Below are 144,179 nucleotides of genomic sequence, written 5' to 3'. Positions count from 1 at the left end.
GAGTTCTCCTATTAGGACAGGTTCTTCAGAAGAGTTCTCCTATTAGGTTCTTCAGAAGAGTTCTCCTATTAGGACAGGTTCTTCAGAAGAGTTCTCCTATTAGGACAGGTTCTTCAGAAGAGTTCTCCTATTAGGACAGGTTCTTCAGAAGAGTTCTCCTATTAGGACAGGTTCTTCAGAAGAGTTCTCCTATTAGGACAGGTTCTTCAGAAGAGTTCTCCTCCTATTAGGACAGGTTCTTCAGAAGAGTTCTCCTATTAGGACAGGTTCTTCAGAAGAGTTCTCCTATTAGGACAGGTTCTTCAGAAGAGTTCTCCTATTACGACAGGTTCTTCAGAAGAGTTCTCCTATTAGGACAGGTTCTTCAGAAGGGTTCTCCTATTAGGACAGGTTCTTCAGAAGAGTTCTCCTATAAGGACAGGTTATTCAGAAGAGTTCTCCTATTAGGACAGGTTCTTCAGAAGAGTCATCCTATTAGGACAGGTTCTTCAGAAGAGTTCTCCTATTAGGACAGGTTGTTCAGAAGAGTTCTCCTATTAGGACAGGTTCTTCAGAAGAGTTCTCCTATTAGGACACAGCCGAATAAGCTCTTTTTGAAAGCCTTTTTGAAAGTGTGCAGCAGTTCATTGTGACAGATCAGGAAGCCATGACAGCGCCGCAGGACACAGCACCTTTTCATAGAAGGCTTTTGTTTTTCTCTCACCGATGAAGATGAAGGATGCGCCACCGGCATCCACCACTCAAACATAGTGCATGTTTCATAAAATATGCACCTCGTCAGTCTGACACTGAGAAAACGACTCAACCGCCTCAAATTATTCATGAACGATGACGCCGTGGCCAAAAGTGAATAAGTTCAGAAATGAGAGAGAGATAGAGAATTCCCCCTAGGTATATCACTGCATCATTTCCATTTAGACCGTTACGGCCCCTGAATCAATGTCCAGGTCAGTGTGACTCCAGAGAGGCCCGAAACACAATACTCTCCCAGTGGGCCAAACTGGATGACATCCTTTCAACCAGCTCGGCCTGCTGGGTATTTTATCCTTTTCATCACTTCATCTCATGATTTAACATTTCTATCCATTTCCAGGTCCTGGTTTGATGAACATTATCATCCATTAAGCAGGTCAGTGAATCAGAAGCTGGAAACACAATACTTTCACCCATTTTCTAAATGTAGCCTGTCATAGTACTGGGAACCGGTTCTCCAGTTACAATCTGATAGTGACTGCCTCGTCTAGCTTTTAGGGCTCCCAAAGTGTGTGTTTTAATTATATATTTCATTTTTTATTTTATTTAAGCCTTTGGAGAAGGCAATGTGTGCTTTGAGGCCGGCCATAAGGGGTTTATACAGTATGTACCCAAAACATGCATTTGACCCAAGTCTGATCACAACCAGTCAGAACCGACCCTATGAGCCCTCAGTAGAACCTACCCTATGAGCCCTCAGTAGAACCTACCCTATGAGCCCTCAGTAGAACCTACCCTATGAGCCCTCACCTACCCTATGAGGCCTCAGTAGAACCTACCCTATGAGCCCTCAGTAGAACCTACCCTATGAGCCCTCAGGGCCCTAGAACCTACCCTATGAGCCCTCAGTAGAACCTACCCTATGAGCCCTCAGTAGAACCTACCCTATGAGGCCTCAGTAGAACCTACCCTATGCCCTCAGTAGAACCTACCCTATGAGCCCTCAGTAGAACCTACCCTACCCTATGGGCCCTCAGTAGAACCTACCCTATGAGCCCTCAGTAGAACCTACCCTATGAGCCCTCAGTAGAACCTACCCTATGAGCCCTCAGTAGAACCTACCCTATGAGCCCTCAGTAGAACCTACCCTATGAGCCCTCAGTAGAACCTACCCTATGAGCCCTCAGTAGAACCTAACCTACCCTATGAGCCCTCAGTAGAACCTACCCTATGAGCCCTCAGTAGAACCTAATGAGCCCTCAGTAGAAAAGGGGGGAGAAGCAGATGGCGACTTCAATCAGTCACAAACACTTGAAACTTGATTCTGGACTCATAGGACTCTGACTCTGAAGTTTGAAGGAAACCTTTGTAAGTTTTTGACAGGTTTGAGGGGAACTTAATCGTTTTTTGACGAGTCAGGGAAGCCTTTTGTGAGTTTTTTGACAACTTTTTGACAAGTCTGTAACTTTAATCTGTGGCACTTACCCACCACAACAGGAAGCACCCTCATGGCCTTCCTCTCCCTGCCGTTGATCTTGGCTCGCTTCCTCTTCTGCGGCGGCTTCTGCTGGTAGGAGATAGACGGCACGGAGCTGATCCTCTCCCTGTACGCCGAGGGGAACGGGGGCAGTCCGGCTGCAGATAGTCATCGGTATCCTCCAGCCCCAGCCGGGCCTGAGCCAGGTCCCTCTCGATGATCCTGGGCAGGGGCATGGGCAGCGGCCCGGGATGGTCCCTGAGGTCGGCATGGCGGCGGCTGCGGCTGCATGCTGAAGCTTCCTGCATGTCTGGATGCTGTTCCTCAGCTTGGCCTTGCGCGCCTCCTCCCACCTCTTCAGGCCCTGGAACATGCCGAAGTAGAGGAGGAGCATGATGGGACAGGGGATGAAGAAGGAGCAGACAGAAGAGTAAACCACGTAGTTGTCATCTTCCAGTTTACACTCGGTGGGGTCCCGGTGTGGGATGTTGTTGATACCCAACATGACCGGAGAGGCCACGGCCAGGGCTATGAGCCAGGTGCCTGACAGCAGGATGATCTGACGCTGGTCAACGTGCTTCCTGTTGTAGTTCAGAGGGATTGACACAGCAATGAACCTGAGGGGGGGGGGAGAGAGAATTACATTTACATGGAATGAACTACAGGACAAAATACAAACCCTCCAACCCAAAAAGGCCTGTGGTGTTGATGGTTTCCTAAATGAAATGATGAAATATACAGACCACAAACTCAATTTGGCTGTTATTAAACTCTTTAACATCATCCTCAGCTCTGGTATCTCTCCCAATATTAGGAACCAAGGACTGATCACCCCAATCCACAAAAGTGGAGACAAATTTGACCCCAATAACTACCGTGGGATATGCATCAACAGCGACCTTGGGAAAATCCTCTGCATTATCATTAACACCAGATGTGTATATTTCCTCAGCAAAAATAATGTACTGAGCAAACTACAAATGGGCTTTTTTTAAAATACCAAATTACCGTACGACAGACCACGTATTCACCCTGCACACCATAATTTACAAACAAACATGTAAAGTTCTCTCGTACTTTGTTGATTTCAAAAAAGCTTGACTCAATTTGGCATGAGGGTTGTACAAATGAATGGAAAGTGGTGTTGGGGGAAAAACATCCGACATTATAAAATCCATGTATCCATGTACACAAACAAGTGCGTAGTTAAAATTGGCAAAAAACTACAATTTCTTTCCACAGGGCCGGGGGGTGAGACAGGGATGCAGCTTAAGCCCCACCCTCTTCAACATATATATGAACAAATTGGCGAGGGCAACAGTCTGCAGCACCTGGCCTCAACCTACTAGAATCTGAAGTCAAATGTCTACTGTTTCCTGATGATCCTGGTGCTTCTGTCCCCAACCAAGGAGGGCCTACAACAGCACCTAGATCTTCTACACAGATTCTGTTAGACCTGGGCCCTGACAGTAAATCTCAGTAAGTCCAAAATAATGGTGTTCCAAAAAAGGTCCAGTTGCTAGGACCACAAATACAAATTCCATCTAGACATCATTGCCCTAGAGCACACAAAAAACTATACATACCTTGGCCTAAACATCAGCGCCACAGGTAACTTCCACAAAGCTGTGAACGATCTGAGAGACAAGGCAAGAAGGGCATTCTATGCCATCAAAAGGAGCATAAAATTTGACATACCAATTAGGATCTGGCTAAAAATACTTGAATCAGTCATAGAGCCCATTGCCCTTTATGGTTGTGAGGTCTGGGGTCCGCTCACCTACCAAGACTTCATAAAATGGGACAAACACCAAATTGAGACTCTGCACGCAGAATTCTGCAAAAATATCCTCCTTGTACAACGCAGAACACCAAATAATGCATGCAGAGCAGAATTAGGCCGATACCCACTAATTATCAAAATCCAGAAAAGAGAAAATTCTACAACCACCTAAAAGGAAGTGATTCCCAAACCTTCCATAACAAAGCCATCACCTACAGAGAGATAAACCTGGAGAAGAGTCCCCTAAGCAAGCTGATCCTGGGGATCTATTCACAAACACACCCCACAGAGCCCCAGGACAGCAACACAATTAGACCCAAACCAAATCATGAGAAAACAAAAAGATAATTACTTAACACATTGGAAAGAAATTACCAAAAAACAGAGCAAACTAGAATGCTATTATGGCCCTAAACAGAGAGTAAACAGTGGCAGAGTAATGAGTACGCTGAGAGTCGGGAAGCAAGTTCAGGGAGTGAGTGTTTCAATAAATAAATGCAACTAAATACAAAACAAGAAACACAAACAACACACAGACATGACACTGGAACAGAAACAATAACGCTTGGGGAAGGAACCAAAGGGAGGGACATATATAGGGAAGGAACCAAAGGGAGAGACATATATAGGGAAGGAACCAAAGGGAGGGACATATATAGGGAAGGAACCAAAGGGAGGGACATACAGTGCCTTGCGAAAGTATTCGGCCCCCTTGAACTTTGCGACCTTTTGCCACATTTCAGGCTTCAAACATAAAGATATAAAACTGTATTTTTTTTGTGAAGAATCAACAACAAGTGGGACACAATCATGAAGTGGAACGACATATATTGGATATTATTCAGCCCCTTTACTTTCAGTTCAGCAAACTCTCTCCAGAAGTTCAGTGAGGATCTCTGAATGATCCAATGTTGACCTAAATGACTAATGATGATAAATACAATCCACCTGTGTGTAATCAAGTCTCCGTATAAATGCACCTGCACTGTGATAGTCTCAGAGGTCCGTTAAAAGCGCAGAGAGCATCATGAAGAACAAGGAACACACCAGGCAGGTCCGAGATACTGTTGTGAAGAAGTTTAAAGCCGGATTTGGATACAAAAAGATTTCCCAAGCTTTAAACATCCCAAGGAGCACTGTGCAAGCGATAATATTGAAATGGAAGGAGTATCAGACCACTGCAAATCTACCAAGACCTGGCCGTCCCTCTAAACTTTCAGCTCATACAAGGAGAAGACTGATCAGGGATGCAGCCAACAGGCCCATGATCACTCTGGATGAACTGCAGAGATCTACAGCTGAGGTGGGAGACTCTGTCCATAGGACAACAATCAGTCGTATATTGCACAAATCTGGCCTTTATGGAAGTGGCAAGAAGATAGCCATTTCTTAAAGATATCCATAAAAAGTGTAGTTTAAAGTTTGCTACAAGCCACCTGGGAGACACACTAAACATGTGGAAGAAGGTGCTCTGGTCAGATGAAACCAAAATTGAACCTTTTGGCAACAATGCAAAACGTTATGTTTGGCGTAAAAGCAACACAGCTCATCACCCTGAACACACCATACCCACTGTCAAACATGGTGGTGGCAGCATCATGGTTTGGGCCTGCTTTTCTTCAGCAGGGACAGGGAAGATTGTTAAAATTGATGGGAAGATGGATGGAGCCAAATACAGGACCATTCTGGAAGAAAACCTGATGGAGTCTGCAAAAGACCTGAGACTGGGACAGAGATTTGTCTTCCAACAAGACAATGATCCAAAACATAAAGCAAAATCTACAATGGAATGGTTCAAAAATAAACATATCCAGGTGTTAGAATGGCCAAGTCAAAGTCCAGACCTGAATCCAATCGAGAATCTGTGGAAAGAACTGAAAACTGCTGTTCACAAATGCTCTCCATGTTGTGCACTTGAGTGAGGACCCAAAAGCGGTTTAACAAAAACAGAGTTCTTTAATGAGAACACAGGAAAGACATAGATCCTCTTCAGACGTTGATAATGGCAAAAATAGACAACCCGCAGAGCGGGCGACAAATGAAACATAAAGTCCCTCTGATAAATAACAAGAGAGTCCCCTTCTTAGCAGCAGAGGAGAATAGCTGGGTTAGCGGCGACAGGCTGCTGGTCTCTCTGGGTAGGTGCGGGTCATAGAGGAACAGTGGTACCTGATCTCACGTAGCATCAGATGAACTGGACACAGTGCAAACGATAAGACAGTTAGTAGTGTACAGGATGCACCTGCCAGGCAGACTCCGACAGGATAGGACAAGGAGGAAGCAAACGAGACGATAGCTTGCTTCTGGCATGAGAAACTCAAACGAGAATCTGACACCGAAAGTAGCAGGAACAGAGAGAGAAATAGAGACCTAATCAGAGGGAAAAAAGGGAACAGGTGGGGAAAGGGTGAACGAGGTAGTTAGAGGAGATGAGGAACAGCTGGAGAAGGAGAGAAAGAGAAGGTAACCTAATAAGACCTGCAGAGAGAGACAGAGTGAAGAGAAAGAACAGGAACAAGACATAATAAGACATGACACTCCATCTAACCTCACTGAGCTCGAGCTGTTTTGCAAGGAGGAATGGAAAAAAATGTCAGTCTCTCGATGTGCAAAACTGATAGAGACATACCCCAAGTGACTTACAGCTGTAATCGCAGCAAAAGGTGGCGCTACAAAGTATTAACTTAAGGGGGCGGAATAATTTTTCATGCCCAATTTTTCAGTTTTTGATTTGTTAAAAAAGTTTGAAATATCCAATAAATGTCGTTCCACTTCATGATTGTGTCCCACTTGTTGTTGATTCTTCACAGAAAATACAGTTTTATATCTTTATGTTTGAAGCCTGAAATGTGGCAAAAGGTCGCAAAGTTCAAGGGGGCCGAATACTTTCGCAAGGCACTGTATGTCCCTCCCTTTGGATATATAGGGAAGGAACCAAAGGGAGAGACATATATAGGGAAGGAACCAAAGGGAGGGACATATATGGGGAAGGAACCAAAGGGAGGGACATATATAGGGAAGGAACCGAAGGGAGGGACATATATAGGGAAGGAACCAAAGGGAGTGACATATATGGGAAGGAACCAAAGGGAGTGACATATATAGGGAAGGGACCAAAGGGAGGGACATATATGGGGAAGGAACCAAAGGGAGTGACATATATGGGGAAGGAACCAAAGGGAGAGACATATATGGGGAAGGAACCAAAGGGAAGGAACCAAAGACATATATAGGGAAGGAACCAAAGGGAGGGACATATATGGGAAGGAACCAAAGGGAGGGACATATATGGGGAAGGAACCAAAGGGAGAGGGAAGGAACCAAAGGGAGTGACATATATAGGGAAGAACCAAAGGGAACATATATAGTGAAGGAACCAAAGGGAGTGACATATATAGGGAAGGAACCAAAGGGAGGGACATATATAGGGAAGGAACCAAAGGGAGGGACATATATAGGGAAGGAACCAAAGGGAGAGACATATATGGGGAAGGAACCAAAGGGAGGGACATATATAGGGAAGGAACCAAAGGGAGAGACATATATAGGGAAGGAACCAAAGGGAGTGACATATATAGGGAAGGAACCAAAGGGAGTGACATATATAGGGAAGGAACCAAAGGGAGTGACATATATAGGGAAGGAACCAAAGGGAGTGACATATATAGGGAAGGAACCAAAGGGAGAGACATATATAGTGAAGGAACCAAAGGGAGTGACATATATAGGGAAGGAACCAAAGGGAGTGCCATATATAGGGAAGGAACCAAATGGAGAGACATATATAGGGAAGGAAACAAAGGGAGTGACATATATAGGGAAGGAACCAAAGGGACTGACATATATAAGGAAGGTAATCAGGGAGGTGATGGAGTCTGACAGGTGCGCGTAACGATGGTGAAAGGTGCCCGTAACGATGGTGACAGGTGCGCGTAACGATGGTGACAGGTGCGCGTAACGATGGTGACAGGTGCGCGTAACGATGGTGACAGGTGCGCGTAACGATGGTAACAGGTGCGCGTAACGATGGTGAACAACAGGTGCGCGTAACGATGGTGACAGGTGACAGGTGTGCGTAACGATGGTAACAGGTGACAGGTAACAGGTGTGCGTAACGATGGTAACGATGGTGGTGCACAGGTAACAGGTGCGCGTAACGATGGTGACAGGTGCGCGTGGTGACAGGTGTGCGTATGGATGGTGACAGGTGCGCGTAACGATGGTGACAGGTGCGCGTAACGATGGTGACAGGTGTGCGTAACGATGGTGACAGGTGCGCGACATAATGAGCAGCCTGGTGACCTCGAGGCCGGAGAGGGAGCCCATGTGTCAGGAAGAATACCTGACCACTGTGACTGACCCAAACCTAAGGAAAGCTTTGACTATGTACAGACTCAGTGAGCATAGCCTTGCTATTGACAAAGGCCGCTGTAGGCAGACATGGCTCTCAGAGAAGACAGGCTATGTGCTCACTGCCCACAAAATGAGGTGGAACCTGAGCTGCACTTCCTAACCTCCTGCCCAATGTATGACCATATTAGAGAGACATATTTCCCTCAGATTACACAGACCCACGAAGAATTTGAAAACAAATCCAATTTTGATAAACACACATATCTACAGGGTGAAATACCACAGTGTGACATCACAGCAGCAAGATTTGTGACCTGTTGCCACAAGAAAAGGTCAAGCAGTGAAGAACAAACACCATTGTAAATACAACCCATATTTATGTTTATTTATTTTCCCTTTTGTACTTTAACTATTTGCACATCATTACAACACTGTATATAGACATAATATAACATTTGAAATGTCTGTATTCTTCTGGAACTTTTGTGAGTGTAATGTTTACTGGTAATTTGTATTATGTATTTGACTTTGATTTATTATCTATTTCACTTGCTTTGGCAATGTAAACATATGTTTCCATGCCAATAAAACCCCTTGAATTTAAAATGAGAGAGAGAGAGAGAGAGAGAGAGAGAGAGAGAGAGAGAGAGAGAGAGAGAAGAGAGAGAGAGAGAGAGAGAGAGAGAGAGAGAGAGAGAGAGAGAGAGAGAGAGAGAGAGAGAGAGAGAGAGAGAGAGAGAGAAAATCACAAGGTGATCTTTAGTGATCACATGGAACCTCAAACTACAGTTCCTGCGGTCTTTCTGAGGGATGGACACAGGGATGATCATGGAGGGGGAGAGGGAGACTGTTTAGTGATCACGACACAGGGGACCCATTTCAAACGACACAAGGGACCTTTGACCTTTGTCAGGTGGTGGGAAAAGTACTACATTCTCATACTTGAGTAAAAGTACAAACACAGAAAATGACTCAAGTCCTTAGTGAAAGTCATCCAGTCAAACAATACTTGAGTAAAAGTCTCAAAGTAATTGGTACTCAAATGTTATGAAGTAAAAAGTCAAACTAAACTCTGTACATCAAATTCCTTATATTAAGCAAACCAGACGGCACAAATGTTTTTTTTGGTTTTTTTGACAGCAAGGGGCTCACTCCAACAAATAAACATAATTTTACAAAACCAGTATTTGTGTTTAGTGAGTCTGCCGGATAAGAGGCAGTAGGGATGACAACGCTTTATATTGAAAGGTGAGTGACCGGTCCTGGTTTAACATTCGATATGTAACTAGTACTTTTGGCATTAACATGTCCATGTGTAAAAAATAACATTTGATTTGATTTGTAGTACTTTTGGGTGTCAGGAATGTTTTCTTCAGGAATGTAGTAAAAGTAAAAGTTGTCAAAAATATGAAAAGTAAAGCACAGATACCTCCCAAAACTACTTAAGTAGTACTTGAAAGTATATTTACACCACTGACCATGTCCACCAAGCCTCCCAGATGGCAAGGTGGAGCCGCACAGAGGAGAGACACATTTTATATTACAATTAACATCTTAGTCATTTAGGAGAGGTTCTTATGCAGAGCGACTTTCAACTAGTGCAATCAACTAATGTAAACAGAAGTATATATATATATATATTTAAAAAACACCTATCACGATCATTGAATGTAAAATCTTCTAGAGACTCTACCTACAGTATGACCTTTACCTACAGTATGACCTTTACCTACAGTATGACCCTTTACCTGCAGTATGACCTTTACCTACAGTATGACCTTTACCTGCAGTATGACCCTTTACCTACAGTATGACCCTTTACCTGCAGTATGACCTTTACCTGCAGTATGACCTTTACCTGCAGTATGACCTTTACCTGCAGTATGACCCTTTACCTACAGTATGACCTTTACCTACAGTATGACCTTTACCTGCAGTATGACCCTTTACCTACAGTATGACTCTTTACCTGCAGTATGACCCTTTACCTACAGTATGACCTTTACCTGCAGTATGACCCATTACCTACAGTATGACCATTACTTACATTATGACCTTTACCTACAGTATGACCCTTTACCTGCAGTATGACCATTACTTACATTATGACCTTTACCTACAGTATGACCTTTACCTGCAGTATGACCCTTTACCTACAGTATGACCTTTACCTGCAGTATGACCCTTTACCTACAGTATGACCCTTTACCTACAGTATGACCCTTTACCTGCAGTATGAACCTTTACCTACAGTATGACTCTTTACCTGCAGTATGACCTTTACCTGCAGTATGACAGTATGTATGACCTTTACCTACAGTATGACCTTTACTACAGTATGACCTTTACCTTTACCTACAGTATGACCTTTACCTACAGTATGACCTTTACCTGCAGTATGACCCTTTACCTACAGTATGACTCTTTACCTGCAGTATGACCCTTTACCTACAGTATGACCTTTACCTGCAGTATGACCCATTACCTACAGTATGACCATTACTTACATTATGACCTTTACCTACAGTATGACCCTTTACCTGCAGTATGACCATTACTTACATTATGACCTTTACCTACAGTATGACCTTTACCTGCAGTATGACCCTTTACCTACAGTATGACCTTTACCTGCAGTATGACCCTTTACCTACAGTATGACCCTTTACCTCTATGACCCTTTACCTGCAGTATGAACCTTTACCTACAGTATGACTCTTTACCTGCAGTATGACCTTTCACCTGCAGTATGACCAACACCTGCAGTATGACCCTTTACCTACAGTATGACCTTTACCTACAGTATGACCTTTACCTACAGTATGACCTTTACCTACAGTATGACCTTTACCTACAGTATGACCTTTACCTGCAGTATGACCCTTTACCTGCAATATGACTCTTTACCTGCAGTATGAACCTTTACCTACAGTATGACTCTTTACCTACAGTATGACTCTTTACCTGCAGTATGACCTTTACCTGCAGTATGACCCTTTACCTACAGTATGACAACACCATTAGAAGTAGAGACCAGGAGGTTCACCTGCAATATGACCCTTTACCTACAGTATGACTCTTTACCTGCAGTATGACCTTTACCTGCAGTATGACCCTTTACCTACAGTATGACTCTTTACCTACAGTATGCCTTCACTTGGATTCATTTTAACTGTAGTGCAGAACTTCTATTGATACAAATTCAGGATTTGAGTGAAAGTCATGAATTGGTTGTTTCTCAGCCCGATGAAACAAGTCAATAGTGACCTGATGCAAATGAAAATTCATAACAGAAATAGACTGTTGACACAAGGAAAAAAATGTACGCTTGTTTATTGTTTATTTTGAGTGTTTTCCTGTTAATAAACAAGAATACATGTTTCGTCAACAGTCTATTTCTGTTGTGAATTTGCATTTGCATCAGGTCACTATTGACTGAGGCTAAACATTATTCAATTAATTTATTAATTTATGTAAATATATTTATACTCTCAAATTTGGTCAAAATGTTAAAATGTTATAAATCTCTTAGAATCACTGTGGGTGGCTTTCAGACACACAGTTCAAAGTAAATCACCAAATAAACATCATATTTACATCCTTTAACAGAGTCGGATCCCAAAACCTCTCTGGCCTCATGAGAACCTTGTCTGAAAACCTGATGACTCGAACCATAATGGTAGAGGGACCTGGGGTTTGGTGTGTGTGTGTGTGTGTGTGTGTGTGTGTGTGTGTGTGTGTGTGTGTGTGTGTGTGTGTGTGTGTGTGTGTCTGTGTGTGTGTGTGTGTGTGTGTGTGTGTGTGTGTCTGTGTGTCTGTGTGTCTGTGTGTCTGTCTGTCTGTCTGTCTGTGTGTCTGTCTGTCTGTCTGTCTGTCTGTCTGTCTGTCTGTCTGTCTGTGTGTGTGTGTGTGTGTGTGTGTGTGTGTGTGTGTCTGACTGACCTGTCGACGCTGATGGCACAGAGGTTGAAGATGGAGGCTGTGCACAGCATCACATCCATGGACATCAGACCGTCACACAGCATCATGTTCAGGGACCACACACCACCCTGGAACTGAACACAACACACAGCATCATGTTCAGGGACCACACACCACCCTGGAACTGAACACAACACACAGCATCATGTTCAGGGACCACACACCACCCTGGAACTGAACACAACACACAGCATCATGTTCAGGGGACCACACACCACCCTGGAACTGAACACAACACACAGCATCATGTTCAGGGACCACACACCACCCTGGAACTGAACACAACACACAGCATCATGTTCAGGGACCACACACTCACCCTGGAACTGAACACAACACACAGCATCATGTTCAGGGACCACACACCACCCTGGAACTGAACACAACACACAGCATCATGTTCAGGGACCACACACCACCCTGGAACTGGAACACAACACACAGCATCATGTTCAGGGACCAGGACACTGTCCTGGAACTGAACACAACACACAGCATCATGTTCAGGGACCACACACCACCCTGGACCTGAACACAACACACAGCATCATGTTCAGGGACCACACACCACCCTGGAACTGAACACAACACACAGCATCATGTTCAGGGACCACACACCACCCTGGAACTGAACACAACACACAGCATCATGTTCAGGGACCACACACCACCCTGGAACTGAACACAACACACAGCATCATGTTCAGGGACCACACACCACCCTGGAACTGAACACAACACACAGCATCATGTTCAGGGACCACACACCTGTCGTAGCCCTGGAACTGAACACAACACACAGCATCATGTTCAGGGACCACACACCACCCTGGACTGAACACAACACACAGCATCATGTTCAGGGACCACACACCACCCTGGAACTGAACACAACACACAGCATCATGTTCAGGGACCACACACCACCCTGGACCTGAACACAACACACAGCATCATGTTCAGGGACCACACACCACCCTGGAACTGAACACAACACACAGCATCATGTTCAGGGACCACACACCACCCTGGAACTGAACACAACACACAGCATCATGTTCAGGGACCACACACCACCCTGGAACTGAACACAACACACAGCATCATGTTCAGGGACCACACACCACCCTGGAACTGAACACAACACACAGCATCATGTCTATGAAAAACGTGTGGACATTGATTATGTACGGTTGATCAGGTGTCAAATCATTAATCTCAGAAACCATGTGCAGTGCTGCTTCTATCACCTCTGTCTGTCTATCTATCTATCACCTCTCTCTGTCTGTCTCCATACTCTCCCCTTTCTCTCTCTCTGTCTCCATACTCTCCCCTTTCTCTCTCTGTCTCCACTGTCTCCATACTCTCCCCTTTCTCTCTCTGTCTCCACTGTCTCCATACTCTCCCCTTTCTCCCTCTCTGTCTCCACTGTCTCCATACTCTCCCCTTTCTCTCTCTCTGTCTCCACTGTCTCCATACTCTCCCTTTCTCTCTGTCTCTGTCTCCACTGTCTCCATACTCTCCCCTTTCTCTCTCTCTCTCTGTCTATGAAAAACGTCTGTCTGTCCATACTCTCCCCTTTCTTCTCTCTCTCTCTCTGTCTGTCTCCATACTCTCCCCTTCTCTGTCTCTCTCTGTCTGTCTGTCTCCACTGTCTCCATACTCTCCCCCTTCTCTCTCTCTCTCTCTGTCTGTCTCCATACTCTCCCTTCCTCTCTCTCTGTCTGTCTCCATACTCTCCCCTTTCTCTCTCTCTCTGTCTGTCTGTCTCCATACTGTCTCCATACTCTCCCCTTTCTCTCTCTCTCTGTCTCCATACTCTCCCCTTTCTCTCTCTCTCTGTCTGTCTCCATACTCTCCCTTTCTCTCTCTCTCTGTCTGTCTCCATACTCTCCCCTTCTCTCTCTCTGTCTGTCTCCATACTCTCCCCTTTCTCTCTCTGTCTCCACTGTCTCCATACTCTCCCCTTTCTCTCTCTCTCTCTGTCTCCACTGTCTCCATACTCTCCCCTTTCTCTCTCTCTCTGTCTGTCTCCATACTCTCCCCTTTCTCTCTCTCTCTCTGTCTGTCTCCATACTCTCCCCTATCTCTCTCTCTGTCTCTGTCTCTCCCCTTTCTCTCTCTCTGTCTGTCTCCATACTCTCCCCTTTCTCTCTCTCTCTCTCTCTGTCTGTCTCCATACTCTCCCCTTTCTCTCTCTCTCTCTGTCTGTCTCCATACTCTCCCCTTCTCTCTCTCTCTCTGTCTGTCTCCATACTCTCCCCTTCTCTCTCTCTCTCTCTGTCTGTCTCCATACTCTCCCCTTTCTCTCTCTCTGTCTGTCTGTCTCCATACTCTCCCCTTTCTCTCTGTCTGTCTCCATACTCTCCCCTTTCTCTCTCTCTCTGTCTGTCTCCATACGCTCCCCTTCCTCTCTCTCTGTCTGTCTGTCTCCCCCTTTCTCTCCCCTCTTCTGTCTCCATACTCTCTCTCTCTGTCTCCATACTCTCCCTTTCTCTCTCTCTGTCTGTCTCCATACTCTCCCTTTCTCTCTCTCTGTCTGTCTCCATACTCCCCTTTCTCTCTCTCTCTGTCTGTCTCCATACTCTCCCTCTCTGTCTGTCTCCATACTCTCCCCTTTCTCTCTCTCTCTCTGTCTGTCTCCATACACTCTCCCTGTCTGTCTTCTCTCTCTCTCTGTCTGTCTCCATACTCTCCCCTTTCTCTCTCTCTCTCTGTCTGTCTCCATACTCTCCCCTTTCTCTCTCTCTCTCTGTCTGTCTCCATACTCTCCCCTTTCTCTCTCTCTCCCCTTTCTCTCTCTCTGTCTGTCCCATACTCTCCCCTTTCTCTCTGTCTGTCTCCATACTCTCCCTCTCTCTCTCTCTGTCTGTCTCCATACTCTCCCCTTTCTCTCTGTCTGTCTCCATCTCTCTCTCTCTGTCTGTCTCCATACTCTCCCCTCTCCTCTCTCTCTCTGTCTGTCTCCATCTGTCTGTCTCCATACTCTCCCCTTCTGTCTCCATACTCTCCTTTCTCTCTCTCTCTGTCTGTCTCCATACTCTCCCCTTCTGTCTCTCTCTCTGTCTGTCTCCATACTCTCCCCTTTCTCTCTCTCTCTGTCTGTCTCCATACTCTCCCTCCCCTTTCTCTCTCTGTCTGCTCTCCCATACTCTCCCCTTACTCTCTCTCTCTCTGTCTGTCCATACTCTCCCCTTTCTCTCTCTCTCTCTGTCTGTCTCCATACTCTCCCCTTTCTCTCTCCCTCTTCTCTCTCTGTCTTCTATTGTCCATACTAATGATCAGCCTCTCTTGGCTTATCAATAGTATGATGAAGTTGACTTTCAGCCTGCCCTTCACCATCAGGTGAACAAGCCACAAACTAAAGGCTGTAATGTTAACCAATAACCAAGATGGATAACAAAATGCTAACAGCATGATAATACCAACATGTTAACACTCTGCCTGGCTGGCTCAGTAGATTACCTAGCTGGAACAACTCTCCTGTAACGAGATAATGGCGTCACAATTTAGGAAGACTTAGGCACTGGTCTCTCACAGGCATCCCTTAATTCTCTAAGTAGAGACTATTCAGTAGTCAACCACGAGACAGACAGACAGACAGACAGACAGACAGACAGACAGACAGACAGACAGACAGACAGACAGACAGACAGACAGACAGACAGACAGACAGATATGCCTTCATTCTCTAAGTAGAGACTATTCAGTAGCAGGACAGACAGACAGACAGACAGACAGACAGACAGACAGACAGACAGACAGACAGACATGACTCTAAGTAAAGACTATTCAGTAGTCAACCACGAGACAGACAGACAGACAGACAGACAGACAGACAGACAGACAGACAGACAGACAGACAGACAGACAGACAGACAGACATGCCTTCATTCTCTAAGTAGAGACTATTCAGTAGTCAACCACGAGACAGACAGACAGACAGACAGACAGACAGACAGACAGACAGACAGACAGACAGACAGACAGACAGACAGACATGCCTTCATTCTCTAAGTAAAGACTATTCAGTAGTCAACCACGAGACAGACAGACAGACAGACAGACAGACAGACAGACATGCCTTAATTCTCTAAGTAGAGACTATTCAGTAGTCAACCACGAGACAGACAGACAGACAGACAGACAGACAGACAGACAGACAGACAGACAGACAGACAGACAGACAGACAGACAGACAGACAGGCATCCCTTAATTCTCTAAGTAAAGACTATTCAGTAGTCAACCATGAGACAGACAGACAGACAGACAGACAGACAGACAGACAGACAGACAGACAGACAGACAGACAGACAGACAGACAGACAGACAGACAGACAGACAGACAGGCAGGCAGGCAGGCAGGCAGACAGACAGACAGACAGACAGACAGACAGACAGACAGACAGACAGACAGACAGACAGACAGACAGACACACACAGGCATCCCTTAATTCTCTAAGTAAAGACTATTCAGTAGTCAACCACAATAGAGGAAGCGAGAGACACACACACGCACACACACACACACACACATACCTGTTCTCAACAATAGACACTACCAATTAATGTTATGTAATATCTCAGTAATTCTCATTTTAACAGCTTTGAGTTAACCTCCTGGATTGATCTGATTCCACTGTTAGTCTGTTGTCGTTGACCAGTTTTAATAAAACGAATTGGCCGTAGCCTATAGCATTTCAAGATGACGCAGAAGACGTTTTGCAGTATAAAACGACTGACCTTTCCCAGTTCGATAGTAATTGAGAAATGAACAGGTGAGAGACACAGAGAGAACCTGAGTAGAGAATGGAACGGGATGTTCTTTCCCCCTCTTCAGTAATCAACTTAATGGGTTGGTTTGATGGCTCTGATTTGGATGATTAGAGGGTTAATTAAGCCGCTATTATTCACCGCTACTCTCATACCCGGCAACTAACTATTAGACAGCTGATATTATGCATGATTATAATTATGGTAATTTAGAGGCGAATAAATAGTTTAATGTGATTCATAATCATAACCAATAGCCTAGTCGTCCCCTAGTGAAATAAATTCACTTAAAATTAAAAAAATATATAGCCTACCAACCGGCCCCCACATGACTAAACATCTGAAATAGGCCAAGCAGGTATTATGAATTAACTAGACAAAATATCTCAGGTAGGCTAAGGGCTAAAACCTAAGCTACTTACCTCTGCGAACACGAACAGTGGCAGCACCAGCACTGCCAAGAGTAGGTCCGCAACAGCCAAACTCACAATGAAATAGTTTGTTGTAGTTTTTAAAGCGTTTTCCATGTAAACACTAAGACACACAAGCACATTTCCACCGATAATCACAATGATTAGCAATATCCCGAATATAAGAGCTGGAAAGTTGTAGTTTGGAGCCACGGCAGCTGCCACCGGCTGCGTCGTGCTGTTGAATTCGAAATCGGTGAAGTTGTCCGACATTGTCGCCCGGAGATTGACAAATTCCCTCTGCGACGCCTTTTCCGTGCGAGAACGGCGTTACTGGAACGGGGTTTCATCTATGCATTATTCCCAGTCGTCCTGCAGCACGCGTGGTCCGGTGTCTGCTCTGTGCTAAAATCGCAAAGTTTCCTCTTCTCGAGTGAGACCCATCCAGGACTGATGTTTGTTGTTGTTGCAGGAGATCAGCACCAGACCCGCGGAGAGTCGTAGAGGGAACAAATGTTTTCTGAAAGCGCTTTCCGATTTCCCAAGAAAATGACTCTGAAATTCAAGCAATGCAGTTCGTGTCTCCTTCAAATATGTAGAAGTACCCGGACTAATTATGTCATAGTTTAAACGGTTTTCCTGGACCCCGGCGGTTTAGACCAGCTTGTGCCTGGGTGCTTAAATAGAGGTGAGGTTGTTTCAGCAGACAGACAGGTTGTGTAGGTAAGCGACCTGAACGGACAAATCAGCGACACAGTTCTATATATCCAACGGCCCAAAGCTGCTTAGGTCTGACGGTTGACTTTTGCCCCTCAAGTTGCATGGCACGATGAAGAAGATTCAAAACTTTTTTTTAGAAGACATCTGACCCTTTTCCGCCGTTTCCCAAAATAAAAAGCGCGTTAAGTGCGACGGAAAGTTTGTGGCTTTCATTGAATTGGCTAAACGAGAGTAGTTCTCAAGCGATTAAACGAGGAATTCCATCAATGACATTTAATCCCATTGACGACGCGCAGCGCTAATGCATTCTGCCTGCACGCAGTGAATCGTGTCATTGTTGAGTGGAATGCCGGGCTCCCAGAGAGACAGAGACAGAGAGACAGAGAGAGAGAGAGACAGAGAAACAGAGAGAGAGAGACAGAGAGAGAGAGAGACAGACAGAAAGAGCGAGACAGACAGAGAGAGACAGACAGAGAGATAGACAGAGAGAGAGAGAGACAGACAGACAGAAAGAGAGACAGACAGACAGACAGAGAGAGACAGACAGAGAGAGAGATAGTCATTGTAAGGTGACAGTCCACGAAAATAGTACTTCTCCCATTTGTGTGGTTTTCTTCAACATTCCACATCTGTCTGGGTTGTAGTGAGAATCTGTGTGCCTCTGTCCCAGCTGTTGGTTAGTTTAGGCTTGACTAGTCATTATTCTACAGTGACAGAGCGTGTCTGCTTTAGTGGCTTGAATATAAATCGAAATGCCTCTTTCAATGAGACAAAATGCAATCTAATTAAGTCCTGTGTGTGTGTGTGTGTGTGTGTGTGTGTGTGTGTGTGTGTGTGTGTGTGTGTGTGTGTGTGTGTGTGTGTGTGTGTGTGTGTGTGTGTGTGTGTGTGTGTGTGTGTGTGTGTGTGTGTGTGTGTGAGAGAGAGAGAGAGAGAGAGCGTTGAGAAATGCTTTAAGGAAAGAGAAGCTTTGAACAAGGCGTGGTTCTCTTTATTGTTCAGGCTACTTTACTTTCTGTTTGGAATTGAGAGAGTTGAGTTGAGAAATGCTTTAAGAAAAGAGAATATTTGAACAAGGCGTGGTTCTCTTTATTGTTCAGACTACTTTACTTTCTGTTTGGAATTGAATTTAATTGGATCTCTAATATTCTGATGGGTCTTCAGTGTTCTGTATCTGTAATATTCTGATGGACCTTCAGTGTTCTGTATCTGTAATACTCTGATGGGTCTTCAGTGTTCTGTATCTGTAATATTCTGATGGGCCTTCAGTGTTCTGTATCTGTAATATTCTGATGGGTCTTCAGTGTTCTGTATCTGTAATATTCTGATGGGTCTTCAGTGTTCTGTATCTGTAATATTCTGATGGGTCTTCAGTGTTCTGTATCTGTAATATTCTGATGGGTCTTCAGTGTTCTGTATCTGTAATATTCTGATGGGTCTTCAGTGTTCTGGAACTCTAAGTACATCACAATGCAGTGTCCGGTCCAGCTGCTTCCTTCAAAGTCCTCCAAGTTCACAGAAAGTGAAGTTCTTCAGAAACAAACCACTGATCTGTGAATTGGAGGCCAAATATCTGGTACGCATCTCTCAGTTCTAAATACACCAGCACCTCAAAAATGTAAAAAATAAGCACACACAAACACACACGCACGCACGCACGCACACACACACACACACACACACACACACACACACACACACACACACACACACACACACACACACGCACACACACACACACACACACACACACACACACACACACACACACACACACACACACACAGCAACAGAAGTGGATTTTCCCTCTCCTGTTATCCTCATTGAGTCTTAAACATAAAGACAGGTGTCTGCATCCCAAATAGCATACTATTCCCTGATTAGTCCCCATAGTGCTCTGGTCAAAAACCGTGTACAAAATAGGGAATAGGGTGCCATTTTGGACACTAACCTATAGTGCTGCTACCTTGCTGTACTGTACCCACGGCATGAATCTGATTAGAATATAACATCCTGGTAATTAGCATTTCCTCGGCTGAGGCCCGGAGCAGAACAGTCGTTGGAGGAGAGGGAGCATCTGGTGGTGCCTGATGGAACTGGAGGGAAGGCTCACCATGCTGTTGGAACGCAGTGCAGATGTTAACTTCAGAGAGAGAAGAGAGGGAAGACAAGGAAGAGAGAAAGGAGAGAGAGGGAGCATCTGGTGGTGCCTGATGGAACTGGAGGGACAGACTCACCATGCTGTTGGAACATGCGCGGTGTTAACTTCAGAGAGAGAAGAGAGGGAAGACAAGGAAGAGAGAAAGGAGAGAGAGGGAGCATCTGGTGGTGCCTGATGGAACTGGAGGACAGACTCACCATGCTGTTGGAACGCAGCGCGGGTGAGAGGGAACTTCAGAGAGAGGAAGAGCATCTGTTGGTGCCTGATGGAACTGGAAGACACCATGGAAGAGAAAGGAGAGAGAGGGAGCATCTGGTGGTGCCTGACGGAACTGGAGGGAAGGCTCACCATGCTGTTGGAACGCAGAGCAGATGTTAACTTCAGAGAGTGAAGACAAGGAAGAGAGAAAGGAGAGAGAGGGAGCATCTGGTGGTGCCTGATGGAACTGGAGGGACAGACTCACCATGCTGTTGGAACAGTACAGAGTCAATGTGGAGTGTTAACTTCAGAGAGAGAAGTACCAGTACAGAGTCAATGTGGAGGCTGTATATAGGGGGAGTCAATGGACCTGTATATAGGGGTATACAGAGTCAATGTGGAGGCTGTATATAGGGGAGGCTGTATATAGGAGGTAACCAGTACAGAGTCAATGTGGAGGCTGTATATAGGGGTACCAGTACAGAGTCAGTACAGAGTCAATGTGGAGGCTGTATATAGGAGGTACCAGTACAGAGTCAATGTGGAGGCTGTATATAGGGGTACCAGTACAGAGTCAATGTGGAGGCTGTATATAGGAGGTACCAGTACAGAGTCAATGTGGAGGCTGTATATAGGGGGCTGTATATAGGGGTACCAGTACAGAGTCAATGTGGAGGCTGTATATAGGGGGTACCAGTACAGAGTCAATGTGGAGGCTGTATATAGGGGTACCAGTACAGAGTCAATGTGGAGGCTGTATATAGGGGTACCAGTACAGAGTCAATGTGGAGGCTGTATATAGTACCAGTACAGAGTCAATGTGGAGGCTGTATATAGGGGTACCAGTACAGAGTCAATGTGGAGGCTGTATATAGGGGGTACCAGTACAGAGTCAATGTGGAGGCTGTATATAGGGGGTACCAGTACAGAGTCAATGTGGAGGCTGTATATAGGGGTACCAGTACAGAGTCAATGTGGAGGCTGTATATAGGGGTACCAGTACAGAGTCAATGTGGAGGCTGTATATAGGGGTACCAGTACAGAGTCAATGTGGAGGCTGTATATAGGGGTACCAGTACAGAGTCAATGTGGAGGCTGTATATAGGAGGTACCAGTACAGAGTCAATGTGGAGGCTGTATATAGGAGGTACCAGTACAGAGTCAATGTGGAGGCTGTATATAGGAGGTACCAGTACAGAGTCAATGTGGAGGCTGTATATAGGAGGTACCAGTACAGAGTCAATGTGGAGGCTGTATATAGGAGGTACCAGTACAGAGTCAATGTGGAGGCTGTATATAGGGGAACTGGTACAGAGTCAATGTGGAGGCTGTATATAGGAGGTACCAGTACAGAGTCAATGTGGAGGCTGTATATAGGGGGTACCAGTACAGAGTCAATGTGGAGGCTGTATATAGGAGGTACCAGTACAGAGTCAATGTGGGAGGTAGTACAGAGTCAATGTGGATGTATAGGGGGTACCAGTACAGAGTCAATGTGGAGGCTGTATATAGGAGGTACCAGTACAGAGTCAATGTGGAGGCTGTATATAGGAGGTACCAGTACAGAGTCAATGTGGAGGCTGTATATAGGGGGTACCAGTCAGAGTCAATGTGGAGGCTGTATATAGGAGGTACAGAGTCAATGTGGAGGCTGTATATAGACCAGTCAGAGTCAATGTGGAGGCTGTATATAGGAGGTACCAGTACAGAGTCAATGTGGAGGCTGTATATAGGGGTCCAGTACAGAGTCAATGTGGAGGCTGTATATAGGATGTACCAGTACAGAGTCAATGTGGAGGCTGTATATAGGGGTACCAGTACCAATGTGGAGGCTGTATATAGGAGGTACCAGTAGTCAATGTGGAGGCTGTATATAGGGGTCTCAGAGTCCTGTATATAGGGGCACTGTACAGAGTCAATGTGGAGGCTGTATATAGGAGGTACCCAGAGTCAGTGTCTGTATATAGGAGGTACCAGTACAGAGTCAATGTGGAGGCTGTATATAGGAGGTACCAGTACAGAGTCAATGTGGAGGCTGTATATAGGGGGCACTGGTACAGAGTCAATGTGGAGGCTGTACAGTCTCACCCACAGTCCTCCCCCACTGTCTCCCCCACGGTCCTCCCCCACTGTCTCACCCACAGTCCTCCCCCACGGTCCTCCCCCACTCTCTCCCCCACGGTCCTCCCCCACTCTCTCCCCCACGGTCCTCCCCCACTGTCTCAACCCCACAGTCCTCCCCCACGGTCCCCCCCTACTGTCTCCCCCACTGTCTCCCCCACGGTCCTCCCCCACTCTCTCCCCCAAGGTCCTCCCCCAAGGTCCTCCCCCACTGTCTCCCCCACTGTCTCACCTACGGTCCTCCCCCACTGTATATACTGATATAATGTCTGTACAGTAGACTTATAGGATCTCCTTGTCTCACCTCATAAGAGTTTAGTAGATAAGTGTCCTTAGACAACACCAGGCCAGGCAGTGATCCTGTCCCAAACAGGACTCATACATGGCTGACCTAGATAAGTGTCCTTAGACAACACCAGGCCAGGCAGTGATCCTGTCCCAAACAGGACTCATACACAGCTGACCTAGACAAGTGTCCTTAGACAACAACAGACCAGGCAGTGATCCTGTCCAGACCAGGCAGTGATCCTGTCCAGACCAGGCAGTGATCCTGACTCATACATGGCTGACCTCGTCTAACTCTAACCCTAACCCAGGGTGAGCCTCCAGCCACTGTAAGCAGCTACTGTAGATTAGTGCAAAGCATTCTGGGAGGGAGTCTTAAGACTGCTAAGGCTCATTTGCTGCTGTTGACACTGTGTTTCCCTGGACTGTGTACCTCTATACTGGAGCTGCGTACTGTATAAGACTGACTGGGACCTGGACCTGGGTTGTATTCCTACTGTATAAGACTGACTGGGACCTGGACCTGGGTTGTTTTTCTACTGTATAAGACTGACTGGGACCTGGACCTGGGTTGTATTCCTACTGTATAAGACTGACTGGGACCTGGACCTGGGTTGTGTTCCTACTGTATAAGACTGACTGGGACCTGGACCTGGGTTGTTTTTCTACTGTATAAGACTGACTGGTTATGGAATCTGGGCCCAGGTCGTATTTCTACTGTTTGAGACTGACTGACTGGGTATGGAACCTGGGCCCGGGTCGTATTCCTACTGTATGAGACTGACTGGGTATAGAACCTGGGCCCGGGTCGTATTCCTACTGTATGAGACTGACTGGGTATGGAACCTGGGCCCGGGTCGTATTCCTACTGTATGAGACTGACTGGGTATGGAACCTGGGCCCGTGTCGTATTCCTACTGTATGAGACTGACTGGGTATGGAACCTGGGCCCGTGTCGTATTCCTACTGTTTGAGACTGACTGACTAGGTATGGAACCTGGGCCCGGGTCTTGGGCCTGTAAGGGCAGGGATAACCAAATCCTCTCCTGGAAACGGCCTGTCTGAACGTCTCACTGTTTAGATTGTTTACCTTGTCTGATTAAGTCGATTAGGCCTGTCAGTGCATGTTGACGGGTTACATAGCAACAGCGGAATCAAATCTCACTCAGAACAGTTATACCCCTAGTGTCAGACAAGTGTGGGATAATGGGATGATATTCCTACTGCAATCTATTGTTGTGATTGGTTTGAGTGGGCTAGATTGTTCAGCTAGTCTGTGAGACTGTTCATAGTTCATCACCCAGCCTATTCCTGCTTTATGTAACTTGAAACTATGTTGAAAATGAAAGTGCTGTTTACTGTATCCACGGGCTGTTCTATTCTAACCTCTACTGTGCTGCTCTCTGCTGGTGGTAGTGGTTACTGCAGCCCTGTCTGTCTCACAATGCCACAGCCCTTGGATGGCAAAATGAAGCTTCATTACATATTCACAATGACATCACACCTCCCCAGTCTCCTGGTTACACAGCCCTCATGTGAGAGACAATTAACTATTTTCGATTTCACCTTTTAAAGTGTCAACAGTTTTTACATTTCATTTTAAGTCCAGGAACTCCACAATACTTTTGACCTGCTTGACTTGGACTGAAATAGGTGGTGGTACTGATTATACATGTAAGTGCAGGAACTCCACAATACTTTTGACCTGATAAGAGGTTCCGGAACTCCACAATACTTTTGACCTGATAAAAGGTTCCGGAACTCCACAATACTTTTGACCTGATAAGAGGTTCCGGACTCCACAATACTTTTGACCTGATAAGAGGTTCCGGAACTCCACAATACTTTGATAAGACCTGATAAGAGATAAGTTCCGGAACTCCACAATACTTTTGACCTGATAAGAGGTTCCGGAACTCCACAATACTTTTGACCTGATAAGAGGTTCTTTTTTGACCTGATAAGAGGTTCCGGAACTCCTGATAAGGTTCCAGAACGTTTGATGTGCAGGCCCTGTACCTCCGACCTGAGCTTCCTGTGAGCTCCTGACCAAGTCAAGCCCTGGGTAGTCAGGTAAATCAATTCAATTCAGCCAGGTAAGTCATTCAGTTCAATCTGCAATGACATGAAGAATGAGACCACATTGTTCCAAGCCAACAGCTGGGTGTTCCTAGGGGCTCCCTCCCTCCCTCTTATAGCCTGTCATTATACCATGGTGTCTGGTGTTTGGCAGCCTCCCACAACTCAACGTGTTTGTTTCATATGACACTGTGTGTCTGTCAGTGCCACACACAGCAGGTCTATAGTGGGGAGTGGACGGGCGTGGGAGAGGTGTGTGTGTGCGTGTGTGTGTGTGTGTGTGTGTGTGTGTGTTTGTGTGTGTGTGTGTGTGTGTGTGTGTGTGTGTGTGTGTGTGTGTGTGTGTGTGTGTGTGTGTGTGTGTGTGTGTGTGTGTGTGTGTGTGTGTGTGTGTGTGTGTGTGTGTGTGTGTGTGTGTGTGTGTGTGTGTGTGTGGAGGAGTGATATATGGGTCCTGTGTGAGGTGGTCCGTGTCTCCCATTATGTACCAGTGTGTCATTAGATGTCCAATGGGACAGGTTGGGGACAGGTTGGGGGCCACAAAGACCCAGAGTGACAGAGAAACCCCTAGGTTGTGTCTGACTTGGCACGCTATACCTTATAGTACGCTTTGGTGAAAAGTAAGGCGCTATATAGGGGATAGGGCACCTATTTTCAAACCCCTTGCGAGAATGGGAGAAAGTGGATGGTGGTGGTCATATACATGTGAAATATGTCCTCACTGACGATTTAAACCGTGCCAAGTCCAGAAAATAAGTCCTTTTTTATAAACACCTCAATATGATTTACTAATAACATTACAAATGTTTATGATGGCATGCAGAGCTTTTGATTTCAGAGATTAGGGTTAATGTGATCCACGTACTTCTGAACATTACACTGGTTAGACCTGACTGGTTAGACCTGACTGGTTAGATCTGACTGGTTAGACCTGACTGGTTAGATCCTACTGGTTAGATCTGACATTTCAGTTTCACGAATATGAAATAAAAGGTATTCACCCATCCATCCATTGATCCATCCATCCATCCATCCAACCATTGATCCATCCAACCATCCAACCACCCACCCTATTCCCACCCACCCATTCCCACCCACCCACCCACTACCCACCCACCCACCCAGAACCCACCCATCCATCATCCATTCATCAATCCATCCATTCTCTATATAGAGCACTACTTTAACCAGAGCCCTATTCCCTATATAGTGTACTACAATAGACCAGGGCCCTATTCCCTAAATAGTGGTACTACTATAGACCAGAGCCCTATTCCCTATATAGTGGTACTACTATAGACCAAAGCCCTATTCCCTATATAGTGGTACTACTATAGACCAGAGCCCTATTCCCTATATAGTGGTACTACTATAGACCAGAACCCTATTCCCTATATAGTGGTACTACTATAGACCAGAGCCCTATTCCCTATATAGTGGTACTACTATAGACCAGAGCCCTATTCCCTATATAGTGGTACTACTATAGACCAGAGCCCTATTCCCTATATAGTGGTACTACTATAGACCAGAGCCCTATTCCCTATATAGTGGTACTACTATAGACCAGAGCCCTATTCCCTATATAGTGGTACTACTACAGACCAGAGCCCTATTCCCTATATAGTGTACTACTATAGACCAGAGTCCTATTCTCTATATAGTGGTACTACTATAGACCAGAGCCCTAATCCCTATATAGTGGTACTACTATAGACCAGAGCCCTATTCCCTGTATAGTGGTACTACTATAGACCAGAGCCCTATTCCTTATATAGTGGTACTACTATAGACCAGAGCCCTATTCCCTATATAGTGGTACTACTATAGACCAGAGCCCTATTCCCTATATAGTGGTACTACTATAGACCAGAGTCCTATACCCTATATAGTACACTACTATAGACCAGAGCCCTATATAGTGGTACTACTATAGACCAGAGCCCAATTCCCTAAATAGTGGTACTACTATAGACCAGAGCACTATTCCCTATATAGTGCACTACTATAGACCAGAGCCCTATTCCCTATATAGTGGTACTACTATAGACCAGAGCCCTATTCCCTATATAGTGGTACTACTATAGACCAGAGCCCTATTCCCTATATAGTGGTACTACTATAGACCAGAGCCCTATTCCCTATATAGTGGTACTACTATAGACCAGAGCCCTATTCCCTATATAGTGGTACTACTATAGACCAGAGCCCTATTCCCTATATAGTGGTACTACTATAGACCAGAGCCCTATTCCCTATATAGTGGTACTACTATAGACCAGAGCCCTATTCCCTATATAGTGGTACTACTATAGACCAGAGCCCTATTCCCTATATAGTGGTACTACTATAGACCAGAGCCCTATTCCTATATAGTGGTACTACTATAGACCAGAGCCCTATTCCCTATATAGTGGTACTACTATAGACCAGAGCCCTATTCCCTATATAGTGGTACTACTATAGACCAGAGCCCTATTCCCTATATAGTGGTACTACTATAGACCAGAGCCCTATTCCCTATATAGTGGTACTACTATAGACCAGAGTCCTATTCCCTATATAGTGGTACTACTATAGACCAGAGCCCTATTCCCTATATAGTGTACTACTATAGACCAGAGCCCTATTCCCTATATAGTTAACTACTATAGACCAGAGCCCTATTCCCTATATAGTGGTACTACTATAGACCAGAGCCCTATTCCCTATATAGTGGTACTACTATAGACCAGAGCCCTATTCCCTATATAGTGGTACTACTATAGACCAGACCATTCCCTATATAGTGAGCCCTATTAGACCAGAGCCCTATTCCCTATATAGTGGTACTACTATAGACCAGAGCCCTATTCCCTATATAGTGGTACTACTATAGACCATTCCCTATATAGTGGTACTATATTCCCTAGTGGTACTACTATAGACCAGAGCCCTATTCCCTATATAGTGGTACTACTATAGACCAGAGCCCTATTCCCTATATAGTGGTACTACTATAGACCAGAGCCCTATTCCCTATATAGTGGTACTACTATAGACCAGAGCCCTATTCCCTATATAGTGGTACTACTATAGACCAGAGCCCTATTCCCTATATAGTGGTACTACTATAGACCAGAGCCCTATTCCCTATATAGTGGTACTACTATAGACCAGAGCCCTATTCCCTATATAGTGGTACTACTATAGACCAGAGCCCTATTCCCTATATAGTGGTACTACTATAGACCAGAGCCCTATTCCCTATATAGTGGTACTACTATAGACCAGAGCCCTATTCCCTATATAGTGGTACTACTATAGACCAGTGCCCTATTCCCTATATAGTGGTACTACTATAGACCAGAGCCCTATTCCCTATATAGTGGTACTACTATAGACCAGAGCCCTATTCCCTATATAGTGGTACTACTATAGACCAGAGCCCTATTCCCTATATAGTGGTACTACTATAGACCAGAGCCCTATTCCCTATATAGTGGTACTACTATAGACCAGAGCCCTATTCCCTATATAGTGGTACTACTATAGACCAGAGCCCTATTCCCTATATAGTGGTACTACTATAGACCAGAGCCCTATTCCCTGTATAGTGGTACTACTATAGACCAGAGCCCTATTCCCTATATAGTGGTACTACTATAGACCAGAGCCCTATTCCCTATATAGTGGTACTACTATAGACCAGAGCCCTATTCCCTACTATAGTGGTACTACTATGATACTACTATAGACCAGAGCCCTAATCCCTATATAGTGTACTACTATAGACCAGAGCCCTATTCCCTATATAGTACACTACTATAGACCAGAGCCCTATTCCCTATGTAGTGCACTACTTTTAACCATAAGGAATGGGATGCCATTTCATACACTTCCAGTGTAACCCTCTTCAAGCAGCAAAACAGATGCAAGTATTTTAGTAGGAGGCTAGCAGGCCACTGTTGGCAGGCTCTTTAGGCAATAATACGACCCGAAGATGAAGTCACAAACATTGCAACTGTAGTCGACTCCCACACGTCAGGCAGGCCAACACAGACAAAGCATTATGCCCAGTGAGTACCAACTGGTACCATCGTCTCCTCTCCTCGTCCTCTCTACGGACTTGTCGTGTCGTCTGAAAACCAGGACATGGAACTATATAATTATAAAGGAAAACAGCAAACTGCAAACATCCTCCTGGGTTGTCTGGTGTTGTTTTTACTTTCTATACTTTGTCCAGCTGAGAAACGTGAGTAGTGATGGTTCTATTGGCCGCTTCGGTCAGGTGGTTATCTTGGTCTGTCGTTGAGAGGGGTTGTGGATTGTTGTTTATTTTTTAATGGGGGGGGGGGGGGGATACACACAGTGTCCACCTTAGGTTACACAGGCTGATTTGGTTCATTTTGTTTCAAGTGAATACGTCTGCCTAGGACCAGTTCTTAACCCCCCCGCACCATAGACATCCATGATTATAGGACATTGCTTGAAAATTTCATGAGTTTAAAAAATGCATAATTAAACATGAATCAAATGCACTGTCCTCAAGCACAGTGCAATCTGACCTCTTATCAAAAATGGGTTTATATATTGGTGACTACCTCTGTCAATGTTTCACAGGCCTCGTGGCCTGCGCGTCATACTGACCACGGGCCAGATTCTGGCTTAGGAAGTTATGCCTTTCCTCCACGCGCCAGCGGTGCGCAGGTCAACTGTTGGTTCACGCACCCGCCATTGCTAATAACGCATCCGCAACCGCCAGACTCTATGTGATAAAGTGAAGATCTGAGACCCGCACCCGACCCTAACCCACTACTATATAACATGTTTGTAGGCTACAGTCAGACAGCAGAAGGGAGGTTTTAACAGGAGGTGCAGGATAGATTTTGTTGTTGCCTGATATTGATATGTTTCTGCTTATAATTTCCAGCATGTTGGTTGGCTATTTGTTAGTCAACTTGTCTGTAATTAGTTAGATGCAGCTTCTCTTCTGTCATTTATAAATGGACCTAGAAGATTAAATCAACCCTTTTGCTCAACAGAATAATGTGATCGATAGATCGATAGAATGAATGCTTCAATACTGTTGACATCGGTAAAGTTTTCTCCGTCATCTCTGATTCTTTCTCGGAGCAAAGACCTTTAGGGACCAGCGATAAAATGCAATAATTCTTGTAAAAAACGGGAAAGTTTTTCTGTGCAAAATGTCCAGTTTCACCGGTTGTAAGGAAATAGAAATATGTGAAAACGACCCAACATGTTTCTGATAAGATTTCAATTTGGCTTAGATGCATATTTTATGTGTTTGAAATAGAATGAGGTTTCATGATGCTGATAAAGACAGCACCTTCACCTTTAGAGACGGTCCCTAACCACACTATCAGGTTTTATGATGCTGATAAAGACAGCACCTTCACCTTTAGAGAAGGTCCCTAACCACGCTATCAGGTTTTATGATGCTGATAAAGACAGCACCTTCACCTTTAGAGATGGTCCCTAACCACGTTATCTGGTTTTATGATGCTGATAAAGACAGCATCTCTACAGATGGTCCACTGCACGCTGATAAGGGCACCTTCACCTTTAGGTCCCTAACCACACTATCAGGTTTATGATGCAGCACAGCACCTTCACCTTTAGAGACGGTCCCTAACTTTTATGATGCTGATAAAGACAGCACCTTCACCTTTAGAGACAACCACGTATCAGGTTTTATGACAGGACCACCGGTTTTATGCAGCTGAAGCACCATAGCTCGTAAAAATCATCTGTCCTCGGTTGCAACACTCACCACCGACTGCCTCTGGAAGCAATGTCAGCGCAATAACTGTTTGTCGAGAGCTTCATGAAATGGGTTTCCATGGCTGAGCAGCTACACACAAGCCTCAGATCACCATGTGCAATGCCAAGCGTCGGCTGGAGTGGGGTAAATCTCCACCATCATTGGACTCTGGAGCAGTGGAAACGCGTTCTCTGGAACGACGAATCTGGTAGTCCGACGGACGAATCAGGGTTTGGCGGATGCCAGGAGAACGCTACCTGCCCGAATGCATAGTGTCAACTGTAAAGTTTGGTGGAGGAGGAATAATGGCCAGGGGCTGTTTTTCATGGTTCGAGCTAGCCCCCCCCCAGGATACAATGATATTCTAGACGATTCTGTACGATTCTGTTCTTCCGAAGGCCGTGTCTTGTTTCAGCAGGACAATGCCCCAGTGCTTAAAGCGAGGGGAGTACAGACGTACAGAAATGGTTTGTTGATTAGTGGCCATGTAGTTTATCCAACTATGTATTTGTATGCTGAGTTTTCACATACTGTCAAGATGCTGAAAGAAAGAAATCATATTTCTCCAATCCTCTTCCCAAGTCAAAATATAGCTTACATTTGGCGTAGGCCTATCGTTTTACTGCAAGAAATGCTGCAGGAGTTAATATTAAGGCTATGCGAGAGGTTATAGACCTACAATCAGTGTCCAGATTTCAGTTTTTCATTTAACCCAGAAGAACAGTAGACTACAGTTTCCTTGACAGGCCATAGGCATAATCAACGTCCCCATCGTGTAACTGTCGAATTTGTATAGCGCCCCACAATCATCACACATAGCCTCTCTTCTATAACATTAGACTACTGTTCTGATCCTCTCTTCTATAACATTAGACTACTGTTCTGGTCCTCTCTTCTATAACATTAGACTACTGTTCTGGTCCTCTCTTCTATAACAGACTACTGTTCTGGTCCTCTCTTCTATAACATTAGACTACTGTTCTGGTCCTCTCTTCTATAACATTAGACTACTGTTCTGGTCCTCTCTTCTATAACATTAGACTACTGTTCTGGTCCTACTACTGTTCTGGTCCTCTCTTCTATAACATTAGACTACTGTTCTGGTCCTCTCTTCTATAACATTAGACTACTGTTCTGGTCCTCTCTTCTATAACATCAGACTACTGTTCTGGTCCATCAGACTCTCTTCTATAACATTAGACTACTGTTCTGGTCCTCTCTTCTATAACATTAGACTACTGTTCTGGTCCTCTCTTCTATAACATTAGACTACTGTTCTGGTCCTCTCTTCTATAACATCAGACTACTGTTCTGGTCCTCTCTTCTATAACATTAGACTACTGTTCTGGTCCTCTCTTCTATAACATTAGACTACTGTTCTGGTCCTCTCTTCTATAACATTAGACTACTGTTCTGGTCCTCTCTTCTATAACAGACTACTGTTCTGGTCCTCTCTTCTATAACATTAGACTACTGTTCTGGTCCTCTCTTCTATAACATCAGACTACTTCTCTGGTCCTCTCTTCTATAACATTAGACTACTGTTCTGGTCCTCTCTTCAATAACATTACACTACTGTTCTGGTCCTCTCTTCTATAACATTAGACTACTGTTCTGGTCCTCTCTTCTATAACATTAGACTACTGTTCTGGTCCTCTCTTCAATAACATTACACTACTGTTCTGGTCCTCTCTTCTATAACATTAGACTACTGTTCTGGTCCTCTCTTCTATAACATTAGACTACTGTTCTGGTCCTCTCTTCTATAACATTACACTACTGTTCTGGTCCTCTCTTCTATAACAGACTACTGTTCTGGTCCTCTCTTCTATAACATTAGACTACTGTTCTGGTCCTCTCTTCTATAACATTACACTACTGTTCTGGTCCTCTCTTCTATAACAGACTACTGTTCTGGTCCTCTCTTCTATAACATTAGACTACTGTTCTGGTCCTCTCTTCTATAACATTACACTACTGTTCTGGTCCTCTCTTCTATAACATTAGACTACTGTTCTGGTCCTCTCTTCTATAACATTAGACTACTGTTCTGGTCCTCTCTTCTATAACATTAGACTACTGTTCTGGTCCTCTCTTCTATAACATTAGACTACTGTTCTGGTCCTCTCTTCTATAACATTAGACTACTGTTCTGGTCCTCTCTTCTATAACATTACACTACTGTTCTGGTCCTCTCTTCTATAACATTAGACTACTGTTCTGGTCCTCTCTTCTATAACATTAGACTACTGTTCTGGTCCTCTCTTCTATAACATTAGACTACTGTTCTGGTCCTCTCTTCTATAACATTAGACTACTGTTCTGGTCCTCTCTTCTATAACATTAGACTACTGTTCTGGTCCTCTCTTCTATAACATTAGACTACTGTTCTGGTCCTCTCTTCTATAACATTAGACTAATGTTATGGTCCTCTCTTCTATGTTCTGGTCCTCTCTTCTATAACATTAGACTACTGTTCTGGTCCTCTCTTCTATAACATTAGACTACTGTTCTGGTCCTCTCTTCTATAACATCAGACTACTGTTCTGGTCCTCTCTTCTATAACATTAGACTACTGTTCTGGTCCTCTCTTCTATAACATTAGACTACTGTTCTGGTCCTCTCTTCTATAACATTAGACTACTGTTCTGGTCCTCTCTTCTATAACATTAGACTACTGTTCTGGTCCTCTCTTCTATAACATTAGACTACTGTTCTGGTCCTCTCTTCTATAACATTAGACTACTGTTCTGGTCCTCTCTTCTATAACATTAGACTACTGTTCTGGTCCTCTCTTCTATAACATTAGACTACTGTTCTGGTCCTCTCTCTTCTATAACATCAGACTACTGTTCTGGTCCTCTCTTCTATAACATTAGACTACTGTTCTGGTCCTCTCTTCTATAACATTACACTACTGTTCTGGTCCTCTCTTCTATAACATTAGACTACTGTTCTGGTCCTCTCTTCTATAACATTAGACTACTGTTCTGGTCCTCTCTTCTATAACATCAGACTACTGTTCTGGTCCTCTCTTCTATAACATTAGACTACTGTTCTGGTCCTCTCTTCTATAACATTAGACTACTGTTCTGGTCCTCTCTTCTATAACATTAGACTACTGTTCTGGTCCTCTCTTCTATAACATCAGACTACTGTTCTGGTCCTCTCTTCTATAACATTAGACTACTGTTCTGGTCCTCTCTTCTATAACATTAGACTACTGTTCTGGTCCTCTCTTCTATAAAATTAGACTACTGTTCTGGTCCTCTCTTCTATAACATTAGACTACTGTTCTGGTCCTCTCTCCTATAACATTAGACTACTGTTCTGGTCCTCTCTTCTATAACATTAGACTACTGTTCTGGTCCTCTCTTCTATAACATTAGACTACTGTTCTGGTCCTCTCTTCTATAACAGACTACTGTTCTGGTCCTCTCTTCTATAACTGTTCTGGTCCTCTCTTCTATCAGACTACTGTTCTGGTCCTCTCTTCTATAACATCAGACTACTGTTCTGGTCCTCTCTTCTATAACATTAGACAACTGTTCTGGTCCTCTCTTCTATAACATTAGACTACTGTTCTGGTCCTCTCTTCTATAACATCAGACTACTGTTCTGGTCCTCTCTTCTATAACATTAGACTACTGTTCTGGTCCTCTCTTCTATAACATTAGACTACTGTTCTGGTCCTCTCTTCTATAACATTAGACTACTTCTCTAGTCCTATCTTCTGTAACATTAGACTACTGTTCTAGTCCTCTCTTCTATAACATTAGACTACTGTTCTGGTCCTCTCTTCTATAACATTAGACTACTGTTCTGGTCCTCTCTTCTATAACATCAGACTACTGTTCTGGTCCTCTCTTCTATAACATTAGACTACTGTTCTGGTCCTCTCTTCTATAACATTAGACTACTGTTCTGGTCCTCTCTTCTATAACATTAGACTACTGTTCTGGTCCTCTCTTCTATAACATTAGACTACTGTTCTAGTCCTCTCTTCTATAACATTAGACTACTGTTCTGGTCCTCTCTTCTATAACATTAGACTACTGTTCTGGTCCTCTCTTCTATAACATTAGACTACTGTTCTGGTCCTCTCCTCCATAACATTAGACTACTGTTCTGGTCCTCTCTTCTATAACATTAGACTACTGTTCTGGTCCTCTCTTCTATAACATCAGACTACTGTTCTGGTCCTCTCCTATAATATCAGACTACTGTTCTGGTCCTCTCTTCTATAATATCAGACTACTGTTCTGGTCCTCTCTTCTATAACATCAGACTACTGTTCTGGTCCTCTCTTCTATAACATTAGACTACTGTTCTGGTCCTCTCTTCTATAACATTAGACTACTGTTCTGGTCCTCTCTTCTATAACATTACACTACTGTTCTGGTCCTCTCTTCTATAACATTAGACTACTGTTCTGGTCCTCTCTTCTATAACATTAGACTACTGTTCTGGTCCTCTCTTCTATAACATTAGACTACTGTTCTGGTCCTCTCTTCTATAACATCAGACTACTGTTCTGGTCCTCTCTTCTATAACATTAGACTACTGTTCTGGTCCTCTCTTCTATAACATTAGACTACTGTTCTGGTCCTCTCTTCTATAACATCAGACTACTGTTCTGGTCCTCTCTTCTATAACATTAGACTACTGTTCTGGTCCTCTCTTCTATAACATTAGACTACTGTTCTGGTCCTCTCTTCTATAACATCAGACTACTGTTCTGGTCCTCTCTTCTATAACATTAGACTACTGTTCTGGTCCTCTCTTCTATATCATTAGAATACTGTTCTGGTCCTCTCTTCTATAACATTAGACTACTGTTCTGGTCCTCTCTTCTATAACATTAGACTTCTTCTCTGGGCCTCCCTACTCATTATTTTTTAACTCTGCATTCCGCAGCTTTTCACTTATTTAATTAAACTCTGACATTGTTGTTTTAGCCTCTGTGGATCTATATTAACTCTTTATTCCCTTCACATAAGCATTTGGCAATAAGATATGTACGCTATTTGGTGCGCGCTGAAGTTTAGACTTAAATAGGCTACTAATAATGTCTGTTAGTCTAAAATAATGAACGAAAATCCTCAATGTAGCTTATAGATATAAATTGCACAATAATTCTACATTTATGGATTTTTAAAAAGGTTTTGTTTTCTCTTTATTCAACCCGCTCGCCACCCACCCGGCCTTCATCCACACAATATTCCATAACCCTAAACCCACCCGTGCCGCGGATAACGCGGAGACTGCGGGTTATGCGGTTATGAGTCAACCGCCGCATCACGCCTTTCCTTCTTGCTTCTCCGTAGCTGATATTCAGACCTACCTTATGAAGGTGCGTAATTAACGGGGTTTTGCAGGTGTGGTTCCCTTACGCTTGCTGAATAAATTAACGTAGACCTAATTCAACAACTGAAAACCCTCACAATTCGCTGGTCAACATTTTGTCTCGTGGAGTTTTAATTCGATAAGGGTTTTCAGTACATTTATCTTAAGCCACCCCGTTAAATAGTTATTTAACCCATGGTAATGTTGGACGCTTAGTGTATATACAATTAGAATAGGGAGAATGGTGAATAGTGTACAATAGAAGGCTATGCCGTCGTCTATTGCCTGCACTATTTTTTATATACTTTTTTCCCTTTATTTTACGAGGCAAGTCAGTTAAGAACAAATTCTTATTTACAGGAGGAACAGCGGGTTAACTGCCTGTTCAGGGGCAGAACGAAAGATTTGTACCTTGTCAGCTCGGGGGTTTGAACTTGCAACCTTCCGGTTACTAGTCCAACGCTCTAACCACTAGACTTGCCGCCCCATGGAACTGTGTGCTTGCACAGCCAAGTTTCGCCCAATGTGTGTCGGGCTCAAACTGTTACGGCTTGGTCTGCCCTCCGTTCCATAACGATTTAAATAGACGACATGCACTGGCATAACGCTGCTTCTCTCGTCCCCCCGCAAGGTGTAGATTGCTGATCGCTGTCCATGGTGCTGAAATTGCGACATATCTATGCGGCTGCGCAGCCTATCGAATCGATCACAGGACTTGTGTGGTGCCAAGGCTTAGCTTCGTTTTAGCTAATGGGTAAATGTTTATTGGTAGACCTATTTGTTCGTCATTTTCTCTTAAAGCCTAACAGTTCACGAAGCTCTGCAGGGTGTCCCAATGCTGACATTTTTAGACGGTTGCCCGGTGGCAGAGGTGGAACAAGTACTCAAATTGTCATACTTGAGTAACAATAAAGATACTTTAATATAAAATGACTCAAGTAATAGTGAAAGTAACCTAGTAAAATACTACTTGAGTAAAAGTCTAAAAGTATCAGATTTTAAATGTACTTAAGTACAGAGGTGGAAAAAGTACTACATTGTCATACTTGAGTAAAAGTCTAAAAGTATCCGATTTTAAATGTACTTAAGTACAGAGGTGGAAAAACTACTGCATTGTCATACTTGAGTAAAAGTATAAAGTAAAAGTCACTGCTATACATCGAATTCCTGATATTTAGCAAACCAGACGGCACAATTTTCTTTTTTAATATATATTTTTGGCAGCCAGGGTCACACTCCAACACTCAGACATCATTTACAAAGGAAGCATTTATATTGAGTGAATTCTCACCAGATCAGAGGCAGTAGGGACGACCAGGGACGTTCTCTTGATGAGTGTGTGAATTTGACCGTTTTCCTGTCCTGCTAAGCACTCAAATTGTAACTTTTGGGTGTCAGGGCAAATGTATGGAGTAAAAAGTACATCATTTTATTTAGGAATGTAGTGGAGTAAAAGTAAAAGTTGTCAAAAAATAGAATAAATAGTAAAGTAAAGTACAGATTCCATAAAATACGAATTAAGTACTTTACACCACCACACAGCGGCAATAATTATTTTATTTTTTACCTTTATTTAACTAGGCGAGTCAGTTAAGAACAAATTCTTATTTTCAATGACGGCCTAGGAACAGTGGGTTAACTGCCTGTTCAGGGGCAGAACGACAGATTTGTACCTTGTCAGCTCGGGGGTTTGATTTTGCAACCTTCCGGTTGCCAGTCCAACGCTCTAACCACTAGGCTACGCTGCCGCCCCATGTAATTACTTGTTCAATAAAGTTCGGAATTGAAATATTGCAGATTATAAAATAAATGTTTGTTGCAGCAGCAGCATACTGATCAGCTACCAATATATATATATATATTGCAATATTTCAATTCCGAACTTTATTGAACAAGTAATTACATGGGGCGGCAGCGTAGCCTAGTGTTTAGAGCGTTGGACTATATATATATATATATATATATATATATATATATATATATATAAAATATATATATATATATATATATATATATATATATATATATATATATATATATATATATATTTTTTTTTTTTTTTTCATAGGATATAGAACTGTCCTGTATAGGCTACCTGAACCTGCAATGACATGATCCGTCCTCGCGCTCTCTCCCATCTTGAATAGAACGGTGTTGTGCGTAAAACCAGTCAATTAATGGCAAATAATACAGCCAGTCACCCTCAAAACACTAGTTTACCTGGGATTGTTTCATTATGCAGTGTACTATCTATAGCTATACACAGTTATTATGAACTTCTTATCGACATAACATCTCCAATAGCCGAACAATAAGGGGGAAGTGGTCTGCTTGGGGATACTGTACTTTCAGACATTACTTAGTGTTGCACTCCACGGGGTTTGTCTGGCTAATAGCCTTAACAAATGGGATCAATTCAATTGAATTAAATGAAATTTAATCCACCACGGCCTGTCGGCGACCCAACTGTTTTCTATGCTGAGTATTGCAAACCCAGACATTCCTGAGACATTGGGCATTATATGACCATTGCGCTGCACATGATTCAAATTAATTGTTGGATGATGGATGCCAAGATATACCAGAGATAAGGGACCGTTGATATTGTAACCACACAACTCAAACGCCGGTTCACCAGTAGCCTATGAACGAAATTGCAAACAACTTTGTTTTGTTCAAGCCCTCAAGAACTGTTGTCTGCTAAAGATGATGGTCTGATCGCATCTACAAATGTTTGGGGTTTCCAGTACCCAGACGACCTGTCCCAAGAGCTTCCTATAGAGTTCATCTCTCTCCGTAACGTGTTGAGAGCGGGAATTAAGGAGAATGCGAGGCTCAATGAGATGGTACAGAATAGAAAATAAATACTGTATTTGAAGAACAACTTCGTTCTGCCCATGTTCCCTGATGTTGCTATGGCAATCAAGCAGGTTTTTGTTTACCTTCCCTGTATTTGTTGCTTCTGCGAAGAGATCGTTTTCTAAATTGAAACTCATTAAGAACGACCTATGAAGCATTAAGCTCCTCGGTCCTGATATGCGCTGTTGAACACCTGAGTAAACTCCGCTCATGACACTGGCGCCGTCGTCGTCTTGACCACAACACATTTTCACCGATATCACATCTCTCTCAGTCTGTACAGTTTCTCCTGACCCCTGTATCTGTGTCTGTTTGACATCTCTCTCAGTCTGTACAGTTTCTCCTGACCCCTGTATCTGTGTCTGTTTCACATCTCTCTCAGTCTGTACAGTTTCTCCTGACCCCTGTATCTGTGTCTGTTTGACATCTCTCTCAGTCTGTACAGTTTCTCCTGACCCCTGTATCTGTGTCTGTTTGACATCTCTCTCAGTCTGTACAGTTTCTCCTGACCCCTGTACCTGTGTCTGTTTGACATCTCTCTCAGTCTGTACAGTTTCTCCTGACCCCTGTATCTGTGTCTGTTTCACATCTCTCTCAGTCTGTACAGTTTCTCCTGACCCCTGTATCTGTGTCTGTTTCACATCTCTCTCAGTGTGTACAGTTTCTCCTGACCCTGTGTCTATAAAAGAGAACAGCACTGTGGACGTTCTAGTAGCCAAAATCACCTGTGGTGATGATGTTCAGCTGACCGTCACAGAGAACCCTGCTGAGGCTTTCTACCTGTATCTGGGACGGACCTCATCGCCAAGAGAGGACTGGACTTTGAGGTGGGAGCTCTAGGGGCAATGTATCAAGCTGATCTAGGATCAGTTTTGCTTTGTAGAATAGAAAGAATACAAGCTGTGGGGGGCTGATCCTGGATCAGAACTCGTACTCTGAGACACTTTATACGTACAGCCTCAGAACTTAACATCTCATAGCAATTTTTAACATGTCACAAAGTGCATTTATTTTAAAACTGTGTTTTTGTTCTTGGACAAGTTCATCTAGTGTTGTGAGATATGGCTTGCATGCCGACTGCAAAGTAGTTGGCCTGGAACGTTGCCATGAACTGACTCAGTTACGGGGGGGTCAAAGGTCATTTTTCCATTGACACAAAAAGAAAAGGTCAAAAAAAAAAGGTTGAGGGACAATGAGGCATTCTGTCTATGGTGTGAAATAACAGCTGCTGCATTTGTGTTCGTTTCCTAGTCTCTGCCCCGTGTGGATGATGCTCTGTGGGTCAGGGTGCGCTGCAACAGAACTGGCTCCAGATCAGTGAGTAGTAGGGATGACATGTCTCATGGTCATGGGGCTGTGGGTCAGGGTGCGCTGCAACAGAACTGGCTCCAGATCAGTGAGTAGTAGGGATGACATGTCTCATGGTCATGGGGCTGTGGGTCAGGGTGCGCTGCAACAGAACTGGCTCCAGATCAGTGAGTAGTAGTGATGACATGTCTCATGGTCATGGGGCTGTGGGTCAGGGTGCGCTGCAACAGAACTGGCTCCAGATCAGTGAGTAGTAGTGATGACATGTCTCATGGTCATGGGGCTGTGGGTCAGGGTGCGCTGCAACAGAACTGGCTCCAGATCAGTGAGTAGTAGTGATGACATGTCTCATGGTCATGGGGCTGTGGGTCAGGGTGCGCTGCAACAGAACTGGCTCCAGATCAGTGAGTAGTAGGGATGACATGTCTCATGGTCATGGGTTATGTCCCAAATTGTACCTTATAGGGCTCTGGTCTATAGTAGTACCACTATATAGGGAATAGGGCTCTGGTCTATAGTAGTACCACTATATAGGGAATAGGGCTCTGGTCTATAGTAGTACCACTATATAGGGAATAGGGCTCTGGTCTATAGTACTACCACTATATAGGGAATAGGGCTCTGGTCTATAGTAGTATCAATATATAGGGAATAGGGCTCTGGTCTATAGTAGTACCACTATATAGGGAATAGGGCTCTGGTCTATTGTAGTACCTCTATATAGGGAATAGGGCTCTGGTCTATAGTAGTACCACTATATAGGGAATAGGGCTCTGGTCTATAGTACTACCACTATATAGGGAATAGGGCTCTGGTCTATTGTAGTATCACTATATAGGGAATAGGGCTCTGGTCTATAGTAGTACCACTATATAGGGAATAGGGCTCTGGTCTATTGTAGTACCTCTATATAGGGAATAGGGCTCTGGTCTATAGTAGTACCACTATATAGGGAATAGGGCTCTAGTCTATAGTAGTACCACTATATAGGGAATAGGGCTCTAGTCTATAGTAGTACCACTATATAGGGAATAGGGCTCTGGTCTATAGTAGTACCACTATATAGGGAATAGGGCTCTGGTCTATAGTAGTACCACTATATAGGGAATAGGGCTCTGGTCTATAGTAGTAACACTATATAGGGAATAGGGCTCTGGAATCCTAAGCATCAGTTGGTCTCTCTATTTCTGGGCTGTGAAAGGTCAAAGGTCAAACCATATTTCTGCTCTCTATAGGTGAAGAACTTCAATGTGTAAAATATCTGGTTGCTTTCACATCACGTCTTCAACTCTAAAAAATAAGTAGGTTCTATGAAATGCTTTGCTGCTTTCAAATGCCAACGAATAACAACGATTCACTCTTTTCTAAGGTGAACGTGTCTGTTGAAGTTTTCATTGAAAATGTGAACGATAATCCTCCAAACTTCGCTCAGAGTCATTACGTTCTCCAGGTGAACGAGGTGAGACCCTCTTCTATTTACTATGTACCTTACAGCATTAGACACTTCTCCGTGGGCCCAACAATACAATGGTGATGATGTTATGATGACAATAGTAATTAAATACTTGCACCCTTCATACAATACCACATCAGTTTGTATGAATAAACTTTCCATATCGGTACATTTCCATGAAGTCACATTTCTGTAACATAATATGTTGACTCTGAGCCCTCTCTCCCCCACAGCTGACCCCTGTGAACACCAGTGTTGGTCTGATAGAGGCCACAGACATTGACTCTGAGCCCTCTCTCTCCCACAGCTGACCCCTGTGAACACCAGTGTTGGTCTGATAGAGGCCACAGACATTGACTCTGAGCCCTCTCTCTCCCACAGCTGACCCCTGTGAACACCAGTGTTGGTCAGATAGAGGCCACAGACATTGACTCTGAGCCCTCTCTCTCCCACAGCTGACTGCTGTGAACACCAGTGTTGGTCTGATAGAGGCCACAGACATTGACTCTGAGCCCTCTCTCTCTCCCACAGCTGACTGCTGTGAACACCAGTGTTGGTCAGATAGAGGCCACAGACATTGACTCTGAGCCCTCTCTCTCCCACAGCTGACTGCTGTGAACACCAGTGTTGGTCGGATAGAGGCCACAGACATTGACTCTGAGCCACTGTACTATCGTTTAGAGTCAGCCACGGTAAGACCTTCCCTCCATCACCGATGAACGCTATCACTGATCTGTTGATGCAGTTGTCTTGGTCCAAGGTCTCTCCTGAAAAATAGATATATTTTTTTTTATCTCAACAAGACTAACCTGGTATAAATAAAGGTTCAGTCAAATCATTGCTCAGCAGTTAGAAGATTAAACACGTTTGTCATTGTTGGTGTCACCAGAACAGGTATCTACGACTGGAGAATGCCAACACCCCCAACATACTGGTGCAAAACATCATCGACTACGACTCCGTCCAAAAGATCTCCCTGGTCTTACATGTACAGGTATACTGTTGTTTACATTCTGCCCTACTGTTTATGTCAAATGGGATTACAAAGTATTCAATAAATATACTAGAATCTGTAAAGTATTCAATAAATATACTAGAATCTGTAAAGTATTCAATAAATATACTGGAATCTGTAAAGTATTCAATAAATATACTAGAATCTGTAAAGTATTCAATAAATATACTGGAATCTGTAAAGTATTCAATAAATATACTGGAATCTGTAAAGTATTCAAGAAATATACTAGAATCTGTAAAGTATTCAAGAAATATATTAGAATCTGTAAAGTATTCAATAAATATACTCTAATCTGTAAAGTATTCCAGAAATATACTATAATCTGTAAAGTATTCAATAAATATATTAGAATCTGTAAAGTATTCAAGAAATATACTCTAATCTGTAAAGTATTCCAGAAATATACTCTAATCTGTAAAGTATTCCAGAAATCTACTATAATCTGTAAAGTATTCAATAAATATACTAGAATCTGTAAAGTATTCCAGAAATATACTAGAATCTGTAAAGTATTCAATAAATATATTAGAATCTGTAAAGTATTCAATAAATATACTGGAATCTGTAAAGTATTCAAGAAATATACTGGAATCTGTAAAGTATTCCAGAAATATACTATAATCTGTAAAGTATTCAATAAATATACTAGAATCTGTAAAGTATTCCAGAAATATACTAGAATCTGTAAAGTATTCCAGAAATATACTAGAATCTGTAAAATAACGTACTCCTATAGTAGAGAACCAGGATCTGCTGTCCTCAGCTCAATGCCTTTTGACCTTCCTTGACAATCTATTCACACCATTTCCCAGGACACGTATAACGTTTCTGAGTCCGGCGAGCCGTCGTTCACTGCCGTGGTGACCATCACGGTTAACGTGAAGGACGTTGACAACCGTCCACCGTGGTTCCAGCCCTGTGTCAGAACCAACCTGGGGATAGCCAAACTGTGTGTCAGCTCTGGCTACAGGGCAAAGGTCAACCTCACCGAGAAAGAGGTGTGTGATACAGTGCATCTGTGTAACTTAACAGAGAGAGGAGCATCTCTTCTTCATGTTGATAAAGTTGACCCGTTCTGCTTCATCAGTCCACATCGTACATCTTCTAGAAGTGCCACATCCACTTGTTGAGTACTTATAGTGTATTTTAGTAATCGAGGTGAGTTTGATTTAGCTTAGAGTTTTCACTTTTGGGACTATTCAATTGGTTCCGTTAAACAGGGCAAACTGAACCAAGTGCAGCTCAAGTATTTCACATACAGTATGTATTGGACCCTGGTCTGTTGTTGTCCACAGGACAGTGCTTTATCTCTGGAGCCTGGTCCGTTATACGCCAAGGATGGAGACAGAAACAGGAGCGAGCTGATCAGCTACAGGATACTTAGAGGTACAACAGGTCTTGATGTTCTCCTCACAGTAATCTAGTGTTGATGTTCTCCTCACAGTAATCTAGTGTTGATGTTCTCCTCACAGTAATCTAGTGTTGATGTTCTCCTCACAGTAATCTAGTGTTGATGTTCTCCTCACAGTAATCTAGTGTTGATGTTCTCCTCACAGTAATCTAGTGTTGATGTTCTCCTCACAGTAATCTAGTGTTGATGTTCTCCTCACAGTAATCTAGTGTTGATGTTCTCCTCACAGTAATCTAGTGTTGATGTTCTCCTCACAGTAATCTAGTGTTGATGTTCTCCTCACAGTAATCTAGTGTTGATGTTCTCCTAATCTACAGTAATCTAGTGTTGATGTTCTCCTCACAGTAATCTAGTGTTGATGTTCTCCTCACACTAATCTAGTGTTGATGTTCTCCTCACAGTAATCTAGTGTTGATGTTCTCTCCACAGTAATCTAGTGTTGATGTTCTCTCCACAGTAATCTAGTGTTGATGTTCTCCTCACAGTAATCTAGTGTTGATGTTCTCCTCACAGTAATCTAGTGTTGATGTTCTCCCCACAGTAATCTAGTGTTGATGTTCTCCTCACAGTAATCTAGTGTTGATGTTCTCTCCACAGTAATCTAGTGTTGATGTTCTCCTCACAGTAATCTAGTGTTGATGTTCTCCTCACAGTAATCTAGTGTTGATGTTCTCTCCACAGTAATCTAGTGTTGATGTTCTCCTCACAGTAATCTAGTGTTGATGTTCTCCTCACAGTAATCTAGTGTTGATGTTCTCCTCACAGTAATCTAGTGTTGATGTTCTCTCCACAGTAATCTAGTGTTGATGTTCTCCTAACAGTAATCTAGTGTTGATGTTCTCCTCACAGTAATCTAGTGTTGATGTTCTCTCCACAGTAATCTAGTGTTGATGTTCTCCTCACAGTAATCTAGTTGTAATGTTCTCTCCACAGTAATCTAGTGTTGATGTTCTCTCCACAGTAATCTAGTGTTGATGTTCTCCTCACAGTAATCTAGTGTTGATGTTCTCCTCACAGTAATCTAGTGTTGATGTTCTCTCCACAGTAATCTAGTGTTGATGTTCTCCTCACAGTAATCTAGTGTTGATGTTCTCTCCACAGTAATCTAGTGTTGATGTTCTCTCCACAGTAATCTAGTGTTGATGTTCTCCTCACAGTAATCTAGTGTTGATGTTCTCCTCACAGTAATCTTGTGTTGATGTTCTCCTCACAGTAATCTAGTGTTGATGTTCTCCTCACAGTAATCTAGTGTTGATGTTCTCCTCACAGTAATCTAGTGTTGATGTTCTCCTCACAGTAATCTAGTGTTGATGTTCTCCTCACAGTTATCTAGTTTTAATGTTCTCTCCACAGTAATCTAGTGTTGATGTTCTCCTCACAGTAATCTAGTGTTGATGTTCTCCTCACAGTAATCTAGTGTTGATGTTCTCCTCACAGTAATCTAGTGTTGATGTTCTCCTCACAGTAATCTAGTGTTGATGTTCTCCTCACAGTAATCTAGTATTGATGTTCTCCTCACAGTAATCTAGTATTGATGTTCTCCTCACAGTAATCTAGTGTTGATGTTCTCCTCACAGTAATCTAGTGTTGATGTTCTCCTCACAGTAATCTAGTGTTGATGTTCTCCTCACAGTAATCTAGTGTTGATGTTCTCTCCACAGTAATCTAGTATTGATGTTCTCCTCACAGTAATCTAGTGTTGATGTTCTCCTCACAGTAATCTAGTGTTGATGTTCTCTCCACAGTAATCTAGTGTTGATGTTCTCCTCACAGTAATCTAGTGTTGATGTTCTCCTCACAGTAATCTAGTGTTGATGTTCTCCTCACAGTAATCTAGTATTGATGTTCTCCTCACAGTAATCTAGTGTTGATGTTCTCCTCACAGTAATCTAGTGTTGATGTTCTCCTCACAGTAATCTAGTGTTGATGTTCTCCTCACAGTAATCTAGTATTGATGTTCTCCTCACAGTAATCTAGTGTTGATGTGGCTCAGTCGGTAGAGCATGGCGCTTGCAACGCCAAGCGTCGTGGGTTCGATTCCCGCTGGGACCACCCATATGTAAAAGTAGTGGCCCCAGCCGACTTGTAAGTCGCTTTGGACAAAAGCGTCTGCTAAATGGGATATATTATTATTATATTATATGTTCTCCTCACAGTAATCTAGTGTTGATGTTCTCCTCACAGTAATCTAGTGTTGATGTTCTCCTCACAGTAATCTAGTGTTGATGTTCTCTCCACAGTAATCTAGTGTTGATGTTCTCCTCACAGTAATCTAGTGTTGATGTTCTCCTCACAGTAATCTAGTGTTGATGTTCTCCTCACAGTAATCTAGTGTTGATGTTCTCCTCACAGTAATCTAGTGTTGATGTTCTCTCCACAGTAATCTAGTGTTGATGTTCTCCTCACAGTAATCTAGTGTTGATGTTCTCCTCACAGTAATCTAGTGTTGATGTTCTCCTCACAGTAATCTAGTGCTGATGTTCTCCTCACAGTAATCTAGTGTTGATGTTCTCCTCACAGTAATCTAGTGTTGATGTTCTCACAGTAATCTAGTGTTGATGTTCTCCTCACAGTAATCTAGTGTTGATGTTCTCCTCACAGTAATCTAGTTGTAATGTTCTCTCCACAGTAATCTAGTGTTGATGTTCTCCTCACAGTAATCTAGTGTTGATGTTCTCCTCACAGTAATCTAGTGTTGATGTTCTCCTCACAGTAATCTAGTGTTGATGTTCTCCTCACAGTAATCTAGTGTTGATGTTCTCCTCACAGTAATCTAGTGTTGATGTTCTCCTCACAGTAATCTAGTGTTGATGTTCTCTCCACAGTAATCTAGTGTTGATGTTCTCTCCACAGTAATCTAGTGTTGATGTTCTCTTCACAGTAATCTAGTGTTGATGTTCTCTCCACAGTAATCTAGTGTTGATGTTCTCCTCACAGTAATCTAGTGTTGATGTTCTCTCCACAGTAATCTAGTGTTGATGTTCTCTCCACAGTAATCTAGTGTTGATGTTCTCTTCACAGTAATCTAGTGTTGATGTTCTCTCCACAGTAATCTAGTGTTGATGTTCTCCTCACAGTAATCTAGTGTTGATGTTCTCCTCACAGTAATCTAGTGTTGATGTTCTCCTCACAGTAATCTAGTGTTGATGTTCTCCTCACAGTAATCTAGTGTTGATGTTCTCCTCACAGTAATCTAGTGTTGATGTTCTCTCCACAGTAATCTAGTTTTAATGTTCTCTCCACAGTAATCTAGTGTTGATGTTCTCCCCACAGTAATCTAGTTTTAATGTTCTCTCCACAGTAATCTAGTGTTGATGTTCTCCTCACAGTAATCTAGTTTTAATGTTCTCTCCACAGTAATCTAGTTTTAATGTTCTCTTCACAGTAATCTAGTGTTGATGTTCTCTCCACAGTAATCTAGTGTTGATGTTCTCCCCACAGTAATCTAGTTTTAATGTTCTCTCCACAGTAATCGAGTTTTGATGTTCTCTCCACAGTAATCTAGCTTTAATGTTCTCTCCACAGTAATCTAGTTTTGATGTTCTCTCCACAGTAATCTAGCTTTAATGTTCTCCTCACAGTAATCTAGTTTTAATGTTCTCCCCACAGTAATCTAGTTTTGATGTTCTCTCCACAGTAATCTAGCTTTAATGTTCTCCTCACAGTAATCTAGTTTTAATGTTCTCCCCACAGTAATCTAGTTTTAATGTTCTCTCCACAGTAATCTAGTTTTAATGTTCTCCCCACAGTAATCTAGATTTAATGTTCTCTCCACATTAATCTAGTTTTAATGTTCTCTCCACAGTAATCTAGTTTTAATGTTCTCCCCACAGTAATCTAGTTTTAATGTTCTCTCCACAGTAATCTAGTTTTAATGTTCTCTCCACAGTAATCTAGTTTTAATGTTCTCCCCACAGTAATCTAGCTTTAATGTTCTCCTCACAGTAATCTAGATTTAATGTTCTCTCCACAGTAATCTCATTTTAATGTTCTCTTCACAGTAATCTAGTTTTAATGTTCTCCCCACAGTAATCTAGATTTAATGTTCTCTCCACAGTAATCTAGTGTTGATGTTCTCCTCACAGTAATCTAGTGTTGATGTTCTCCTCACAGTAATCTAGTTTTAATGTTCTCTTCACAGTAATCTAGTTTCAATGTTCTCTCCACAGTAATCTAGTGTTGATGTTCTCTCCACAGTAATCTAGTTTAATGTTCTCCTCACAGTAATCTAGTTTTAATGTTCTCTTCGCAGTAATCTAGTTTTGATGTTCTCCTCACAGTAATCTAGTGTTGATGTTCTCCTCACAGTAATCTAGATTTAATGTTCTCCTCACAGTAAGATGTACTTTACCTTATGAAGATGGAGACGTTGTCAGTAAAGGGGGTAATTGTGAGCATATACAATGTCAGGGACTTCCTGTTCTCTTTACATTATCAGCTGAGCATCAACGTGTTTTATAAGGATGTGCGTTTGACCACAAAGTTTTCTATATTATAAAAATATATCATAATTGATCAGATATCATCATACTGGTTTCTCCTCTGTATCTCATAGCAGACTGATCTTGACTTCACGGTTTCTCCTCTGTATCTCATAGCAGACTGATCTTGACTTCACGGTTTCTCCTCTGTATCTCATAGCAGACTGATCTTGACTTCACGGTTTCTCCTCTGTATCTCATAGCAGACTGATCTTGACTTCACGGTTTCTCCTCTGTATCTCATAGCAGACTGATCTTGACTTCACGGTTTCTCCTCTGTATCTCATAGCAGACTGATCTTGACTTCACGGTTTCTCCTCTGTATCTCATAGCAGACTGAACTTGACTTCACGGTTTGTGTATCTTTCCCTCTCAGGGAATGAAGGCAGCATCTTCCAGATCGATGAGGAGACTGGCAACATCACCATGGCCAAAGCGGCAGACATAGCAGGCCCAATAACCCTCACTGTCCTGGTAAGAGATGTCTTTTCAATCTGTATTTCCATCTGTGCACTCAATTACTTCTTTTGACATATAATCGATTGAAAGCTATGATTGTGTTCAACATTGAAATTGATCTTCAGATTTTTTTATATTTTTTAATTTTGTATTTTTTTTACCTTTATTTAACTAGGCAAGTCAGTTAAGAACACATTCTGGGCGGCAGTGTAGCCTAGTGGTTAGTAAAATAAAGGTAAAATAAAAACATTTTCAATGACGGCCTAGGAACAGTGGGTTAACTGCCTGTTCAGGGGCAGAACGACAGATTTGTACCTTGTCAGCTCGGGGATTTAAACTTGCAACCTTCCGGTTACTAGTCCAACGCTCTAACCACTAGGCTCAAATGAAGATGAATGACATCATCTTACTAGAACATAATTTCGGGGTTTCAGACTACATTTTTTATAAACATATAGTTCATAAAGTAGCTATAAACTTTCTAAAATATATTTCTAAAAGTCACTAATATAAAATACATTGTGGTGACTTGATCTGATCTTATTTGTGTTTGAGAAGAATTCTAGTTTATGACATAGTTTATCTAGTTTATGACATAGTTTATCTAGTTTATGTCATAGTAATCTGGAAACCCAGAACTAAATCTTGCGTGTGCTGGTCATGCTATTTGATGTTTATATGAACAGTGTGTCACAGGAGACTACAGACAGCCAGCAGCATACCACCCAGCATACCACCCTGCATACCACCCAGCATACCACCCTGCATACCACCCTGCATCACACCCTGCATACCACCCTGCATACCACCCTGCATCCCACCCTGCATACCACCCTGCATACCACCCTGCATACCACCCTGCATCCCACTCTGCATACCACCCTGCATCCCACCCTGCATCCCACCCTGCATCCCACCCTGCATCCCACCCTGCATACCACCCTACATCCCACCCTGCATACCACCCTGCATACCACCCTGCATCCCACCCTGCATACCACCCTGCATCCCACCCTGCATCCCACCCTGCATACCACCCTACATCCCACCCTGCATACCACCCTGCATACCACCCAGCATCCCACCCAGCATACCACCCTGCATACCACCCAACATACCACCCAGCATACCACCCTGCATACCACCCTGCATACCACTGCTGGCTTGCTTCTGAAGCTAAGCAGGGTTGGTCCTGGTCGGGCCCTGGATTGGAGACCAGAAAATTTTGGAGACCAGAAAATGTTTTAACACTGTTAATTCATCGAATAAGGTTTCTCAGTCCTCTCTCTTCTGTGTCTGTGTGGACTGAGTTTGGCCTCTGGGGCTTGGCGCTGGCAATTTGATTTATGATGACTCAGCGATAGAACCCTGCTTTCTATACGATTGGAACAGTATCCCCCCAGCCAGATAGCGTTTGTTGTGAAGACTGTTCCAATTGTATAGAAAGCAGGGTTTGGCCCCTCAGACCAGGTTCTTCTCATCATGTCCCTGCTGAAGGGAGAGGAGGAACCCTCTGATCCTGAGAGGGAATCGGATCCTCATCTATTTGGCCTACGTATATGCGTTACCAAATGACATTTTGATGATAATGATGATACTCAGGAACTAGAGCAAGTTTTGTGGGCAGCAGGTAGACTAGTGGTTAGATCGTTGGACCAGTAACCAAAAGGTTGCTAGATTGAATCCCTGAGCTGACAAGGTAAAAATCTGTTGTTCTGCCCCTGAACAAGGCAGTTAACCCACTGTTCATAGGCCGTCATTGTAAATAAGAATGTGTTCATAACTGACTTGCCTACTTAAATAAAAAAAGGTTTGTGTTAATGGCACATAGAGTCCATTATATGTTGCCTTTATAAATAGTGAGATCATGATGGGGCCAAACCCTGGTTTCTATACAATTAGAACAGTCTTCACAGCAAATGCTATCTGGCTCCTTTCTCATATACCAAGCCTCACCTTCTGACCCATTCCACACATCTGTTGTTTGTCATGTAGACCAAGGGGTTGTATCTTTGCTGTAAAAGGCCTCTGTATGATTGAGCTCTCGGCAGCACACTTCAGAGTGTTGGGATCGACCAGCTACATTACTGCAATTGGGGCGGCAGGGTAGCCTAGTGGTTAGAGCGTTGGACTAGTAACCAGAAGCTGATAAGGTACAAATCTGTCGTTCTGCCCCTGAACAGGCAGTTAACCCACTGTTCCTAGGCCGTCATTGAAAATAAGAATTTGTTCTTAACTGACTTGCCTAGTAAAGAAAGGTAAAAAAGAAAAGAAAAAAATCTTATTAAATAAAGGTAAAATAAAAAATAAGAAATTCTTATTAAATAAAGGTAAATTGTTTGAAGAATTAACAGTCTTTCTCACTTGGTTAGAATTTCCACAACAGGAGTTCCTAACCAATCAATGACCTTAATCACAAGGGGGCGGAGTGATAACCTGCAGACACTCGGCCCTCGGGGACTGGAGATGGACAATAATCTCTCCCTCTCTCTCCATCTCTCCCAGGCCTCCCAGGTTACCAACAGGGACCAGTTTGCTGTGACTCAGGTCACCATCGAGGTGCTGAGGAAGAGCAGGAACCCTCCGCGGTTTGAGAAGGAGCGTTATGAAGGTTACATCTACAGTAACTCAGTCCCAGAGACCATGATTCTACGAGACAGAACCTCCAACAGACCCTTCAGGGTCAAGGCCAGAGACGAGGACTTTGCCACCGTAAGAGTCAAAAGAGATCAACATTTAACATTTTAATCATTTTGGCAGACACTTGTCTTACAATCTCAGTCTGTGTTTGTTCATGGCACCTCTAAATGTAATGTCATGTCTCATATACAGTAGAGACACACTCGCCTGGCACCGTGAAAGTCCTAGAAATGACACAATTACCTGCAATTCTGGGTAGCTACGCTTCTGTTCTGTGTGGGATTTGAAACACTGACACACAACTTTAATCAGCTTGTTTGTGTGTGGGTGTGTGTGTGTGGGGGGGGGGTGTTTATGTGTGTGTGGGTGTTTATTTGCGTGTGTGTGTTTTAGGGTGTAAACCCAGACATGAGATATGAGGTGCAGTACAGCAGTTATGTCAACGTGACAAACGAAGGGTTTGTTCTTCTGAAGAGGATTGTGAAGACAGAGTCCTTCGCTCTGCAGGTGAGTGGTTACCTGCCTCATTGTTCTTCTGAACAGGGTTGTGAAGAAAGAGTCCTTCGCTCTCCAGGTGAGTGGTTACCTGCCTCATTGTTCTTCTGAAGAGGATTGCGAAGGCAGAGTCCTTCGCTCTCCAGGTGAGTGGTTACCTGCCTCATTGTTCTTCTGAAGAGGGTTGTGAAGACAGTCCTTCGCTCTCCAGGTGAGTGGTTACCTGCCCCATTGTTCTTCTGAAGAGGATTGCGAAGACAGAGTCCTGCGCTCTGCAGGTGAGTGGTTACCTGCCTCATTGTTCTTCTGAAGAGGGTTGTGAAGACAGTCCTTCGCTCTCCAGGTGAGTGGTTACCTGCCCCATTGTTCTTCTGAAGAGGATTGCGAAGACAGAGTCCTTCGCTCTGCAGGTGAGTGGTTACCTGCCTCATTGTTCTTCTGAAGAGGGTTGTGAAGACAGAGTCCTTCGCTCTGCAAGTGAGTGGTTACCTGCCTCATTGTTCTTCTGAAGAGGGTTGTGAAGGCAGAGTCCTTCGCTCTGCAGGTGAGTGGTTACCTGCCTCATTGTTCTTCTGAAGAGGGTTGTGAAGGCAGAGTCCTTCGCTCTCCAGGTGAGTGGTTACCTGCCTCATTGTTCTTCTGAAGAGGGTTGTGAAGACAGAGTCCTTCGCTCTGCAGGTGAGTGGTTACCTGCCTCATTGTTCTTCTGAAGAGGATTGCGAAGACAGAGTCCTTCGCTCTGCAGGTGAGTGGTTACCTGCCTCATTGTTCTTCTGAAGAGGGTTGTGAAGACAGAGTCCTTCGCTCTGCAAGTGAGTGGTTACCTGCCTCATTGTTCTTCTGAAGAGGGTTGTGAAGGCAGAGTCCTTCGCTCTGCAGGTGAGTGGTTACCTGCCTCATTGTTCTTCTGAAGAGGGTTGTGAAGGCAGAGTCCTTCGCTCTCCAGGTGAGTGGTTACCTGCCTCATTGTTCTTCTGAAGAGGGTTGTGAAGACAGAGTCCTTCGCTCTGCAGGTGAGTGGTTACCTGCCTCATTGTTCTTCTGAAGAGGGTTGTGAAGACAGAGTCCTTCGCTCTCCAGGTGAGTGGTTACTTGCCTCATTGTTCTTCTGAAGAGGGTTGTGAAGACAGAGTCCTTCGCTCTGCAAGTGAGTGGTTACCTGCCTCATTGTTCTTCTGAAGAGGGTTGTGAAGGTCAGAGTCCTTCGCTCTTCACCTGAGTGGTTACCTGCCTTTTACTAGACTACTATAATTCTATTGACGAATGTTTTGGTTAATGCTGGGGGGTTGCAGAGACATGATAATATAGTATTTTTCCTTGTGTTGTGTAGATTCGTGCTATGGACCTGTCTACAGGGGAGTTTGGTACAGCGGCCCTCTCTGTCCTGGTTATACCAGGTGAGACTTTCACACAGCACCACAAGGGAAGGTTAACTCACAGCAAAGGGAAATGAGCCCTTGATGGCTGATTGTTCAGACGATCTACTCCTACCAACAGTAGGATCTGTACTCTCCATATTAAAGCCTGTATTAATATACTATGGTGATGATCTACTCCTACCAACAGTAGGATCTGTACTCTCCATTTTAAAGCCTGTATTATTGGTGGGGTTCAAGGTAGAAGTGAATTGGAATAGAGTTTAGGTACATCTCAAAGGCCATTGTCTGCTGTAACGGCTGGATTGATTGATTAATATATTGATTGGTTGGTTGATAACTCGATTGGTTAATATATTGATTGGTTGGTTGAGAACTCGATTGATTGATTAATATATTGATTGGTTGGTTGACAGTTAACAGTGGGTTAACTGCCTGTTCAAGGGCAGAACGACAGATTTGTACCTTGTCAGCTCGGGGATTCGAACTTGCAACCTTTCGGTTACTAGTCCAACGCTCTAACCACTAGGCTACCCTGATAACTTGATTGATTGATATCTTGACTGGTTGCCTTGACTATTATTTTCCCTGACCTCTGACCCTCTACAGCTGTGGCGGTTCCTTTGCCCTCGGGAGCAGGGTACCGGGCGGGGGACATGGCTCTTCTGGGATTGATCATGGCAGCCATCTTGGTTCTCTGCTTCATCGTGATTGGCTTCCTGATCTCCCGCCTGAAGAAAGGAGGCGCCAACGTGGATAAGATAACTGAGGTCAGCACCATTCTGTGAGTTCAGCTCAGAACTGATGCTGCGTTCATGACAAGTGGGAAACTCCGATAATACTACTTGTGAACTGGGATCAACGAGTTGTATGTGTTGACGTGCTGTAAACACGTTGAGTATGCCGATTGGCTAATAGCAAACAAGCAGCGTACACAACCATACACTAACAGCACAGCTTTCAGACACGCAAACTAATTAGTGTTCAAAAAAACATATTAATAGATTGCTTTTTGCATGAATAATGTTTTGTTGTTGTATTTAACGGCCAAAATTGTTGTGCAGGTCATTTCCTTAGTATGTGACATCAGAGATCAGTATGTAGGAGAAGTCAGAGATGATAGATGAGTTTCCCCCACTAGTAAACACCAGTAGGAAGGCCCTTCATGTGGGTTTCTCCCAGTGGAATGTGACATCAGAGGTCAGTATGTGGGAGAAGTCAGAGATGATAGATGAGTTTCCCCACTAGTAAACACCAGTAGGAAGGCCCTTCATGTGGGTTTCTCCCAGTGGAATGTGACATCAGAGGTCAGTATGTGGGAGAAGTCAGAGATGATAGATGAGTTTCCCCCACTAGTAAACACCAGTAGGAAGGCCCTTCATGTGGGTTTCTCCCAGTGGAATGTGACATCAGAGGTCAGTATGTGGGAGAAGTCAGAGATGATAGATGAGTTTCCCCCACTAGTAAACACCAGTAGGACGGCCCTTCATGTGGGTTTCTCCCAGTGGAATGCTGGTATTGAGGAAGTCCCGCAGCATGACACTTGGTGAAAGTCCTGTCCTGTGAGTGTTTTTGAGACGGCCTTAGCTCTAACAGGAAGGTAACCTAGTGTCAGAACTGTTTGTGTTGTCTTGCCAACACCTTGGCAGGACTTAACAGATCTGGGCCCAGGTTAGCAGGCTACCCGGGGCTGTTGGATGGAGTAATGATGGCTGGTTGATTAACCCTGGATAGGATTAGACGCTGATGAGAAGGCCTGTGAACAAGCCATTTATCCTGATTGAATTGAACAGCTTCACTGAATATTTATGAGCAGTACTTCACAGAAGGGCTCTGTGTGTGTTAAAGCAGAATAAATGAACCTAACGCCATGGGAAGGCAGAAGCATCTGTGACATTGAACTATGCCTAGAGATCAATGGTTCATTAACTTGTGTGTAAATTACAGCTTTCTCTCTCTCTCGCTCTACTCCTCTCTCTAGTGCTTCAGTTTTTAACTCGTAGGACAACTTTATTGCTATTATCTATGACTATTTATCTACTTTTATTATTTATTTTGTTACTATTTATTCAACCAAATGATATACACACAACACATACATCTCGTATCCTGTGATCATTGTACTTAACAGATTTAACATGGTTGCTGTCCTGTCTTCTATCCTGTCTGTAGTGTCTGGCTCCATGTCTGAAGATGACAAGGCCCCAAGGGAGACCCAAGGACACCCTGCAGTACACCAACGATGGCTACCAGGGTACCGAGGGTGACGCCCTGCGCTGCAGACCCAGATGCCCAGAGCCGGTAGACAAGAGGGGCCGAGGTGCTACTGTCCCTGGGGACCGAGGCAGAGCCATCCCCCTGGAGCGACGCCGGAGCGACCGCCACTGTGGCTTCTGCGGCCTGTACGCCAACCACAACGCCAAGCCCGGCCCGGCCTGCAGCCCTGCTATGGGGGGTGGGAGAGGAGAAGGAGGAGACAAGGACGGGGTGAGGTCCATCCTCGCCAAGGGGGGAAGGAAGGAAGGAGGGAAGTCAGTGTGGTTTAAGGAGAACGAGGATGCGTCTGGGATCGAGGTGGAGATCATCCCGGATACTCTGGGTCAGGAGGAGGAGACTGAGGAGGAGGTGTTGGACATGGAGGAGGTGGAGGAGAGAGACAGGAGCATGTCTAGTCAGACAGAGATCGATGGTGGGCCTGGGGACCAGGAGAGCCATGGAGAGTCTGATTCAGCTGCTAAAGAGGAAAAAGAGAAGGAGGGTTGAGAGGATATCTGGGTGAATTCAATAGGGAGAGGATATCTGGGTTATATTCTATAGGGAGAGGATATCTGGGTTATATTCTATAGGGAGAGGGTATCTAGGTTACATTCAATAGGGAGAGGATATCTGGGTTACATTCTATAGGGAGAGGATAACTGGGTGAATTGAATAGGGAGAGGATATCTGGGTTATATTCTATAGGGAGAGGATATCTGGGTTATATTCTATAGGTAGAGGATATCTGGCTGAATTGAATAAGGAGAGGATATCTGGGTTATATTCTATAAGGAGAGGATATCTGGGTGAATTGAATAGGGAGAGGATATCTGGGTTATATTCTATAGGGAGAGGATATCTGGGTTATATTCTATAGGGAGAGGATATCTGGGTTATATTCTATAGGGAGAGGATATCTGGGTGAATTCAATAGGGAGAGGATATCTGGGTTATATTCTATAGGGAGAGGATATCTGGGTTATATTCTATAGGGAGAGGGTATCTAGGTTACATTCAATAGGGAGAGGATATCTGGGTTACATTCTATAGGGAGAGGATAACTGGGTGAATTGAATAGGGAGAGGATATCTGGGTTATATTCTATAGGGAGAGGATATCTGGGTTATATTCTATAGGTAGAGGATATCTGGCTGAATTGAATAAGGAGAGGATATCTGGGTTATATTCTATAAGGAGAGGATATCTGGGTGAATTGAATAGGGAGAGGATATCTGGGTTATATTCTATAGGGAGAGGATATCTGGGTTATATTCTATAGGTAGAGGATATCTGGGTTATATTCTATAGGTAGAGGATATCTGGGTTACATTCTATAGGGAGAGGATATCTGGGTTATATTCAATAGGGAGAGGATATCTGGGTTATATTCTATAGGGAGAGGATATCTGGGTTATATTCTATAGGGAGAGGATATCTGGGTTATATTCTATAGGGAGAGGATATCTGGGTTATATTCAATAGGGAGAGGATATCTGGGTTACATTCAATAGGGAGAGGATATCTGGGTTATATTCTATAGGGAGAGGATATCTGGGTTATATTCTATAGGGAGAGGATATCTGGGTTATATTCAATAGGGAGAGGATATCTGGGTTACATTCTATAGGGAGAGGATATCTGGGTTACATTCTATAGGGAGAGGATATCTGGGTTATATTCTATGGGGAGAGGATATCTGGGTTATATTCTATAGGGAGAGGATATCTGGGTTATATTCAATAGGGAGAGGATATCTGGGTTACATTCTATAGGGAGAGGATATCTGGGTTACATTCTATAGGGAGAGGATATCTGGGTTATATTCTATGGGGAGAGGATATCTGGGTTATATTCAATAGGGAGAGGATATCTGGGTGAATTCAATAGGGAGAGGATAACTGGGTTATATTCTATAGGGAGAGGATATCTGGGTGAATTCAATAGGGAGAGGATAACTGGGTTATATTCTATAGGGAGAGGATATCTGGGTTACTTTCTATATGGAGAGGATATCTGGGTTATATTCTATAGGGAGATGATATCTGGGTTATATTCTATAGGGAGAGGGTATCTGGGTTATATTCTATAGGTAGAGGATATCTGGGTTATATTCTATAGGGAGAGGATATCTGGGTTACTTTCTATAGGGAGAGGATATCTGGGTTATATTCTATAGGGAGAGGATATCTGGGTGGGTTATATTCTATAGGGAGAGGATATCTGGGTTACATTCTATAGGGAGAGGATATCTGGGTTATATTCTATAGAGAGAGGATATCTGGGTTATATTCTATAGAGAGAGGATATCTGGGTGAATTCAATAGGGAGAGGATATCTGGGTTATATTCTATAGGGAGAGGGCATCTGGGTTATATTCTATAGGGAGAGGATATCTGGGTTATATTCTATAGGGAGAGGGTATCTGGGTTATATTCTATAGGTAGAGGATATCTGGGTGAATTGAATAGGGAGAGGATATCTGGGTGAATTCAATAGGGAGAGGATAACTGGGTTACATTCTATAGGGAGAGGATATCTGGGTTATATTCTATAGGGAGAGGATATCTCTGTTACATTCTATAGGGAGAGGATATCTGGGTTATAGTCTATAGGGAGAGGATATCTGGGTTATAGTCTATAGGGAGAGGATATCTGGGTTATAGCCTATAGGGAGAGGATATCTGGGTTATATTCTATAAGGAGAGGATATCTGGGTTATATTCTATAGGGAGAGGATATCTGGGTGAATTCAATAGGGAGAGGATATCTGGGTTATAGCCTATAGGGAGAGGATATCTGGGTTATATTCTATAAGGAGAGGATATCTGGGTTATATTCTATAGGGAGAGGATATCTGGGTGAATTCAATAGGGAGAGGATATCTGGGTTATATTCTATAGGGAGAGGATATCTGGGTTATATTCTATAGGGAGAGGATATCTGGGTTATATTCAATAGGGAGAGGATATCTGGGTTATATTCTATTGCGAGAGGATATCTGTGTTAAAGGCACAAAACAGAAGAAAACAGAGTAAAACAGGAAGGTGTCTGAAGATGTCCAGTACGAACAGACCGCTCTAAAGAACATACCCCAGCCGGGAAGAGAAATGGAGTTTCCATCATCATGGGAAATCCTGACTATTACACTATGGTGATCCCAGAGTGGGATTCTGGAACATGGACATTAGTTCACACAGATGGAAGGAATTACCCTTTTTAGATACGTGTGTGTCTATCACGTGGCTTCCATCACACTATGGGGAGCTATTGCTTTCAATATATGGTGAGCTATTGCTTTCAATGTATGGTGAGCTATTGCTTTCAATATATGGTGAGCTATTGCTTTCAATATATGGTAAGCTATTGCTTTCAATATATGGTGAGCTATTGCTTTCAATATATGGTAAGCTATTGCTTTCAATATATGGTGAGCTATTGCTTTCAATATATGGTGAGCTATTGCTTTCAATATATGGTGAGCTATTGCTTTCAATATATGGTGAGCTATTGCTTTCAATATATGGTGAGCTATTCCTTTCAATGTATGGTGAGCTATTCCTTTCAATATTTTGTGATTTATTCAATATATAAAAGACAATTTCCATGAAGTACCACAAGAAGGGGATCAAGTTGGATACAATACTTTTTTAACTTGGTATCTTTTAAGGATCGTTCTGAGAGTGAATCCATCAAGTCCTCGGGAAAGATTTGAGTATTACTAATGAGGGGGAAAAAAAAATACTATTTAAAACGTGGACATTTTGTTTGTTTTTTACCACAGAAAAAAGTTTGGATGGAGAACACATCTCCTGAATACTAAACAAATGGAGGATGTGTGTATCTTTATTTATGTTGGAAGAAAAAAGTATGTAAATGTAATGTAATAACCTTATTACAGTATGTAAAGTATGTGGATACAAATTCTGACATTTTATACTATTTATGAGTTACTTAGCAGGCTTGTGGTCAATTCCATTTCAATTCAGGAAGTTCACGGACATTCCAATTCTCTTCAATGCATTTTAAAAAGGGGAACATTTCTAATTTCGTTTACTCTATGAATTGACTGGACCCTAAACCCTGGTTATTAAGAGATATTTGATAAAAATAATAAAAGTTTGATTGAAGTGCCTGATGTGGGAAAATGTACAAGGTTCAATTTTGAAATGTGGTTGTAGTCGAGCAGTTTCTCCCTCTTGTTATGTCATTCAGACAGATCTTATGGAGATGTCTATAACCTGTCTGAAATGTCCAGTTGATCAACGACTTGTCATGTTAGCTAGATAGCTGGTTAGCCTAACTTACCCATCTGAAATCTAGTCATCATCCAGATCACATGACCAGAGGCCTCAACCCCAGTGCCCCCCCATTAATTTTGTTGAGTCACTCAGAGGTATCATATGAACAAAAGGCATGTCAAAGTGTAGAATTGCAGGACATTAGCTTTTAAAACGGAAACAAAATTCTCTCCACTAACAAGAGGGGTGTGACCAGTTTTGGGGGGGGGTCACATGGGCCGCTTGGTGGGGTTTTTGTTACTACGCTGATAAATTACAATATCTATCCTGACCTTTGACATTAGTGTGAGCTGATCTTCTGAAACAGGAGTGGAGTACCCCTACTCTACAGCATCTATTAGAAGGGGAGATGAGTGACATTTAAAAAAAAAAGGGACACTTCACTTTCTACAATTATTTTATTGAATCCAATCATTTGAAGATACATCTTAAAAGTCATTGACAAGAGGTCCATTGCCTCAAAACTCAAATTAAAACTGTTACATTGTTCGGTTGCTTTAAAAAACACACAAGTCCCTGATTTAACACAAACAGCAGGTCACTCAGACGGTAAAACTCACAAGGTCTGTTCTGACCGTCATCTTTGACTCCCGATCCGGTTCCTCCAACACCACCATGTTTTCGCTTTCACTTTCACAGCAAATAACTCAAGACATTAAATGCTTGTTTAGATCAGTGCATTTGAACTCTACACAAATCTAATTGCTAGTTTAAAAAGATTTCAGAAAAGCTAAACGGAAACTTTTGCAACTTCACAAGTAGTGTCTTTCCCCCAAACGTGGATTTAATCATAACATCTCGATCCACTTTTAAATGTAATGCAAAACACCCTAAAACATCGACTGCTTCCCAGTTCTCCAAATCCATGACAAGTAGTGTGCAGAACAAGTGTACACTTCAGAAAAAGGGTAGATGATGGATAGTGGAGAATGAGGACGTAGCCATGCGTGTAGTTCTACTTGGACTTAGCGAAGCCCACCCTGTTGTTGTCACGGTCGAACACAGTGTAGTATTGGCCAATGAATACATCTCCCAGGATCCACAGCGGGCCGGCGGGGGCGGGGATGTCCAGGCCCATGAAGCCACTCAGGCAGATGGTCTTACCAGCCTGGCTCTCCTGGAGTGGGGAAGGGAATACAGACGCAGTCAGAGGCAGAGGAGAAGGGGGAAGGATTACAGAGACGCACACAGTCAGACCCAGAGCAGAAGGGGGAAGGAATTCAGAGACGCACGCACACAGTCAGACCCAGAGCAGAAGGGGGAAGGAGTACAGACGCAGTCAGAGGCAGAGGAGAATGGGGAAGGAATACAGAGACGCACACAGTCAGACCCAGAGCAGAAGGGGGAAGGAATTCAGAGACGCACACAGTCAGACCCAGAGCAGAAGGGGGAAGGAGTACAGACGCAGTCAGAGGCAGAGAAGGGGGAAGGAATACAGAGACGCACACAGTCCCAGATCGTGTCCAGTAAGCACCAAACAGTTTGAAACAGAGAGGTACTAACTTGTTCATTGCTGAAATGCTCATTTTTATTTTCTGTTGCACAATGTTTCGCTACGGTGTGCACTAATGAACAAGGGCCTGATATGTAAATGACCAAACGACAGAAATACTAACATCGCAGCCAACAGAGGGACGGTTTGTAAGGAAAGGTCAATAGGCCATTATTACTCAGTAATAATTGTTGAAATAACAGTTACATTCTGAGACAAACATTCAAATCAATGTACGTTGTCTCCCATGGTTCTGAGAATGGCTTAGTGAACTAAACAATGCCCTGTTTGTGTGGTATAATGACTGAGAGAACACTGTTCCTATGATTGTTGTATTAGACTCTACCGCCCTCTGCTGGATATCTGCCTCCCCCCCCGCCGGATATCTGCCTCCCCCCCGCCGGATATCTGCCCCCTCCCCCCCGCCAGATACCTGCCCCCCTCCCCCCCGCCGGATACCTGCCCCCTCCCCCCCGCCGGATACCTGCCCCCTCCCCCAGCCGGATATCTGCCTCGACATTGTTTTGCTCAAAGTATGTCCAGTAGATTCTCCAGATATAAACAGAGAAGAGAAAAAAATAAATAAAGACAGAGACTCACCTTGAGGACGTACTGCTCTGCAGTCAGACTGTAGGACTGTCCTCCCAGGTTGAATGTGATGACAGGCATGGTGGGAATCTTATCACAGTTCACCATGTACTGAAACACAAGCGGAAACAGTCAGTCAAATAAAGTGGAGTACAGTTCTCTAAGTAATAGGAGACGGGCCAGGTCAAGAAGGACTTCATTTAGCTGTAGTCGGGGACCACAGTGTTGAACTAGAGGAGGAATGTAGCTGTAGTCGGGGACCACAGTGTTGAACTAGAGGAGGAATGTAGCTGTAGTCGGGGACCACAGTGTTGAACTAGAGGAGGAACGTAGCTGTAGTCGGGGACCACAGTGTTGAACGAGAGGTGGAGGAGGAACGTAGCTGTAGTCGGGGAGCACAGTGTTGAACGAGAGGAGGAGGAACGTAGCTGTAGTCGGGGAGCACAGTGTTGAACGAGAGGAGGAGGAACGTAGCTGTAGTCGGGGACCACAGTGTTGAACTAGAGGAGGAACGTAGCTGTAGTCGGGGACCAGAGTGTTGAACGAGAGGTGGAGGAGGAACGTAGCTGTAGTCGGGGACCACAGTGTTGAACTAGAGGAGGAGGAGGAACGTAGCTGTAGTCGGGGACCACAGTGTTGAACTAGAGGAGGAGGAGGAACGTAGCTGTAGTCGGGGACCACAGTGTTGAACTAGAGGAGGAGGAGGAACGTAGCTGTAGTCGGGGACCACAGTGTTGAACTAGAGGAGGAGGAGGAACGTAGCTGTAGTCGGGGACCACAGTGTTGAACTAGAGGAGGAGGAACGTGGCTGTAGTCGGGGACCACAGTGTTGAACTAGAGGAGGAGGAACATGGCTGTAGTCGGGGACCACAGTGTTGAACTAGAGGAGGAACGTAGCTGTAGTCGTGGACCACAGTGTTGAACTAGAGGAGGAGGAACGTAGCTGTAGTCGGGGACCACAGTGTTGAACTAGAGGAGGAGGAACGTAGCTGTAGTCGGGGACCACAGTGTTGAACTAGAGGAGGAACGTAGCTGTAGTCGGGGACCACAGTGTTGAACTAGAGGAGGAACGTAGCTGTAGTCGGGGACCACAGTGTTGAACGAGAGGAGGAGGAACGTGGCTGTAGTCGGGGACCACAGTGTTGAACTAGAGGAGGAACGTAGCTGTAGTCGGGGACCACAGTGTTGAACGAGAGGAGGAACGTGGCTGTAGTCGGGGACCAGTGTTGAACTAGAGGAGGAACGTAGCTGTAGTCGGGGACCACAGTGTTGAACTAGAGGAGGAACGTAGCTGTAGTCGGGGACCACAGTGTTGAACTAGAGGAGGAACGTAGCTGTAGTCGTGGACCACAGTGTTGAACTAGAGGAGGAGGAGGAACGTAGCTGTAGTCGGGGACCACAGTGTTGAACTAGAGGAGGAGGAACGTAGCTGTAGTCGGGGACCACAGTGTTGAACTAGAGGAGGAAGAGGAACGTAGCTGTAGTCGGGGACCACAGTGTTGAACTAGAGGAGGAGGAGGAACGTAGCTGTAGTCGGGGACCACAGTGTTGAACTAGAGGAGGAGGAACGTGGCTGTCGTCGGGGACCACAGTGTTGAACTAGAGGAGGAAGAGGAACGTAGCTGTAGTCGGGGCCCACAGTGTTGAACTAGAGGAGGAACGTAGCTGTAGTCGGGGCCCACAGTGTTGAACTAGAGGAGGAACGTAGCTGTAGTCGGGGACCACAGTGTTGAACTAGAGGAGGAGGAACGTAGCTGTAGTCGGGGACCACAGTGTTGAACTAGAGGAGGAAGAGGAACGTAGCTGTAGTCAGGGACCACAGTGTTGAACTAGAGGAGGAGGAACGTGGCTGTCGTCGGGGACCACAGTGTTGAACTAGAGGAGGAAGAGGAACGTAGCTGTAGTCGGGGCCCACAGTGTTGAACTAGAGGAGGAGGAACGTAGCTGTAGTCGGGGACCACAGTGTTGAACTAGAGGAGGAAGAGGAACGTAGCTGTAGTCGGGGACCACAGTGTTGAACTAGAGGAGGAGGAGGAACGTAGCTGTAGTCGGGGACCACAGTGTTGAACTAGAGGAGGAGGAACGTGGCTGTCGTCGGGGACCACAGTGTTGAACTAGAGGAGGAAGAGGAACGTAGCTGTAGTCGGGGCCCACAGTGTTGAACTAGAGGAGGAACGTAGCTGTAGTCGGGGCCCACAGTGTTGAACTAGAGGAGGAACGTAGCTGTAGTCGGGGACCACAGTGTTGAACTAGAGGAGGAGGAACGTAGCTGTAGTCGGGGACCACAGTGTTGAACTAGAGGAGGAAGAGGAACGTAGCTGTAGTCAGGGACCACAGTGTTGAACTAGAGGAGGAGGAACGTGGCTGTCGTCGGGGACCACAGTGTTGAACTAGAGGAGGAAGAGGAACGTAGCTGTAGTCAGGGACCACAGTGTTGAACTAGAGGAGGAGGAACGTAGCTGTAGTCGGGGACCACAGTGTTGAACTAGAGGAGTGCGGTTGATCCTGTGTCTTACCTCTCCCTGGATGAGTGGTGTTGCTCCGATGGCCCTCTGCAGGGCCTTGACCTCGGCCGCCGGGCCGGTGATGAGGGACGTGCCGGTATCCACGATGGCCTCACAGCCTCCCTTACACAGACTCAGCTGGCTCCCCACACCCATCCTGTACAAAACAGACACAGGTTTGACTCCAGCTCTCTTGGTGGAAGGAGGTTACACAAGGTTACAATAGATCTGTTCTCAGAGCAGTAAATGCCTTTTCACTCTATTTAAAACACTAAACCAATAACTCATTTAGGTTTACAGTTCCCTCCCGACATAGTGAAAACAGCGTTGATTTCATTCATGCTCGCGGTCCACAAAACTGAATTTTGCAGAATGCAGTTACATCTAGACAATACTTTAAAACAAGACAAAAACAAAATAAAACATTCAATTCAAAAGGTCCTCAATGACAAGACATTTGTTTAAAGTCACATTTGGCCATTAAAATGTCTGATTGCAGTGGCTACGGTAAACACATGTAGATTTATCCTGGCGTTGATGCTGTACAGTTGACTCTGGAGGACTTTACCAGTACCGTCTCCTCTTCTCTGTGACAGGAGATCAGGGTGGTCAGGTTGGTGCATCATGTCAGTGACCAATCTTACTGCTGCCTGACCTCTGACTGTAGTGGTGGAAGGGTCAGTGGGATGTCTCCGTTTTGTTATCATCTTGATTGTCCTTTTTGGGCACGTTCTACCTGGAACAGGCCGCCCACCCGGGATTAGTGGAGCTGGTTCCACCTGGAACAGGCCGTCCACCCGGGATTAGGGGATCTGGTTCCACCTGGAACAGGCCGTCCACCCGGGATTAGGGGATCTGGTTCCACCTGGAACAGGCCATTCCACCCGGGATTAAGGGATCTGGTTCCACCTGGAACAGGCCGTCCACCCGGGATTAGGGGATCTGGTTCCACCTGGAACAGGCCATTCCACCCGGGATTAGGGGATCTGGTTCCACCTGGAACAGGCCATTCCACCCGGGATTAAGGGATCTGGTTCCACCTGGAACAGGCCATTCCACCCGGGATTAGGGGATCTGGTTCCACCTGGAACAGGCCGTCCACCCGGGATTAGGGGATCTGGTTCCACCTGGAACAGGCCGTCCACCCGGGATTAGGGGATCTGGTTCCACCTGGAACAGGCCGTCCACCCGGGATTAGGGGATCTGGTTCCACCTGGAACAGGCCATTCCACCCGGGATTAGGGGATCTGGTTCCACCTGGAACAGCCATTCCACCCGGGATTAGGGGATCTGGTTCCACCTGGAACAGGCCGTCCACCCGGGATTAGGGGATCTGGTTCCACCTGGAACAGGCCGTCCACCCGGGATTAGGGGATCTGGTTCCACCTGGAACAGGCCGTCCACCCGGGATTAGGGGATCTGGTTCCACCTGGAACAGGCCGTCCACCCAGGATTAAGGGATCTGGTTCCACCTGGAACAGGCCATTCCACCCAGGATTAGGGGATCTGGTTCCACCTGGAACAGCCATTCCACCCAGGATTAGGGGATCTGGTTCCACCTGGAACAGGCCGTCCACCCGGGATTAGGGGATCTGGTTCCACCTGGAACAGGCCATTCCACCCAGGATTAAGGGATCTGGTTCCACCTGGAACAGGCCATTCCACCCAGGATTAGGGGATCTGGTTCCACCTGGAACAGCCATTCCACCCAGGATTAGGGGATCTGGTTCCACCTGGAACAGGCCGTCCACCCGGGATTAGGGGATCTGGTTCCACCTGGAACAGGCCGTCCACCCGGGATTAGGGGATCTGGTTCCACCTGGAACAGGCCATTCCACCCAGGATTAGGGGATCTGGTTCCACCTGGAACAGGCCATTCCACCCGGGATTAGGGGATCTGGTTCCACCTGGAACAGGCCATTCCACCCAGGATTAAGGGATCTGGTTCCACCTGGAACAGGCCATTCCACCCAGGATTAAGGGATCTGGTTCCACCTGGAACAGGCCATTCCACCCGGGATTAGGGGATCTGGTTCCACCTGGAACAGGCCATTCCACCCGGGATTAGGGGATCTGGTTCCACCTGGAACAGCCATTCCACCCAGGATTAGGGGATCTGGTTGGGGGCAGATGTAATTCCTTTCCATGCTTCAGCAAAGATGTTGTTCAGGACCTCAACCTCGTCAGTTTCCACACCATCAAATCGGTATGGAGCCTCCAGGTGATTTTACTCGACCAGCTCTGTTGGTGACGACGTCCCACAACCCTTCTGGATTCTTCTCTCAGTGCTTGAATTTACATTTTGTCGTCTAGTGGATTCTTAGTCCCTCAGATGAGCCTTTGAACAGAGTTCCTTGCCTTTTTCAATTGTGTTTGTTATCATCCAGATCAAATCATGGAGTCTCCACAGGTCTTGTTTTGGTCAACCGGTTTTAAACCTGGGTGGGATTTGATGAGGGCCTTGAAATCCACACATAAGACAACACCTGCTTCAGGTGACTTCAACTTCAGAGTGGATGGTGTTAATGAGATCATCAATGGCTTCCTGTTGCAGTTCCTTCTCATTAGCCTCTCCGGGACACACTCTCATCTCTTTAGGTCCGCCCGTCTCCTAACCTGGGGACGATACACATACGGCCACTCTTCCCTTCACATTTAAACAGATTTCTGTCCTTTCTGAACAGCCTCTATGTTTAGAGACTCATCTGGAATGTTCTCCATGCGTCCACGTTTCTGTTAAACAACCAATTTCTGTCCTGGATTGATGTGAGCAAAAGTTCAAACTCATCCGCTTTGTTTTGCAGAGATTTATAATGGCAGGTTAGGATATTTAGCAGACAGTGGGAAGATTTAGCATCTTATGCTTTCTTAATTGCAGTTAAGACTCGGTCCCTTGGCACTTCTACATGAGACCGAAACCAACAGTGCAAATCTTCGTTGACCTCGGCCAGCCTTGGTTCCTCTCAGAAGGCTTCTAGCTCGCAGAATGTTGTTTTCCCGGAAGCTTCTGTTTGACGTGTGGGGCGAGAGGTCAAAGGGTAAGTTTCCTGAGATTCCCAAGGGAATGCGATTGCTATTCACAAAATGTTTGTGGCGTCCATTTCACCTACTCAAAAAGTCCTCAAAAAAAAGCTGAATAAACTGAATAATTCTGACACAGAACTGACCACAGACATACTAATATATAGTGTCCACCAACAACAGATGGTTAATGTAGGAAGGAGATTGTTATGGTGATGTTAGAATACGCTAACTAACACAAGCAGGAGTGGCAGCACATAAACAACGGGTGAAGGAAGAGCACTCACCCGTCCATGTGGATCTGCCAGTAGGCCTGGCGGCTGACGGCGAGGTACTGGAAGTCTCCACTGTAGTACTTCGGGTCAGTTCCTCCCAGCAGGAGCTCCCCGCCGGGCTCAGAGTCTGGGTTTCTGACACACACAAGACCAGACAGTCCTTGTACTATTTGTATAATGTCTTTGCAGAGCAGAGACAACAAGCACAACAAGTCGGAGTTTTCCTGGATACAGATTAAACCTGGTACTTTGAGCTGTTTTGGGAGGCAGTCATTGTAAATAATATTTTTTTTTTCTTAACTGACTTGCCTAGTTAAATAAAAAGGTTAAATAAAAAATAACCAGCTATTTCAATAGACGTGGGGCTTTTTAGTTAGTTACAGTACAGGCTTATCTTATCCATGTCCAGGAAACCTAAATCTCCAACAAGGACTAATAGGTGAGGCACTCCTCTCCGTCTCACCTGTTGAGGTAGAAGGAGAACACGTTCTGCTCTACTTTCTTCTGCCTCATGATGTTGTCAAACGGAGGAGCGACCCCGTCCACAGAGATGCGGGGGTAGGCCATGCCCAGGATGCCGTCAAACTTAGCAGCGATGAAGGCTACGCCAGGCTGCTTGATGGCCTCACCGAACACCTGCTCCTCGATGGACAGGCCTCCAATCTACCAGAGAGATGAGCAGCACAGCCATTATAAACACCTCTATGGACAGGCCTCCAATCTACCAGAGAGATTAGCAGCACAGCCATTATAAACACCTCTATGGACAGGCCTCCAATCTACCAGAGAGATTAGCAGCACAGCCATTATAAACACATCTATAGACCGTCAGGCCTCCAATCTACCAGAGAGATGAGCAGCACAGCCATTATAAACACATCTATAGACCGTCAGGCCTCCAATCTACCAGAGAGATGAGCAGCACAGCCATTATAAACACACCTCTATGGACAGGCCTCCAATCTACCAGAGAGATGAGCAGCACAGCCATTATAAACACATCTATAGACCGTCAGGCCTCCAATCTACCAGAGAGATGAGCAGCACAGCCATTATAAACACATCTATAGACCGTCAGGCCTCCAATCTACCAGAGAGATGAGCAGCACAGCCATTATAAAAACATCTATAGACCGCCAGGCCTCCAATCTACCAGAGAGATGAGCAGCACAGCCATTATAAACACACCTATAGACCGTCAGGCCTCCAATCTACCAGAGATTGGAGCAGCACAGCCATTAAAAACACACCTATAGACCATCAGGCCTCCAAACTGACACCTAAACACAGAGAGATTGTATTTTTTTATATCGTCAAAATAAAATAAAATTTCAGGCAGAAAAGTAGAAACGCTGATTAAAATCATTAAGAACAATAAAAAACAGCCTTAAAAAAAGGGAATTGCTTTGGAGAATAGAACAATAGAGACAATGGATTTGATTTATACAGCACCGTTTCAGAGGCCAGGTCTAGTGGTTAGAGGCAGTGTAGTTAGAGCATTGGACTAGTAACCGAAAGGTTGCAAGTTCAAATCCCCGAGCTGACAAGGTACAAAATCTGTCGTTCTGCCCCTGAACAGGCAGTTAACCCGCTGTTCCTCGGCCGTCATTGAAAATAAGAATTTGTTCTTAACTGACTTGCCTAGTAAAATAAAGGTTAAAAACAAAACAAAACAAGAGTGTGACCTTGGAACCTACCGTGCACGTGTCTTGGCTGAGGTACCCAGACAGACTGCCAGACCCATACTGGATGGCGAAGGCCGTTCCGTTCTTCACATACGTACTGGACTTGGCACCGTTATACTTGTGGTGAAGCACTGACAGACAGACAGAAGAGAAGTGTCACTTTAAAATCTGTCAAACATGGCCAATATCAATAGTTCTAAAACCTAGAAGGAAGAACACGTTGAAGCATTTTGAGAGGACAGTTTGCTCCTTTGCACCCCATTATTTTTATTTCTACTTTGCACATTCTTCCACTGCAAATCTACCATTCCAGTGTTTTACTTGCTATATTGTATTTACTTTGCCACCATGGCCTTTTTTTGCCTTTACCTCCCTTATGTCACCTCATTTGCTCACATCGTATAATATAAACTTATTATTCTACTGTATGTTTGTTTTGCTCCATGTGTAACTCTGTGTCGTTGTATGTGTCGAACTGCTTTGCTTTATCTTGGCCAGGTCGCAATTGTAAATGAGAACTTGTTCTCAACTTGCCTACCTGGTTAAATAAAGTTGAAATAAACAAATAAATAAAATAATTTAACTAAAATGGAGGAAAGGCATTTGGCAGAAAGAACAGACAAAGAATAAAACAGAGGATTCTTAGAAACAGACTAAACCTAGAAATGGACTAAGAGGCACATACAGCTCGTTAATATTCATGCTGCTTCTAAAAACCAGTGTTCTGGAAGTGAGTAGGTCCTTCTAGCTGCAGTCTCGTGTGTACGAGTCAACGGCCCATTCCCCAAAATGCAACCCTAGACCCCTATGGCCTTGTGGAGGATCTGAGAGGACGTGACAACGGTATGGATACATGTGGGATTGAGTCGGTGTGGTGTCGACTTACAGCAGGCGATGTCTGTGAAGGAGCAGTGGACGGAAGGGACCCACAAGTTAGAGGAGCCTGTATCAAACACCACAGTGAATGTCTGGACGGGAGTCCCCAGGCCGATCTCACCGTAGTACTGAGCCTGGAAAACACACACCGCTGCATGAAATAAAAACAACTGTGGTTTCAAGGAGCCAATCAAAACGGCTCCCGGACTAGAAAGCAGGAAGTAGGATTAAGCAGGAGTCCCCAGGCCGATCTCACCGTAGTACTGAGCCTGGAAAACACACACCGCTGCATGAAATAAAAACAACTGTGGTTTCAAGGAGCCAATCAAAACGGCTCCCGGACTAGAAAGCAGGAAGTAGGATCTTCACATTAAAAGTGGACTCCCAAACTGGTGGAGGACAGAGGCCCAGTTTCAGCTGGTTCTTCATATACCTATTCCCTCAGAAGAACAAGCCCCACAATGCTTTGGTCACGTTGTAGGGATACAGTGAAGGCAATCCCTTCCAACAGGTTGAGCCCGAACACATCTGGCATCGTCTACCTAAACTTGTCTGTTCATGCACGTCATGTGATTCGTTCAGTCCGTTCTACATCCAAGACTGATAGAGAAGTTGGCTCTGCCAAGTGTCAGAAATGGTTAGTCTGAAGTAAAACAGGTCAGAGTGATCTCTTCTCCTCGTCACCCTGTTGAACATACAGCTAACCTGTTCAAGAGCAAATAATAACTACAGTTTAATAATTACAGAGTCAACTTCCCTCTTTCTAGGACTCCAATCTAGCATTTTATCTTGTCAGTCAATCCAATAGGTCAGAGTGATCTCTTCTCCTCGTCACCCTGTTGAACATACAGCTAACCTTCTGTTCAAGAGCAAATAATAACTACACAGTTTAATAATTACACAGAGTCAACTTCCCACTTTCTAGGACTCCAATCTAGCATTTTATCTCGTCGGTCAATCCAATAGGTCAGAGTGATCTCTTCTCCTAGTCACCCTGTTGAACATACAAGTCAGCTAACCTGTTCAAGAGCAAATAATAACTACACAGTTTAATAATTACAGAGTCAACTTCCCACTTTCTAGGACTCCAATCTAGCATTTTATCTCGTCGGTCAATCCAATAGGTCAGAGTGATCTCTTCTCCTAGTCACCCTGTTGAACATACAAGTCAGCTAACCTGTTCAAGAGCAAATAATAACTACACAGTTTAATAATTACACAGAGTCAACTTCCCACTTTCTAGGACTCCAATCTAGCATTTTATATCGTCGGTCAATCCAATAGGTCAGAGTGATCTCTTCTCCTAGTCACCCTGTTGAACATACAAGTCAGCTAACCTGTTCAAGAGCAAATAATAACTACACAGTTTAATAATTACAGAGTCAACTTCCCTCTTTCTAGGACTCCAATCTAGCATTTTATCTCGTCGGTCAATCCAATAGGTCAGAGTGATTTATCTTCTCCTAGTCACGTTCTAATAGTCAGCGAACCTTCTGTTGCAAGCAGAGAATGAACGATTACTCAACATTTTTTCAATACGATGACTCAACTTCCTTTTTTCTAGGACTCATAGGAAATGAAACTCTTCAGTCAATTCAATCCTCTTGAGAGACTGCTTGATCACTTCATTGTGATTATATTAGCAGTATTAGTGTGTGCGTACAAAAAAAGGCTCTACTCCCTATATAGTGCACATCTTTTGACCAGAGACCTACGCACTCTATTCCCTATATAGTGCACTACTTTTGACCAAAGCCTTGTTGGGGAATAGGGGGCCATTTGTGGACACAAACCTTTCTCTTATTAAAGAGCTGACTATTGAAGGGACAACGGGTTCATTCATTCACTGTGGTTGTATTGTGGTTGGTTGTGTGTATAAGTGGTTTGATGTGAACGTTTCAATTACTCTGCAACATGTTATGAAGTGTCTGAAACCATTCCATTTAAAAACTATTCATTCAGTTCCAACTTCTCAAGCTTCATAGGAGGGTTTGCATTACATTTTATATGGTAGATGCGTGTTGTGTGTAACCTTGTACCTACCGTTGGATTAATTTACATATCGCAACTCACTTCCTGTGAGAGTCTAGGAAACAGTGTAAACCACGACCTTCTCCTGTGTGTGCACATCCCTCAGCTCAGTGGAAGGAACTATCAGAGTCCCGGACAAAACACTCAGAAACCACAACGATTACTACACTATGTAGGCTACTCACAATGTTTATCTAATGCTGGTGGAACTGATATCATGAACACACTCATTGGCCAGTTTATTAGGTACACCCCATCCATTCACAGTAATGGTTCACTCCTACAGACAGTGAGTCAGGTGGCCGTGGCTTCCTATATAAAGCAGGCAGACAGGCATCGAGCCATTCAGTTACTGTTCGATGGAACGTTAGAACTGGGCAGAATGAGAGACCTAAGCGACTGAGTGTGGTGTGAGTCAGTGCCAGGCACGCCGATTCCAGTATCTCAGAAACATCCGGCCTCCTGGGCTTTTTACGCACGACGGTGTCTAGGGCGGGGCTAGCCAACCCGGTTCCTGGAGGGCCACAGGTACAGCAACTAGGCACCACACCTGGTCTTCCAAGTCTGTTAAATCAAAAACAGCAAGTGCCCGCGGCATTCCAGGACCAGGGTTTGCCTGGGTCTAAGTTCTCCCAGAGAATGGTACGACAAATAGCAGCAGTCCTGTGGGTGAAATCAGCTCGTTGATGAGAGGTCAAAGGAGAATGACAAATAGTGCAAGTTAACAGGCGTGCCACTGTAACCGATGTGAAATGGCTAGTTTGCGGTGGTGCGCGCCAATAGCGTTTCAATCGGCGACGTCACTTGCTCTGAGAGCTTGAAGTAGTGGTTCCCCTTGCTCTGTGGAGCGATGGGTAACGATGCTTTGTGGGTGTCAGTTGTTGATGTGTGCAGAGGGTGCCTGGTTCGAGTCCGGGTAGGGGCGAGGGGACGGACTAAAGTTATACTGTTACACCACAAACAGACAAAGAACGGCGCAGTACAACAGCGGTGTGCAGAACGGCATCTCGGAACGCACAACTCGTCAGCCTTCGTCACAAATGGGCCGTTGCAGCAGACGACCACAACTAAAAACTAAAAACAAGAAGAAGCAGCTCCAGAGGGGAACGCATTAAAACAACACTGGACAATAGAGGAGAGGAAAAGCATCACTTGATGGCAGAGTCAGGATTTGGTGTAAGCAGCAGTCCATGGCCCTGCCTGGTGTCAATAGTACAGGCTGGTGGCGTTGGTATAATGGTCTGGCCCCATCGCCTGGTGTCAACAATACAGGCTGGTGGCGTTGGTATAATGGTCTGGCCCCATCGCCTGGTGTCAACAATACAGGCTGGTGGCGTTGGTATAATGGTCCCGTCTCGCCTGGTGTCAACAGTACAGGCTGGTGGCGTTGGTATAATGGCCCCGCCTGGTGTCAACAGTACAGGCTGGTGGCGTTGGTATAATGGCCCCGCCTGGTGTCAACAGTACAGGCTGGTGGCGTTGGTATAATGGTCTGGCCCCGTTGCCTGGTGTCAACAGTACAGGCTGGTGGCGTTGGTATAATGGTCTGGCCCCGTCGCCTGGTGTCAACAGTACAGGCTGGTGGCGTTGGTATAATGGTCCCGTCTCGCCTGGTGTCAACAGTACAGGCTGGTGGCGTTGGTATAATGGTCTGGCCCCGTCGCCTGGTGTCAACAGTACAGGCTGGTGGCGTTGGTATAATGGTCTGGCCCCATCTGGTGTCAACAGTACAGGCTGGTGGCATTGGTATAATGGTCTGGCCTGGTGTCAACAGTACAGGCTGGTGGCATTGGTATAATGGTCTGGCCTGGTGTCAACAATACAGGCTGGTGCGTTGGTATAATGGTCTGGCCCCATCTGGTGTCAACAATACAGGCTGGTGGCGTTGGTATAATGGTCTGGCCTGGTGTCAACAGTACAGGCTGGTGGCGTTGGTATAATGGTCTGGCCTGGTGTCAACAGTACAGGCTGGTGGCGTTGGTATAATGGTCTGGCCCCATCTGGTGTCAACAATACAGGCTGGTGGCGTTGGTATAATGGTCTGGCCTGGTGTCAACAGTACAGGCTGGTGGCGTTGGTATAATGGTCCCGTCTGGTGTCAACAGTACAGGCTGGTGGCGTTGGTATAATGGTCTGGCCCCGTCTAGTGTCAACAGTACAGGCTGGTGGCGTTGGTATAATGGTCTGGCCCCGTCGCCTGGTGTCAACAGTACAGGCTGGTGGCGTTGGTAAAATGATCCCGTCTCGCCTGGTGGCGTTGGTATAATGGTCTGGCCCCGTCTGGTGTCAACAGTACAGGCTGGTGGCGTTGGTATAATGGTCCCGTCTCGCCTGGTGTCAACAGTACAGGCTGGTGGCGTTGGTATAATGGTCTGGCCCCGTCGCCTGGTGTCAACAGTACAGGCTGGTGGCGTTGGTATAACGGTCTGGCCCCGTCGCCTGGTGTCAACAGTACAGGCTGGTGGCGTTGGTATAATGGTCTGGCCCCGTCTGGTGTCAACAGTACAGGCTGGTGGCGTTGGTATAATGGTCTGCCCCGTCGCCTGGTGTCAACAGTACAGGCTGGTGGCGTTGGTATAATGGTCTGCCCCGTCGCCTGGTGTCAACAGTACAGGCTGGTGGCGTTGGTATAATGGTCTGGCCCCGTCGCCTGGTGTCAACAGTACAGGCTGGTGGCATTGGTATAATGGTCTGGCCTGGTGTCAACAATACAGGCTGGTGCGTTGGTATAATGGTCTGGCCCCATCTGGTGTCAACAATACAGGCTGGTGGCGTTGGTATAATGGTCTGGCCTGGTGTCAACAGTACAGGCTGGTGGCGTTGGTATAATGGTCTGGCCTGGTGTCAACAGTACAGGCTGGTGGCGTTGGTATAATGGTCTGGCCCCATCTGGTGTCAACAATACAGGCTGGTGGCGTTGGTATAATGGTCTGGCCTGGTGTCAACAGTACAGGCTGGTGGCGTTGGTATAATGGTCTGGCCCCGTCGCCTGGTGTCAACAGTACAGGCTGGTGGCGTTGGTATAATGGTCTGGCCCCGTCGCCTGGTGTCAACAGTACAGGCTGGTGGCGTTGGTATAATGGTCTGGCCCCGTCGCCTGGTGTCAACAGTACAGGCTGGTGGCGTTGGTATAATGGTCCCGTCTCGCCTGGTGTCAACAGTACAGGCTGGTGGCGTTGGTATAATGGTCTGGCCCCGTCGCCTGGTGTCAACAGTACAGGCTGGTGGCGTTGGTATAATGGTCTGGCCCCATCTGGTGTCAACAGTACAGGCTGGTGGCATTGGTATAATGGTCTGGCCTGGTGTCAACAGTACAGGCTGGTGGCATTGGTATAATGGTCTGGCCTGGTGTCAACAGTACAGGCTGGTGGCATTGGTATAATGGTCTGGCCTGGTGTCAACAATACAGGCTGGTGCGTTGGTATAATGGTCTGGCCCCATCTGGTGTCAACAATACAGGCTGGTGGCGTTGGTATAATGGTCTGGCCTGGTGTCAACAGTACAGGCTGGTGGCGTTGGTATAATGGTCTGGCCTGGTGTCAACAGTACAGGCTGGTGGCGTTGGTATAATGGTCTGGCCCCATCTGGTGTCAACAATACAGGCTGGTGGCGTTGGTATAATGGTCTGGCCTGGTGTCAACAGTACAGGCTGGTGGCGTTGGTATAATGGTCCCGTCTGGTGTCAACAGTACAGGCTGGTGGCGTTGGTATAATGGTCTGGCCCGTCTAGTGTCAACAGTACAGGCTGGTGGCGTTGGTATAATGGTCTGGCCCCGTCGCCTGGTGTCAACAGTACAGGCTGGTGGCGTTGGTATAATGATCCCGTCTCGCCTGGTGGCGTTGGTATAATGGTCTGGCCCCGTCTGGTGTCAACAATACAGGCTGGTGGCGTTGGTATAATGGTCTGGCCCCGTCACCTGGTGTCAACAGTACAGGCTGGTGGCGTTGGTATAATGGTCCCGTCTCGCCTGGTGTCAACAGTACAGGCTGGTGGCGTTGGTATAATGGTCTGGCCCCGTCGCCTGGTGTCAACAGTACAGGCTGGTGGCGTTGGTATAACGGTCTGGCCCCGTCGCCTGGTGTCAACAGTACAGGCTGGTGGCGTTGGTATAATGGTCTGGCCCCGTCTGGTGTCAACAGTACAGGCTGGTGGCGTTGGTATAATGGTCTGCCCCGTCGCCTGGTGTCAACAGTACAGGCTGGTGGCGTTGGTATAATGGTCTGCCCCGTCGCCTGGTGTCAACAGTACAGGCTGGTGGCGTTGGTATAATGGTCTGGCCCCGTCGCCTGGTGTCAACAGTACAGGCTGGTGGCATTGGTATAATGGTCTGGCCTGGTGTCAACAATACAGGCTGGTGCGTTGGTATAATGGTCTGGCCCCATCTGGTGTCAACAATACAGGCTGGTGGCGTTGGTATAATGGTCTGGCCTGGTGTCAACAGTACAGGCTGGTGGCGTTGGTATAATGGTCTGGCCTGGTGTCAACAGTACAGGCTGGTGGCGTTGGTATAATGGTCTGGCCCCATCTGGTGTCAACAATACAGGCTGGTGGCGTTGGTATAATGGTCTGGCCTGGTGTCAACAGTACAGGCTGGTGGCGTTGGTATAATGGTCTGGCCCCGTCGCCTGGTGTCAACAGTACAGGCTGGTGGCGTTGGTATAATGGTCTGGCCCCGTCGCCTGGTGTCAACAGTACAGGCTGGTGGCGTTGGTATAATGGTCTGGCCCCGTCGCCTGGTGTCAACAGTACAGGCTGGTGGCGTTGGTATAATGGTCTGGCCCCGTCGCCTGGTGTCAACAGTACAGGCTGGTGGCGTTGGTATAATGGTCCCGTCTCGCCTGGTGTCAACAGTACAGGCTGGTGGCGTTGGTATAATGGTCTGGCCCGTCGCCTGGTGTCAACAGTACAGGCTGGTGGCGTTGGTATAATGGTCTGGCCCCATCTGGTGTCAACAGTACAGGCTGGTGGCATTGGTATAATGGTCTGGCCTGGTGTCAACAGTACAGGCTGGTGGCATTGGTATAATGGTCTGGCCTGGTGTCAACAATACAGGCTGGTGCGTTGGTATAATGGTCTGGCCCCATCTGGTGTCAACAATACAGGCTGGTGGCGTTGGTATAATGGTCTGGCCTGGTGTCAACAGTACAGGCTGGTGGCGTTGGTATAACGGTCTGGCCCCGTCGCCTGGTGTCAACAGTACAGGCTGGTGGCGTTGGTATAATGGTCTGGCCCCGTCTGGTGTCAACAGTACAGGCTGGTGGCGTTGGTATAATGGTCTGCCCCGTCGCCTGGTGTCAACAGTACAGGCTGGTGGCGTTGGTATAATGGTCTGCCCCGTCGCCTGGTGTCAACAGTACAGGCTGGTGGCGTTGGTATAATGGTCTGGCCCCGTCGCCTGGTGTCAACAGTACAGGCTGGTGGCATTGGTATAATGGTCTGGCCTGGTGTCAACAATACAGGCTGGTGCGTTGGTATAATGGTCTGGCCCCATCTGGTGTCAACAATACAGGCTGGTGGCGTTGGTATAATGGTCTGGCCTGGTGTCAACAGTACAGGCTGGTGGCGTTGGTATAATGGTCTGGCCTGGTGTCAACAGTACAGGCTGGTGGCGTTGGTATAATGGTCTGGCCCCATCTGGTGTCAACAATACAGGCTGGTGGCGTTGGTATAATGGTCTGGCCTGGTGTCAACAGTACAGGCTGGTGGCGTTGGTATAATGGTCTGGCCCCGTCGCCTGGTGTCAACAGTACAGGCTGGTGGCGTTGGTATAATGGTCTGGCCCCGTCGCCTGGTGTCAACAGTACAGGCTGGTGGCGTTGGTATAATGGTCTGGCCCCGTCGCCTGGTGTCAACAGTACAGGCTGGTGGCGTTGGTATAATGGTCCCGTCTCGCCTGGTGTCAACAGTACAGGCTGGTGGCGTTGGTATAATGGTCTGGCCCCGTCGCCTGGTGTCAACAGTACAGGCTGGTGGCGTTGGTATAATGGTCTGGCCCCATCTGGTGTCAACAGTACAGGCTGGTGGCATTGGTATAATGGTCTGGCCTGGTGTCAACAGTACAGGCTGGTGGCATTGGTATAATGGTCTGGCCTGGTGTCAACAGTACAGGCTGGTGGCATTGGTATAATGGTCTGGCCTGGTGTCAACAATACAGGCTGGTGCGTTGGTATAATGGTCTGGCCCCATCTGGTGTCAACAATACAGGCTGGTGGCGTTGGTATAATGGTCTGGCCTGGTGTCAACAGTACAGGCTGGTGGCGTTGGTATAATGGTCTGGCCTGGTGTCAACAGTACAGGCTGGTGGCGTTGGTATAATGGTCTGGCCCCATCTGGTGTCAACAATACAGGCTGGTGGCGTTGGTATAATGGTCTGGCCTGGTGTCAACAGTACAGGCTGGTGGCGTTGGTATAATGGTCCCGTCTGGTGTCAACAGTACAGGCTGGTGGCGTTGGTATAATGGTCTGGCCCCGTCTAGTGTCAACAGTACAGGCTGGTGGCGTTGGTATAATGGTCTGGCCCCGTCGCCTGGTGTCAACAGTACAGGCTGGTGGCGTTGGTATAATGATCCCGTCTCGCCTGGTGGCGTTGGTATAATGGTCTGGCCCCGTCTGGTGTCAACAATACAGGCTGGTGGCGTTGGTATAATGGTCTGGCCCCGTCACCTGGTGTCAACAGTACAGGCTGGTGGCGTTGGTATAATGGTCCCGTCTCGCCTGGTGTCAACAGTACAGGCTGGTGGCGTTGGTATAATGGTCTGGCCCCGTCGCCTGGTGTCAACAGTACAGGCTGGTGGCGTTGGTATAACGGTCTGGCCCCGTCGCCTGGTGTCAACAGTACAGGCTGGTGGCGTTGGTATAATGGTCTGGCCCCGTCTGGTGTCAACAGTACAGGCTGGTGGCGTTGGTATAATGGTCTGCCCCGTCGCCTGGTGTCAACAGTACAGGCTGGTGGCGTTGGTATAATGGTCTGCCCCGTCGCCTGGTGTCAACAGTACAGGCTGGTGGCGTTGGTATAATGGTCTGGCCCCGTCGCCTGGTGTCAACAGTACAGGCTGGTGGCATTGGTATAATGGTCTGGCCTGGTGTCAACAATACAGGCTGGTGCGTTGGTATAATGGTCTGCCCCATCTGGTGTCAACAATACAGGCTGGTGGCGTTGGTATAATGGTCTGGCCTGGTGTCAACAGTACAGGCTGGTGGCGTTGGTATAATGGTCTGGCCTGGTGTCAACAGTACAGGCTGGTGGCGTTGGTATAATGGTCTGGCCCCATCTGGTGTCAACAATACAGGCTGGTGGCGTTGGTATAATGGTCTGGCCTGGTGTCAACAGTACAGGCTGGTGGCGTTGGTATAATGGTCTGGCCCCGTCGCCTGGTGTCAACAGTACAGGCTGGTGGCGTTGGTATAATGGTCTGGCCCCGTCGCCTGGTGTCAACAGTACAGGCTGGTGGCGTTGGTATAATGGTCTGGCCCCGTCGCCTGGTGTCAACAGTACAGGCTGGTGGCGTTGGTATAATGGTCTGGCCCCGTCGCCTGGTGTCAACAGTACAGGCTGGTGGCGTTGGTATAATGGTCCCGTCTCGCCTGGTGTCAACAGTACAGGCTGGTGGCGTTGGTATAATGGTCTGGCCCCGTCGCCTGGTGTCAACAGTACAGGCTGGTGGCGTTGGTATAATGGTCTGGCCCCATCTGGTGTCAACAGTACAGGCTGGTGGCATTGGTATAATGGTCTGGCCTGGTGTCAACAGTACAGGCTGGTGGCATTGGTATAATGGTCTGGCCTGGTGTCAACAATACAGGCTGGTGCGTTGGTATAATGGTCTGGCCCCATCTGGTGTCAACAATACAGGCTGGTGGCGTTGGTATAATGGTCTGGCCTGGTGTCAACAGTACAGGCTGGTGGCGTTGGTATAATGGTCTGGCCCCGTCGCCTGGTGTCAACAGTACAGGCTGGTGGCGTTGGTATAATGGTCTGGCCCCGTCGCCTGGTGTCAACAGTACAGGCTGGTGGCGTTGGTATAATGGTCTGGCCCCGTCGCCTGGTGTCAACAGTACAGGCTGGTGGCGTTGGTATAATGGTCCCGTCTCGCCTGGTGTCAACAGTACAGGCTGGTGGCGTTGGTATAATGGTCTGGCCCCGTCGCCTGGTGTCAACAGTACAGGCTGGTGGCGTTGGTATAATGGTCTGGCCCCATCTGGTGTCAACAGTACAGGCTGGTGGCATTGGTATAATGGTCTGGCCTGGTGTCAACAGTACAGGCTGGTGGCATTGGTATAATGGTCTGGCCTGGTGTCAACAATACAGGCTGGTGCGTTGGTATAATGGTCTGGCCCCATCTGGTGTCAACAATACAGGCTGGTGGCGTTGGTATAATGGTCTGGCCTGGTGTCAACAGTACAGGCTGGTGGCGTTGGTATAATGGTCTGGCCTGGTGTCAACAGTACAGGCTGGTGGCGTTGGTATAATGGTCTGGCCCCATCTGGTGTCAACAATACAGGCTGGTGGCGTTGGTATAATGGTCTGGCCTGGTGTCAACAGTACAGGCTGGTGGCGTTGGTATAATGGTCCCGTCTGGTGTCAACAGTACAGGCTGGTGGCGTTGGTATAATGGTCTGGCCCCGTCTAGTGTCAACAGTACAGGCTGGTGGCGTTGGTATAATGGTCTGGCCCCGTCGCCTGGTGTCAACAGTACAGGCTGGTGGCGTTGGTATAATGATCCCGTCTCGCCTGGTGGCGTTGGTATAATGGTCTGGCCCCGTCTGGTGTCAACAATACAGGCTGGTGGCGTTGGTATAATGGTCTGGCCCCGTCACCTGGTGTCAACAGTACAGGCTGGTGGCGTTGGTATAATGGTCCCGTCTCGCCTGGTGGCGTTGGTATAATGGTCTGGCCCCGTCTGGTGTCAACAATACAGGCTGGTGGCGTTGGTATAATGGTCTGGCCCCGTCACCTGGTGTCAACAGTACAGGCTGGTGGCGTTGGTATAATGGTCTGGCCCCGTCGCCTGGTGTCAACAGTACAGGCTGGTGGCGTTGGTATAACGGTCTGGCCCCGTCGCCTGGTGTCAACAGTACAGGCTGGTGGCGTTGGTATAATGGTCTGGCCCCGTCTGGTGTCAACAGTACAGGCTGGTGGCGTTGGTATAATGGTCTGCCCCGTCGCCTGGTGTCAACAGTACAGGCTGGTGGCGTTGGTATAATGGTCTGCCCCGTCGCCTGGTGTCAACAGTACAGGCTGGTGGCGTTGGTATAATGGTCTGGCCCGTCGCCTGGTGTCAACAGTACAGGCTGGTGGCGTTGGTATAATGGTCTGGCCCCGTCGCCTGGTGTCAACAGTACAGGCTGGTGGCGTTGGTATGTCTGGCCTGGTGTCAACAATACAGGCTGGTGGCGTTGGTATAATGGTCTGCCCCGTCGCCTGGTGTCAACAGTACAGGCTGGTGGCGTTGGTATAATGGTCTGGCCCCGTCTGGTGTCAACAGTACAGGCTGGTGGCGTTGGTATAATGGTCTGGCCCCGTCGCCTGGTGTCAACAGTACAGGCTGGTGGCGTTGGTATAATGGTCTGGCCCCGTCGCCTGGTGTCAACAGTACAGGCTGGTGGCGTTGGTATAATGTCTGGCCTGGTGTCAACAGTACAGGCTGGTGGCGTTGGTATAATGGTCTGCCCCGTCGCCTGGTGTCAACAGTACAGGCTGGTGGCGTAATGGGGTGGGGAATGTTTTCATGGCACACGTTAGGTCCCTTGATACCAATTGAGCTTCATGCTATGCCCAAAGAATTCAAGTTGTTCTGGATGCAAGGGGGGGGACTAGAGTATACAAGGCCCTAGATGAAACTACATAAAAACACAAAGCTTAGTCGATTTGCCGAGGATAAACCGTACATTATGTCTACAAATTGTCAGCTGATCAGGCTCAGGGAGCTTAGAAGATCAGGGCTTCCTTGTTCTCAGTCAGTCATATGACTATTCCTAGTTCCTGTTCGGTCACACAGAGAAAAGACCCAACACTGATGGGAAGCTGAGTTACTTGTCATATGACAAGCGTTCTTGTTCCGTCACACATAAACTAACAAATCTGATTACCCAACTTTTAAATGGGGAAATGTGAAATCAGAAGGGATCTTCCATCTTCCCTTCAGGACAGAGAGGGGGGATTGGGCTTTGCCTGGTAAAGCTACTAATTCAGCTCGCTAGGAGGACTAGAAGGAAAGGCCGGACTGGCGACAACAGATTCTTTGTTGGATTTTTTTTTCCTGGCCTGCCTGCTTGGCTTTTAGCTTGTGCTACAGTGCATTAGGGAAGTCAAGGGTGACCACTCCATTGGCACAGGTCACCTACGTTCCAAATGGCACCCTACTTCCTATTAAAGTGCACTACTTTTGACCGGGGCCCATAGCACGGCTCTGATCAAATGTAGTGCACTACGTAGGGAATAGGGTGCCATCTGGGACACATCCCAAGGGTAACTACTCCACTCCCAGGTCCCTGGTTAGTAGCGACTAGAGGATCTTCTTACATCCATAAAGTTCTTCAGGGTTTCTGGAGTGGGCCCATTACTGGAGGAGGGGAAGCCCAGGTTGTTGTACTTAGTGTGTTCCTGCCCGGCCAACAGCTCTTCTGCTGCCCTGCCCGAGTCAGTCAGGGTACGCCTGATGGAACGGAACTTCCTCAACGGAATTCTGTGGGAGAGAGAGAAGAAGGAGAGGACGGGGGGAAGAGAGAGAAGAAGGAGAGGACGGGGGGAAGAGAGAGAAGAAGGAGAGGACGGGGGGAAAAGAGATAAGAAGGAGAGGACGGGGGAAGAGAGAGAAGAAGGAGGAGGGACGGGGGGAAGAGAGAGAAGAAGGAGAGGACGGGGGGGAAGAGAGAGAAGAAGGAGAGGACGGGGGAAGAGAGAGAAAGAAGGAGAGGACGGGGGGAAGAGAGAAGAAGGAGAGGACGGGGGGAAGAGAGAGAAGGAGAGGACGGGGGAAGAGAGAGAAGGAGAGGACGGGGGGAAGAGAGAGAAGGAGAGGACGGGGGAAGAGAGAGAAGGAGAGGACGGGGGGAAGAGAGAGAAGGAGAGGACGGGGGGAAGAGAGAGAAGGAGAGGACGGGGGGAAGAGAGAGAAGGAGAGGACGGGGGGGAAGAGAGAAGGAGAGGACGGGGGGGAAGAGAGAGAAGGAGAGGACGGGGGAAGAGAGAGAAGGAGAGGACGGGGGAAGAGAGAGAAGGAGAGGGACGGGGGAAAGAGAGAGAGGAGAGGACGGGGGGAAGAGAGAGAAGGAGAGGACGGGGGAAGAGAGAGAAGGAGAGGACGGGGGAAGAGAGAGAAGGAGAGGACGGGGGAAGAGAGAGATACAGGGGGAGGGAAAGAGAGAGAAGGAGAGGACGGGGAAGAGAGAGAAGGAGAGGACGGGGGGAAGAGAGAGAAGGAGAGGACGGGGGAAGAGAGAGAAGGAGAGGACGGGGGAAGAGAGAGAAGGAGAGGACGGGGGAAGAGAGAGAAGGAGAGGACGGGGGAAGAGAGAGAAGGAGAGGACGGGGGAAGAGAGAGAAGGAGAGGACGGGGGAAGAGAGAGATACAGGGGGAGGGAAAGAGAGAGAAGGAGAGGACGGGGAAGAGAGAGAAGGAGAGGACGGGGGGAAGAGAGAGAAGGAGAGGACGGGGGAAGAGAGAGAAGGAGAGGACGGGGGAAGAGAGAGAAGGAGAGGACGGGGGAAGAGAGAGAAGGAGAGGACGGGGGGAAGAGAGAGAAGGAGAGGACGGGGGGAAGAGAGAGAAGGAGAGGACGGGGGGAAGAGAGAGAAGGAGGACGGGGGGAAGAGAGAGAAGGAGAGGACGGGGGGAAGAGAGAGAAGGAGAGGACGGGGGGAAGAGAGAGAAGGAGAGGACGGGGGGAAGAGAGAGAAGGAGAGGACGGGGGAAGAGAGAGATACAGGGGGAGGGAAAGAGAGAGAAGGAGAGGACGGGGAAGAGAGAGATACAGGGGGAGGGAGAGAGAGGGAGACATAGCGAGAGAGAATTTATTAGAGAACTCCTTTGAAATGGTTAGCCAGCCCTGAACAGTTGGTAGGTGAAGCAGAATCTCAGCAGGTCTACTGGTCAGCCCTTTCTAGGATCTACTCAACCAAGTTCCTGCTGGGAAAGAACTTTGAATAGTTACCGGTCTCCTAATCTCAGACAGACACAGTGAAGAACACTGGTGCCAACATCCTTTGCAAGCTAGAACAAGTGCTGCATGTGGCAACCTAGCTATGTGTAATATCTGTTCTACAAGGACACTGCCGAATAGGAAACATGAACAATGTAATAATCAATGAGGCATACACTAATCATGACTACTGTTATCAGACAGGTGAAGGCCAGTTTATTACTTGGTCTAACGACATGTCTGTAGACATTTATAATGCGACAGGTGTCACTGGTCTGAACGACACTTAACTTTTTTAAGTTATCGACAACTGTCGCAACGTCCGTTGTCGTGGTTACCGGGCAGCCACAGCAACCAGACCAAATCTTACTGTGACAAATTGACGCAGGAGTTATAAAATCCTCCGATTGAATGACATACTTTCATTTCATCCCACCGTTTTCTGTAAGTTCACCACTACCTTGTAAATAATGTCGTGGGTTTAGTTTCCTGTAATAATGAATAAAAAGGTAGCTAGAGTCAAGACGTCGGCTGTACTAATGGTCATTAACGTTATTTGAAATAGCTAGCTAACGGTAATTAACTAGCTAGCAACGAACCAAAACATCGTTTAGAAAATAGCTTTGTTGCCTGGCTTGCTAGGTTTCCATTCGTTCACTTTTGAACGGATGGGTTTATTTTTGTTAAAATAGAGAAAGTCTACAATTTGGAGCACCGGGCTGCTGTGCTGATTTAATGCGACAAGTTATGTTCATGATCTCGCTACGACAGTTGTGTTACTGCATGACACAGGTCAGACGGTCTGTAAACCAGACTTAATCTAATTTACTACTACTGCATGACACAGGTCAGACGGTCTGTAAACCAGACTTAATCTAATTTACTACTACTACATGGACACAGGTCAGACGGTCTGTAAACCTGCCTTAAATCGCGTTTGGGATATTGACCTTAGCTGATTTCTATTTGACATTGTCACAACATGTTTGCCTGGGCGAGAAACTTAACACTAGTTAATGGGAAACAACAAACACCTTGCTCTAGTGCGACTTGATAACATGTAATTAACGTCACTTTGTAGCCCAAGGTCGTCTTCACTATTCATTCAGCAAAGTAAATATTCACAAACCTAGCTAAGCCTATCTATTTTGTAATACTAGCTAGCTATTTGACTGAGGACGTAACTGGTGGCTCAACTGTTTTCTAGCTGACAAGTTAGCTCGGCTGATATAACTTGGCTTTACTTACCGGACGAGTGCATCAGATGCCAAAGCAAGTGCCGCGAAAAGACACAGGTACAAAACCTTCATTTTACAGCTGCAGAATAACTTTAGCTACAACCTGATCCGCCAGCACAATGACTGGACAATTTGACTTGAGATAACAACAACAGAATTTTATCACCTGACTGTGTCGACGTCGAGTCAAAATCATGTGATGATGGGTGCGTTCCAGGAGTTAAGTTAGCTGCGCATGCGCATTGCCAATTGGTGCGTTCCAGAAACACACATTTGGCGCAGACCTGCGCTGTATATCATAGATTTACAATGTCTGCAAAAGCGTTTACGGTCTTCAAATGTGTATTTCTTGAACACACCCAATCCGTGCTGGCATGCTGTCAGAGATGTGTGTGTCTTATCAAATTGTGGGTAACCTGTCCAGGGACTACAGTTGAAAAGTAGCCAGCTGGCTAAAACCAGCACTTTTACTGAAATGTTGATTAATGTGCACCAGTGGAGGCTGCTGAGGGGAGGACGACTCATAATAATGTCTGGAACTGAGCGAATGTAATTCCACTGATTCAGCTCCAGCCATTACCGCCAACCTCCTGTGATGTGCTCTGTCCCTGCAAAAATAAACTCAATAAAGTAAAGTGTAAAACCAAGACACAATGTATCGTTAATCCAGACCAGAATTTGACATAAATATATTTGATATTTGACTCTGTTTGCAGACAATAAAATTGTCTTGATGGCTTTGTACTGCATAGGCTACAAGTCATGTATATTGTGGGACAGGATATGATATATGAGGATATGATATATCAGGATAGGATAGAATAGATATATCAGGATAGGATAAGATATATCAGGGTAGGAAAGGATAGGATATATCAGGATAGGATAGGATATATCAGGGTAGGAAAGGATAGGATATATCAGGATAGGATAGGATATATCAGGGTAGGAAAGGATAGGATATATCAGGATAGGATAGGATATATCAGGGTAGGAAAGGATAGGATATATCAGGATAGGATTATCAGGGTAGGATAGGATAGAATATATATATCAGGATAGGATATATCAGGATAGGATATATCAGGGTAGGAAAGGATAGGATAGAATATATATATCAGGATAGGCTATATCAGGATCGAGTAGATATATCAGGATAGGATATATCAGGGTAGGAAAGGATAGGATAGAATAGATATATCAGGATAGGCTATATCAGGATAGAATAGATATATCAGGATAGGCTATATCAGGATAGAATAGATATATCAGGATAGGCTATATCAGAATAGAATAGATATATCAGGATAGGCTATATCAGGATAGAGTAGATATATCAGGATAGGCTATATCAGGATAGAATAGATATATCAGGATAGGCTATATCAGGATAGAGTAGATATATCAGGATAGGATAGGATATATCAGGATAGGATATATCAGGATAGGATAGGATATATCAGGGTAGGAAAGGATAGGATAGAATAGATATATCAGGATGGGATATATAAGGATAAGTAGATATATCAGGATAGGATATATCAGGGTAGGAAAGGATAGGATAGAATAGATATATCAGGATAGGCTATATCAGGATAGAGTAGATATATCAGGATAGGCTATATCAGGATAGAGTAGATATATCAGGATGGGATAGGATATATCAGGATAGGATATATCAGGATGGGATAGGATATATCAGGATAGGATATATAAGGATAGGAACCGCATTGTTGATCTGTGTTTCCCCTGGGACTCTAATGTGAAATGGTATAAAAACTCACCCCTTACACCTGCTCAGATGAGAGCTTTTCTTTTAGTTCCTGATGTGCTGCATTGTGCTGTAGGGACCTACTTTATTTGTGTGAGCAACTACTTTGTGTTTGGGATGTGGTTGACAGTTTTCTGAGAAGATATGTTTCTTCATTCCTCTCTGTGTTTTAGTTGGGACAATATTCCACATGATATTCTGTGAAGTTATGCCACTGCAGTAATGTTTTTTCCTTTGAATTGCAGATTATTCCATGTGTTTGAAGAGTGGCAAATGGGTATCCAAATCAATCCTACCTCCGTTAATGTGATTGTCTTTTCATTTTTGTATTTATATTGCAATGGCTATTTCTTTGAAAATGCAATTCATTCAGATGTTTTGTTTGTCACTATTTTTGTTTGAAGTGTTGTGAACTTGGTCAGATACAAGTTAACCTGAAGTCTGGGCCTGCCTATGTAGGAGGTGACAGCACCTCATACCTGCCTATGTGAAGGCACTGTTGTGTTGTAGGACGTGACAGCACCTCATACCTGCCTATGTGAAGGCACTGTTGTGTTGTAGGACGTGACAGCACCTCATACCTACCTATGTAGGAGGTGACAGCACCTCAGCCCTGCCTATGTGAAGGCACTGTTGTGTTGTAGGACGTGACAGCACCTCATACCTACCTATGTAGGAGGTGACAGCACCTCAGCCCTGCCTATGTGAAGGCACTGTTGTGCTGTAGGACGTGATATAACCTCAGTAAAAGTAGAACAAAAAACATGTTGTGTACAGTACCCATTGCAAACAATCCTAATCATTTAATAAATGTTGCTTTTAAAACATATATACAGTCTGCACGCTGACTGTTTCTCTATCCATGAACCTAGAACCTGTGGTTTAAAACATATATACAGTCTGCACGCTGACTGTTTCTCTATCCATGAACCTAGAACCTGTGGTTTAAAACATATATACAGTCTGCACGCTGACTGTTTCTCTATCCATGAACCTAGAACCTGTGGTTTAAAACATATATACAGTCTGCACGCTGACTGTTTCTCTATCCATGAACCTAGAACCTGTGGTTTAAAACATATATACAGTCTGCACGCTGACTGTTTCTCTATCCATGAACCTAGAACCTGTGGTTTAAAACATATATACAGTCTGCACGCTGACTGTTTCTCTATCCATGAACCTAGAACCTGTGGTTTAAAACATATATACAGTCTGCACGCTGACTGTTTCTCTATCCATGAACCTAGAACCTGTGGTTTAAAACATATAGACAGTCTGCACGCTGACTGTTTCTCTATCCATGAACCTAGAACCTGTGGTTTGAATAGATGTGACATAATCAATAGCTAAATCATGTGGGGACGTTATGTCTTGTAACCTATTAGCCTCAATGACTCAACAAACGTGACTCACTTCTCTAAAAAAAGCCTTTATTCCACTCTGACTTCGCAAATATTTAGAGAAGAAAGCAAGTATGGCTTTTGAGCAACGACGTCTGTATACTGATGGTTACTCGTGACAGACAGCTGAGACTTGGTCATGGCTGACGAGATTATATGCTGACCAATGAAGTCCCTATATGCTGACCAATCAAGTCTACAGTGTGTTAGACCTGTGCTACTGCTGATTCATTGATGTGAATGTGTAACATGGGTTAACTGTTGCTGTGCGTAGGTAGACATGTTGCTGCTCTCCTATCTATTATAGAATGTTGTTTATTATTCAGAGAGAAAATTAATAGACCCTTGACAGTTGGATGGAGGCTTGATTGAACTCCATTGCTCTTTCGCCCGGCCAAGACACTTCTAAAAAGAATGGGTAGGTTTTAATAGAAATATGGTGGACATGCCACCAAGCTGACCAGAGGACAATGTGGAGCAACCACCATATTGAGTAGGCTAGTTTTAACAAATGATTTCAGATTACATGAAGTGCTGAGAGATTGTTTCTGGACAAGAGGATCAAACCATTGATCAAGGTGCTGTTCTCTCTTCTGCCAGCAGTCAGCACTGTATAGAGCACCTGTCTTCTGCCAGCAGTCAGCACTGTAGAGCACCTGTCTTCTGCCAGCAGTCAGAACTATAGAGCACCTGTCTTCTGCCAGCAGTCAGAACTATAGAGCACCTGTCTTCTACCAGCAGTCAGCACTATAGAGCACCTGTCTTCTGCCAGCAGTCAGAACTATAGAGCACCTGTCTTCTGCTAGCAGTCAGAACTATAGAGCACCTGTCTTCTGCCAGCAGTCAGAACTATAGAGCACCTGTCTTCTGCCAGGAGTCAGAACTATAGAGCACCTGTCTTCTGCCAGCAGTCAGAACTATAGAGCACCTGTCTTCTGCCAGCAGTCAGAACTATAGAGCACCTGTCTTCTGCCAGCAGTCAGAACTATAGAGCACCTGTCTTCTGCCAGCAGTCAGAACTATAGAGCACCTGTCTTCTACCAGCAGTCAGCACTATAGAGCACCTGTCTTCTGCCAGCAGTCAGAACTATAGAGCACCTGTCTTCTACCAGCAGTCAGAACTATAGAGCACCTGTCTTCTGCCAGCACTATAGAGCACCTGTCTTCTGCCAGCAGTCAGAACTATAGAGCACCTGTCTTCTGCCAGCAGTCAGCACTATAGAGCACCTGTCTTCTGCCAGCAGTCAGAACTATAGAGCACCTGTCTTCTGCCAGCAGTCAGAACTATAGAGCACCTGTCTTCTGCCAGCAGTCAGAACTATAGAGCACCTGTCTTCTGCCAGCAGTCAGCACTATAGAGCACCTGTCTTCTACCAGCAGTAAGAACTATAGAACACCTGTCTTCTGCCAGCAGTCAGAACTATAGAGCACCTGTCTTCTGCCAGCAGTCAGAACTATAGAGCACCTGTCTTCTGCCAGCAGTAAGAACTATAGAGCACCTGTCTTCTACCAGCAGTCAGAACTATAGAGCACCTGTCTTCTACCAGCAGTCAGAACTATAGAGCACCTGTCTTCTGCCAGCAGTCAGAACTATAGAGCACCTGTCTTCTGCCAGCAGTAAGAACTATAGAGCACCTGTCTTCTGCCAGGAGTAAGAACTATAGAGCACCTGTCTTCTGCCAGGAGTCAGCACTATAGAGCACCTGTCTTCTGCCAGCAGTAAGAACTATAGAGCACCTGTCTTCTACCAGCAGTAAGAACTATAGAACACCTGTCTTCTGCCAGCAGTCAGAACTATAGAGCACCTGTCTTCTGCCAGCAGTCAGAACTATAGAGCACCTGTCTTCTGCCAGCAGTCAGAACTATAGAGCATCTGTCTTCTGCCAGCAGTAAGAACTATATAGCACCTGTCTTCTGCCAGCAGTAAGAACTATAGAGCACCTGTCTTCTGCCAGCAGTCAGCACTGTAGAGCACTTGTCTTCTGCCAGCAGTAAGAATTATAGAGCACCTGTCTTCTGCCAGCAGTCAGAACTATAGAGCACCTGTCTTCTGCCAGCAATAAGAACTATAGAGCACCTGTCTTCTGCCAGCAGTAAGAACTATAGAGCACCTGTCTTCTGCCAGCAGTAAGAACTATAGAGCACCTGTCTTCTGCCAGCAGTCAGAACTATAGAGCACCTGTCTTCTGCCAGCAGTAAGAACTATAGAGCACCTGTCTTCTGCCAGCAGTAAGAACTATAGAGCACCTGTCTTCTACCAGCAGTCAGCACTGTAGAGCACCTGTCTTCTGCCAGCAGTCAGCACTATAGAGCACCTGTCTTCTATAGCAGTCAGCACTGGCAGAAGACAGGTGCTTCTGCCAGCAGTCAGCACTGGCAGAAGACAGGTGCTCTATAGTTCTGACTGCTGGCAGAAGACAGGTGCTCTATAGTTCTGACTGCTGGCAGAAGACAGGTGCTCTATAGTTCTTACTGCTGGTAGAAGACAGGTGCTCTACAGTTCTTACTGCTGGCAGAAGACAGGTGCTCTATAGTGCTGACTCCTGGCAGAAGACAGGTGCTCTATAGTTCTGACTGCTGGCAGAAGACAGGTGCTCTATAGTTCTGACTGCTGGCAGAAGACAGGTGCTCTATAGTTCTTACTGCTGGCAGAAGACAGGTGCTCTATAGTTCTTACTGCTGGCAGAAGACAGGTGCTCTATAGTTCTGACTGCTGGCAGAAGACAGGTGCTCTATAGTTCTTACTGCTGGCAGAAGACAGGTGCTCTACAGTGCTGACTGCTGGCAGAAGACAGGTGCTCTATAGTTCTGACTGCTGGCAGAAGACAGGTGCTCTATAGTTCTGACTGCTGGCAGAAGACAGGTGCTCTACAGTGCTGACTGCTGGCAGAAGACAGGTGCTCTATAGTTCTTACTGCTGGCAGAAGACAGGTGCTCTACAGTGCTGACTGCTGGCAGAAGACAGGTGCTCTATAGTTCTGACTGCTGGCAGAAGACAGGTGCTCTATAGTTCTTACTGCTGGCAGAAGACAGGTGCTCTATAGTTCTGACTGCTGGCAGAAGACAGGTGCTCTATAGTGCTGACTGCTGGTAGAAGACAGGTGCTCTATAGTTCTTACTGCCGGCAGAAGACAGGTGCTCTATAGTTCTGACTGCTGGTAGAAGACAGGTGCTCTATAGTGCTGACTGCTGGTAGAAGACAGGTGCTCTATAGTTCTGACTGCTGGCAGAAGACAGGTGCTCTATAGTTCTTACTGCTGGTAGAAGACAGGTGCTCTATAGTTCTGACTGCTGGCAGAAGACAGGTGCTCTATAGTTCTTACTTGGACTTCTTTCTTTAATTACTGACAGTATCTTCAACAGCAGCACTGAGCCCTGCACAGATCCCCTGTGGAGAGATTTCCATCAACATTTTGGATACAATTGATTTTGGACCACATTTTTTACAGCTGGAATACAGCTGTAAAATAAGGCCTGTATCTATAAAGTAAAGTGCTGCCCGAGACACAAGGACAATCTATCACAGTCCAATGGTCCAAAATAAACTTGATCCAAAAGGTGGTCCAAAATCAATTGTATCCAAAATGTTGATACAAATTTCTCCACAGGGGATCTGTGCAGGGCTCAGTGCTGCTGTTGAAGATACTGTCAGTAATTAAAGAAAGAAGTCTAAGATTAAAAAACAAAAACAACATTTTAAGTGAGAATAGGCATTGGTCTGAAGCCGAAAAAGAAAGGAAATTCACATGAGGACAACAATGCCTGTTCCACCCATGCTCTACTAAGTCGTGGAAAATGTATGGAGGAGAACGTACATTATTTTCTTTAGGAATGTAAGTGAAGTAAAAGTAAACGTTGTCAAAAATATAAATAACAATGTACAGATACCCACCATAAATTACTTAGGTAGCACTTGAAATTATTTTTAACCTAAGTACTTTACACCGCTTCTCATTAACACACGTGCTTAATTACCTTACTTTTGTTTTGAGCCGACTTCGTCACCAGACCGAGAGGAAACCAGGCTCACTTCCGGTGGCAGCCCAGTTCCGAATCGAATGCGATACATTTTTAGCCAGGGCAAAACATGCCGACACGGTACCCGGGCCAGATGAATCTAACCCCCTTAATGATTCTGGTGTTGTTTTACCTGGGGGTGCAGCATCTACCACCCCTGAACAAATCCATATCAAATCCAAACACTGAACAATAACGTGACACTGTGTTATTCAGTCAGCACAAATGTGGATCATGATAATGACAAGGCAGGAGCTGGATTGTATTCTACATGTTTGAAACAGTGATGCTGTTAACTAGCTATGTTTTTGTTGTAAGAAAGTATGATATATTGCGGTGCATGAACTGGCCATATATGTTAGCTAACGTTACCTAGCTAGTTAACGTTAACTGGCTATCATAGCAGCCAAGGGTGTTCGCTATCTTATTTGTGCATGTTTGTTTGTGCTCCAATTACATGCACGTGTCTACATCAACAGTTTACACATGATGACTTCAGCCTAATATGAAATTGGTCAAATATAGCTAGCTTTCCTTGTTTGTTGGTTAGCTACCTAGCCAACGTTAGCTCTCGTCTGACTGGTATAACATTAACTAGTTAGCTTGCTACCTAATTAATAAAAACAAATGCACATGTATTGTCTAGCTACCTTTATTGGCCTGTTTGATAGCTAGCTAGCTGTCAGCTGACTGGTATTAGCTAGCTACTGAGGCTAACCACTGGACTTTGTACAAGCAAGCTAACATTAGCTAGTTAGCTAACAGGCTAATCAGTACATCTGCTGGCATTTATGTTGATTTCCTTTGTGGTTTTAGAAGGACTCTGTGTTTAACTGCCTGACATGACTTAGTACCGGTTTCCTCCTTTATCATCGTCCTAAAATCATCTCTTACGGGAACATGCAGAAAAAAATATACTTTAGACTTTCTAAAAAGTGATTTGTATTCCTTAGCTATGAATCAAATGATGACGACAGATGACTCTTCCTAACAGTGTGTATTACTGTATTCCTTAGCTATGAATCAAATGATGACGACAGATGACTTTTTCAAACAGTGTGTATTACAGTATTCCTTAGCTATGAATCAAATGATGAAGACAGAAAGATGACTCTTCCTAACAGTGTGTATTACTGTATTCCTTAGCTATGAATCAAATGATGAAGACAGAAAGATGACTCTTTCTAACAATGTGTATTACTGTATTCCTTAGCTATGAATCAAATGATGAAGACAGAAAGATGACTCTTCCTAACAGTGTGTATTACAGTATTACAGTATAACAGTTGGTTGAACAGTTCCTGCTCAGTATTCTACATTTGCTATAGAGTATAGAGTAAAATGTCCATTATTTTAATCACTACAGGTTTAATGAACATTTAGTTTTAAATGCAGTGTGAATAGATATAGTCAAACAGAGAACACACCTTGGGAAAGAGGTTTTTCTGGTTAAATTGTGTTTAAATGCAAATTATTATTGCTCTAGTAAATATTGATCTTACATACGTTTTTACTTCAGTTATCACCAAAGGTATAAAAGCATTGCTCCTCTAGAAGTCAGTCATGTGGAGCAGAGGAAGTTCCTCCTCTCCTCGCAGCCCCTGGTTCCCCAAAGCTCTCCCTCTCTGGCCAGGGTCCCACAGCGGAGGTGTTGGGCGGGGCAGTGGGGCAGCCTCCCCCCGGTCCAGGCCTGGTACTCCAGGGGTCCCCGTTCACCCACAGCCACTCGCTGGCCAGGAAGCGCAGTCCCGTCCACACATGGTCTGTCTGGGCCCCCTTTGAATTCATCATTCTCTGGACGAGGAGCTGCTCATTCTCAGACAGCAGGCTGGTGAGGTCAGTGTAGTGCTTCCTGCAGTGCTCCAGAGCCTCCTCCCACGTCTTGTTCTCCTTCACCAGGACCACGTTCAGATCAAAGCACAAGAATAAATATTTTTCAGTGCATTGCTTATCATTCATCTGATTGTTCTTCACATCGACACAGTTCTGGATGCCATTGAGATTGTTTGGCTGGCCTTCCTCCCAAAACCTAAATGATGAGTTCCACCCTCCAGACCACTTCCACTCTGTTGGGGGAGAGGGATCTCTGTACAGACCAATCCAAACATAATCCGTTGTTGATATGTTATTGAACTCATCTACTTCGTCTTGGTTGCTGATGAAGGCCAGGTCAATGTAGTTCTCTCTGCAGTAGTGCTGAGCCTTTTCCCAGGTCTTTCCTCCTTCATTCACAAAGTGGAACTGTTTGTTCAGACAACAGGAGACCACTGCACACAGAGCAGTGATGAGGAGCCCAGTGAAGCTGCTCTTCCTCTGCATGATGTCCCAGTACTCAGTCAGTGTGGAGTGGAGCTGAGCCTGTCGCTGCTCTTATTACTACAAACTTCCTCATCCTGGCCCCTCACCTCTACACCCAACCCACCAATCAGAGATGCTTCCTTAGCTCCACTCTACACCCAGCCCACCAATCAGAGAGGCTTCCTTAGCTCACCTGTATACCCAGCCTACCAATCAGAGAGGCTTCCTTAGCTCACCTGTATACCCAGCCTACCAATCAGAGAGGCTTCCTTAGCTCACCTGTATACCCAGCCCACCAATCAGAGAGGCTTTCTTAGCTCACCTGTATACCCAGCCCACCAATCAGAGAGGCTTTCTTAGCTCACCTGTATACCCAGCCCACCAATCAGAGAGGCTTTCTTAGCTCACCTGTATACCCAGCCCACCAATCAGAGAGGCTTCCTTAGCTCACCTGTATACCCAGCCCACCAATCAGAGAGGCTTCCTTAGCTCACCTGTATACCCAGCCCACCAATCAGAGAGGCTTCCTTAGCTCACCTGTATACCCAGCCCACCAATCAGAGAGGCTTCCTTAGCTCACCTGTATACCCAGCCCACCACCTGTACACACTGGCTGGTTATTAGACAGATCTTCTGTTTTTACCTGCGCACAAATGAACTAAATAGAGAATCCTTACAGACAATGAAGCAGTGCAACCTGGAACACTGCATTTTAGGAAAGTAAACAGATTTTTGCAATGTTATACTAAAGACACAATGAAGATCTCATGGCCTGACAAGTCTAAAATGAACGTCATCCAAAATGTTGATGGAAATCTCTCCACAGTGGTTCTGTGCAGGGCTCAGTGCTGCTGTTGAAGTTACTGTCAGTAATTAAAGGAACTACAAAGATGTAATGGTTTGATTTCCGTAATGGTCTTTGAAGCTTTGAATGAAGTTCGGGCTTTCGTAGCCCAATAACATTTGGGTCAATGTAATATGCATAATATGACCTTGGGAAGAAAGAAAAACAATGTTTTCCTTGTGTTTACAGGAAATATGTAAATGTAGGATTTTGCCTAAAGCGTGATTTGCCTGCCATCTCTGAACAAACAGAGGTCCACAGAGAGAAATGTCCACTGTAGTGACAGGATAACACCTCTGACACCACTGTAGTGACAGGATAACACCTCTGAAACCACTGTAGTGACAGGATAACACCTCTGAAACCACTATGGTGACAGGATAACACCTCTGACACCACTGTAGTGACAGGATAACACCTCTGACACCACTGTAGTGACAGGATAACACCTCTGACACCACTGTAGTGACAGGATAACACCTCTGACACCACTGTAGTGACAGGATAACACCTCTGATAGGATAACACCTCTGAAACCACTGTAGTGACAGGATAACACCTCTGACATGATAACACCTCTGACACCACTGTAGTGACAGGATAACACCTCTGACACCACTGTAGTGACAGGATAACACCTCTGATAGGATAACACCTCTGACACCACTGTAGTGACAGGATAACACCTCTGAAACCACTGTAGTGACAGGATAACACCTCTGACACCACTGTAGTGACAGGATAACACCTCTGACATGATAACACCTCTGAAACCACTGTAGTGACAGGATAACACCTCTGACATGATAACACCTCTGAAACCACTGTAGTGACAGGTTAACACCTCTGAAACCACTGTAGTGACAGGATAACATCTCTGAAACCACTGTAGTGACAGGATAACACCTCTGACAGGATAACACCTCTGAAACCACTGTAGTGACAGGATAACATCTCTGACACCACTGTAGTGACAGGATAACACCTCTGACATGATAACACCTCTGAAACCACTGTAGTGACAGGTTAACACCTCTGAAACCACTGTAGTGACAGGATAACACCTCTGAAACCACTGTAGTGACAGGATAACACCTCTGACACCACTATAGTGACAGGTTAACACCTCTGAAACCACTGTAGTGACAGGATAACACCTCTGACACCACTATAGTGACAGGATAACACCTCTGAAACCACTGTAGTGACAGGATAACACCTCTGACACCACTGTAGTGACAGGATAACACCTCTGACATGATAACACCTCTGATAGGATAACACCTCTGACACCACTGTAGTGACAGGATAACATCTCTGAAACCACTGTAGTGACAGGATAACACCTCTGACACCACTGTAGTGACAGGATAACACCTCTGAAACCACTGTAGTGACAGGATAACACCTCTGACATGATAACACCTCTGAAACCACTATAGTGACAGGATAACACCTCTGAAACCACTATAGTGACAGGATAACACATCTGAAACCACTATAGTGACAAGATAACACCTCTGAAACCACTGTAGTGATAGGATAACACCTCTGACAGGATAACACCTCTGAAACCACTGTAGTGACAGGTTAACACCTCTGAAACCACTGTAGTGACAGGACAACACCTCTGAAACCACTGTAGTGACAGGTTAACACCTCTGAAACCACTGTAGTGACAGGATAACACCTCTGAAACCACTGTAGTGATAGGATAACACCTCTGACAGGATAACACCTCTGAAACCACTGTAGTGACAGGATAACACCTCTGACACCACTGTAGTGACAGGATAACACCTCTGAAACCACTGTAGTGACAGGATAACACCTCTGACACCACTGTAGTGACAGGATAACACCTCTGACACCACTGTAGTGACAGGATAACACCTCTGACACCACTGTAGTGACAGGATAACACCTCTGACACCACTGTAGTGACAGGATAACACCTCTGACAGGTTAACACCTCTGAAACCACTATAGTGACAGGATAACACCTCTGACAGGATAACACCTCTGAAACCACTGTAGTGACAGGATAACACCTCTGAAACCACTGTAGTGATAGGATAACACCTCTGAAACCACTATAGTGACAGGATAACACCTCTGAAACCACTGTAGTGACAGGATAACACCTCTGACAGGATAACACCTCTGACACCACTGTAGTGACAGGATAACACCTCTGAAACCACTGTAGTGACAGGATAACAGCTGTGTCTTTCCATTGATGCTTTTACTGTTGCCTTATAGGCCTAAAGCTACAATAACACTGTGCGGAACTATCAACAGGGCCTCCATGTACATAATATGTGGACTAAGACTTCACAAGGCCGCTCTTAAGGTTTTTATACATATTATCCAAGATTCAATGGGTAAATCAAATCAAATCAATACAACAAGTGTAGACCTTACTGTGAAATACGTACTTACAAGCCCTTAACCAACAGCGCAGTACAAGAAGAGTTCAGAAAGTATTTACCAATAAACTAAAGTAAAACAATTATAAAAAGTAGGCAATAAAATAACAGTAAATAGGCCGAACAACGTTAATCGAAACGTTGAACAACCAGAAATATCCCAGATTGTACCTTTTTAGAATGTACCTTTAAATTGAATAGATTAATGGTCATGATTTTTTATTTCTTACCTTTTAAGAACTATACAAGGACACTGTTTGACATTTTACCACAGCCAATATCTTTTATAGCCTTATTGGACTAATTAGAATTATTTTGCAGCAATTGGTACTTTTATTTGGCGTGTTGTCTCCATAGCGATCTGGGCAGGTTTGTGTGATCTACAGTGTGTTGAGGCGTGGTGAAAGACGATCCCTGTAGGCAATAAGTCCTACCAGTGTTTACCCTTCTGTCAACAGCTACACCCTGTCTGCGCTACTCCCTAACCACCACTAGGGGGCGCCACTTTGAAACATGGGTACCTACTGAGCAAGTGGAGAGGGTGGTGGTTTGTATTGTTGAGGCATAGTACTCGGTTACTGTACAATCAGGTGGAGGTTATTAGCGCTTCAGTAGCAGTTAAGGACATTCAGGTCTTCATCAGACATTCAGGTCTTCATCTATATTGTGTGTCTGTATGTGTTCCTGTTCATCCACTCTACGGGTAGTGTACAGCTGAAGACAGTTGCTGATGTCTCTGACATTTGTTGCAGCATGCCAAAGACCACACTGCACCGGGCCGGGTTTGGGGTGTCAGGTTCTCCTTAAATATCCCGATGGCTAGAGAGGACAGATGGCTGTATCATATCATCATGATCCTGGCCACATTTAGAAAACAGTCTGATGGTTGTCATGTCAACGTTCAGGATGTTTTCTCAGCATTTCAGCACTCCAACTAGACTTTAGCACTTCCCAGCTAGAATGTCCTCGGAATGTTTTGTGATATTTTAAAATATACTCGCACAATTACTTTATTCATACAATTATGTTAATTGGTTTAATTATGTTGTTAATTTAATTAGATTATTTAGAGATTAAGGTTATGTTTGGGAACAGGTTTATGTTTGGGAACAGGTTAATGTTTGGGAACAGGTTAATGTTTGGGAACAGGTTAATGCTTGGGAACAGGTTAAGGTTTGGGAAAAGGTTAATGTTTGGGAACAGTTTAATGTTTAGAAACAGATTAATGTTTGGGAACAGGTTCATGTTTGGGAACAGGTTCATGTTTGGGAACAGGTTCATGTTTGGGAACAGGTTAATGCTTGGGAACAGGTTAATGTTTGGGAACAGGTTAATGTTTGGGAACAGGTTAATGTTTGGGAACAGGTTAATGTTTGGGAACAGGTTAAGGTTTGGGAACAGGTTAATGTTTGGGAACAGGTTAATGCTTGGGAACAGGTTAATGCTTGAGAACAGGTTAAGGTTTGGGAACAGGTTAAGGTTTGGGAACAGGTTAATGCTTGGGAACAGGTTAATGTTTGGGAACAGGCTAATGTTTGGGAACAGGTAAATGTTTGGGAACAGGTTAATGCTTGGGAACAGGTTAATGTTTGGGAACAGGTTAATGTTTGGGAACAGGTTAATGCTTGGGAACAGGTTAATGTTTGGGAACAGGTTAATGTTTGGGAACAGGTTAATGTTTGGGAACAGGTTAATGCTTGGGAACAGGTTAATGTTTGGGAACAGGTTAATGTTTGGGAACAGGTTAATGCTTGGGAACAGGTTAATGTTTGGGAACAGGTTAATGCTTGGGAACAGGTTAATGTTTGGGAACAGGCTAATGTTTGGGAACAGGTTAAAGTTTGGGAACAGGTTCATGTTTGGGAACAGGCTAATGTTTAGAAAAAGGTTAATGTTTGGGAACAGGTTAAGATTTGGGAACAGGTTAAGGTTTGGGAACAGGTTCATGTTTGGGAACAGGCTAATGTTTGGGAACAGGTTAAGGTTTGGGAACAGGTTAATGCTTGGGAACAGGTTAAGGTTTGGGAACAGGTTAATGTTTGGGAACAGGTTAATGTTTGGGAACAGGTTAATGCTTGGAAACAGGTTAAGGTTTGGGAACAGGTTAATGTTTGGGAACAGGTTAATGCTTGGGAACAGGTTAATGCTTGGGAACAGGTTAATGTTTGGGAACAGGTTAATGCTTGGGAACAGGTTCATGTTTGGGAACAGGTTAATGTTTGGGAACAGGTTAAGGTTTGGGAACAGGTTAATGTTTGGGAACAGGTTAATGCTTGGGAACAGGTTAATGCTTGGGAACAGGTTAATGTTTGGGAACAGGTTAATGTTTGGGAACAGGTTAATGTTTGGGAACAGGTTAATGTTTGGGAACAGGTTAATGTTTGGGAACAGTTTCATGTTTGGGAACAGGTTCATGTTTGGGAACAGGTTAATGCTTGGGAACAGGTTAATGTTTGGGAACAGGTTAATGTTTGGGAACAGGCTAATGTTTGGGAACAGGTTAAAGTTTGGGAACAGGTTCATGTTTGGGAACAGGCTAATGTTTAGAAAAAGGTTAATGTTTGGGAACAGGTTAAGGTTTGGGAACAGGTTCATGTTTGGGAACAGGTTAAGGTCTGGGAACAGGTTAAGGTTTGGGAACAGGTTAATGTTTGGGAACAGGTTAAGGTCTGGGAACAGGTTAAGGTTTGGGAACAAGTTAATGTTTGGGACCAGGATAATGATTGGGAACAGGTTAAGGTTTGGGAACAGATAAATGTTTGGAACAGGTTAATGTTTGGGAACAGGCTAATGTTTGGGAACAGGTTCATGTTTGGGAACAGGCTAATGTTTAGAAAAAGGTTCATGTTTGGGAACAGGTTAAGGTTTGGGAACAGGTTCATGTTTGGGAACAGGTTAAGGTCTGGGAACAGGTTAATGTTTGGGAACAGGTTAATGTTTGGGAACAGGTTCATGTTTGGGAACAGGTTAATGTTTGGGAACAGGTTAATGTTTGGGAACAGGTTAATGTTTGGGAACAGGTTAATGTTTGGGAACAGGTTAATGTTTGGGAACAGGTTAATGTTTGGGAACAGGTTAATGCTTGGGAACAGGTTAAGGTTTGGGAACAGGTTAATGTTTGGGAACAGGTTAAGGTCTGGGAACAGGTTAAGGTTTGGGAACAAGTTAATGTTTGGGACCAGGATAATGATTGGGAACAGGTTAATGTTTGGGAACAGGTTAATGTTTGGGAACAGGTTAATGCTTGGGAACAGGTTAATGTTTGGGAACAGGTTAATGCTTGGGAACAGGTTAAGGTTTGGGAACAGGTTAATGCTTGGGAACAGGTTAATGCTTGGGAACAGGTTAATGCTTGAGAACAGGTTAAGGTTTGGGAACAGGTTAATGCTTGGGAACAGGTTAATGCTTGGGAACAGGTTAATGCTTGAGAACAGGTTAAGGTTTGGGAACAGGTTAATGCTTGGGAACAGGTTAATGCTTGAGAACAGGTTAAGGTTTGGGAACAGGTTAAGGTCTGGGAACAGGTTAATGTTTGGGAACAGGTTAATGCTTGGGAACAGGTTAATGTTTGGGAACAGGTTAATGTTTGGGAACAGGTTAATGCTTGGGAACAGGTTAATGTTTGGGAACAGGTTAATGTTTGGGAACAGGTTAATGCTTGGGAACAGGTTAATGCTTGGGAACAGGTTAATGTTTGGGAACAGGTTAATGTTTGGGAACAGGTTAATGCTTGGAAACAGGTTAATGTTTGGGAACAGGTTAATGTTTGGGAACAGGTTAATGTTTGGGAACAGGTTAATGTTTGGGAACAGGTTAATGTTTGGGAACAGGTTAATGTTTGGGAACAGGTTAATGTTTGGGAACAGGTTAATGCTTGGGAACAGGTTAATGTTTGGGAACAGGTTAATGTTTGGGAACAGGTTAATGCTTGGGAACAGGTTCATGTTTGGGAACAGGTTAAGGTTTGGGAACAGGTTAATGTTTGGGAACAGGTTAATGTTTGGGAACAGGTTAATGTTTGGGAACAGGTTAATGTTTGGGAACAGGTTAATGTTTGGGAACAGGTTAATGCTTGGGAACAGGTTAATGTTTGGGAACAGGTTAATGTTTGGGAACAGGTTAATGTTTGGGAACAGGTTAATGCTTGGGAACAGGTTAATGTTTGGGAACAGGTTAATGTTTGGGAACAGGTTAATGTTTGGGAACAGGTTAATGTTTGGGAACAGGTTAATGCTTGGGAACAGGTTAATGTTTGGGAACAGGTTAATGTTTGGGAACAGGTTAATGTTTGGGAACAGGTTAATGCTTGGGAACAGGTTAATGTTTGGGAACAGGTTAATGTTTGGGAACAGGTTAATGTTTGGGAACAGGTTAATGTTTGGGAACAGGTTAATGCTTGGGAACAGGTTAATGTTTGGGAACAGGTTAATGTTTGGGAACAGGTTAATGTTTGGGAACAGGTTAATGTTTGGGAACAGGTTAATGTTTGGGAACAGGTTAATGTTTGGGAACAGGTTAAGGTTTGGGAACAGGTTAATGTTTGGGAACAGGTTAATGCTTGGGAACAGGTTAATGTTTGGGAACAGGTTAATGTTTGGGAACAGGTTAATGTTTGGGAACAGGTTAAGGTTTGGGAACAGGTTAATGTTTGGGAACAAACATCATTATATCAGACTATCATATCAGGTAGACTGTATAGCCTCCTGCCCTGTCCGTCCTCAGACCCCCTCTCTTCCCTTCTTCTGTCATGTTTCAGGGTTCATGCTGAAGGCTGTCCACAACTTCAATTAGCTCTGATAATGCTACCGTTTGTTTCCCTACAGATCATCATGGCTGTTATACTGGCATTGATGTGATTGATGTCTCTTAGCAACCAGCGTTTTATTTGTTATTGTTGAATATTCAGTTGTTTTCTTCATGTTTCCAGTGCTCTTATAATACTGATAAATAGTTATATTTGTTATTGTTGGATATTCAGTTGTTTTCGTCATGTTTCTAGTGCTCTTATACTACTGATAGTTATATTTGTTATTGTTCTTCATGTTTCTTAGTCCTTGTTTGTTTTTGTCGATCTCCTACGTCTTGTGGATATCCTCAACAAAGTGGGAATAATTACCCATTCTGTATTTGTATTGTTCAGATTTCTCCTCACATGTAGCTGTACAACAACCCATCATCCCTCTGTTCCGTCTTACACAGGTTGAGTTTCTGCAAGAGGGACGTTCAGCCGAGGCCTGATGAAAGCCAGGGTAAATGCATGGAAGGGGAAAGGAGCACCCTCACCTTCTCCACTGGCTGCCAATAAAGTCACAGGCAAGTCAGTGTTACATAAGACGTCTCCAGACCACGATCATCAGCTCCCCTCGCTGACTAAACTCCACTTCACATGGTGAAGGAAGATTCTGAGCGAGAATGAACGTACCAATTAAAATCTCCAATGACGTAGGCTTAGATTGTGTGATTTGATTGGACAATGAGTATTTGGAGACCGAGGACCTACGTCAACGGAGATTCAACTGGCACTTGCATTCTCGCTGAGTTGCCATCTTTGAGAAAACAGAAACAAGGTAACAATCGGTGGTTGTATTTTATTAACGTTTATTGATCAAGTATGGATCTAATAAACAATGATAAAGGAGGGAGATGGAGCAGACAGTCATTGGGGATGAGTTATTTATACAGGCTAGTTCGCAGGGACAGAGTTCATGCCCTTGCTGACCCATTGGTCTGGAGGAGGGGTCCAATGATCCAGGACCTGTTCTTCTTTCACAGCAGCTGGCTGAGGTTGACTCCCTTGCCACAATGTCTGTCTGTCTGTCTGTCTGTCTGTCTGTCTGTCTGTCTGTCTGTCTGTCTGTCTCTCTGTCTGTCTGTCTGTCTGTCTGTCTGGCGTCATGTGGAATTTCTCAGCTTTTTATTCATGAAACACATTAATGTCCGTCAGTCCGAACAGGGCCAATACCTTACCACTGTTACACCTGGTTATCAGCAGGGTCCCAACACCTTACCACTGTTACACCTGGTTATCAGCAGAGTCCCAACACCTTACCACTGTTACACCTGGTTATCAGCAGGGTCCCAACACCTTACCACTGTTACACCTGGTTATCAGCAGAGTCCCAACACCTTACCACTGTTACACCTGGTTATCAGCAGGGTCCCAACACCTTACCACTGTTACACCTGGTTATCAGCAGAGTCCCAACACCTTACCACTGTTACACCTGGTTATCAGCAGAGTCCCAACACCTTACCACTGTTACACCTGGTTATCAGCAGAGTCCCAACACCTTACCACTGTTACACCTGGTTATCAGCAGTCCCAACACCTTACCCCTGTTACAACTGGTTATCAGCAGTCCCAACACCTTACCACTGTTACACCTGGTTATCAGCAGAGTCCCAACACCTTACCACTGTTACACCTGGTTATCAGCAGAGTCCCAACACCTTACCACTGTTACACCTGGTTATCAGCAGGGTCCCAACACCTTACCACTGTTACACCTGGTTATCAGCAGAGTCCCAACACCTTACCACTGTTACACCTGGTTATCAGCAGAGTCCCAACACCTTACCACTGTTACACCTGGCTATCAGCAGAGTCCCAACACCTTACCACTGTTACACCTGGTTATCAGCAGAGTCCCAACACCTTACCACTGTTACACCTGGCTATCAGCAGAGTCCCAACACCTTACCACTGTTACACCTGGTTATCAGCAGAGTCCCAACACCTTACCACTGTTACACCTGGCTATCAGCAGAGTCCCAACACCTTACCACTATTACACCTGGTTATCAGCAGAGTCCCAACACCTTACCACTGTTACACCTGGTTATCAGCAGAGTCCCAACACCTTACCACTGTTACACCTGGTTATCAGCAGAGTCCCAACACCTTACCACTGTTACACCTGGTTATCAGCAGAGTCCCAACACCTTACCACTGTTACACCTGGTTATCAGCAGAGTCCCAACACCTTACCACTGTTACACCTGGTTATCAGCAGAGTCCCAACACCTTACCACTGTTACACCTGGTTATCAGCAGAGTCACAACACCGTACCACTGTTACACCTGGTTATCAGCAGAGTCCCAACACCTTACCACTGTTACACCTGGTTATCAGCAGGGTCCCAACACCTTACCACTGTTACACCTGGTTATCAGCAGAGTCACAACACCGTACCACTGTTACACCTGGTTATCAGCAGAGTCCCAACACCTTACCACTGTTACACCTGGTTATCAGCAGGGTCCCAACACCTTACCACTGTTACACCTGGTTATCAGCAGAGTCCCAACACCTTACCACTGTTACACCTGGCTATCAGCAGGGTCCCAACACCTTACCACTGTTACACCTGGTTATCAGCAGGGTCCCAACACCTTACCACTGTTACACCTGGTTATCAGCAGAGTCCCAACACCTTACCACTGTTACACCTGGTTATCAGCAGAGTCCCAACACCTTACCACTGTTACACCTGGTTATCAGCAGAGTCCCAACACCTTACCACTGTTACACCTGGTTATCAGCAGAGTCCCAACACCTTACCACTGTTACAACTGGTTATCGGCATAGTCCCAACACCTTACCACTGTTACACCTGGTTATCGGCAGAGTCCCAACACCTTACCACTGCTACACCTGGTTATCAGCAGGGTCCCAACACCTTACCACTGTTACACCTGGTTATCAGCAGAGTCCCAACACCTTACCACTGTTACACCTGGTTATCAGCAGAGTCCCAACACCTTACCACTGTTACACCTGGTTATCAGCAGAGTCCCAACACCTTACCACTGTTACACCTGGTTATCAGCAGAGTCCCAACACCTTACCACTGTTACACCTGGTTATCAGTACAGTCCCAACACTGTTCCAGAGTTCTATACAGTAGACTCTGACGTGAGGTCTGGACTGTTCCAGAGTTCTATACAGTAGACTCTGACGTGAGGTCTGGACTGTTCCAGAGTTCTATACAGTAGACTCTGACGTGAGGTCTGGACTGTTCCAGAGTTCTATACAGTAGACTCTGACGTGAAGTCTGGACTGTTCCAGAGTTCTATACAGTAGACTCTGACGTGAGGTCTGGACTGTTCCAGAGTTCTATACAGTAGACTCTGACGTGAGGTCTGGACTGTTCCAGAGTTCTATACAGTAGACTCTGACGTGAGGTCTGGACTGTTCCAGAGTTCTATACAGTAGACTCTGACGTGAGGTCTGGACTGTTCCAGAGTTCTATACAGTAGACTCTGACGTGAGGTCTGGACTGTTCCAGAGTTCTATACAGTAGACTCTGACGTGAGGTCTGGACTGTTCCAGAGTTCTATACAGTAGACTCTGACGTGAGGTCTGGACTGTTCCAGAGTTCTATACAGTAGACTCTGACGTGAGGTCTGGACTGTTCCAGAGTTCTATACAGTAGACTCTGACGTGAGGTCTGGACTGTTCCAGAGTTCTATACAGTAGACTCTGACGTGAGGTCTGGACTGTTCCAGAGTTCTATACAGTAGACTCTGACGTGAGGTCTGGACTGTTCCAGCAATGTTCTCGAAGGATGTCTGGAGGCTAGTTGGACTGGCAGCACCAGTTGTGGTGTTGGGTTTTGATCCGTGGAGGCTGGGCTTATAATTACAGCTCTACTTACAGTAACCTTTCACTGCAGTGGGCTAAATCAGGGTCACACAGAGTAATTCTTGGTTGTCTTAAACAAACCTACTTTGAAACAAAAGTTTACACCTCACACACATGGTTATGGACTTAAAAAAGAAGACACCTGTATGTCAGATATAAGGTTTAAATGTATTACATTTTGAGTTTGCATCCCAATATTACACTTTATAACAAAACTGTTTGACATAGAAACACTGGATTTGTCAGTAAAAAATAATATATTTAATAATTATTTTACCCATTAGGCCAATTAGAGTTCTTTGGCCATTGACTGCAGGAAACAGATACGAAAATGATGACAAATACACCCATCATTCCTCCTCGGCACACCCTTCCTCACCCCTTACCCCCTCCCTTCCTCCCCCTTCCTCTGTCCTTACCGCCCCTCCCTTCCTCCCTTCCTCCCCCTTCCTCACCCCTTACCGCCTCCCTTCCTCCCCCTTCCTCCCCCTTCCTCACCCCTTACTTCCTCCCTTCCTCCCCCTTCCTCACCATTTAACCTCCCCCTTCCTCACCCATTACCCCCTTCCTCCCCCTTCCTCACCCCTTACTTCCTCCCACTTCCTCACCCCTTACTTCCTCCCTTCCTCCCCCTTCCTCACCCCTTACTGTCTCCATTCCTCACCCTTCCTCACCCCTTACTTCCTCCCTTCCTCACCCCTTACTGTCTCCATTCTTCCCCCTTCCTCACCCCTTACTTCCTCCCTTCCTCACCCCTTACCGCCTCCCTTCCTCCCCCTTCCTCACATTTAACCTCCCCCTTCACCCCCCTTCCTCACCCCTCACCTCCTCCCTTCCTCCCCCTTCCTCACCCCTTACCTCTTCCCTCCTCCCCCTTCCTCACCCCTTACCTCCTCCCTTCCTCCCCCTCCCTCACCCCTTACCTCTTCCCTTCCTCCCCCTTCCTCACCCCTTACCTCCTCCCTTCCTCACCCGTTACCTCCTCCCTTCCTCCCCCATTACCCCCTTCCTTCCTCCCCCTTCCTTACCGTTACCTCCTCCCTTCCTCCCCCATTACCCCCTTCCTTCCTCCCCCTTCCTTACCGTTACCTCCTCCCTTCCTCCCCCATTACCCCCTTCCTTCCTCCCCCTTCCTCACCGTTACCTCCTCCCTTCCTCCCCCATTACCCACTCCCTTCCTCCCCCTTCCTCCCCCGTTACCCCTCCCTGGGATCTTTGAAATAGATACACTCAGCTAGTTCAACATTCTCCATGGGATGGAAAACAGCAGCCAAGTACAAGGTGACTTGGTTTATTGGAGTGTGTATGAAGTTCCTCTGGAAGATGACTTTAAATGTTACTGTGGTCTCTAAAGGCGTAGATAAGAGATGTGATAGTAGATTCATGTACTGTAAAGTTAGCTTTAAAAGGATCTATGTATCTACAGTATGTCAGACTGAAGGTTCAGATGTGCTCTTGGAGAACGGTCATGGCAACAATGTGGTTGAAATGTATTTTAGGACCTAAAAGGTCAGATACGGTGTGTTCTTAAAGGGGTAGTTCACCCCAATTTCAAAATAATTTATTTGTTTCCCTACCATGGAAGTTCATGCTATCTCAAATTCTAGCTATTTTCCCTGTAATGACTTTGTAATTATTCTTTGTAATTCATTTGTAATTATTCATACAGAAATAGATGTTTCTTCTTCTTGTTGTGAGTTAATTGCAGGCCCCTCATTCGCCTACAGGGTGGATACCAATCAAACGTTCCAGAACGTTTGAGTGGGTCTCTCTACATCTCATGTCACCCATTTCATCATTACAGTAAGGCTACACCTGATGACACATATTTGAAATCACTAGAATTGAATCACATGTTGACTAACCAATCGTTATTAACAAGAGCGTTAGGTAGACTGTCACAGTGGTGGTTACTGAACTCAATCACAGGTTGACTACCAACCCTTCACAAGAGTGTGAAGAAGAATCAAGTGTGTTAGAGCAGGGCTGGGGGTGAGGCCTGCAGGAGGGGGGCTCTCCAGGAGGAGGGCTGGTTTGAGCAGGGCTGGAGGTGAGGCCTGCAGGAGGGGGGCGCTCCAGGAGGAGGGCTCTCCAGGAGGAATGGCTGGTTACAGCATGACTGGAGGTGAGGCCTGCAGGAGGGGGGCTCTCTGGGAGGAGGGCATCTCTCCAGGAGGAGGGCTGGTTTGAGCAGGACTGGAGGTGAGGCCTACAGGAGGGGGGCTCTCCAGGAGGAGGGCATCTCTCCAGGAGGAGGGCTGGTTTGAGCAGGACTGGAGGTGAGGCCTGCAGGAGGGGGGCTCTCCAGGAGGAGGCTGGTTAGAGTAGGGCTGGAGGTGAGGCCTACAGGAGGGCAGCTCTCCAGGACTGGAGGTGAGGCCTACAGGAGGGCAGCTCTCCAGGACTGGAGGTGAGGCCTGCAGGAGGGGGGCTCTCCAGGAGGAGGGCTGGTTAGAGCAGGACTGGAGGTGAGGCCTGCAGGAGGGCATTTCTCCAGGAGGAGGGCTGGTTAGAGCAGGACTGGAGGTGAGGCCTGCAGGAGGGGGGCTCTCCAGGAGGAGGGCATCTCTCCAGGAGGAGGGCATCTCTCCAGGAGGAGGGCTGGTTTGAGCAGGACTGGAGGTGAGGCCTACAGGAGGGAGGCTCTCCAGGAGGAGAAAACACTGTTAGAAGGGGTTTCCTATTGAAAACACTGTTAGAAGGGGTTTCCTATTGAAAACACTGTGTTCAGTTAGAAGGGGTTTCCTATTGAAAACACTGTGTTCAGTTAGAAGGGGTTTCCTATTGAAAACACTGTTAGAAGGGGTTTCCTATTGAAAACACTGTTAGAAGGGGTTTCCTATTGAAAACACTGTTAGAAGGGGTTTCCTATTGAAAACACTGTGTTCAGTTAGAAGGGGTTTCCTATTGAAAACACTGTTAGAAGGGGTTTCCTATTGAAAACACTGTGTTCAGTTAGAAGGGGTCTCCTATTGAAAACACTGTTAGAAGGGGTTTCCTATTGAAAACACTGTTAGAAGGGGTTTCCTATTGAAAACACTGTTAGAAGGGGTTTCCTATTGAAAACACTGTGTTCAGTTAGAAGGGGTTTCCTATTGAAAACACTGTTAGAAGGGGTTTCCTATTGAAAACACTGTTAGAAGGGGTTTCCTATTGAAAACACTGTTAGAAGGGGTTTCCTATTGAAAACACTGTGTTCAGTTAGAAGGGGTTTCCTATTGAAAACACTGTTAGAAGGGGTTTCCTATTGAAAACACTGTTAGAAGGGGTTTCCTATTGAAAACACTGTTAGAAGGGGTTTCCTATTGAAAACACTGTGTTCAGTTAGAAGGGGTCTCCTATTGAAAACACTGTTAGAAGGGGTCTCCTATTGAAAACACTGTTAGAAGGGGTTTCCTATTGAAAACACTGTGTTCAGTTAGAAGGGGTTTCCTATTGAAAACACTGTTAGAAGGGGTTTCCTATGGAAAACACTGTGCTCAGTTAGAAGGGGTTCCTATTGAAAACACTGTTAGAAGGGGTTTCCTATTGAAAACACTGTTAGAAGGGGTTTCCTATTGAAAACACAGTTAGAAGGGGTTTCCTATTGAAAACACTGTGTTCAGTTAGAAGGGGTTTCCTATTGAAAACACTGTGTTCAGTTAGAAGGGGTTTCCTTTCGAAAACACTGTTAGAAGGGGTTTCCTATTGAAAACACTGTTAGAAGGGGTTTCCTATTGAAAACACTGTTAGAAGGGGTTTCCTATTGAAAACACTGTGTTCAGTTAGAAGGGGTTTCCTATTGAAAACACTGTGTTCAGTTAGAATGGGTTTCCTATTGAAAACACAGTTAGAAGGGGTTTCCTATTGAAAACACTGTGTTCAGTTAGAAGGGGTTTCCTATTGAAAACACTGTGTTCAGTTAGAAGGGGTTTCCTATTGAAAACACTGTGTTCAGTTAGAAGGGGTTTCCTATTGAAAACATAGTTAGAAGGGGTTTCCTATTGAAAACACTGTGTTCAGTTAGAAGGGGTTTCCTATTGAAAACACTGTTAGAAGGGGTTTCCTATTGAAAACACTGTGTTCAGTTAGAATGGGTTTCCTATTGAAAACACAGTTAGAAGGGGTTTCCTATTGAAAACACTGTGTTCAGTTAGAAGGGGTTTCCTATTGAAAACACTGTGTTCAGTTAGAAGGGGTTTCCTATTGAAAACACTGTTAGAAGGGGTTTCCTATTGAAAACACTGTGTTCAGTTAGAAGGGGTTTCCTATTGAAAACACTGTTAGAAGGGGTTTCCTATTGAAAACACAGTTAGAAGGGGTTTCCTATTGAAAACACTGTTAGAAGGGGTTTCCTATTGAAAACACTGTTAGAAGGGGTTTCCTATGGAAAACACTGTTAGAAGGGGTTCCTATTGAAAACACTGTTAGAAGGGGGTTCCTATTGAAAACACTGTGCTCAGTTAGAAGGGGTTTCCTATTGAAAACACTGTGTTCAGTTAGAAGGGGTCTCCTATTGAAAACACTGTTAGAAGGGGTTTCCTATTGAAAACACAGTTAGAAGGGGTTTCCTATTGAAAACACTGTTAGAAGGGGTTTCCTATTGAAAACACTGTGCTCAGTTAGAAGGGGTTTCCTATTGAAAACACTGTGTTCAGTTAGAAGGGGTCTCCTATTGAAAACACTGTTAGAAGGGGTTTCCTATTGAAAACACAGTTAGAAGGGGTTTCCTATTGAAAACACTGTTAGAAGGGGTTTCCTATTGAAAACACTGTGTTCAATTAGAAGGGGTCTCCTATTGAAAACACTGTTAGAAGGGGTTTCCTATTGAAAGCACTGTTAGAAGGGGTTTCCTATTGAAAACACTGTTAGAAGGGGTTTCCTATTGAAAACACTGTGTTCGGTTAGAAGGGGTTTCCTATTGAAAACACTGTGTTCAGTTAGAAGGGGTTTCCTATTGAAAACACTGTGTTCAGTTAGAAGGGGTTTCCTATTGAAAACACAGTTAGAAGGGGTTTCCTATTGAAAACACTGTTAGATGGGGTTTCCTATTGAAAACACTGTGTTCGGTTAGAAGGGGTTTCCTATTGAAAACACTGTGTTCAGTTAGAAGGGGTTTCCTATTGAAAACACTGTGTTCAGTTAGAAGGGGTTTCCTATTGAAAACACAGTTAGAAGGGGTTTCCTATTGAAAACACTGTGTTCAGTTAGAAGGGGTCTCCTATTGAAAACACTGTGTTCAGTTAGAAGGGGTTTCCTTTCGAAAACACTGCTAGAAGGGGTTTCCTATTGAAAACACTGTGCTCGGTTAGAAGGGGTTTTCTATTGAAAACACTGTTAGAAGGGGTTTCCTATTGAAAACACTGTGTTCAGTTAGAAGGGGTTTCCTATTGAAAACACAGTTAGAAGGGGTTTCCTATTGAAAACACTGTGTTCAGTTAGAAGGGGTTTCCTATTGAAAACACTGTTAGAAGGGGTTTTCTATTGAAAACACTGTTAGAAGGGGTTTCCTATTGAAAACACAATTCGAAGGGGTTTCCTATTGAAAACACTGTGTTCAGTTAGAAGGGGTTTCCTATTGAAAACACTGTGTTCAGTTAGAAGGGGTTTCCTATTGAAAACACTGTGTTCAGTTAGAAGGGGTTTCCTATTGAAAACACTGTTAGAAGGGGTTTCCTATTGAAAACACTGTTAGAAGGGGTTTCCTATTGAAAACACTGTGTTCAGTTAGAAGGGGTTTCCTATTGAAAACACTGTTAGAAGGGGTTTTCTATTGAAAACACTGTTAGAAGGGGTTTCCTATTGAAAACACAGTTAGAAGGGGTTTCCTATTGAAAACACAGTTCGAAGGGGTTTCCTATTGAAAACACTGTTAGAAGGGGTTTCCTATTGAAAACACTGTTAGAAGGGGTTTCCTATTGAAAACACTGTGTTCAGTTAGAAGGGGTTTCCTATTGAAAACACTGTTAGAAGGGGTTTCCTATTGAAAACACTGTTAGAAGGGGTTTCCTATTGAAAACACTGTTAGAAGGGGTTTCCTATTGAAAACACTGTGTTCAGTTAGAAGGGGTCTCCTATTGAAAACACTGTTAGAAGGGGTCTCCTATTGAAAACACTGTTAGAAGGGGTTTCCTATTGAAAACACTGTGTTCAGTTAGAAGGGGTTTCCTATTGAAAACACTGTTAGAAGGGGTTTCCTATGGAAAACACTGTGCTCAGTTAGAAGGGGGTTCCTATTGAAAACACTGTTAGAAGGGGTTTCCTATTGAAAACACTGTTAGAAGGGGTTTCCTATTGAAAACACAGTTAGAAGGGGTTTCCTATTGAAAACACTGTGTTCAGTTAGAAGGGGTTTCCTATTGAAAACACTGTGTTCAGTTAGAAGGGGTTTCCTTTCGAAAACACTGTTAGAAGGGGTTTCCTATTGAAAACACTGTTAGAAGGGGTTTCCTATTGAAAACACTGTTAGAAGGGGTTTCCTATTGAAAACACTGTGTTCAGTTAGAAGGGGTTTCCTATTGAAAACACTGTGTTCAGTTAGAATGGGTTTCCTATTGAAAACACAGTTAGAAGGGGTTTCCTATTGAAAACACTGTGTTCAGTTAGAAGGGGTTTCCTATTGAAAACACTGTGTTCAGTTAGAAGGGGTTTCCTATTGAAAACACTGTGTTCAGTTAGAAGGGGTTTCCTATTGAAAACATAGTTAGAAGGGGTTTCCTATTGAAAACACTGTGTTCAGTTAGAAGGGGTTTCCTATTGAAAACACTGTTAGAAGGGGTTTCCTATTGAAAACACTGTGTTCAGTTAGAATGGGTTTCCTATTGAAAACACAGTTAGAAGGGGTTTCCTATTGAAAACACTGTGTTCAGTTAGAAGGGGTTTCCTATTGAAAACACTGTGTTCAGTTAGAAGGGGTTTCCTATTGAAAACACTGTTAGAAGGGGTTTCCTATTGAAAACACTGTGTTCAGTTAGAAGGGGTTTCCTATTGAAAACACTGTTAGAAGGGGTTTCCTATTGAAAACACAGTTAGAAGGGGTTTCCTATTGAAAACACTGTTAGAAGGGGTTTCCTATTGAAAACACTGTTAGAAGGGGTTTCCTATGGAAAACACTGTTAGAAGGGGGTTCCTATTGAAAACACTGTTAGAAGGGGGTTCCTATTGAAAACACTGTGCTCAGTTAGAAGGGGTTTCCTATTGAAAACACTGTGTTCAGTTAGAAGGGGTCTCCTATTGAAAACACTGTTAGAAGGGGTTTCCTATTGAAAACACAGTTAGAAGGGGTTTCCTATTGAAAACACTGTTAGAAGGGGTTTCCTATTGAAAACACTGTGCTCAGTTAGAAGGGGTTTCCTATTGAAAACACTGTGTTCAGTTAGAAGGGGTCTCCTATTGAAAACACTGTTAGAAGGGGTTTCCTATTGAAAACACAGTTAGAAGGGGTTTCCTATTGAAAACACTGTTAGAAGGGGTTTCCTATTGAAAACACTGTGTTCAATTAGAAGGGGTCTCCTATTGAAAACACTGTTAGAAGGGGTTTCCTATTGAAAGCACTGTTAGAAGGGGTTTCCTATTGAAAACACTGTTAGAAGGGGTTTCCTATTGAAAACACTGTGTTCGGTTAGAAGGGGTTTCCTATTGAAAACACTGTGTTCAGTTAGAAGGGGTTTCCTATTGAAAACACTGTGTTCAGTTAGAAGGGGTTTCCTATTGAAAACACAGTTAGAAGGGGTTTCCTATTGAAAACACTGTTAGATGGGGTTTCCTATTGAAAACACTGTGTTCGGTTAGAAGGGGTTTCCTATTGAAAACACTGTGTTCAGTTAGAAGGGGTTTCCTATTGAAAACACTGTGTTCAGTTAGAAGGGTTTCCTATTGAAAACACAGTTAGAAGGGGTTTCCTATTGAAAACACTGTGTTCAGTTAGAAGGGTCTCCTATTGAAAACACTGTGTTCAGTTAGAAGGGGTTTCCTTTCGAAAACACTGCTAGAAGGGGTTTCCTATTGAAAACACTGTGCTCGGTTAGAAGGGGTTTTCTATTGAAAACACTGTTAGAAGGGGTTTCCTATTGAAAACACTGTGTTCAGTTAGAAGGGGTTTCCTATTGAAAACACAGTTAGAAGGGGTTTCCTATTGAAAACACTGTGTTCAGTTAGAAGGGGTTTCCTATTGAAAACACTGTTAGAAGGGGTTTTCTATTGAAAACACTGTTAGAAGGGGTTTCCTATTGAAAACACAATTCGAAGGGGTTTCCTATTGAAAACACTGTGTTCAGTTAGAAGGGGTTTCCTATTGAAAACACTGTGTTCAGTTAGAAGGGGTTTCCTATTGAAAACACTGTGTTCAGTTAGAAGGGGTTTCCTATTGAAAACACTGTTAGAAGGGGTTTCCTATTGAAAACACTGTTAGAAGGGGTTTCCTATTGAAAACACTGTGTTCAGTTAGAAGGGGTTTCCTATTGAAAACACTGTTAGAAGGGGTTTTCTATTGAAAACACTGTTAGAAGGGGTTTCCTATTGAAAACACAGTTAGAAGGGGTTTCCTATTGAAAACACAGTTCGAAGGGGTTTCCTATTGAAAACACTGTCCTCGGTTAGAAGGGGTTTCCTATTGAAAACACTGTGCTCGGTTAGAAGGGGTTTCCTATTGATAAGCTAAATCAGATGACCTGAAACAGCTCAGCAGTGAAGGGCTGATTTGTACCTTTACCTGATGAATTTTCTGGTCATGACATGGAGTCTTCTTGTTTCTACAGTTTACTACTTTACCAGCAAACAGGGACAATGGCTCGTCTTCAGAGTATCAGTTTTGAAGGTAAGACCCAGATGCAGACTGTGTCGAAGTAACAATGTTTATTTCAGCAACAGGCAAACGACAGGTCAAGGCAGGCAGGGGTCGATAACCACAGTAGTAGGGGAAAGGTACAGGATGGCAGGGTCAGGGACAGGGTCAGGGTCAGGGACAGGGTCAGAGTCAGGGACAGACAGAGTGGTCAGGCAGGCGGGCTCAGGGTCAGGGACAGGCAGAGTGGTCAGGGAGGCTCAGGGTCAGGGACAGACAGAGTGGTCAGGCAGGCTCAGGGTCAGGGACAGACAGAGTGGTCAGGCAGGCTCAGGGTCAGGGACAGACAGAGTGGTCAGGCAGGCTCAGGGTCAGGACATGCAGAGTGGTCAGGCAGGTTCAGGGTCAGGGACAGACAGAGTGGTCAGGCAGGCTCAGGGTCAGGGACAGACAGAGTGGTCAGGCAGGCGGGCTCAGGGTCAGGGTCAGGGACAGACAGAGTGGTCAGGCAGGCTCAGGGTCAGGGACAGACAGAGTGGTCAGGCAGGCGGGCTCAGGGTCAGGACATGCAGAGTGGTCAGGCAGGCTCAGGGTCAGGGACAGACAGAGTGGTCAGGGACAGGGTCAGGGTCAGGGACATACAGAGTGGTCAGGGACAGGGTCAGGGACAGGCAGAGTGGTCAGGGACAGGGTCAGGGTCAGGTACAGACAGAGTGGTCAGGCAGGCAGGCTCAGGGTCAGGGTCAGGGACAGACAGAGTGGTCAGGGACAGGGTCAGGGTCAGGGACAGACAGAGTGGTCAGGCAGGCAGGCTCAGGGTCAGGGTCAGGGACAGACAGAGTGGTCAGGGACAGGGTCAGGGTCAGGGACAGACAGAGTGGTCAGGCAGGCGGGCTCAGGGTCAGGGACAGACAGAGTGGTCAGGGACAGGGTCAGGGTCAGGGACAGACAGAGTGGTCAGGGACAGGGTCAGGGTCAGGGACAGACAGAGTGGTCAGGCAGGCGGGCTCAGGGTCAGGGACAGACAGAGTGGTCAGGCAGGCGGGCTCAGGGTCATGGACAGACAGAGTGGTCAGGGACAGGGTCAGGGTCAGGGACAGACAGAGTGGTCAGGGACAGGGTCAGGGTCAGGGACAGACAGAGTGGTCAGGGACAGGGTCAGGGTCAGGGACAGACAGAGTGGTCAGGCAGGCGGGCTCAGGGTCAGGACAGACAGAGTGGTCAGGGACAGACAGAGTGGTCAGGCAGGCGGGCTCAGGGTCAGGACAGACAGAGTGGTCAGGGACAGGGTCAGGGTCAGGGACAGACAGAGTGGTCAGGGACAGACAGAGTGGTCAGGGACAGGGTCAGGGTCAGGGACAGACAGAGTGGTCAGGCAGGCGGGCTCAGGGTCAGGACAGACAGAGTGGTCAGGGACAGACAGAGTGGTCAGGGACAGGGTCAGGGTCAGGGACAGACAGAGTGGTCAGGCAGGCGGGCTCAGGGTCAGGACATGCAGAGTGGTCAGGCAGGTGGGCTCAGGGTCAGGGTCAGGGACAGACAGAGTGGTCAGGCAGGCGGGCTCAGGGTCAGGGTCAGGGACAGACAGAGTGGTCAGGCAGGCTCAGGGTCAGGGTCAGGGACAGACAGAGTGGTCAGGGACAGGGTCAGGGTCAGGGACAGACAGAGTGGTCAGGCAGGCAGGCTCAGGGTCAGGACATGCAGAGTGGTCAGGCTCAGGGTCAGACAGAGTGGTCAGGCAGGAGGGTTCAGGGTCAGGGTCAGACAGAGTGGTCAGGCAGGAGGGCTCAGGGTCAGGGTCAGACAGAGTGGTCAGGCAGGAGGGCTCAGGGTCAGGGTCAGACAGAGTGGTCAGGCAGGCGGGCTCAGGGTCAGGGTCAGACAGAGTGGTCAGGCAGGCGGGCTCAGGGTCAGGACATGCAGAGTGGTCAGGCAGGTGGGCTCAGGGTCAGGGACAGACAGAGTGGTCAGGCAGGCGGGCTCAGGGTCAGGACATGTAGAGTGGTCAGGCAGGCTCAGGGTCAGGACATGCAGAGTGGTCAGGCAGGCGGGCTCAGGGTCAGGGTCAGACAGAGTGGTCAGGGAGGAGGGCTCAGGGTCAGGACATGCAGAGTGGTCAGGCAGGCGGGCTCAGGGTCAGGGTCAGACAGAGTGGTCAGGCAGGAGGGCTCAGGGTCAGGACATGCAGAGTGGTCAGGCAGGCGGGCTCAGGGTCAGGGTCAGACAGAGTGGTCAGGCAGGAGGGCTCAGGGTCAGGGTCAGACAGAGTGGTCAGGCAGGCGGGCTCAGGGTCAGGGTCAGACAGAGTGGTCAGGCAGGCGGGCTCAGGGTCAGGACATGCAGAGTGGTCAGGCAGGTGGGCTCAGGGTCAGGGACAGACAGAGTGGTCAGGCAGGCGGGCTCAGGGTCAGGACATGTAGAGTGGTCAGGCAGGCTCAGGGTCAGGACATGCAGAGTGGTCAGGCAGGCGGGCTCAGGGTCAGGGTCAGACAGAGTGGTCAGGGACAGGTTCAGGGTCAGGACATGCAGGGGTCAAAACCAGGAAGGAGAGAAAAAGAGAGACTGGGGAAAAGCAGGAGCTGAGACAAGAAACGCTGGTTGACTTGACAAATAAGACAAACTGGCAACAGACAAACAGAGAACACAGGTATAAATACCCAGGGGATAATGGGGATGACGGATGACACCTGGAGGCGGGTGGAGACAATCACAAGGACAGGTGAAACAGATCAGGGCGTGACAGTAAGTATTGTATAAACATTTTAAACAGAAAACATTCGTTCTGACATTTCAAGATTTCATTTTTTACATTTATTTACATTTGAGATAATTAGTGTACTTGTTGACGTGTTACTGCGTTGTTCGGAGCCAGTAACATAATCGTCTAGCTACAGCCACTAGAACGTCTGCTATAACACCAATACACTTTCATTTTGGCAATCCAAACAAACACGGAGCGATGGCTCGTCTTCAAAGTCAACTGCTGTTTAGACCGTTTCTCTAGTAGTATCGACCCAAGGCATATTACTTCCTGTAATGGTTCTCGTCTGTCGAAGGAGAAGCGGACCAAAATGCAGCGTGGTGGTTATTCATGTTCTTTAATGAAATGAACTAGACATGAAATAACTAACAATACAAAAACAACAAACGGAACGTGAAAACCTATACAGCCTATCTGGTGACAACAAACACAGAGACAGGAACAATCACCCACGAAATACTCAAAGAATATGGCTGCCTCAATATGGTTCCCAATCAGAGACAACGATAAACACCTGCCTCTGATTGAGAACCACTCCAGACAGCCATAGACTATGCTAGATTACCCCCACTAAACCACACACCCAACACCCAACAAAACCCCAAGACAAAACACACCACAATAAACCCATGTCACAACCTGGCCTGACCAAATAAATAAAGACAAACACAATATATTTCGACCAGGGCGTGACACTTCCACGTATCCTTACCCACTGTACAGAAACATCTATTATAGTCCAACTCTAATCAGAATATTTGTGCACGTGTGTATTAATATACATGTGTGAAATGGAAATGTATTTTTTGTGTATATTCCAACTCCCCTTTAAGACACCCTCGGAGATCCAGGTGACATTTGAGGTAAAATCCAAGAAAAAGTAAAAAATTTTTTTTACAAAAAAAAAAGGTTGAACTTGTTCTCTATTAGTTCCATGAACATAATCAACTAAATCCCATGTCTCCAAATCAACCCTGGCCCCTTAGACGGTAACACTATATCCTCTTCATGAGTCTCATTCTGAGTAGAGTAAACCTGGAAGTAAAGCCCACGGTGTGACGAGGTTGGGACTAGGTGTCATTACTCTGTCAGACAGACAGGGGGCAGCACTATGTCAATAAGTCATAAAAGAAGAATAACAGTCTTGAAGGCTGGGGTTATTTATATGAAGGGATCCTGAGGGCAGTGGCTGCAGCCTGCCAAGTGAAGGGATGGGTAGGAGTCTGTGCCTGAGGGAGAGGGTGGCAGGGTGGGGAGGGGGGGGCAGGGTGGGGGAACTGGGGGTGGGTGGCAGGGTGGGGAGGGGGGGGCACTAGGGAGTGGAGGGTTGTGGGGCAGTGTTGGGGCACTGGGGAGTGAAGGGGCAGGGTGGGGGCACTGGGGAGGGAAGGGGCAGGGTGGGGGCACTGGGGAGTGGAGGGTTGTGGGGCAGTGTTGGGGCACTGGGGAGGGGAGGGGCAGGGTGGGGGCACTGGGGAGGGAAGGGGCAGGGTGGGGGCACTGGGGAGTGGAGGGGCAGGGTGGGGGCACTGGGGAGGGGAGGGGCAGGGTGGGGGCACTGGGGAGGGGAGGGGCAGGGTGGGGGCACTGGGGAGTGGAGGGGCAGGGTGGGGGCACTGGGGAGTGGAGGGGCAGGGTGGGGGCACTGGGTAGTGGAGGGGCAGGGTGGGGGCACTGGGTAGTGGAGGGGCAGGGTGGGGGCACTGGGGAGTGGAGGGGCAGGGTGGGGGCACTGGGTAGTGGAGGGGCAGGGTGGGGGCACTGGGGAGTGGAGGGGCAGGGTGGGGGCACTGGGTAGTGGAGGGGCAGGGTGGGGGCACTGGGTAGTGGAGGGGCAGGGTGGGGGCACTGGGTAGTGGAGGGGCAGGGTGGGGGCACTGGGGAGGGAAGGGGCAGGGTGGGGGCACTGGGTAGTGGAGGGGTAGGGTGGGGGCACTGGGTAGTGGAGGGGCAGGGTGGGGGCACTGGGGAGTGGAGGGGCAGGGTGGGGGCACTGGGTAGTGGAGGGGCAGGGTGGGGACACTGGGGAGTGGAGGGGCAGGGTGGGGGCACTGGGTAGTGGAGGGGCAGGGTGGGGGCACTGGGGAGTGGAGGGGCAGGGTGGGGGCACTGGGTAGTGGAGGGGCAGGGTGGGGGCACTGGGGAGTGGAGGGGCAGGGTGGGGGCACTGGGGAGTGGAGGGGCAGGGTGGGGGCACTGGGTAGTGGAGGGGCAGGGTGGGGGCACTGGGGAGTGGAGGGGCAGGGTGGGGGCACTGGGGAGTGGAGGGGCAGGGTGGGGGCACTGGGGGGTGAGAGAGACTTTCAGAAGAGTGTCGGCCCATTGGTCTGGGTTGGTCTCCAAGTCCATAAAGAGTTAGGCAGGATAGTGCTGAGCCATCACTGGACAGCATTAAAACAACCGTCTGTCCAGGGCTGCGTTACAGCCACCCACCGCAGCCCTCCTCTCTGCCACTGCAGTCCCACGTTCTGTACCACTACTGCCCTGTTGGCCGGATTAACTCATAGGTGAGCCTCTCTGGTCTGTCTGATCCTCTCTGGTCTGTCTGATCCTCTCTGGTCTGTCTGATCCTCTCTGTTCTGTCTGATCCTCTCTGTTCTGTCTGATCCTCTCTGTTCTGTCTGATCCTCTCTGGTCTGTCTGATCCTCTCTGTTCTGTCTGATCCTCTCTGTTCTGTCTGATCATCATTGGTATCTGTCTGATCCTCTCTGGTCTGTCTGATCCTCTCTGGTCTGTCTGATCCTCTCTGGTCTGTCTGATCCTCTCTGTTCTGTCTGATCCTCTCTGGTCTGTCTGATCCTCTCTGGTCTGTCTGATCCTCTCTGTTCTGTCTGATCCTCTCTGTTCTGTCTGATCATCATTGGTATCTGTCTGATCCTCTCTGGTCTGTCTGATCCTCTCTGGTCTGTCTGATCCTCTCTGGTCTGTCTGATCCTCTCTGTTCTGCCTGATCCTCTCTGTTCTGTCTGATCATCATTGGTATCTGTCTGATCCTCTCTGGTCTGTCTGATCCTCTCTGTTCTGTCTGATCCTCTCTGGTCTGTCTGATCCTCTCTGTTCTGTCTGATCCTCTCTGTTCTGTCTGATCATCATTGGTATCTGTCTGATCCTCTCTGGTCTGTCTGATCCTCTCTGGTCTGTCTGATCCTCTCTGTTCTGTCTGATCCTCTCTGGTCTGTCTGATCCTCTCTGGTCTGTCTGATCCTCTCTGGTCTGTCTGATCCTCTCTGGTCTGTCTGATCCTCTCTGTTCTGTCTGATCCTCTCTGTTCTGTCTGATCATCATTGGTATCTGTCTGATCCTCTCTGGTCTGTCTGATCCTCTCTGGTCTGTCTGATCCTCTCTGGTCTGTCTGATCCTGTCTGATCCTCTCTGGTCTGCCTGATCATCTCTGGTCTGCCTGAGCCTGTCTGATCCTCTCTGTTCTGTCTGATCCTCTCTGTTCTGTCTGATCATCATTGGTATCTGTCTGATCCTCTCTGGTCTGTCTGATCCTCTCTGTTCTGTCTGATCATCTCTGTTCTGCCTGATCCTCTCTGGTCTGTCTGATCCTCTCTGTTCTGTTTGATCCTCTCTGGTCTGGAACACCTGTTTTCTGTGTTTGGTGGTTTTGGTCATGACGAGGTGATAACATGAGGAATGAGCTGTGGTCACCTGGACTGATGGAGTCCTGGGTTTCTGTGTTTGGTGGTTTTGGTCTTGACGAGGTGATAACATGAGGAATGAGCTGTGGTCACCTGGACTGATGAAGTCCTGGGTTTCTGTGTTTCTGTGTTTGGTCATGACGAGGTGATAACATGAGGAATGAGCTGTGGTCACCTGAACTCATGGAGTCCTGGGTTTCTGTCAGTTGTTGCTGTTAGAGCTACTGTTAGTAGCACAATGGACGCTTGATTAGAAAAATCTACATTTAATTGTTAAATACCAATACGTTATGGCCGATTCCTTCATCAAGGTATTTTCCACTCTCTACCTCATAATGTATCTGATTGGTTAATTGGTTAACTGTGTGTTGGGGAATGTTCATATTCATGTGTGAAGTGTATGAATCCAACAAGAGATCAGACAGTGATGTCATAATACAATGCATTCATTCACTGTCAGAAAGGGTTTGGGTCTGAAGTTGTGAGTTCACAGTGTTTTGTGTATCTTAGTGTACGTGAAGCAGGATGTGGACCCATGCATTATTCAAGGTTATAGGCATTTCAAAGGCACGCCATCTTTTATGATTAATAATGACAATGACGGATGGGAACCTCACAGACATTTAAATATCCTCTTAGTGTTTACAATTATATCTGAGATGTCACAGTGAACCAAATTCCCCAAATGTCAAAAGTCAATTAGGAAAAAGCATTTCAAAGTGGGAACATATTCTGATCATAACGACAAATCACTGTACTAATGACAGATGATACAGACAGCCTATCCCTGAATCAGACTAGATCCATATTAATGACAGATGATACAGACAGCCTATCCCTGAATCAGACTAGATCCATATTAATGACAGACAGCCTATCCCTGAATCAGACTAGATCCATATTAATGACAGACGATACAGACAGCCTATCACTGAATCAGACTAGATCCATATTAATGACAGACAGCCTATCCCTGAATCAGACTAGATCCATATTAATGACAGACGATACAGACAGCCTATCACTGAATCAGACTAGATCCATATTAATGACAGACAGCCTATCCCTGAATCAGACTAGATCCATATTAATGACAGACAGCCTATCCCTGAATCAGACTAGATCCATATTAATGACAGACAGCCTATTCCTGAATCAGACTAGATCCATATTAATGACAGACAGCCTATCCCTGAATCAGACTAGATCCATATTAATGACAGACGATACAGACAGCCTATCCCTGAATCAGACTAGATCCATATTAATGACAGATGATACAGGCAGCCTATCCCTGAATCAGACTAGATCCATATTAATGACAGACAGCCTATCCCTGAATCAGACTAGATCCATATTAATGACAGACAGCCTATCCCTGAATCAGACTAGATCCATATTAATGACAGATGATACAGGCAGCCTATCCCTGAATCAGACTAGATCCATATTAATGACAGACAGCCTATCCCTGAATCAGACTAGATCCATATTAATGACAGACAGCCAATCCCTGAATCAGACTAGATCCATATTAATGACAGACAGCCTATCCCTGAATCAAACTAGATCCATATTAATGACAGACGATACAGACAGCCTATCCCTGAATCAGACTAGATCCATATTAATGACAGACAGCCTATCCCTGAATCAGACTAGATCCATATTAATGACAGACAGCCTATCCCTGAATCAAACTAGATCCATATTAATGACAGACGATACAGACAGCCTATCCCTGAATCAGACTAGATCCATATTAATGACAGACAGCCTATCCCTGAATCAGACTAGATCCATATTAATGACAGACGATACAGACAGCCTATCCCTGAATCAGACTAGATCCATATTAAAGACAGACGATACAGACAGCCTATCCCTGAATCAGACTAGATCCATATTAATGACAGACAGCCTATCCCTGAATCAGACTAGATCCATATTAATGACAGACAGCCTATCCCTGAATCAAACTAGATCCATATTAATGACAGACAGCCTATCCCTGAATAAGACTAGATCCATATTAATGACAGACAGCCTATCCCTGAATCAGACTAGATCCATATTAATGACAGACAGCCTATCCCTGAATCAGACTAGATCCATATTAATGACAGACAGCCTATCCCTGAATCAAACTAGATCCATATTAATGACAGGCGATACAGACAGCCTATCCCTGAATAAGACTAGATCCATATTAATGACAGACAGCCTATCCCTGAATCAGACTAGATCCATATTAATGACAGACAGCCTATCCCTGAATCAGACTAGATCCATATTAATGACAGACAGCCTATCCCTGAATCAAACTAGATCCATATTAATGACAGGCGATACAGACAGCCTATCCCTGAATCAGACTAGATCCATATTAATGACAGACAGCCTATCCCTGAATCAGACTAGTCCATATTAATGACAGACAGCCTATCCCTGAATCAGACTAGATCCATATTAATGACAGATGATACAGACAGCCTATCCCTGAATCAGACCAGATCCATATTAATGACAGACAGCCTATCCCTGAATCAGACTAGATCCATATTAATGACAGACAGCCTATCCCTGAATCAGACTAGGTCCATATTAATGACAGACAGCCTATCCCTGAATCAGACTAGATCCATATTAATGACAGACAGCCTATCCCTGAATCAGACTAGATCCATATTAATGACAGACAGCCTATCCCTGAATCAGACTAGATCCATATTAATGACAGACAGCCTATCCCTGAATCAGACTAGATCCATATTAATGACAGACAGCCTATCCCTGAATCAGACTAGGTCCATATTAATGACAGACAGCCTATCCCTGAATCAGACTAGATCCATTTTAATGACAGACAGCCTATCCCTGAATCAGACTAGATCCATATTAATGACAGATGATACAGACAGCCTATCCCTGAATCAGACTAGATCCATATTAATGACAGACAGCCTATCCCTGAATCAGACTAGATCCATATTAATGACAGACAGCCTATCCCTGAATCAGACTAGATCCATATTAATGACAGGCAGCCTATCCCTGAATCAGACTAGATCCATATTAATGACAGACAGCCTATCCCTGAATCAGACTAGATCCATATTAATGACAGACAGCCTATCCCTGAATCAGACTAGATCCATATTAATGACAGACAGCCTATCCCTGAATCAGACTAGATCCATATTAATGACAGACAGCCAATCCCTGAATCAGACTAGATCCATATTAATGACAGACAGCCTATCCCTGAATCAGACTAGATCCATATTAATGACAGACAGCCTATCCCTGAATCAGACTAGGTCCATATTAATGACAGACAGCATATCCCTGAATCAGACTAGATTCATGGGATAGTTTTCCTTTAGGCTGGTTTATCTCACTGAGGTGACACCACATGTCCTGCAGACATGATTCATTTACAATCTGAGGATGCTACCATCCCACCTGCCTCTGGCTCCGTCCACCAACTGGGGCCAAAGACCTCATCAACACCGACACTCAAGCCTATAAAGTTATACCCCAGGGGGTGTGTTTTAAATAGGGGCCCTGTAAGACATATTGTCTATGTTGATATGTTTGATTAGAAAATAGATTGTGGTTCACTAACATATGTAGGCTATCTGTGGTTCTGGCTTCATATTGCTGGTGTTTCACTATACGTTTAAAACAATTCATATCCATTGTTTAGTGATCTATTTAAATTACATGTATTTTCTATTTTATTCTTATGATCACAAAACAGTGAGAATGTGACAGCGTCTATAGAGTAATACTCTGCAAAACTCGGTAATACTCAGTAATACTCGGTAATAATCAGTAATAGTCAGTAATAGTCAGTGATAGTCAGTGATACTCAGTAATAGTCAGTGATACTCAGTGATACTCAGTAATAGTCGGTAATAGTCGGTAATATTCGGTAATAATCAGTAATAATCAGTAATAGTCAGTAATACTCAGTGATACTCAGTGATACTCAGTGATACTCAGTGATAGTCAGTAGTACTCAGTGATACTCAGTGATACTCAGTGAAACTCAGTGATAGTCAGTAATACCCAGTGATACTCAGTGATACTCAGTGAAACTCAGTGATAGTCAGTAATACCCAGTGATACTCAGTGATACTCTGTGATACGCTTTGATACTCTGTGATACTCAGTGATAGTCAGTAATAGTCAATAATACTCAGTAATAATCCAAGCATTACAGTGAATAGGAACATTAATTTCCTCTTTGAAGTTGAAGACCTTTAGGAACAATCTTAGGCACTTGGGACCGTGTCCTGGCTGAAGGTTGTTTGTTTCTGTCTGTAACAGCCAAGTCGTGGTGAGAACCGCTGATACCTCACACAGTATCAGACCTTAATGTCAGTCAGGAGACGTATGGCTAAACTTAGCCGCTCGTCTCATTCCCTGTGTCTCTTTCAGTGTTTTCATGTATGCCAGTTGACAGAAAAATGATAGAAAACGTAGATGTACAATTTGAATAGAAAATACTTTATTTCAGTGACGTAACACATTGGATACTTTATGTCCAACCATTTTGCTTTATGTTATACTTGTTGATGATGATGATGATGATGAAGACTTTGTGGTCCCTGAGGGAGGCATAGACTCTTCCTGGCTGTATCACAACTGGCAGTGATTGGGAGTTAAAAAAACATATATATCTTTCCACTTTTATTTAACCAGGTGCGACAAAAACAACAATCACAGAGTGACACATGGGATAAACAAACGTACAGTCAATAACACAATAGAAAAATCTGTATACAGTGTGTGCAAATGAAGTAAGGAGGTAAGGCAAATAAATAGGCCAATAGTGGCGAAGTAATTACAATTTAGCAATTTACACTGGAGTGATATATGTGCAGATGACGATGTGCAAGTAGAAATACTGGTGTGCAAAAGAGCAGAAAATAAATATGGGGATGAGGTAGGGGATGATAAATATGGGGATGAGGTAGGGGATGATAAATATGGGGATGAGGTAGGGGATGATAAATATGGGGATGAGGTAGGGGATGATAAATATGGGGATGAGGTAGGGGATGATAAATATGGGGATGAGGTAGGGGATGATAAATATGAGGGTGAGGTAGGGGATGATAAATATGGGGGTGAGGTAGGGGATGATAAATATGGGGATGAGGTAGGGGATGATACATATGGGGATGAGGTAGGGGATGATAAATATGGGGATGAGGTAGGGGATGATAAATATGAGGGTGAGGTAGGGGATGATAAATATGGGGATGAGGTAGGGGATGATAAATATGGGGATGAGGTAGGGGATGATAAATATGGGGATGAGGTAGGGGATGATACATATGGGGATGAGGTAGGGGATGATAAATATGGGGATGAGGTAGGGGATGATAAATATGGGGATGAGGTAGGGGATGATAAATATGGGGATGAGATAGGGGATGATAATATGGGGATGAGGTAGGGGATGATAAATATGGGGATGAGGTAGGGGATGATAAATATGGGGATGAGGTAGGGGATGATAAATATGGGGATGAGGTAGGGGATGATAAATATGGGGATGAGGTAGGGGATGATAAATATGAGGGTGAGGTAGGGGATGATAAATATGGGGATGAGGTAGGGGATGATAAATATGGGGATGAGGTAGGGGATGATAAATATGGGGATGAGGTAGGGGATGATAAATATGGGGATGAGGTAGGGGATGATAAATATGAGGGTGAGGTAGGGGATGATAAATATGAGGATGAGGTGGGGGATGATAAATATGAGGGTGAGGTAGGGGATGATAAATATGGGGATGAGGTAGGGGATGATAAATATGGGGATGAGGTAGGGGATGATAAATATGGGGATGAGGTAGGGGATGATAAATATGGGGATGAGGTAGGGGATGATAAATATGGGGATGAGGTAGGTAGTTGGTTGGATGGGCTATTTACAGATGGGCTGTGTACAGGTACAGTGATCGGTAAGCTGCTCTGACAGCTGACGCTTAAAGTTAGTGAGGGAGAAATAAGTCTCCAACTTCAGTGATTTTTGCAATTCGTTCCAGTCATTGGCAGCAGAGAACTGTAAGGAAAGGCGGCCAAGGGAGGTGTGGGCTTTGTGGATGACCAGTGAAATATACCTGCTGGAGCGTGTGCTACGGGTGGGTGTTGCTATGGTGACCAGTGAGCTGAGATTAGCTATACCTAACAAAGACAAAACGGATGGCACTATGATAGACTGCATCCAATTTGCTGAGTAGAGTGTTGGAGGCTATTTTGTAAATGACAGCGCCGAAGTCGAGGATCGGTAGGATGGTCAGTTTTACGAGGATATGTTTGGCAGCATGAGTGAAGGAGGCTTTGTTGCGAAATAGGAAGCCGATACTAAACTTAACTTTGGATTGGAGATGCTTAATGTGAGTCTGGAAGGAGAGTTTACAGTCTAGCCAGACACCTAGGTATTTATAGTTGTCCACATATTCTAAGTCAGAACCATTCCGCAGGGCGCCACACAATTGGCCCAGCGCTGTCCGGGTTTGACCGGGGTAGGCCTTCATTGTAAATAAGAATTTGTTCTTAACTGACTTGCCTAATTAAATAAAGGTTAAATAAAATAAAATAAAAAATAAACCAAGGGAAGAATGCTCCCGGACCATGGGAAGAATGCTCCCGGACCATGGGAAGAATGCTCCCGGACCAAGGGAAGAATGCTCCCGGACCAAGGGAAGAATGCTCCCTGACCATGAGAAGAATGCTCCCTGACCAAGGGAAGAAAGGGAAGAATGCTCCCTGACCAAGGGAAGAATGCTCCCGGACCAAGGGAAGGATGCTCCCTGACCAAGGGAAGAATGCTCCCTGACCAAGGGAAGAATTCTCCCGGACCAAGGGAAGAATGCTCCCTGACCAAGGGAAGAATGCTCCCTGACCAAGGGAAGAATGCTCCCGGACAAAGGGAAGAATGCTCCCTGACCAAGAGAAGGATGTCTACATGCTATATTGCCTCTGATCATCACGTTGTGCTCAGTTGAGTCATGCTACTGCATGGTGGAAACACACTTTGAACCAGGCTCTCATGTTGTGGAGACTAGCTTTAGTCATTTGTAAAGGCTGTTTTGCTTGTTGGGTTGATTGATCATCTAGAACTGAATCTAATGTAGTCTAGTGACTCAGTAGATTCACCACAAGCGGTCATGTCATGTCTTTAATAGTTGGCTGTTGATAGATTTTATGGAGGCTGTTTTTAGTACTCTCTCTTATTGTGTAATTGAGATCTGAAACCTGACAGAAAACTCAAATGGCAGCCTATTCCCTATATAGTGCACAGGCCCTGGTCAAAAGTAGTGCACTATATAGGGAATAGGGTGCCATTGGACTCTGGTAAAAAGCAGTGCACTATATAGGGAATAGGGTGCCCTTGGACTATGGTCAAAAGTAGTGCACTATATAGGGAATAGGGTGCCATTGGACTCTGGTCAAAAGTAGTGCACTATATAGGGAATAGGGTGCCATTGGACTCTGGTCAAACGTAGTGCACTATATAGGGAATAGAGTGCCATTGGACTCTGGTCAAAAGTAGTGCACTATATAGGGAAGAGGGTGCCATTGGACTATGGTCTAAAGTAGTGCGCTATATAGGGAATGGGGTGCCATTGGACTCTGGTCTAAAGTAGTGCACTATATAGGGAATAGAGTGCCATTGGACTCTGGTCTAAAGTAGTGCGCTATATAGGGAATGGGGTGCCATTGGACTCTGGTCTAAAGTAGTGCACTATATAGGGAATGGAGTGTCATTGGACTCTGGTCTAAAGTAGTGCGCTATATAGGGAATGGGGTGCCATTGGACTCTGGTCTAAAGTAGTGCACTATATAGGGAATAGAGTGCCATTGGACTCTGGTCTAAAGTAGTGCGCTATATAGGGAATGGGGTGCCATTGGACTCTGGTCTAAAGTAGTGCACTATATAGGGAATGGAGTGCCATTGGACTCTGGTCTAAAGTAGTGCGCTATATAGGGAATGGGGTGCCATTGGACTCTGGTCTAAAGTAGTGCACTATATAGGGAATAGAGTGCCATTGGACTCTGGTCTAAAGTAGTGCACTATATAGGGAATAGAATGCCATTGGACTCTGGTCAAAAGTAGTGCACTATATAGGGAATAGAGTGCCATTGGACTATGGTCTAAAGTAGTGCACTATATAGGGAATAGGGTGCCATTGGACTATGGTCTAAAGTAGTGCACTATATAGGGAATAGAGTACCATTGGACTATGGTCTAAAGTAGTGCACTATATAGGGAATAGGGTGCCATTGGACTATGGTCTAAAGTAGTGCACTATATAGGGAATAGGGTGCCATTGGACTATGGTCTAAAGTAGTGCACTATAAAGGGAATAGAGTGCCATTGGACTATGGTCTAAAGTAGTGCACTATATAGGGAATAGGGTGCCATTGGACTATGGTCTAAAGTAGTGCACTATATAGGGAATAGAGTGCCATTGGACTATGGTCTAAAGTAGTGCACTATATAGGGAATAGGGTGCCATTGGACTATGGTCTAAAGTAGTGCACTATATAGGGAATAGGGTGCCATTGGACTATGGTCTAAAGTAGTGCACTATAAAGGGAATAGAGTGCCATTGGACTATGGTCTAAAGTAGTGCACTATATAGGGAATAGGGTGCCATTGGACTATGGTCTTAAGTAGTGCACTATATAGGGAAGAGGGTGCCATATGGGAGGCATAAAGGTAAATTCTTGGATTTGTTGACTTTTCACAAACTTCTCACCAGGTGGCAGTATGCACACAAAACTGTGGACTGGTGTAGTGCTTTAAACACACCACCATGGGGAGTGAGGGGATTAGACAACAGCCACAATGGCTGCCTTTACACAGGCAGAACAATTCTGGGCTTTTGCCTAACTATTGGCTAAAGAGTTGATCTGATTGGTTTAAAGAGTTGATCTGATTGGTCAAAAGATCAATAAGTGGGGGAAAAGGATCAGAATTGGGCTGCATGTGTAAACGCAGCGATAGTAATCCGATCCACCACTCTGGCGTTTGGAGGAGAAAGCTGGATTAGGATCATTTGAGACTAGGACTGGCCACCCCACATAGCCTGGTTCCTCTCTAGGTTTCTTCCTAGGTTTTGGCCTTTCTAGGGAGTTTTTCCTAGCCACCGTGCTTCTACACCTGCATTGCTTGCTGTTTGGGGTTTTAGGCTGGGTTTCTGTACAGCACTTTGAGATATCAGCTGATGTACGAAGGGCTATATAAATACATTTGATTTGATTTGATTTGATGATGGGCGGCAGGGTAGCCTAGTGGTTAGAGCGTTGGATTAGTAACCGTAAGGTTGCTAGTTCAAACCCCCTAACTGACAAGGTACAAATTTGTCATTCTGCCCCTGAACAAGGCACTGTTCCTAGGCTGTCATTGAAAATAAGAGTTTGTTCTTAACTGACTTGCCTAGTTAAATAAAGGTAAAATAAAAAATAAAAAATGGTTGTAAAGGAACAAGGAAAGTGATAGGGGATCTTTCTTGGAACATGGCTGCCTGTTGTTTTTCATTGGATGGAATTCATTGTTTAAAACCAGCAGAATATAATTTAACTGTAGTGTTTTTTACATCTTCCTCAGAACGGTGAAAAGACCAAACAGACATCATGTCTGAGTGAGTAAAAGTGGATTTCAACATTAGGAAAAAGTTTACAGAATATTTTTTTGCATATATCCAGAATTGTATTTCTTTTACAAAATGGAACAAAATTATCTGTTCCTGAACAACAAGAGAATGACATTAATTGTACTCACTCTTTCTGACAGGAAAAAGATGTCATCGAGCCGCAAGCATCATCTGAAGGTAACCAATGGCAAATTCCATGACCTCTTCATGAACTCTTCATGACCACTCTAAGATTCTATCCAGTTAGTGACTCAACAGAGATCTTATATAAACAGCTTAGAGATCTCTTACCTCTTAAACATTATGACAAAAATACCACTTGTGATTTGTACAATTTTTTTTACAAACAATCCAACCACTTTTTGATAACAAATGTTATATTAACAAATCAAAAATATAAAATATAATCACTGCTTTGAGGCCTTTCCCTTAGTAAGACTTGACTATTTTAAAAACAAAAAAATAACTACATTTGAAGTGAGAATAGGTATTGGTCTGAAGCTGAAAAACAGTGATTCACATGAGCACTACCAAGGTTTTCCAACACCACAATGCCTATTCCATCCATGCTCTACCAAGGTTTTCCAACACCACAATGCCTATTCCACCCAGGCTCTACCAAGGTTTTCCAACCAGGCTCTACCAAGGTTTTCCAACACCACAATGCCTATTCCACCCATGCTCTACCAAGGTTTTCCAACACCACAATGCCTAATCCACCCATGCTCTACCAAGGTTTTCCAACACCACAATGCCTAATCCACCCATGCTCTACCAAGGTTTTCCAACACCACAATGCCTATTCCACCCATGCTCTACCAAGGTTTTCCAACACCACAATGCCTAATCCACCCATGCTCTACCAAGGTTTTCCAACACCACAATGCCTATTCCACCCATGCTCTACCAAGGTTTTCCAACACCACAATGCCTATTCCACCCAGGCTCTACCAAGGTTTTCCAACACCACAATGCCTACTCCACCCAGGCTCTACCAAGGTTTTCCAACACCACAATGCCTATTCCACCCATGCTCTACCAAGGTTTTCCAACACCACAATGCCTAATCCACCCATGCTCTACCAAGGTTTTCCATCACCACAATGCCTACTCCACCCAGGCTCTACCAAGGTTTTCCAACACCACAATGCCTATTCCACCCAGGCTCTACCAAGGTTTTCCAACACCACAATGCCTACTCCACCCATGCTCTACCAAGGTTTTCCAACACCACAGCTTTGACCTACTACAGTAACTATGTTGGTATGGTACTTCCAGCTATGTGTAGGCAGGTTTCTTAGGATTCAAACCTTCTACCGTAACTAGATCAACACTCCAATAGAAATATAAATGTCATGTAAATGTCTGTAAAATGCTTCAGATAATTCATCTTTCAAGCATGTAAACAAACAAAAAAAAAGTTGCTGTGTTGTTGCTGTCCCCCAGAGCCTGATGCTCCAGATCGCCCAGGAACTGATAGCGGAAGAGGAAGCCCAGTCTTTAGAGGACAGGAAGCAGTACATGAGTGAAAATATCACTCCTCTGCAGCTCACAGGATCCATTGCAGAACTCCAGGTATCACGGGGCGGCAGGGTAGCCTAGTGGTTAGAGTGGAGGGGCGGCAGGGTAGCCTAGTGGTTAGAGTGGAGGGGCGGCAGGGTAGCCTAGTGGTTAGAGTGGAGGGGCGGCAGGGTAGCCTAGTGGTTAGAGTGGAGGGGCGGCAGGGTAGCCTAGTGGTTAGAGTGGAGGGGCGGCAGGGTAGCCTAGTGGTTAGAGTGGAGGGGCGGCAGGGTAGCCTAGTGGTTAGAGTGGAGGGGCGGCAGGGTAGCCTAGTGGTTAGAGTGGAGGGGCGGCAGGGTAGCCTAGTGGTTAGAGTGGAGGGGCGGCAGGGTAGCCTAGTGGTTAGAGTGGAGGGGCGGCAGGGTAGCCTAGTGGTTAGAGCGTTGGACTAGTAACCGGAAGGTTGCAAGTTCGAATCCCCGAGCTGACAAGGTACAAATCTGTCGTTATGTCCCTGAACAGGCAGTTAACCCACTGTTCCTAGGCCGTCATTGAAAATAAGAATTTGTGCTTAACTGACTTGCCTAGTAAAATTAAACATTGGCTGCGTTGAGACAGGCAGCCCAATTCTCATCATTTTATTCATGAATTGTTCTGTTGACCAATCAGCTCTGAAAAATATTTGATATGAAAAGACCTGATGTGATTGGTCAACAGACCAATTTGTAGAAAAAATATCAGAAATGGGCTGTCTGTGTTAATGCCAGTTGAAGTTGTTATCGTTTCCTTTCACAATATAACAGTACAATTGGATTGCATTTTACACGAGTAATATCCCTTTTAACAACAATGTTTGTAATGTAACACATTGGCTGTCTGTCTCGTGTTATGAGTCGCTGTGATTGTCTCTGAACAGGACCTGTGTAAGAAGATGCATCAGAAGATTGATGTGATTGATGAGGAGAGATACGACCTGGGCAGCAAAGTTGGCAAAAGTGACAAAGAGGTGGGGTTATATCTGATCTGTAATGATAAAGAGGTGGGGTTATATCTGATCTGTAGTGATAAAGAGGTGGGGTTATATCTGATCTGTATTGATAAAGAGGTGGGGTTATATCTGATCTGTATTGATAAAGAGGTGGGGTTATATCTGATCTGTAATGATAAAGAGGTGGGGTTATATCTGATCTGTAGTGATAAAGAGGTGGGGTTATATCTGATCTGTAATGATAAAGAGGTGGGGTTATGTCTGATCTGTAATGATAAAGAGGTGGGGTTATATCTGATCTGTAATGATAAAGAGGTGGGGTTATATCTGATCTGTAATGATAAAGAGGTGGGGTTATATCTGATCTGTAATGATAAAGAGGTGGGGCTATATCTGATCTGTAATTCATAAAGAGGTGGGGTTATATCTGATCTGTAGTGATAAAGAGGTGGGGTTATATCTGATATACTGTATTGATAAAGAGGTGGGGTTATATATGATCTGTAATGATAAAGAGGTGGGGTTATATCTGATCTGTATTGATAAAGAGGTGGGGTTATATCTGATCTGTGGTGATAAAGAGGTGGGGTTATATCTGATCTGTGGTGATAAAGAGGTGGGGTTATATCTGATCTGTAATGATAAAGAGGTGGGGTTATATCTGATCTGTAATGATAAAGAGGTGGGGTTATATCTGATCTGTAATGATAAAGAGGTGGGGTTATATCTGATCTGTAATGATAAAGAGGTGGGGTTATATCTGATATACTGTATTGATAAAGAGGTGGGGTTATATCTGATCTGTAGTGATAAAGAGGTGGGGTTATATCTGATCTGTAATGATAAAGAGGTGGGGTTATATCTGATCTGTAGTGATAAAGAGGTGGGGTTATATCTGATCTGTAGTGATAAAGAGGTGGGGTTATATCTGATCTGTAATGATAAAGAGGTGGGGTTATATATGATCTATAATGATAAAGAGGTGGGGTTGTATCTGATCTGTAATGATAAAGAGGTGGGGTTATATCTGATCTGTAGTGATAAAGAGGTGGGGTTATATCTGATCTGTAGTGATAAAGAGGTGGGGTTATATCTGATCTGTAATGATAAAGAGGTGGGGTTATATCTGATCTGTAATGATAAAGAGGTGGGGTTATATCTGATATACTGTAATGATGAAGAGGTGGGGTTATATCTGATCTGTAATGATAAAGAGGTGGGGTTATATCTGATCTGTAATGATAAAGAGGTGGGGTTATATCTGATCTGTAATGATAAAGAGGTGGGGTTATATCTGATCTGTAATGATAAAGAGGTGGGGTTATATCTGATATACTGTAATGATGAAGAGGTGGGGTTATATCTGATCTGTAATGATAAAGAGGTGGGGTTATATCTGATCTGTAATGATAAAGAGGTGGGGTTATGTCTGATCTGTATTGATAAAGAGGTGGGGTTATATCTGATCTGTAATGATAAAGAGGTGGGGTTATATCTGATATACTGTATTGATAAAGAGGTGGGGTTATATCTGATCTGTAGTGATAAAGAGGTGGGGTTATATCTGATCTGTAATGATAAAGAGGTGGGGTTATATCTGATCTGTAATGATAAAGAGGTGGGGCTATATCTGATATACTGTATTGATAAAGAGGTGGGGTTATATCTGATCTGTATTGATAAAGAGGTGGGGTTATATCTGATCTGTAGTGATAAAGAGGTGGGGTTATATCTGATATACTGTAATGATAAAGAGGTGGGGTTATATCTGATCTGTAATGATAAAGAGGTGGGGTTATATCTGATATACTGTAATGATAAAGAGGTGGGGTTATATCTGATCTGTAATGATAAAGAGGTGGGGCTATATCTGATATACTGTATTGATAAAGAGGTGGGGTTATATCTGATCTGTATTGATAAAGAGGTGGGGTTATATCTGATCTGTAGTGATAAAGAGGTGGGGTTATATCTGATATACTGTAATGATAAAGAGGTGGGGTTATATCTGATCTGTAGTGATAAAGAGGTGGGGTTATATCTGATATACTGTAATGATAAAGAGGTGGGGTTATATCTGATCTGTAATGATAAAGAGGTGGGGTTATATCTGATCTGTAGTGATAAAGAGGTGGGGTTATATCTGATCTGTAATGATAAAGAGGTGGGGTTATATCTGATCTGTAATGATAAAGAGGTGGGGTTATATCTGATCTGTAGTGATAAAGAGGTGGGGTTATATCTGATATACTGTAATGATAAAGAGGTGGGGTTATATCTGATCTGTAATGATAAAGAGGTGGGGTTATATCTGATCTGTAATGATAAAGAGGTGGGGTTATATCTGATATACTGTAATGATAAAGAGGTGGGGTTATATCTGATATACTGTAATGATAAAGAGGTGGGGTTATATCTGATATACTGTATTGATAAAGAGGTGGGGTTATATCTGATCTGTAATGATAAAGAGGTGGGGTTATATCTGATCTGTAATGATAAAGAGGTGGGGTTATATCTGATCTGTAATGATAAAGAGGTGGGGTTATATCTGATATACTGTAATGATAAAGAGGTGGGGTTATATCTGATCTGTAATGATAAAGAGGTGGGGTTATATCTGATCTGTAATGATAAAGAGGTGGGGTTATATCTGATCTGTAATGATAAAGAGGTGGGGTTATATCTGATCTGTAATGATAAAGAGGTGGGGTTATATCTGATATACTGTAATGATAAAGAGGTGGGGTTATATCTGATCTGTAATGATAAAGAGGTGGGGTTATATCTGATCTGTAATGATAAAGAGGTGGGGTTATATCTGATCTGTAGTGACCAAGAGGTGGGGTTATATCTGATATACTGTAATGATAAAGAGGTGGGGTTATATCTGATATACTGTATTGATAAAGAGGTGGGGTTATATCTGATCTGTAGTGATAAAGAGGTGGGGTTATATCTGATCTGTAATGATAAAGAGGTGGGGTTATATCTGATCTGTAATGATAAAGAGGTGGGGTTATATCTGATCTGTAGTGATAAAGAGGTGGGGTTATATCTGATCTGTAATGATAAAGAGGTGGGGTTATATCTGATATACTGTATTGATAAAGAGGTGGGGTTATATCTGATCTGTAATGATAAAGAGGTGGGGTTATATCTGATCTGTAATGATAAAGAGGTGGGGTTATATCTGACCTGTAATGATAAAGAGGTGGGGTTATATCTGATCTGTAATGATAAAGAGGTGGGGTTATATCTGACATGTGGTGTGCGTGTAGTGTGTTTAGTCTGTCTCTCTCTCTCTCTCTCTGTCTCTCTCTCTCTCTCTGTCTCTCTCTCTCTGTCTCTCTCTGTCTCTCTCTGTCTCTCTCTCTCTGTGTCTCTCTGTCTCTGTCTCTGTCTCTCTCTGTCTCTGTCTCTCTCTCTGTCTCTCTCTGTCTCTGTCTCTCTGTCTCTCTCTCTGTCTCTCTCTGTCTCTCTCTCTGTCTCTCTCTCTGTCTCTCTCTGTCTCTCTCTGTCTGTCTCTCTCCCTGTCTCTCTCTCTCTGTCTCTGTCTCTCTCTGTTCAGATTGAGGATCTGCAGATTAAAGTACAGGACCTGAAGGGCAAGTTCAAGAAGCCCGTTCTGAAGAAAGTACGCATGTCTGCTGATGCTATGCTCCAGGCTCTGCTGGGCTCCAAACACAAGGTGTCCATGGATCTGAGGTCCAACCTGAAGCAAGTCAAGAAGGAGGTCAAGGAGGAGGTAGGGTTGCTTCCAAATACTATAACTTTATATCAGTTGAGTTCGTTGTATGAGAGTTCAAGAGGATCCCACTGCTGACACCAAATGTTATATGATAAATAATGTGAGTGTAATCTGATACATTAACAAGTGGTGAAACTACTGCTATAGTGTAAACACTGTATTTCACCCCAGCACTCTATTGTGGATGATGTTGAGTCGTTGTGTTTTTATTTGGGATTAATTGTTGTATTACTCAAATGCATAAAGAAACAAACATACATGGATCCAACACAACAGAATGTAGACTAATATATTTGATCTGCTTCTCTTTCCACCTCAGGACAAAGAATCTGTGGGTGATTGGCGTAAGAACATCGAAGACAAATCAGACAGGAAGAAGATGTTTGAGACTACTAAGGAGTAGATGTTCCTGGAGTTCCAGACAGGAAGTTGTTTGAGACTCATAAGGAGTAGATGTTCCTGGAGTTCCAGACAGGAAGTTGTTTGAGACTCATAAGGAGTAGATGTTCCTGGAGTTCCAGACAGGAAGATGTTTGAGACGGCTTGAACAACCTTCTGCCTTTGGTTACGAAGTTTTCCAGTTACAACTCGTTTGTTTGTTTGTTTGTTTTTCGTCTCTGGCTAAATTCATCTAAGAGGTAGTTCCATCTCTCTAGGACTGTTGTGGTATGATATCTAAGAGGTAGTTCCATCTCTCTAGGACTGTTGTGGTATGATATCTAAGAGGTAGTTCCATCTCTCTAGGACTGTTGTGGTATGATATCTAAGAGGTAGTTCCATCTCTCTAGGACTGTTGTGGTATGATATCTAAGAGGTAGTTCCATCTCTCTAGGACTGTTGTGGTATGATATCTAAGAGGTAGTTCCATCTCTCTAGGACTGTTGTGGTATGATATCTAAGAGGTAGTTCCATCTCTCTAGGACTGTTGTGGTATGATATCTAAGAGGTAGTTCCATCTCTCTAGGACTGTTGTGGTATGATATCTAAGAGGTAGTTCCATCTCTCTAGGACTGTTGTGGTATGATATCTAAGAGGTAGTTCCATCTCTCTAGGACTGTTGTTATGATATCTAAGAGGTAGTTCCATCTCTCTAGGACTTGTTATGATATCTAAGAGGTAGTTCCATCTCTCTAGGACTGTTGTGGTATGATATCTAAGAGGTAGTTCCATCTCTCTAGGACTGTTGTGGTATGATATCTAAGAGGTAGTTCCATCTCTCTAGGACTGTTGTGGTATGATATCTAAGAGGTAGTTCCATCTCTCTAGGACTGTTGTGGTATGATATCTAAGAGGTAGTTCCATCTCTCTAGGACTGTTGTGGTATGATATCTAAGAGGTAGTTCCATCTCTCTAGGACTGTTGTGGTATGATATCTAAGAGGTAGTTCCATCTCTCTAGGACTGTTGTGGTATGATATCTAAGAGGTAGTTCCATCTCTCTAGGACTGTTGTGGTATGATATCTAAGAGGTAGTTTCATCTCTCTAGGACTGTTGTGGTATGATATCTAAGAGGTAGTTCCATCTCTCTAGGACTGTTGTGGTATGATATCTAAGAGGTAGTTCCATCTCTCTAGGACTGTTGTGGCAGGTGTTAATTAATGTGTGTAATCAAAACAATCTGTAGTTCTGTTAAGTCATTTTGTTCCAATTCAATTTCTGAAAATAAACGATTTGCTGAAAAAAAAACATGATTTATTTTGTGTATGGGTTTCTGCTACAAGAGATAATTGAATTTCCCACAGCTGTTATACCATCACCATACCTATGTCTGCTCTGAAATATTTTGTAGTCAAAGGGAAACTTTCTATCAGGAATGAGGTGGACATAATCCCGAACCACATTATGGAATTCTGATTTTCGGGGATTCTTTTATTGAATTGATGATGCCAGCATGGAATAGTTTAGAGTTCAGGTGGTAGTCTCTGAATAACGGTACCAGATGTTACCAGAAGTTTCTATTACTCAACACAATATGGTGTTTGAGAACACAGTGAACCATAGGTCAGGTCCCATTGGTCTGCATCTATGGAGTTATTCGGTAAAACAGAGAAAGACAGCTATTTTTCAACGTTACACCAAGACAATCAGATCCTACCTTTTCATACAAAATACTTGATGTAAAATGTATTATTCAACAATAAACACGTTTTTTTTTTAGATAAGTCAATATTACCTATATAGTACATTTCCAATGACTAAATACTATCATAACTACTTTGATATCCAATCAGTACTTTCTCTTCCTCTTTACAGGTTGGCTTGAGGTTGAATATGTTGAAGAAGACTAATAGCTGAGGAGCAAGTGGTGAAGACAATGTGGTGTGACTTGTCTGGACTCTGGATCTGAGAGCCAACTGGAGCAGACAGAGGAGGGAAGAGAACTAGGAGAGGAGGGAGGAGAACTAGGAGAGGAGGGAGGAGAACAGGGAGAGGAGGGAGGAGAACAGGGAGAGGAGGGAGGAGAACTAGGAGAGGAGGGAGTAGAACTAGGAGAGGAGGGAGGAGAACTAGGAGAGGAGGGAGGAGAACAGGGAGAGGAGGGAGTAGAACTAGGAGAGGAGGGAGGAGAACTAGGAGAGGAGGGAGGAGAACTAGGAGAGAAGGAGGGAGGAGGACAGGGAAAGAAGGAGGGATGAGAACTAGGAGAGGAGGGAGGAGAACAGGGAGAGGAGGGAGGAGAACAGGGAGAGGAGGGAGGAGAACTAGGAGAGGAGGGAGGAGAACAGGGAGAGGAGGGAGGAGAACTAGGAGAGGAGGGAGGAGAACTAGGAGAGGAGGGAGGAGAACTAGGAGAGGAGGGAGGAGAACAGGGAGAGGAGGGAGGAGAACTAGGAGAGGAGGGAGGAGAACTAGGAGAGGAGGGAGGAGAACTAGGAGAGGAGGGAGGAGAACAGGGAGAGGAGGGAGGAGAACTAGGAGAGGAGGGAGGAGAACAGGCAGAGAAGAAGGGAGGAGAGTAGAGTCTTCCACTCATCACCCTTCCAAATACGCACCAGATTGTACGCACTCCTGAGATCCAATTTTGTGAAAAAACGTACCCCGTGCATTAACTCAATAACCTGGTCTGGACTTTCCACCGTAGTAGCACCAACGTAAACCCCTAAACACCTACCTGAGCATTCTCGCGACCACCCCGTGAGAGCCCTCTGTGGCCAAGAAACAGTGGGGTTATGACAAACTAACCAGGGTAGGCCTAGCACCACAGAATACGCAGGAGAATCAATAAGGAAAAGACTAATCTTCTCCTTGTGACCCTCCTGCGTTATCATACACAAAGGTGCGGTTACCTCCCTGATAAACCCTGACCCTAATGGTCGACTATCTAAGGCATGAACAGGGAAAGGCATATCCACAGGAACAATAGGGATCCCTAAACTATGAGCTAGACTTTTATTAATGAAATTCCCAGCCGCACCTGAATCTACTAGCGCCTTATACTGGGAATGCAGGGCAAAATCAGGAAAAGAGACAGAGACAAACATTAGTGCAACAGAGGGCTCTGGATGAGAATGGTGCCTACTCACCTGGGGTGACGCCAGAATGCCCTGCCTGCCCTCTCTATTCCCAGAGGAACCAACCCGGCACCGACCAGCAGTGAATGGTGCTCGAGCGGGAACCCCCTTCGGTCTCCCTACGCACCATACCTCCCAATTCCATAGGTTCGGGAGAGAGGGTGCGGGAGGATGGAACAACCAGACCCCGTTCTAGACGTCCACGAGTAGCCAGCATGTTGTCCAGCCTGATGGACATGTCCACCAGCTGGTCGAAGGTGAGGGTGGTGTCTCTACAGGCCAGCTCCCGACGGACGTCCTCACGTAGACTACAGCGATAATGGTCGATCAGGGCCCTGTCGCTCCATCCAGCGCCGGCAGCCAAGGTCCTGGTGGTGGTGGCGCTGGAAACTCCCTGTCTCTCCCAGCGAACCATATTCTGGACAATATGATCCATGACGGAGCTTATACAGTCAATCTCCTCCTCTTGTTCCTGAACGCGTTCCTCCAGCTCCATGAGCATAGTGTCCTCTCCTGCTGACTTCATATTGTTGGTCAGGGATTCTGTCAGACATATGTGTATAGGTGGCAGGGAAGTCAGGTGCAGGAGAGTCAAACGGAGTGTAAAATGGAGTCTTTTAATAAAGTCCAAGTAACATGCTCCATAACACTAAATAGACAAAATGAATATAAATAAATATGGGTACGAAGACCCGTCACGCACCTATACAAAAATCACTACACTGACGATAAACAATCTCTGACAAAGACATGAGGGGAAACAGAGGGTTAAATACACAACAGGTAATGAATGGGATTGAAAACAGGTGTGTGGGAAGACAAGACAAAACCAATGGAAAATGAAAAATGGATCAATGATGGCTAGAAGACCGGTGACGTCGAACACCGAGCACCACCCGAACAAGGAGAGGCAACGACTTCGGCAGAAGTCGTGACAGGTTGGGTACTGGAGGCTGACATGGTGGTTGGGTACTGGAGGCTGACATGGTGGTTGGTACTGGAGGCTGACATGGTGGTTGGGTACTGGAGGCTGACATGGTGGTTGGTACTGGAGGCTGACATGGTGGTTGGGTACTGGAGGCTGACATGGTGGTTGGGTACTGGAGGCTGACATGGTGGTTGATACTGGAGACTGACATGGTGGTTTGTACTGGAGGCTGACATGGTGGTTGGATACTGGAGGCTGACACGGTGGTTGGGTACTGGAGGCTGACATGGTGGTTGGTACTGGAGGCTGACATGGTGGTTGGTACTGAAGGCTGACATGGTGGTTGGTACTGGAGGCTGACATGGTGGTTGGTACTGGAGGCTGACATGGTGGTTGGTACTGGAGGCTGACATGGTGGTTGGTACTGGAAGCTGACATGGTGGGTGGGTACTGGAGGCTGACATGGTGGTTGATACTGGAGGCTGACATGGTGGTTGGTACTGGAGGCTGACATGGTGGTTGGTACTGGAGGCTGACATGGTGGTTGGATACTGGAGGCTGACATGGTGGTTGGTACTGGAGGCTGACACGGTGGTTGGTACTGGAGGCTGAGATGGTGGTTGGGTACTGGAGGCTGACATAGTGGTTGGTACTGGAGGCTGACATGGTGGTTGGTACTGGAGGCTGACATGGTGGTTGATACTGGAGGCTGGCATGGTGGTTGATACTGGAGGCTGACATGGTGGTTGATACTGGAGGCTGACATGGTGGTTGGGTACTGGAGGCTGACATGGTGGTTGATACTGGAGGCTGACATGGTGGTTGGTACTGGAGGCTGACATGGTGGTTGATACTGGAGGCTGACATGGTGGTTGGTACTGGAGGCTGACATGGTGGTTGGGTACTGGAGGCTGACATGGTGGTTGATACTGGAGGCTGACATGGTGGTTGATACTGGAGGCTGACATGGTGGTTGATACTGGAGGCTGACATGGTGGTTGGTACTGGAGGCTGACATGGTGGTTGATACTGGAGGCTGACATGGTGGTTGATACTGGAGGCTGACATGGTGGTTGGTACTGGAGGCTGACATGGTGGTTGGTACTGGAGGCTGACATGGTGGTTGGTACTGGAGGCTGACATGGTGGTTGATACTGGAGGCTGACATGGTGGTTGGTACTGGAGGCTGACAT

At 45.3% G+C, this 144,179-nt stretch overlaps 3 protein-coding genes and 1 pseudogene across 6 annotated transcripts; 2 read left to right on the top strand and 2 right to left on the bottom strand.

Annotated features, from left to right (window-relative positions):
• Window positions 1–1,986: 1,986 nt before the first annotated feature.
• On the bottom strand, window positions 1,987–18,507 carry LOC135536995 (D(4) dopamine receptor-like; annotated as a pseudogene).
• Window positions 18,508–29,113: 10,606 nt separating this feature from the next.
• LOC135536988 (cadherin-related family member 5-like) lies at window positions 29,114–56,502 on the top strand. The gene is given in 15 exon segments (XM_064963200.1): window positions 29,114–29,269; window positions 39,657–39,784; window positions 39,787–39,831; window positions 40,256–40,321; window positions 41,682–41,771; window positions 42,371–42,457; window positions 42,655–42,759; window positions 43,596–43,781; window positions 44,079–44,169; window positions 49,052–49,149; window positions 51,640–51,846; window positions 52,168–52,281; window positions 53,600–53,666; window positions 54,255–54,415; window positions 55,818–56,502. Coding segments are annotated over 15 exon segments (2,136 nt in total). The 5' UTR covers window positions 29,114–29,169; the 3' UTR covers window positions 56,409–56,502.
• A 4,076-nt stretch (window positions 56,503–60,578) lies between these two features.
• Window positions 60,579–86,223, bottom strand: LOC135536999 (cathepsin D-like). Its single transcript, XM_064963210.1, has 9 exons — window positions 86,059–86,223; window positions 83,192–83,354; window positions 70,651–70,774; window positions 69,777–69,895; window positions 68,543–68,742; window positions 68,092–68,214; window positions 64,796–64,940; window positions 62,292–62,390; window positions 60,579–61,316 (listed from the first exon to the last, which is right to left on the bottom strand). Exons 1-9 carry the CDS (start codon window positions 86,118–86,120, stop codon window positions 61,155–61,157), a joined length of 1,197 nt encoding a protein of 398 aa, XP_064819282.1. The 5' UTR covers window positions 86,121–86,223; the 3' UTR covers window positions 60,579–61,154.
• Window positions 86,224–121,313: 35,090 nt separating this feature from the next.
• On the top strand, window positions 121,314–140,216 carry LOC135536998 (troponin I, fast skeletal muscle-like). Of its 4 annotated transcripts, none has more exons than XR_010455107.1 (8): window positions 121,314–121,484; window positions 132,262–132,295; window positions 132,448–132,484; window positions 133,754–133,882; window positions 134,724–134,813; window positions 138,367–138,543; window positions 138,866–139,580; window positions 139,663–140,216. XR_010455107.1 is itself a non-coding variant. In XM_064963209.1 (7 exons), the coding sequence occupies exons 2-7, from the start codon at window positions 132,288–132,290 to the stop codon at window positions 138,947–138,949; spliced, it is 525 nt and encodes a 174-aa protein (XP_064819281.1). In that variant the 5' UTR covers window positions 121,314–121,484; window positions 132,262–132,287; the 3' UTR covers window positions 138,950–140,216. The 4 variants fall into 4 exon arrangements, 1 of the variants encoding a protein (XP_064819281.1); XR_010455105.1 differs by having other exon boundaries at window positions 138,866–139,622; XR_010455106.1 differs by having other exon boundaries at window positions 138,866–140,014; window positions 140,059–140,216.
• Window positions 140,217–144,179: the final 3,963 nt, after the last annotated feature.

Source organism: Oncorhynchus masou, unplaced genomic scaffold (assembly GCF_036934945.1).
Source record: "Oncorhynchus masou masou isolate Uvic2021 unplaced genomic scaffold, UVic_Omas_1.1 unplaced_scaffold_695, whole genome shotgun sequence".
Classification (NCBI taxonomy): Eukaryota; Metazoa; Chordata; class Actinopteri; order Salmoniformes; family Salmonidae; genus Oncorhynchus; species Oncorhynchus masou.
The sequence above is the reverse complement of the archived record's forward strand: the minus strand, read 5'-3'. Positions and strand labels throughout refer to the sequence as shown.

What these genes read in the sequence shown, in the direction of transcription:
- LOC135536998 (XM_064963209.1), top strand. An exon ending in GATCCATTGCAGAACTCCAG is followed by an intron (nt 133,883 to 134,723) that starts GTATCACGGGGC and finishes GTCTCTGAACAG; the next exon opens with GACCTGTGTAAGAAGATGCA. An exon ending in AGAAGGAGGTCAAGGAGGAG is followed by an intron (nt 138,544 to 138,865) that starts GTAGGGTTGCTT and finishes TTTCCACCTCAG; the next exon opens with GACAAAGAATCTGTGGGTGA.
- LOC135536999 (XM_064963210.1), bottom strand. Translation starts at nt 86,120, where the DNA reads ATGAAGGTTTTGTACCTGTGTCTTTTCGCGGCACTTGCTTTGGCATCT. An exon ending in GCATCTGATGCACTCGTCCG is followed by an intron (nt 83,355 to 86,058) that starts GTAAGTAAAGCC and finishes TCTCTCCCACAG; the next exon opens with AATTCCGTTGAGGAAGTTCC. An exon ending in TTCTCCTTCTACCTCAACAG is followed by an intron (nt 68,215 to 68,542) that starts GTGAGACGGAGA and finishes TGTGTGTGTCAG; the next exon opens with AAACCCAGACTCTGAGCCCG.